Below are 144,179 nucleotides of genomic sequence, written 5' to 3' on the forward strand. Positions count from 1 at the left end.
AGTGCCAGGACTGGAAAAAATTAGTTTAGAATTCTCAAGGTGTGGAAACATTTCTACAATAGGGCTAGGCAAGGCCCAAGGGAGGATGCTACCCCTGTTGTAGAAGGAAGTAGCTGTCCACAAAAAAAATGATAGGCCAAAAAAGGGCCACAAAAGATAGAGTGGACTATTGATAAGAACGTGTGCATTGTTACTATTATGCAAGAAGCACAGAAATTCCAGACAGAAGATATACAAAAAGATTGAGAGAGAAATTAGAGGAAAGAAAAATACTTCCACAAGAAAAATTGCCAGAAGCGTCAAATGCAAATTTGTGTTCATTAATACATCCGATCCATGAAAAACACTACATTGACGAAGAAACCTAGGGCCATTTGGAAAAAGAAGTGACTGAAGAAGTGCGGAAATATATGGAACAATATCTAGAGACTTTTGAAAGGTATAAGAAATATGGACATGAGAAAGAAAGAAATCTGATATGATGCAATATTTATGCATAGGATAAAGTCAAATTAAACAGAGAATATGCAGCCCCAGAGATATTCTGAGAGAAATACAGGCAAAGGCATCCAGATATAGAAAATTTCACAATAAAAAGTAAGATCACAAAAAAGGAATATAGAACAGAAGATTTGTAAAGCAGAACTTAAAAAAAAATAGAAGATGAAGTTATAGAATACTTACAAAGTGAAGGATTTAGTGAAGAAAGTCTAAAAGGTTATATCACAGCATGACGGAAAAACGAGTCCACCAATTAAGGAGGAACAGGAGGAGAAGCAGAATTCTGAAGAAAAAATATGGACATGTGAAAGAAATATAGATTTAATATTGTGCAATATTTATGCAAAGGAGAAAGCAAAATTCATCAGTATGAAAACAGTAACAGCAAGAATATTTGAAGAGAAATACAGGCAAAGGCATCTGTATATGGAAAGTTTTCAGTACAAAAAATAAGAAAGAGAGGAAAAAGTAGAAAAGAGGATTAGAAACTGGGGATATAGATTACCTGTGAAAAGAAGGATTTAGTGTAGAAAATTTAACTCTGATAACATCACAGCAGGATAGAGGAATGGACACCCAAATTAAGGAGAAACCAGTGGAGTGAGGAGCATCTGATCAGTTGCCAAGTGAAAATAATTTGAAGCCTTCCATAGAAAACTAGTACAAATGTTCAGTTGGAAACTGACAGCAAAGGAAGGACCAGGAAACTTTGGCAACTCTGATGCAGTCAATGTCGTGGAGTGATAGGCCAGTGAGTTCCCATATGAAAGAGCAACATATGACAGGATGAAACTGAAGAGAATCTGGCACAGAAGAGGCTCTGGAATTTTCATTAGAATGCCCACAAAAATGGAGAATAAAGAATGTACACTCAGTTTAGAAGAAAATGATCTAAAAATAAAAAAGAGGGAACAGATCAACAAAAATAATCAAAGATAGACATGATTAAGTCAACATGCGGTATTATAACAGATCAGGATCTTTTGTGCACTATTACAGATAATAAACTAAAAACAGCAGCACAGGCAGAAAACGTGTATGTAGATAAATATAAAGGAAAAGTACAAATAAGGAATTTATTGATGACCCAAAAAGTTTTAGAGAATTTAGGGCAAGGCAAAAGGAATTGAAACATGACCAAAAAAAGACAAAATAGATACATTTCAGAGAACTATCTATAAAGATCCCGTAGAACATAATAAAGATGCCAAATGGATAGATGTAGTAAAAGAAAGTTGTAGTTGTTCAAATGTACAGGATATGAAATGGGACGAAGTAACAGCCAGAGAGATTGAAACAAAGTTAAGAAAATCCCCTAATTGGAAAACTCCAGGCCCTTATGCAGTACCTAACGTCTGACTAAAAGTATTAAACATCTTTGCATGAAGATTTAGCCATGAGCAAGAACCATTTTTATGCACACCCTGAACAGACACCAGCCTGCTTAACCACAGGAAAAACAATACTCTTACTTAAGAGTGAACCTGCAAGCTATCCTAAAAATTATACATCAATAACTTATCTTCTGACGATGTAAAATTATACACTGGAATTAATGCAGACAGAGTTTATAGTCATTTAGAAGAAAACTCAATCATGGCAATAAAACAAAAGGGTAATAAAAGAAAGTCATATGAAACAAAGGATCATTTGATGTTAAATAAAGTCATAATTGAGAACTGTAAAAAGGGGGATGACTAAGTACGACATGGATAAACTACAAAACTACACCTCCAAACACCTTCCTCAACAGTCCACGAGCGAACACATACCATCCCAAACCCAGCCACTACCCACAAAACAAACTAACATTCTCTCGCAACCCCATCTTACTTATGTTTGTCTCAAGCAATGTTATCTCTGAAATCCTGTACATTCCATGTATTATCCTACTTTTAAACTATTGTATTTTGCTAAATCTTGCTAATACCAATGAATACTGTACTTTGAAACTATAATCCTATACGATCTTATAAAATTGTGTGTTTTCTTAAGAAAATTTGCTTGGTATGTATAAACATCTTACTTGTATGTTATTATTCTGTGGAGCTTTTCTCTGTGGGCATCCTCTGAAAATGGACATGTATCCAATCGGAATCTCCTGGTCAACAAATGTAAAATAAATTAAAATAAATAAAGCAATTGACAGTATCCCACATTCATGGATAAAAGTGTGTTTAGAAATGCACAATATACACTGATCAGTTACAGCGACCATGAAATCATGGCAAACCACTTTGCAGTTAAGCCATGGTAAAGGGCAAATTATTACTCTGGGAATAAAAATTCAAAGGGGGCATTCTGGGGTGACTCTCTGTCACTGCTGCTCTTTTGTCTTGCCTTTAACCTATTAAGCTGTCTACTTAACAGATTAGGCCATGACTACAATCTGACTCCCAGAAAACAATGAAGTATAAAGACTTATCTTCCTTCTGTACATGATTTAAAATGGTACAGTACATCAGATGAGGACCTGAAAGCACAACTGCAAGTGGTCAAAACTTTTTCAGAAGATGTAAGAATCTAAGAATGTTATTGGGTCTTGATAAATGTGCAAGAGCAACCTTTCAAGCAGGAAAGTTGCAACACCAAGAAAAATTCGGTTTAGGAGAAGAATGTGACAAAAACTTGAGTAAGAGGGAGTTTATAAAATATTTGGGAACTGATGAAGGATCAACAATAAAACATACTTAGTAAGGAATATTTTAAAAGGCTTAAATTAGTATTGAAAACAGTGTTGACATCTAGGAATAAAGTCCAAGCTATATCACATTGGATCACCCATTACCAACAGTTCAAAAATAGATGTGAGAAAAGCAGATATAGTAGTCCATGAGAAGAAGACAAAAGTAGCACTGATCATTCAAATTGTTACACACTATGATTATAGTGTCTTGCGTACAAGAGAGAGACAAAGTCACAAAATACCAGGATTTGAAGGCAATGCAGAAGGAGGATACCCATACAGTTCCAGTACTGTAGGAGCAATGAGTCTTGTAAAAAGAATTTACAGTTATACTTAGATATGTTACTGATGCATGTAACACTATGCAAACTGCAGGAGGAGTCATTACTGGGCACATTGTGGGTGCTGCAAAGAGCACTTCTGGATAACATCAAAGACTGAAACAATATTAATTTCATGAACTTTAATCGTACTTTGACTTAGGAAGGGGTCCATTCCTGTTATGGTATTACAAACACAAAAAAATTGGAGAAATTAAAAAAGGAACAATTGTGTGCTCTGAAGGAATGAAGCTAATCATGGCTGAATGTAGCAGTGACATACAAGTCAACCATAACGTACATAAAAATAAATAAGGCAGACAATTTAAAAATGGCATTTTAAGCTTGCAATTAATAAAAGACATCGTCAGACATTCCCAATAAATATATAATTATGCAGAATATACAAATATCTTAGTTTGACATTATGGTTACCTATAACAATAGAAAATGTGCTTACATAAAAAATAAGAACTCATGAATAATTCTTCCAAAAATGGTTTTAGATTCCACCTTGAATGAAGAAAATTTAATTTGCAAAATCATACATGGACATTACTCAGGCAAGAAAATTAGTGTTTGAATGAGGCAGTCTCCTCTTCCATAGGTTCCTAGACTAATGGCCCTAGGGCTTTTACAAGCTTAGCCATGTAATGTCCATGTTCCCTAACTGTCCATAGTTAGTTGGATTGTTTGCAGAGTAAACCTATGATCAGCACCAGGTGCCTTGTCCATTGGAGACATAAGTGTCATGCCATGGATGAATTTATGGTCTTGTCTAGGTTGTGCTTAAATAAGGTCATTGAGGAGCTCTGCTTAATGTGAATTGGGAGTTTATTCCAGAGTAGCGGCAGTCCCTGGGAGACACATCTGTCTCCGCAGCATGTTTTTTAAGTCACAGGCTAGGTATAGATCTCTGGAGCGAGTGACTCTTGTCCCATTTGATTTGAAGACATGCACCATTTCCATTAGGGCAGGGTCATAGACTTCTCTGTACGTCAGACACAGGTCTCCTCTCAGCAGCCTGTAAGACCCACAGTACAGTGGCAGAGCTTTCAGTCTTTCCATGTAGGTCATGTTTTGGAGTCCCTGAATTCTCTTGTTTAGGAGCCTTTCTAGTCTTTCCAGTTGCTGCAGACTTCTGGTGAGGTACATGCAAAAGGGAGCATTGCACTATATTAGTGACCCAATGAGGGTGGAGTACAGAGGAGTTATAACATCCTTGGTCTTGGATGCGATACCCTTACTTATGAGATGTACAATGTAAAATGCCTTCCTTACCACTGCGGGCAGATGGTGATCAAAGTTTAGACTGCTAACAACTTCTGTTCCAAAGTCACACACCACTGGGTTTGAGCTTAGGGGGTGCTGCCTATATTGCAATTTCCAGGGGCTTCCTCTTTCCCAGAGAGGACAATGATGCACTTCTTTGAATTTAGTTTCAGACTGTAGCAATGGCATCAATCATTTATCTGTGTTAAATCCTCCTGTAATATGCTAATATGTTTATGGGACTCAATGATTGCTCCCAGTTTGCAGCCATCTGTGAACTTGGTAAGCCACAGGCATCTACTTTCACATTGGCTTTGGAGAAATCGTAGATTCCAAGCAGTAGAGGGTCCAGCAAAGAACCTTTTGGTACCCCACTAGTAACTGTTGTACTAGCAGACGTGGAATCCCAACTTTGAAAGTATGGGCTCTTTTATGAGCCTGTTGGCTACCTATCTACTGATGCATGGGTTAATGCTCAGGTGGGAGAGTTTCTTGATAATACCTGACTGGGGGGATTGCATCAAATGCCTTGGCTAGGTCAAGATAAATGGTATGTACAGTTTTCCCTTTGTCAAGGTCTTTGATGACATTTGAAGACACAAGTTTTAGTACGGTCAAGAGTTTGAAAGTTGCCTGTGTCCTTGTTGATAAGGTCAATGATGATTCTACCCATGGCCTTGCAGATCCGGCTGGCTAGGCTATGGGTCTATAGCCCACAGTGTTGGTTCTTGGACTCCTTTTGTGCAAGGGGATTACAGTTGCTGTTCTCCACTCTGCTGGAATAAAGCCAGTGCTCAGGTTATGGTTAAAGAGTGCCAAGTGGATCCCCTACGGCATGTTTTAGATTGTTTAATAAGCAGTCTGTGATATTATTTCATACCACAGAGACCATGGTTTTGGCCTTGGAAAGTGCAGATATGACCTGTTCACTGGAGATACTGGGAAGAGGACAGTTGTCAGGTATGCTTTGGGGTATGGCAGGTGGGGACAGGAGCATGAATTTTGCACCAAATCTGTCAGCTAACAGGTTGGCAGTTTCCTCAGGGTCAGTGAGAGTGGTACTGCCCACTACGAGTTTGGAACATAGCTGGTTATTCCCTTTTAGATGTCGGATGTAGCTAAAGAATACCTTATGACTGTCTTCAGCTAGGGAAGCTAATTTAGCATCATAACTATCTCTAGAATTCTTCACCAGTATCTGATGTGCTTGTTCAAGCTGTAGATGAAATTCTTTTTCTGCTGAATAAGTTCTCTCCTTCTTAGATATCAGTTTCTTCCCTTTGTTTATACCTGAGGTTCACCAGGGTGGCTTGTTTTTACAATAGGACTTGGTTTTGATCCTGCCAGTTACTGCAGAGTCAATACAGTTGTTGAAGTGGTTATATAGGGCATTTGTGCACTTCTCTGCATAGGAGTCATTGTTGGCTGTGTTAGCAGAGGGTTTGAAACTTTTAGAATCATTGCTTAATAGGCTATAGTTTGTTTTGGAGAAGTTCCTCATTTGTATTGCTCCTGTGGAGGTGTCAGGTCTGATCATTACTTCAAACCTGATTTATGGTCTGACCATAGTAGGGAAGGAAGACACATGGGGTAGTGCAGTGACCCTTCCCCATATTATTGGGTACTAAGTCCAAAACATTTGACCCCACCCCCTCCCCCCGTGGGGTTGCAGACTATCTGTTCGGGAGCATTTGTATTAAAGTCTGGGAACCTCAGGGTGATTGAGCTTGTGCTCATGTACGTCAACCATTTAACAGGATAGTTGAACTGTCCCATGAACAAGTTGTTTGGCTATATAGTGAGTGATTTAAGCTAGTCCAGGTAGGCAGTGTGCTTCTCATGTTTGACGGTGGCGGACCTGTAGCTAGCAATGATGTGGTATGGTGTTTTACCTATAGTTATTTGGACCTGGAATAGCTGAAAACAGTCATGCTGTTTAACTTGAAATGTATTTGGATTCAATGAAGATGAATGCACCTCCACACCTTTGCTCATTCATGCTCATTTTGAGGTCTGAACATGTGGAAGCCATTGTAACCTTACATGGCCGGGGTGTTGTCTGCGGCCTTGAACCAAGTCACGATGACTGCATAGACATCAGCATCTTCTAAGGTGAGTAGAGCTTATAGGGAGTGCAATTTCCTGTTTAGACTCCTATCACTGAGCAGCATAACTTTGAGTTTGTCTGGAGTGGATTTTTTTTTTTACGTGTGAAGTTTTGTTGTTTTGGTATTGCCTAAAAAAGGCACTATGTGGGAGGCAAGTGTCTTTGCCACTATTCAAAATCCTAGATGAGACAGGAGAAGAGCATCTCTAAAAAAGCAGTGTGGTTTGTCGACCGTGTATTCCCAGGCTGTCAGATGCTGAATCCCCCTGAATTGACACCATAAGCTAAGCCAATTACTGAAGTCAATCATTTTTTTGTTTATATAGTGGCATCATCCTGGGTGAAGGTAGAATGCTGCTTAGGGCTAAGGACATACCTGCCTGGGACACAATCTGAGAGTTCAGTCATGTCTGTCTTCATATAGTCCAGTGAGGTATGTCTTAAGTCATTCACCCCAAAATGTTTTATGACAGTATCATAAGGGTAATTGTTTTGTGACTTGAGTGCGTGTGTGAGTTGATGGATCCTGGCATCTGACAGGCTGCTGAACGTGATCTTCTCCTTGTCCAGCCTGGAGAAGGGGACATCTCTCTCTCTCACTATAGAATCTCCTATGACCATGACATTTGGTTTTGATGTGTAGTGCCTTAGGGGAGTATTTGCTGAGACACTGGTATGTGTGTTATATAGATTTTGGTTGTGCTCTAGCATGTGTGAAGTGTTTGCACTTGGGAGGTCTCTGGTCTTTTGTAAGGCTTTCAGTGAGTACCTCCACTTATGTGGGTTTATCTATCATGACTAAATTGTTCGAGAGGAGAGATGTGTCCTGACAACCTGCTTGATGTCATTTATTGTTACATGAGAGGACGGACTCCAGCTTCATGGTATAGTTACATCTCTCACATACCGTATTTGTTTGCTGTAGGAGTAAATGCTTGTTGGTATACATGAGTCAATTACTAGACTGCTACAGATGTCCATGTCAATCAGGTTGGTTGGAAAAAATGTTGGGTACTCACAAATCCATTGTAGAAGGGTAAAACCTTAAGTACTCTTAGGGGTGGGCAACTTAGATCAGATTTTGCTCTAGGTTTAGCAAGTTGACTTATTTTATTGCGAATTATGGATTAAAAAAGTGTGGCAGTGCTGCTCCATGCACAGCTGAGTTGCCTACAGTGCAGCAGTGAAGCCTGGGAGGGTTCCACTGACCATTTCTCATTCCATAACAACTGTTACTTACTATGATCTCCTTCAAAACTTCTTTACTCACTGAAAAAGCATTTTTTTCTCTCTCAAACAGCATGAGGGACTTAAAAGTAGTTCATAAATATAGATCATTAATGTAATCTTTCCCCTGTCTAAGGATTGAAACACATTAGTTTGAAATAAATATCTTATATTAACATACACAAACAACTTTCTGCAGCTTTCAAGTTATGATAATATACTTAATCGCTAACAGTAAACGAATGAAAAGCTTTTATTAATGCAATATTAGTTCCCTTTTTAATTTTCATTGATACTTTAACAAAATGCTATAGTCTACTGTTTTAAATAAACAGAATCTCAGATATATATGCACTATACATTTCTTTACATTTCTTATCAAGTATACCTGATTTTTTCATCAGCTTAGAAACCTGTAAAAACTGGGAAATGACTAAAATTAAAAACACATTTGGTGCATCGGCTCACAGAATATAGATATGAATGTACTGTACTAGATTTAAATATACCTTCATACCAAAGTATTGCTAGACACAACTTTAAATATTTACACAACTAAAAAAACATAATTCTATTTGGGCATCGTATGAAAACACCAAAGTGCCCCCAAGTTAATTAAATACTGACATCATTTCATATTATAATTCTGAGAATCCCTCCATTATATAAATAGCTCTTCAATATACTCACCAATCACAAGCATCTTGTAATATCATCTTACGCAACCCTCATATAACTGATGCTATTTCTGTACCTATGGCATTGCTTTGCAATTTCTAAGGGTTGTGAGCTAATATAATCACAATAGTAGGTAACCTAGTACTTACCTATGAACTGACAGCAGTGTGTGTGTGTGTGTGTGAAAAACATTACTAGACAACACAATATCTAAAAACTGGTTGTGTTATTCCTCTGTTCATCTATGTAGATTACATATATTTAATATTCCTAATTTCTGAATTTCATCCACTGAAACAAATGTATGTAATGGATTTCATATTCGTAACAAAAATTATTCTGTATGTGATACCTTTAAGATACTATTGAAATCCAATATGACAGTCTCTATGAAAAATATCTGCCTATCTACTGTGAGTTTAAATGTTGGTTTACTCTTACACCTATGTACCTTCTGAAATGGAAAAACTAATGGATTGTCAGGTACAGAAAGAAAAGATGGTAATTTATTTGAAATGTAATTACAACTAAATTTGATATGACAATTTCTTCTATGTATGTTTTACACTAAATTTGTTAGAATCTTAATATGCCTCTGTCATAACATTTCAATCAGCTGTGTAACCAAAGACAATGTAGCTGTAAATACTAATGTTCTCCCCACAAATTAGCTTGCTTTTAAAGGACAGTGGGCATGAATACATTACATGTGCTGTTAGGAGTTATTGTTAAGTATGCTGATATGTCTAAGAACTCATGATGCAAGAGTAAGAAGCAAAAGCTGTCAAAAGGTAGAGAGTCAGAATCAGACTAATGGCAGAACCTTATCCAGATACATAACAACAGGGACACAGTCCAAGAGCAAAAAAAATCTCCTTTATACATTGCAATTAACATTTATTTATTTATTTATTTCCAGTTTGTTCACCGGGGAGGTCCACTGGGCTCAAAGAGCCCATTTTCAGTGGAGGCCCGGCGAGAAAAGCTCCATAGTACAAGGTATAAACTACATAATTCAGACTACATAGTACAGAGAAAAGGTAGATAATTCAAAGTTAACAAAATACAATACACAGTAGCAAAAAGGTGCAGTAACAACTTGTAAGTATTAAATAGCAAAGTAAGAACAGTTAAACTGCAACATATATACAATATATAATACATATTTACATGTTTGTAGGTTGAGAACAGTAGTAGAGAGTAGAATGTGTTCATACGTTAGAAATATCAGACAGTGATCTGAAAGTAGTTATCGAGGGATAGATCCCTGGTAAGTAAGGAAAAAATGGGACTTTGAATATGATAAAAGTGATCATGAGTTAAGCAAGTTAGGTAGGTAGAGAGCAGTTGCACTTCCAACTATGGAAGAGGTAGGAATGGAGCTGGGTTTTGAAGTGTTCAAAGTTTTCAGAGATTCGTAGAGATTAGTTCCCTTTTTAATTTTCATTGATACTTTAACAAAATGCTATAGTCTACTGTTTTAAATAAACAGAATCTCAGATATATATGCACTATACATTTCTTTACATTTCTTATCAAGTATACCTGATTTTTTCATCAGCTTAGAAACCTGTAAAAACTGGGAAATGACTAAAATTAAAAACACATTTGGTGCATCGGCTCACAGAATATAGATATGAATGTACTGTACTAGATTTAAATATACCTTCATACCAAAGTATTGCTAGACACAACTTTAAATATTTACACAACTAAAAAAACATAATTCTATTTGGGCATCGTATGAAAACACCAAAGTGCCCCCAAGTTAATTAAATACTGACATCATTTCATATTATAATTCTGAGAATCCCTCCATTATATAAATAGCTCTTCAATATACTCACCAATCACAAGCATCTTGTAATATCATCTTACGCAACCCTCATATAACTGATGCTATTTCTGTACCTATGGCATTGCTTTGCAGTTTCTAAGGGTTGTGAGCTAATATAATCACAATAGTAGCTAACCTAGTACTTACCTATGAACTGACAGCAGTGTGTGTGAAAAACATTACTAGACAACACAATATCTAAAAACTGGTTGTGTTATTCCTCTGTTCATCTATGTAGATTACATATATTTAATATTCCTAATTTCTGAATTTCATCCACTGAAACAAATGTATGTAATGGATTTCATATTCGTAACAAAAATTATTCTGTATGTGATACCTTTAAGATACTATTGAAATCCAATATGACAGTCTCTATGAAAAATATCTGCCTATCTACTGTGAGTTTAAATGTTGGTTTACTCTTACACCTATGTACCTTCTGAAATGGAAAAACTAATGGATTGTCAGGTACAGAAAGAAAAAGATGATAATTCATTTGAAATGTAATTACAACTAAATTTGATATGACAATTTCTTCTATGTATGTTTTACACTAAATTGGTTAGAATCTTAATATGCCTCTGTCATAACATTTCAATCAGCTGTGTAACCAAAGACAATGTAGCTGTAAATACTAATGTTCTCCCCACAAATTAGCTTACTTTTAAAGGACAGTGGGCATGAATACATTACATGTGCTGTTAGGAGTTCTTGTTAAGTATGCTGATATGTCTAAGAACTCATGATGCAAGAGTAAGAAGCAAAAGCTGTCAAAAGGTAGAGAGTCAGAATCAGACTAATGGCAGAACCTTTCCAGATGCATAACAACAGGGACACAGTCCAAGAGCAAAAAAAAAAATCTCCTTTATACATTGCAATTAACATTTATTTATTTATTTATTTCCAGTTTGTTCACCGGGGAGGTCCACTGGGCTCAAAGAGCCCATTTTCAGTGGAGGCCCGGCGAGAAAAGCTCCATAGTACAAGGTATAAACTACATAATTCAGACTACATAGTACAGAGAAAAGGTAGATAATTCAAAGTTAACAAAATACAATACACAGTAGCAAAAAGGTGCAGTAACAACTTGTAAGTATTAAATAGCAAAGTAAGAACAGTTAAACTGCAACATATATACAATATATAATACATATTTACATGTTTGTAGGTTGAGAACAGTAGTAGAGAGTAGAATGTGTTCATACGTTAGAAATATCAGACAGTGATCTGAAAGTAGTTATCGAGGGATAGATCCCTGGTAAGTAAGGAAAAAATGGGACTTTGAATATGATAAAAGTGATCATGAGTTAAGCAAGTTAGGTAGGTAGAGAGCAGTTGCACTTCCAACTATGGAAGAGGTAGGAATGGAGCTGGGTTTTGAAGTGTTCAAAGTTTTCAGAGATTCGTAGAGATGGAGGGAGACAGTTCCATTTTTGGCTAAGGTAAAGGATAGAAGTAGCTGGCCAGTGGGATGATTTGGTTTATACACTGAGATTAGGTTTTGGTGGGCAGATCTTAGGGGTCTGTGAGGGGTGTATGAAGGTAAAATGTTAGCAAGTGCTGGGCATGTATTAGGTTTGAAAATAAGCTTGTGGGCTGTACAGAGTTGGAGGTAGTCTAGGCAATTGGGAAGTTCTAGCCACTGCAGCTGGTGGAGAGGTATACAGTGGTGAGTATAGTATTTGGATGAAGTTGCAAACTTTGAGATTTCATTATAGCAAGTTTCCAGTTAAGAAGAGTTGGAGGAAGATAGATTGGTTAGTAAGGGAGCACCATACATCAGAGAGGATAGTAAGTAGGTTGAGGCAAGGGTCTGTTTAGTTGAGAGAAAGTGTGAGTTTCTATACAGCATGCCAAATTTCTGATGGGTTTTCTTAATATTTAGTTGAATATGGTTATCAAATTTTAGTTGCTCGTCAATAGTAACCCCAAGAAATTTGGCAAAAGGAACAATTTCTATAGTGGAGTTAGCATGGCTGGTAATTTTAAAGGCAGTTTTTGTCAAGAGGGATAGATTTTGATGGGGAGAATCATAGGATTTTAGATTTGTTGGCATTTAGTGAGAGATGAGTTTGAAGCACCCATTTCTCAATAGTTGAGAAAGCAGATTGAGTTTTAGTTTGATGCTCAAGGAGGTTGGAGGCAGAGCAGACTAGTGCTGAATCATCTGCATATTGTACTATTCTGGTTTTGGGAATTGATATGTGGAAGTCATTAATGAAAATATTACAGAGCATAAGGCCGAGTATGGATCCCTAGGCTACCACAGTTGGAGTTGGAAGGAAGGCAGATGTACCAGTTTTCCATTTCACAGCCTGGGATCTATCAGAGAGGTAGCTGCTAAATCAGGTAATGGTGTTTTGTGAAAGGTTAAGTTTAGAAAGGTGGGTATGGGAGACGGTATCAAATGCTTTGGAGAGGTGGAGGAGGACAGTGGATACTAGATTGGCGGAGTCACGGGCATGGTTTACTATGTCTAGAAATGAAAGAAGAGCTGTTACTGTGCTATGGCCAGGACGGAACCCATATTGTGTTAGGGTGAGGAGTTGGTTATTTGTAAGGAATGGCATTAGCTGGAGGTGGATACATTTCTCAAGAATTTTTGAGATAGGAGATAGAATTGCTATGGGTCGGAAGTTGGAGTAGTTATTGTTTTTGCCTCCTTTGTGGAGGGGTAGAATAAAGGGACATATGATTCCTGTATGGATCTATTGATGAGTATACTAATGGGAATGGCAATTCTGTCTGCTGCTAGTTTTAGAAAGATAAAGGGGATGTTGTCAGGGGCATTGGAGCAAGTCTTAAGTTTAGAGAAAAGTTTTTTTATGTATGATGTGGGGATGGGTTTGAGATGAAAAGTAGGAGGAGTGTTTAGGATGGAAGATTGGGGAGAGGATTTGAGATGGGAGGAGGAGTTGTTGTTAGGGAAGGTTTTGGTGAGTTCTGCTATCGAGTTAGTAAAAAATGAATTGAACAGCGTAGCTATTTCTGTGTCATGTTTGCTAGTGTCGGGGCAAGGGTTGTTTCTGGTGCCTGGATTAAGAAGGGAGTTGATGGATATCCAGAATTGTTTGGGGTTTGCAGAATGAGTAGTCTGGAGTTTGATATAGTATAATTTTTTTACCCTGTGTAATACGTTTTTTTAGCTAAGTTGCAGAGTTGTTTATATTTTAGAAGGGTGTCAGGGTACTTATTACAATGGTAGAATTTCCAGGTCTTATCCCTTTGTTGCATGAGTGTTTCGGTATCTTTAATAAGCCAGGGGATGGAACTGGTTTTTATACTTTTTATTCTTGGAGCGGCTTGGGAGTTAAGGGTATCCAAGAAGGTTGAGTTGAAGAATTCAACTGCATCGTCTAGAGGAAAAGTTTTTTAATTTGTTCCAATTTATCAGTTTGAGGGAATTGGAGAAAGCTGTGGGGTTAAAGTTTGTGAGATTCCGTGTATGGATATATTGGTGTAGGTGAGGAGAGGTGGAGGTTTCTCTATGGATGAAGGCTGGCAAGTGATCACTAATGGAGTCTGGTAAGGTGCCAGTGTGGGAGATTTTATTTGGGTGGGAGACAAGGATCCAGTCCAGTATGGAGCCGGGGGGTTATTTTGATTGGGTCTGGTAATAGCATTTATGAGTTGAGTGAAATTACATAGATTGATTGAAATGGTGGGATTATTCAGTGATCTTGTTCCAGTCAATGTTTACATCTCCTAGGATGTATGTCTCAAGGCTGATATTAGATGAGGCCCAAAGAAGGATTTCCTCAAGTGTATTAGTATTGTTTCCAGGGGGGATATAGAGGGCTATAACACAAATAATTTTATGGTTATTTAGTTTGAGGTTTCCTATGACTAGTTCAGCATTGTTGAACTGAGGAATAGGATTCTGATAGGGAGTAATGGAGAGTAGGCTAGAGTAGATTAAGGCTACTCGTCCACCCTTCTTTTTTAGGTGGTCATGTCTAAGAGCTTGAAATCCTGGGGATATGATTTCAGAGTCCAAAATATTGGGTTTCAGCTATGTCTCAGAGAGGGCTACTATGTCAGGGAGCTTGAAATCCTGGGGATATGATTTCAGAGTCCAAAATATTGGGTTTCAGCTATGTCTCAGAGAGGGCTACTATGTCAGGTTGGGTATGGTATAGCCAAGCGTGAAAGTGGGCTATTTTGTTTCTTAGACTTTGGGTATTGATGATCAGGAGCTTGAGGTATTTAGGGTTGGTAATATGGGTGGAAATGGGGGGAGTTAGATTGCTGCTGCTAGTTGGTCCTGAGTTGGGGTGTATGTCTCCTGCTAGGCATAGGTAGTCAAAGGGGAATGAGAGCAAGGGTTTAGATTTACTCCTGGAGTTTTGTGGGAGGTACAATAATGCTTTGGGAATATGATATTTCATTGAGGAGGATATGATATTTAGTTTGAAGAAGAGAAGTGGGTTTGGATGAACAAGAGAGGGGGGTATTGAGTGTAAGTGAGTTGTGGTAGAGTGATGATTAGTGTTAGGGGAGATGGTGGTGTGATGAGGGGATAGGAAAGAAGTGGGTAGTTTGTAGGAGGTATAGGTGGCATGGTATAGTGTTATTAGAAGTAGTATGCTGAGGGAAGGGAGGAGAAGGGTGTGAAAGGGCATGGTAAGGTTTAGATATAAATTAATAGTTGGGGATTAGGTGTTGAGGAAGTAGTTGGATGTAGGAGAGTATGATAGAGTAGGAGGGAGGTGTACAGAAGTGTATACAATGCTTACAGATTTGGGAAGGGGGAGGGGTGAGAAAGTATTGGTGGATGGAAGGCGAGGGGATAGTGAGGAGATGTAAGTGGATTGAATGAGACAAGTGGGAGGGGACCTACGGCTAGAATAAGTGTAGAAGCACTGGGGGTGGGTGGGAATTGGGGGTAGGGGAGCGGAGTGAGCCCGCAGGGTGAACAGAGCAGATTAGAGCAGGTAAAAGAAGACATTCCAGAAACAATTAGTAAGCAGCAGACTCCTGAAGAGCCCTTGGAAGTTCTAGGAAAGTGGGGTATGACAGCTCAGCTGCATAATTGTTAAACTTTGTTTTCTTAATTTTTGTTTCACGGTTTGCTTTCTTTTTGTTTCTAGGTGGGAGGGCTGCTGTCCTGCAGTCCTATAGCATGAGCCGCCCCTGCAGTTACAGCTAAGAAACTAAATTGTAGACTAGAATTTAATATGAGAGTGAAAGGATATGGGATACAACATAAGCCTAGTGTAGTATGCCAGCAAGTGGACAAAAGGTAAAAATCCAGTTAAGCTAGTGAAATAGAGAAAGCTAGAAAAGATGGGTGAAGCAATAGGTGCAATGGAGAGAGGACTTTATTCCTATGGGATAGAGCTGGGTATGGCTGCTAGTACCTGGCTCAAGAGAGTGACTAATACAGACACTAGTTTATGTTGCGTTTTTAAAAACAAATCCAGTTTCACAGTTTGGATGGATCCTGCAAGTCTCATTTGACATCAAAAATAACACAGCAATGTACATCAGCCAAGTGGGTTATGTAAATAAAGCTGAATGCATGATAAAACAAAGATTCACTTGAGAGCTATTAACTTTATTATGAGAAAATATTTTAATGTGGTCAGACGTAAGCAAGGATATAAGCTGCAGAGTAGGCAAAGGCTAGTTATTTATCATGGTGAGTGTATCAGTTTCTAGTGTTACATCATTTTCTCCCATTAGTAATCAATGGCTAATCTTTGGTGAAGGGCGGGGGGTGTTAATGGCACCTACTTGAAAAACATTAAAGAAATGGCAGAGAACAACAGACCTATGTCTAAATGGTCCTATATATGTAGGGATCTACATGCTGATATTGGGGTGTATCTTCTGGCTAATGCTGCCATTTGCTTTCTTATTTACTGATCTCACTGGCCTATCCCACTCATACATCAACACTAAACTATTATAAACCACTTGTATACTGTGCAACTCAATTAGACATAGTACTTTGGCTTATATAGCATGGAGTTTGCTTGTATCACAGTTTCTCAAACTTCGCAGCTTAATGCACTAACTGTTTATGTGTATAGCTACCTCATCCAAATAGCATCAATTTGCAGCACAAGGAGCACAATGATTACACTTTCAAATCAGAAAAATACAATACTGCAATGCAACTGACACTGAAGAACTGCATTACAAAACTTGTTGCTGCACAGCTTTCAAACTGGTTATGCTCCAGTCTCATGCTAGAACATTCCAGAACCATAGCTAAGTCATCCAGTGCCCTATGCATTTTCTCACACTGGAGTGTACCTTAACCAAAAGTTGAGAAATGAACTTCAGGTTTTGCCAGTTCTCTGGGATCAGAACTTACAATACAAAAGATCAGGACAGCTTCTCACCACTTGTTGTTGACATCGTTGCAGTAACTTTAGAGCAACAAAAAAAAGTTATTGGGTGAAAAGCATATATGGGGGAATGCATGGGGCGTTTTCCATAGAAAAGTATTTTATTCTGTTTTTATTTCCTCAATCAGTATTTTGGAAATGCATGTTATATGAGCAGTTGTTTATGCAAGGAATGTTATGAACTAAATTTGTCAGTGATTGTGAATTAGGCTAAGTGGCTTCTGGAAATCCTCTCATCTCACCCAAAACCTGACCTCATATAAGGTAAAGACCATTAATTCATTATTCCTCAAAATGACTTTTTTTGGCAGGTCTGATGTCACAAATGGAATATTCATCTGTAGTACCAGCAGTCTATGTTCAAGTAACATGATTTCAGTCATTGGAGAAGGGATTAAGCAGCCAGAGGCAACCCTTCTTTCTTGGGCAACATGCAAGGGCTCATGTTGAATTAGAACCCCCTATCTGATACTTATGGTTTCAGAAGATAAAATACCTAAGTAACTGTGGGTGGAAGCCATCAGCAGAAGCTCACAGTCAATGTAAACGTATGGAAGTATGCATGCACTCTCCATATTGTTGTATTTGAAGAATGAGGCACCCAAGAAGCAGGTAAGGAAAAGCAGAAAAGACTCCCTTACTCATTCACTGTGAAGACAAAGACACCAATTCCAGGTTTTGCACATCTATGTGCAAGACAAATAAGCAATCAGTGTAGAGTCCTGTCATCTGATGGAAGGTACATACTGGGAGAATTAAATTGGAAGATATTAATGCCACACTTGAACTATTGTTTACCCTAGTGTTACTGTTAACTGGTTAACCTTATGCAGCTTCTCCTTCACCCATAATCCAGTTTATTATGCCTCCATTTATTTATCTAAAAGAGTGGAGACATGCAATTTTACAGCTAATCTGAGGGGTGTGGGTCTTCACCTACTCTTAGGTTCCCTCCCCATACATAGAACTATTGACACTGACCACATGCATTGTGGTTTCATAGGTTAATAGGAGATTATTAAGCTAATGGCTCAAGAGTCTTTACAAGCCTAGCTAATACGTGAATTTATCTAATATAGGGCCCCTAGGGGCAAGAAGATGGCATGGATTTGTGTGTATACATTGAGTATCTTACATATTTGCAGATGTCCATAAGGAAAAAAAATGCATACAACTTCTCTGACCAGGAATCTAACCTGGGCCATGGCAGTGAGTGTTGAATCCTAATCACTACACCACCAGGGACTCCAGTGAGCATAAATACATGTATAGTTACACAAATTCCCATCCTGCACCTTTCTAGTGGCTCAGATATGTTATCTTATAGAAAGGCTCTACAAGCAATGCCCCAGCCATCAGTAGGGATGGTGCTTCTCCAGCTCAGAATCCCTTACCCCCCCACCCTAAAGATAGGTGGTGTTAGTCACCCAACAATCATGAATTATCATTACAGATGATAAATAAAAATGCGCCATCACTTATGTGGGCAAATGACCTCCTAATGGACTAGCCTCAAACTTAACAAAACCGAAGTGAAGCAACAACACTGGAATCCATTTCATCCTTCCTGCTAAAAATCAAAAGGTATGTTGTCTGCATAACATGGATGGATGGAATCTTTGTACACCCCAGATTTCCTGGGTTTAATTAGCATCCCAGGCAGTGAATAAGTTGAAAGCAAATGATATGCATGAGCAGTCAAACAGCAGCTCACAAATGCTTGGTACCAAGATGTGGGTGAAGTTCCCTCACAGGTGCTTCACCCAAGAGAAGGCCAAATATTGTAGTTCTTGCAATATGGGACTCGATGTTAAATATACAGACAGTAATGAAATTTGCATTCACACTAGGTGCAGCTGGGAAGGCATTTTTACTGTCTTTTACAGCTGATAGAGGTGTTAGGAACATACAAAAAATATCATAACCATTGCTGCATGACAAACCCAGGACAATCACTTTCCTGCCCTAATGCCCATTGATGACAGGGATTTGGAAGGAATAAATGGGCCAACAATGGTTGTCACAAGGAAAGGATGACAAAATGATTTTGATCCCAGTCAGCAACTAAGAATGAACTAGTGAGCTGCTAATATTCATAGTTACACTAAAGCAAGATATGCCCTAATTCCATCCTCATTACTGTTCTACGCCCCCTCTATCACTAGTAACCTTTCACTCTCTTTTCATCATTGCTCCTTTCCTTATGAGTTACTTTCATGTATAACTAAATATTTGTTGCCTCCCCTACTCCCACATTGCTACTACCTCACTGCTTCCTTTCCAGTCCATACCACATTTGTGATTAACAGGTTTGCAGTTTAGGATATTTTGTGACAGAAGCTCTGGGTGACCATACAGACCCTAGCCATGCAGTCCAGTGATTTTCAGGGTGGATTTGCCAGTCCACTCAGTGAGAGCCATACTGCTTATACCAGGAGTAAATTTAATAGGCATACACCAATTATCAAGGCAAAAATTAAGGAGGCTATGTTACATTTTGACATACATTATTGAATAATATCTCTCTTCTTCCTTTGAAGACAAAGGGTTGTGCTTTCTGGTGATAGTTCAGTTTGCTGCAGAAAAATGCCAGTCTCAGACAATGTCTCACTTCCTGTTCACATATTTTAATCTGAATCCAGAACCATCAGGAATGAACCTAAAGACTTGTGCTACCATTACAGAGTTCCCTCTGCAAATACATAAACTTTCCATCCTGTGGTACCTGAAAGGCCCAGATATCTCATCAGCCTTCTGTTTTCTATGAGCTTTAATCTTCTGCCAGTCTCTCAGAATTTTACAGGCCTACATTACTCTTTTTATAACACATCTTCTAGTGAACTTTACTAATGCTCTTGCATAGCCTGAAAACTTACTGTAAATACAAGACTGCCAATGGACCAGCATTAGAAATGTTAATAGCAAATCTTGTCTTCAATCCCATTTTTATCTCCACCTTTGGACAGAAGATTATTAAGATTCCATTAACAAACATTTTTCGTTCTTTAAGATTTCACATCGCCACTCTGACACTCATATTCTTGCAACTGTATGCTTGTTACCATGTTTGTACAGCACTGCTGCAAAATCTACTAAAATAAATAATAATAAATCCCCCAAACAAAATCAGTAAAACTGAATGTGAGACATCAGTGAAGGATAGTAGATCTTTTGGCAACAGCATTCTATTTAGTTGGTGATGTCAAGGCTCCAGCATCTGTCCCAGAACAAGATGACTAAATGGCTACAATGGGTAAATGCTACAACTAACGATTATATTCTAAAGTATCCTCTTTAATAAAAGGTCATATTTTCTCTATATTTTATTGGTACAGCATCTTAAAGTGAACACTGATTGGTCAGTCTCATTCCCAGATTTTTCAATGGGGTGTTCCAATACAGAATGTGGAGCCATGTTTGAAAGTTATCAATGTGCAAAACTTTGTAACTGAGATTACAAAATAAATATGCTAACTGCTCTCTTTAGTAAATGTAATTGCTCTGTTTAATTTGACATGTTAATTCTAAGTCTCTGATAACTTACCTTTATAACGCAGGAGCCACCTAATTTTTGTTGACTTCCTGGGACTCTCTAATTTACTGATCACTGCTTTGAGGGAATATAGCCTATAAATGAGTGCAGAACAACACAGGCAGTATTGCTATTCACATAGATGGTGCCTCAACCATATCTTTGGGTACTCCAATCTAAACTACCTCTCTGCACAATCTACTTTCAGTTCTGGCTACATCTCCAAGGAACAGCCAGCCACTGTCATGTTATACACAGGTGCATGAAAACTAAGGAAATGTCTATTTGTTTTCTTTTACTGTATTTATACTTGTCATTCTGTAAAGATTTAGAATTTTTTTAAAGAAAACAAGGCTGTGAAAATAAATGGCGTTAGCCACAGATGTATACATTATTCCCCTGAAGAGAGATATTTTGACTTAAGGAAACATTGGCATATATACAAGAACAGAGGGCTGCCTCCCAAACATCTCTGATGCTCAGGTGAAGGCTGCCCTCTCCAAAGCAAAAAACACTGCTTCCATGGGACCAGATGGCATCCCGGGTTGCTTCCTACATGAACTCCAAGAAGAACTAACCCCTCAAATAAAACAGCTGTACAATCTCAGCCTCACTACAGGATATGTGCCCACAGAATGGCGTACAGCAACAGTGGTCCCACTCCACAAAGGTGGAGCCTCTACGGACCCTGGAAACTATCGCCCCATAAGCCTGACTAGCCTAGTCTGCAAGGCTATGGAGAGGATCATCATGGAGCTCATAAACAAAGACATTGGGGACCTACAGACACTAGATCCTACCCAATTCAGCTTCGTCAAGGGCAGATCCTGCCTTTTGAACCTGGTCGACTTCTTTGAAACAGTCACCAAAGCCATAGATGAAGGGAAGGTAGTCCACACAGCCTATCTGGACCTAGCAAAGGCATTTGACACAATACCCCACTTGGGCATCATAGATAAGCTATCCAACTTAAATATAAACCCCTATATCACAAGATGGGTCACAAACTGGCTCAAAGACAGAACCCACAGAGTGAGAGTTGCTGGAGCCATGTCAGACTCGAAACCGGTCACAAGTGGCATCCCACAAGGTTCCGTCCTGGGACCGCTCTTGTTCGGTATATACTTTTCCAAGGTACAGGCCAACGTGGGAGGACTATGGCTCACCAAGTTCGTAGATGACTGCAAACTGGGCACCATAATCGACTCTCCAGCTGACACAAACATCCTTCAAAAAGGTCTCACAGAGACAGATAACTGGTGCTAGAGCCATGGTCTAAAGCTAAATGCCAAAAAGTGTATAGTCATACCCTTTGGCAAAAACAATGTGCCCACAAATTACCACATAGGCAGTAACCCATTAAGTACAGAAAAAGTAATTAGGGATCTGGGGACCCTAGTTGATAGCAATCTCTCCTTTGACAACCACATTGCGAAAGTGGTTAGAAAGACCTTCTATGACAACCACATTGCCAAAGTGGTTAGAAAGACCTTCTACATAGCCCACCTCATCATGAAAGGATTCACATCTAGATCAAGAGAGGTAATCGTGCCCCTTTATTCATCCCTCATCAGGCCTATCATAGAATATAATGCCCCTTTTGGGATGTACCTTACCCGACACCTGCAGCAAATAGAAAGACCCCAAAAGAACCTCACCAAGAGGATCAAGGGACTCAAGCAGATGCCATATGCTGCTCGGTTAAAAAAATTCCAGCTCTACTCAGTTGCATACCGCCTACTTCAAGGCGATCTATGCCTGACATATAAAGCTATGGCCAATCCAGAATTAATGGACATGCTCCACCTCAGTAAATCTAAATCCCTTAGAGCCACACGCTCATGGGACTTGAACCTCAGCACAGAAATAAATAGAACTTGCTGGAGGGACAGATTCATAACCCAGAGGCTCCCTTCGCTCTGGAATAGAATTCCAATTCATGTTAGGCAGAGCACCTCACTGAATCTCTTCAAGAAGGATTTTGATGAGTGGATGGGGGATCGTAGGTTTGTCCCGGGGATTACTTCTGTGTCACTATTAGACAGAGGCACAGTAAACTAAACCTTAAAAAGGGCACAGTATACTCAAATCAAGGCGTGGCGTAAGCCAAACAAAATCGGGCTAGGCTTGTAATTGCCCCAGGGTAGATAGCCTAGTATGAACCTATGAACATATAGCACTATTATTTAATCATTTAGTTTTGTTGGCTAGAATAGTGAACTTATACATGCTGGACCAATTTTAACCACAACCCAGAGAGTTGCAGTGAAAGAACTGGAGCAGTGAAACCATATACTACTATTAACAATAGCCATAATAAGGTTGGTTAATAATACAAATTAAAATTGTTCTACAATAAAAACACAATACAGAGTTAAGTATATGTGGGAAACAGGTTAAAATTGCATCATAGGTTCATACTTATGACTGGTCAGCAGTCTGACTTGGAGTCGGCTACTTTCACACTGTGGGTTCTATCTGTGAGCCAGTTTGCAACCCACCTAGTGATATAGGGGTCGATGCCTAGTTTAGTAAGTTTTCTATGATTCCTGAGTGGGGAATGGTATCAAAGGCCTTGGTCAGATCATGGTAGGCTGTATGAGCCACCTTGCCTTTCTCCACAGCTCTGGTGACTGACCATGTTAAGCAGGCATGATCTACCCATCACAAACCAAACTATGTGGGATCCAGAGTTTGGAGATTCTCTGTATCCTTGTTTATTAGGTCCATGATGATACCTTCCATAGCTTTGCATATCAGATTTGTCAGGCTAATGGGGCGATAGTTCCCAGGGTCTGTAGTCGCTCGTCCTTTGTGGAGAGGGATGACTATAGCAGTGTGCCATTCAGTAGGGACAAAGCCTGAGGTCAGGCTGTGATTGAACAGGGCACACAAGTGCAGCGACAGTTCACTCTGTAGTTCATGTAGAACATAGCCAGGGATATTGTCAGGTCCAATAGAAGCTGTATTCTTGGCCGTGGACAGTGCTGTTTTAACCTGTGCAGCAGTAATACTGGGTGCCTGGTAATCTACTGGTATTGTGATTGGTCCTTTGGGGGGGTAAAGTTGGGACTGAATCTTTTGGCCAGTATATTGGCAATATCTGTTGGCTCAGTATAGAAGGTACCATGGTGCAGTAGCTGAAAGCAAGTCTGGGTATTGCCGTGGAGGTTCTATACATAACTGTAGAAGGCCTTGTGGTTGTCTTTATTATCTGCTGCGATTCTGTTTTCATAGATGCTCCACGAAGGTGGGTGTGTGGTTTGTGTTTTTATGTGAAGGCAGTGCTGGTGCATGTTCTGGAGGGCTATGTGTTCCATGTGGTGTGGCGCAGGAGTTAACCTCCTCTTCTTGACCAGATATTCCAGTCTTGGCTGGAGAGTGCATGGCTTCCAATTTGGATATATAAATGCATCTCTCGCAAGTCTGAGTGTTGGGAGGTAAGAGGAGAGGGTTGTCAGTGTACATGAGGTAGTTGCTACCTTGACTCACGATGCACAAGTTCACCAGGTTAACAGGAGAAAGCACAGGGAACTGACCTGACAGTATAACCATGGGGGCACTGAGGTAGGGGTGTTCAGAGAGCTGGCAGTTCTGTGAAAGAAACAAAGTTTACTGTAGTAATGTCAGTTATGAGAAAAATTAAGGGTAACAAAGGTGGACAGGGGAGTAGTGATAATGCATGTTAAGTGAGACTAAGGGCAGGATGGCTGAAGTGATATTAAATGGAGGAGACATTGGCTAATGAGTTGGGACATTGATGGAGGAAGAGGGTAATTTAATGGGAAGTGTCTTATGTATGTATGTCCAACAATTATGTCTAACCTGGAGTTTAAATTGTGAAGTTGTATAGCAGTAGTATGGGAATAAGGGATATTTATGTTCCTTTTTCATCAGAGGTACAATTTCATCATGGAAATTTGTGCTACAACCACCAAAATAGGGAAAGGACTAGAATCTCTGATAGCTCTTTTATTACTAGCTGCAAATTGCACAGTATAATGCCCATATGTTCTAATAAATTAATATTAATACTGTCAGATCTTATAAATGAATATCAAGCAAGGTTTATCAATAGAAAAAAAAAGAAAATAATTATAACACTGATAGGCTATGAAAATCTAAATAAAATGAGTTAGCAGTTATCAATTTTTGTACTGAAATGCATTTGATTTACTGGTGAACCTGCTTAAAATATCAATCAGTATACACATTTCTAACTCATTCCTTGCCCTTATTAAATTACTATGTAGGAATTCACTCGTATCAAAACTGGAATGCATTTGTTGTAAAGATTTAGAAAAAAATGAACTAACAAAGATTTTCTATCTCCTCTATTTGATATAGTAACAGAATATTTAGTAAAATAAAGGCAAGAATGGTACAAGCCATTGAGAATAATAAAAACTGCATGTATAAAATAATTCTAATAAAAAATACAGTATTAATATTAATCAATTGTACAAATATATATTTTTAAAAATGCTGAAACTATATCCAAGCTTAAATTAAATAAAACAAAATATATTAGTGGAGTTATAGAAGCTTATTAGTGAACAAAAATCAGTATGCAGAGATATGCAAATAGAAAATTTTGGAATAATGGTAACAGAAAATCTGGAAAAATTATACCACTTAAATATTTTTATTAAAGCTGTAAAGAGATGCATTTAAACTAAATAAAATATTCATATTTGAAAATAGATCAATGTTAATTTATTTGTTGTCATTCATTTATCAGAGGTGTCTGGCTGGGTCCAATGAACATATTTTTCAACTAATTCGACCACAGCTTTTTTCTTTTTGTTTTGACATTGTGCAGACAGCATGCTCAATGTCTAGTATAAGCAATAAGATATTAAGAGTTTGTTATTGCTTCCCAGTTGTGGATTAAGGGGGAGGAATATGTTTCCCCATTATGCTATCAAAGTCAAGCCTCTGATTTTCAGGTTTTGTGAAATGCTAGCTATCTTGTGCACAAGAAAAGGGGAAATAATTTTGATGAAAACCTAAAATTTGACCACCCCATAAAACAGACTATAAAGAAAAGCCAACAGAATTGGAAGTCTTTTATAAAGCCAAACTCAATCTAAAAGGCCAAGCTATGGTAAATGTTGCCTCATCTCTTCTATTTCTTACGCTCATATACACAGCCCCCATACAATGCAATCAATTTTCCTCACTTGACTAATAAATTGGACAATTTGCTGCCAACCATCATTAAAGGACACATCATTGTTTCACACTGAAGCAACTTTGGAGGCTAGAAATAAGGCAGTGTTTGACCTGCTCACTCCTTGTCACAACACACAAGCTTGTATATGACCCAGACACAAATCTGGATCTAAACGATATTCTCCAACTCTACAGACCACAAACTCACTGCGCTCTTCTGACAAAATGTTAACTCTAACTAAATAAAAAATATTGATGGGGACTTCCTATACACTTCCTCTCTCTCCATACTTCTTGCTCACTTGGAATATTAGAAAACAATAAGTCTTCCAAACTACAGTTCTTTCAAACTTCAGTTCAGATGAGTAACTCTTCGCAAAGTTGAAGCATTTGTATTAAGATCGTGGTACAGTACGGACCAGGGAATTTAGCCTTTTCAACACTGTAGTGAAATCTCAGAGTTGGTATATATACTTTGCAGGGGGTACAGAGATATGACTTTTGATTTTCTGAAAAGTTGAAGTTGTCATATGAACCCATATATAGCTCTATCTAGATATATGGGGGTGTATGCTCATATAATTTCCCCTTCATTTTGCCAAACATTGCTTTGGTCAACAAATGCAATGGGTGGTGGAGATGGCTGAACACTCAGATAGTAGAACGTCAGATATCTCCAAGTGCCGTTTCTCCAAAAAAGGTGAATTGAAATTTGGACAGGGTTATTGTGTTGTGTGTGTTGGGTTTAGGGTAAGGGTTAGATAAGGGTACAGATGTGTGTTGTGAGTTAGGATCAGGGTTAATTTTTATGTCTGTAGTATGTGGGTTGGTGCGTTTTTTGTGTGTAACAGTTTGCTTGGTTAGTGACAGTTATGGGTAGGATTTTTTTGTTAGGGATGGTGTGGGGTTAGGACATATTACCGAGGTGACGCAGAGGGGCAATCAGGTAAAACAACATAGAGAGAGAAAGGCTCTATCTACTTGTCATGCGATATCTCAGTTTAATACTTAATACCAAATTCTTTGGGGTCGTCCATTATAAAATGAAACGGATAGAAAGGAAAAATAGAAAGATAAAGAGTCAAACACAGATGAGATACAAAGTTTTGACAGTGCAAGTTACGTTATTACTTGCTAACCTCAGAAAACACATGCCTAGAGAGACCAGCACTGCCTCTGGGCACATAATTTAGCTTGAGCAACTTTAGGATTAAACACCCTGTAAATACAGAGATCTAAAATTGTTCCATGTTTTAAAACTACATAAAACAGCCTTGAAGCAGTTCCAAATTATCAGTATATGATGAATCAGTTTGTTACATTTTAAATAATCATTAATCACAAATAAGTTTAACTCATTCTGGGATCTAGCAGTAAGGTAATTTTCCTTATTAATGGTGTGGGCAGAAAAGCTCTTTAATCATGTTCACATTTCAAATATGCTATCTAATGGTTGTATTCAAACTGAATCACAAACTCATATGAACTATTAAACATTTGCATTTTATTAAAAAATGCTCCTTATTGGGTGGAACAGTGGTGTACCAGTTAATGTTGTCACCTCACAGCAAGAGGTTCTCCAGTTTGATTCTTGGCTGGGGTCCCTTCTATGCAGAGTCTGCATGTCCTCCCTGCATTTGTGTGGGTTTCTTCAGAGTACTCCAGTTTCCTCCCACATTCCAAGTTTCTCCCTGGGCTTCCACTGAAAATAGGCTCTGTCCTAGCTGGATTTCCATGTCAACAAATGTTAAATAAATAATTCTGAAACATTCATCTTCTTCTTGCACTTTGCTTAGCTCCCAGTGCACTGTAAGTAATTTAAACAGTTAAGGTTCAAGAACAGCAACTGCAAGTTTGGAACCAAAGAAGGTATACCAGCAATCGGTAAAGAAATTCATTCCATTCCAGAATACTTATGTCCCACTTGTGGTACACAGTATACAAAAAACATATGGACTACAGATAATACAAAAAGTTCATCTGCCACTTCTTTACTAGTGCTGGTAGGATGTTTTACCATTGTATTGTCATCAAACACACTGACCGATCTCTGATTAATTTAACAGATTACCATTTTTGTTTGTACATTTTCATACAACTCTCAAACAGGCCATTGCAAATCACAGTTTTGTCTTATTTCCCTGAAACAATTTTTAAAATTTACTTGTACTTGGCATACAACATTCTTTACTTAGCTGCACTGATGCAACTTTCTGCTACACAAGTCCTACACTTTGGAATCCAGTTCTTTGCTCTGTTGGACAACTTAAATTAGAACTTCAACAGCAACATGAATGTAAATGTAGTGGCTTTGTTACATATCACTTTTACTTAATTGTGTTTGCTTACCCATGAATGGCTATATGAGCTTGATCATTCCTTAATGTGGGGTGCTGAGTCTGCTGGAACACCTTCTATATCCAGTCTGCATTTACTAAATACCCACTGAAAATGTAGCAATTACCTCCTGGTTAATGATGATCCATTACTCATGTCATATCCCAATACCATTTGTGACAGATGCATATATTTTCACTGTGTTCTAAGCTCACATGATCTACCCACCTCACAAAGCATATTTCCTACCCTGCACAGCACATCAAGCACTAGACCCTCATATCTTGATGTATGCAAGAAATTATCAAATCATCCCTAATAGAACTGTTTTCAGTGGTGGACCGCAAAAATGTATGTATTGGGCCTAGAGCTGGGAGTCCTATAGTCAAACTGTAGGAAGCCATCATAAAACCCATGACAAGCAATCAAAAATATGATAGAGATTTCCTATGCAACTTTTTATATACAGAACTCAGCACATGCATCGGATTTACCTAATCATCATCACTGAAAGCTGCAACCTTTTGGGAAGTAAATGGAGTCTGTAAAATGTAAGCTGCTCCAATATGATGGATGGCATTTTGCACAACTAGGGAACCATATTTCAAATGCCCAATGCATGTTGATTCACAAGTAGATATTTCAGCTTCATAACGGAGTGAGTGATCACATACAAAACAAACAAAAAAAAGACTTGTGAAATAGTATTCGCCAATTAAGGTTGGATATATTTTGAAAATACAAGGTTCTTTAATTGAGGAATATGTCTTTCATTTTACTTGTTTCATGAAATAAGGTACATTTTTTTGTTCACTCTGAAAAATGCAGGGTGATCATATGGAAATCTTTGTTAATGTGATACTTCAGCTCTGACTTGCCAAGGCTATGGTTACCAGCAAGACTGTAAAAACTTGCATAGAGACCTACATTTTGGTAAATAGAGTGCTTTGATAATTTTTGTGATCCTAGGCAAATGTGATCTTTATCTGTTACTAAAAGAACACTTTTCAGGAAAGGGTAATACACATTTCGAATCTTTACATGCAGACACAGTATCAAGGTATAGAACTTGAATAATGCAACTAAAGAAAAGGTTCATAAGTGGCAAACGATCCTGGACCACCTTTTGATGACTTAATTCATGCTTTAGAGTTTGTATCATTTCAAAGCCACTTTATATTATCCAACTCTTCTACCATGATCCTTAAGTGACACTGTTAGCAACATTTTTAATGGGGATACAGTGCCCACGTGGCAGGCCCCCCATCCCACCTATGTGGAGAAAGCCTACTTAATGAAGAACACTGTTAGTCTCCTACCAGTGTTGGGTGATGTAGATAAGCCTCCCAGTGATCTCAATGGCTTTAAGTTTGAACAGATGCCATGTACAGTTAATATGTTTATTGTGTAGATTATTGATTTCTAGTCGTACATACATTCATAGGCAAGTACTAGGATAGGCTACATCTCCCTGTAGTACAATGCTAACTACAACCTATCCAGCCATCTGATTTCTCGATCTTTTTACATCTTTTGTTTTTTGTTTCCTGAATGGATTACATTGATCTCTAAGCCTTTAGCTTCCCAAATGTAGAACAGGAATGTTATCCATCAAAGACAGAACAGCTGTAAAGTTTACATATACAGCTCATGATGTAGGTAAATGGATAGCTCTGTGTACAGTGTGCTTTGATAATTAAATAGGTTGTAAATCTTAAATCTACGCTGATCTGACGGACTCCCTCCTAGTGCGAATGCACCTACCAACTTCTAATAAATAACTGACACTAGATGTATAACACCCAAAGAGTTTTAGGGTAAATAATAATCCTTGCTTCATATTTCCTAGTCAGGAAGTGCTCCGTTGGCAGGAATCAGACAGTACCTCACAAAAAATCAGCCGCTGTAAATATATTGCCAAGAAGTAAATCCAGGAAAATAGGCAAGCATTTACTTTAAATAATTGACTACTGCACCTAACACCAGATACCTTTAAGACCTTGCTAAGTCCTTGTGGTGTAATCCCCACTCCGCTCCCCACCCTGCCCCCTTATCCCACCCGCCCCCACTACCTCTGCTTTTATTAGGTCGTCTAGCCCATCCCAAGTTCTATTCCACCAATTACAACTGTCTCCCACTCTGTCACTTTCCCCTCCCACATTTCTGACTCTCTATACTACCAAAGATATTCTCCTTGTCCTACCACTATACCATGGATAAAAACACATACTCTATCATCCCCTTTATAGTACCACTCCTTCTCATTCCTTATCTTTTAACTAGATATGAAACTCATACACTCTCAGGTATTCCCCTCCCCAAAAGACATACCTCCTCACATTCAAACTATCCCTCCAATCTTATCTCTCCCTCTCTACTCTCCTAATACCCTAGGCTCAAAGATAGTCCATCCCACCCTACCACCCCAAGGCAACCACAACTAAAACTAACCTTAAATTACTATTTAAACTCCAAAGACTACTAGACCACCTGAAAAATGTATCACTAAAGATGGCGATATCCACCCCAACCCAGGTCCTAGGCTCTATACCCTTGAATTCACGAAGTTCTGCTGGCTCCTCCTTATATTTCACCTCAATCTAAGAAGCATTAATAACAAAGTTCACAACTTACATGCGCTAGCTACCCACTCTGACATTATGTGCCTATAAACCAGGCACTAAGGATGAAGAAATTATCCCACCCGGGTATAATATCCTTAGGGCTGACCGGTTAAAAAAAGGGTGGGGAACAGCTGTCATGTTTAAGAATTCATTGAATGTCATAAGGAATCCCCTAAGGTCTCTAACCTAGAACTGATTGCCCTAAAGTTATGCTTAAACAGTCAAAAAAGTATTAATCTTGTAGTAATCTATATACCACCAGGAAAGAACTTAGAAAACCTAGAGCAAACCCTCAGCTGGTTAGACACCAATTTCTCTCAAGAAACCATAGTACTAGGAGACTTCAACATTGACTGGTCCCTCTACTCCAAACACATAAATCCCCACCCTGTCAACCTACATGGTTTCTCCCAAAATATTCTATCTCCCACTAGAATAGGAAACGCTCAACAAAAAGAGAGTACTATTGACTGGATTCTTACCAACAAGGGTACAAATAACTATACTGCAGGGACCATTCCCAACGACCTTAGTGACCACCTTATTACTTATATCAGATATCTCAAATGCCCATCTACTAACCCCCCCCCCAACCAGACTAATTAGAAACAACAAGAAATGTGTCCCTAACCAATTTCTTGCAGAACTCAAATCTTGTAATTGGTCCATCCTAAAAACTTTATCCCTAGATGAGAGCGTGTCATATTTTAACGACACTTTCCTTAAGATACTTGACTCCCACTTCCAAAGTTTAATTATCAGAACCAAGGTACGAATTGCACCTTGGTTAACAGGAGATACCAAAACTAAAATTAAACTCTGGGACCAAGCCTGGAACAAATGGAGAGCTACCAAAACTCCCCTAGATCGCATTAAGTTTCAACAGCTTAGAAACTCAACAAAAACTGCAAACTGCCATTACTACAGATAAAAAACAATATTTCTGTTGCCTCCAGGATAAACATCAGCATAACCCAAAGAAATTTTGGGCTGGATTCAATAATCTCCTCCATCCTGGCAAATCCACCACCCCCACCCCTGAGAAACTCATTGGGAAACATCCAGAAGAAATAGCCAACACCTTTAACTCTTTTTTTACCAAGACTATTCAGTCCCTAGCCAGTCAACTTTCCTCTACTCCCCCACCGGTAACCCTAACTAATGACCCAGGCCACCCCTCCTTTAACTTACAGCCAATATCCACCTCCTATATCTGAAAAAGCTCAAACCAACCACCCTGGCGGCGGACCAACTCCCAGCAGATTACTTACAAATTGCATCAGATGCCATAGCCTATCCCATATCAATCTTGATTAACAGAACCATAGCTGAAGCTACCATTCCCTCTATTTGGAAAATCTCCTATATCATCCCTCTTCACAAAGGGGGGACCTCCATGGACACATCCAACTACAGACCCATTGCAATACTGTCTCCGCTAGCCAAAATTATGGAACGGTGTGTTCACAAACAGCTCATAAACTACCTCACCCTTAATAGTCTATTGTCCCACACCCAGCATGGTTTTCGCCCCATCATAGCACAACCACTGTCCTTCTCTCTTTTGTTGACTCCGTCAACAACATAAATTAATATCCTCTTTCTTGACCTATCAAAAGCCTTCAACATGGTCAATCACCAGCTCCTGCTCCACACCTTGGAAACCCTACATCTTAGTAACCTCACTATTAGTTGGTTTAATGCTTACCTCACTGGTAGAAAACAAGCCGTCCAGTGGCAAAACAAGCTATCTGACCTACTCCCAAATAACATCGGTGTTCCCCAGGGCTCTATACTTGGTCCCCTTCTCTTCTCCGTCTTCATAAATGATCTTCACTCAGTCATCCCTAAAGCCTCCTGCATTCAATATGCAGATGACTCCACCCTGATCTGCTCTGACATCTCTCTCACCAAACTCCAAGCTACAACCCAGTATTGCTTTACTATAGTCGAAAAATGGTTCTCAGAATTAAAACTTTTACTAAATCCTACTAAAACCAAGTTACTGCTATTTTTTCCCTCTGTATCTACCTACCAAGGTAAAGAACCTCCAAATACCAATAACCCTACCTTCCACGTGGTTTCCACCAATGGCACCATCATAGAGCCTGTCTCCTACACCAAACTACTCGGTGTGACCATCGACCACAAGCTCAAATTTGATATGCACATCAGCTTAACCATTAACTCTGTTAACAAGAAACTCGGCTCCATGTATAGAATAAATAACTTCTTAACCCCACACACCAAACTAACTATAGCTCGCACCCATTTCCTCTCCACCCTCCTATATGCCTCCCCAATATTTTCATTCCTCAACAAGAGTGAGCTAAATAAACTCTCTACAGCTTATAACCAATATAGCCAGATTCATAACAGGGATGCCTTATCGAACCCACCACTGCCTAAACCTAAAGGCACTTGAATGGTTAGAACTGCCCAACATTCTCAAAATCAACCAAATCACTGAGGCATTTAAGATAATTAACCAACCAGACAAAACCCCCTCACTGAATAAAATACTTACCCCCTACTCCAACCTAACCTGCCTCAGATCTCCTAAAAGTGTCCAGGTACAAACCGTCAAATCTAACAACTCTGGAGGTGATGCTCTCTATGCCAACTCCATTGGTAGGCTATGGAACTCCCTCCCAACCAGCCTAAGACTTATGACCTCGCTTAACCAATTCAAAAACGCCTCAAAGAATTCCTCAAGTCCCACTGGCTATGCCCCTGTACCAAACCTGACTAACAAAAAGTCCGGCCTTTACCACCCCAGAATTTAACCTCTTCCCTCTAGGCCGTACAATTGAAACATGAGAGACTATTTACTTAAGTTCTGTGCCTGTTTTTTACAGTATGTAAAGCCAAATGTTTATTTTTATTCTCTATTTTAACTGTATGTAAAGCCAATCGTTATTTTTATTGTCTTTTTCATTATAATGTTTTCATCTGTACCTTATGAATTGTACCTTCTCTTCTTCTTGGAGCTTTTCTCCCCGGGCCTCTACTGAAAATGGACATGTATCCAGCTAGACTAGCCCGGTAAACAAATGTAAAATAAATAAATAAATAAATAAAAATTGCCATGTGGGACAGACCTTTTCATTGCAGAAATGTTATGAAATAAAAATAAGGAATTGTTTCAAATAACGTGGTGCATCTAAGAAGTAGAATCCAGCTGCTTAGAGCCAGCTCTGGTATTCATTAAGTATTGCTTTTAGTAGTTTATTTAAACAACTCCATCTAAATGGTATGAGAGTAGAGGTGAAGCTGTGGATTGCCAATGTTTGTTTGGAGATGTACATGTCCCATTATATCACAGAGCTGTGTTTCCATACACTTTATAGTTACAGACTTATTGTTAATCAGAAGATACATTTTTACAGCTCTTTGCTATGATGCCAGCTTGGGGTTTTCATCCTTCTCTTGTACATGAGGGGGGGGGGGTGACCATTTTTACTTTTTCTGATCACCAACAACATTACAATTCATTTACTCAAAACTCTCACACATCAGGCATTAAGTGACGGACATTTTGCATACCTGGGTTGCCAATTATCTGTAAGCTTCATTTACAGGATCCAGTTCCCATGACAACCCAGAAGTGAAAACAGTACTTGAAAATGGCTGAGCTGCTTTCCATTTTCTTAACACATGCATTTTGGTAATTGTTATTCATACTGGCAGTGGCACTGCTTTTCAAATCCACCTTGCACACCATAGCCTGCTGTTAGTTATATGAATGCACTTTTGCCCCTATTCCAGATATTTGGCTGGTTTCAGACTTCACGTTTACAACAATAACTCTAAAAGGTTCTTCAGTTTTCTACTTTGCATGCTTCCATTCTTTACTTAATCCTTCGTGGTATTTTTATTCAGTGTCTCTTTGTATAATACATCGTTTCCAAACAATGACAGTGCACACAAATTTTCTACATTTTGCAAGAAAAACTCTGGTAATGACAGTGGATTATGAATGGGTTTACAATCATATCCAGCTTTTTGTGTGTTTGAGACATGGACGGCATGAGAGCAAGGCTTGAGAGGTGAATCTTGGCATCCGTGTTGAGAAAACACAATAATACGTTATGATCAGAAATGTAATCATAAATCTTTGTAGTGCATGGAAATTTATATACTTCATGTACCAGTTACACAAAGCTAAAAAAAAAATGCAATATCTTGTGCTGGTAAACCAGTACAGAAGTGCTCAACATTCTCACATACTTCCTGTGTAAGGGAAGCAGTTTGAATCAAAATAGTGGCTGTAATGTAGCAGGCAGAAACGGAGTCAAAATGAAGCAGTGTCATTTTCTGCTGTTGCTTTTTACTGGCTGGCACTGTCAGCTTTTATTGCCAGACTATGTTAACAACATGTATGATGTGCTTAAGAATTCTTACACACCCTTCAATTCATTTATAAGACTAGGTCTCGCACTAGAGTAAAACTGAACTAGCTTGTAATTTAACCTTTACAAGAATCAGGGCACTTCACACATGACATTTTTTTTTCTTTCCTGCTAACCTTTAGAAAGCTCCATAGGTTATACTGCCCGCCTTATTTCCATTTTTTTAGAACCATCACATTTCTTTAATTTACTCTTTTCTCTAAATTAATATTTTCCATTTATTTTGTGCCATACCTAGTTTTCCCTTCCGGTATGTTATTTATTTAGTTTCTCTCTCTCTCTCACTATGCTTTCCTTATTTACCTTTGATATTTATTCCATTATTTAATAATGCAACACTGCTGAGTGACATTTTAGTATTGTATTTCAGTGTGTTGTAATTAATCTCTGCATACAGAAGTGCACTGACTATATTAAGAATAGCTCTATTTATGATGTCCCTGTGATGTGGAAGCATGTTAATGGTAGCCTCCAGTTACATTTGCCCTTTGTGCCTTTCATGTGGATTCAGCTGAGGAAATGTGATGAGAATAATTTGTGGGAGTAGCTTGTTTGCTGTGTATACCCAAGTATGAAAGTCAGCACTGTAGTCATGTTAACCCTATCCTGCATTTTCCTTTACAAGTGTCCCAAGTTGCACCCCCCCCCCGTCTATCAAAAAGTTGTTACATTTCCTTACTGTGCAGCTACACAAGTGTAGTATGTTTTACGTATCCCGAATCAGACTCCTGTAACCTTGTTAGTCTGATTCAGATGAGTTGTACGTCCTTCCGCTGAAGTTTTCACCTGGGGCATCTTACTGGCTTTCTTACCCTGCATTTAAGTCCAGTTTATCATCTCATTTTCTGAATTCTGTTCCTGCTCTCATCTTCAGTCAAGTAACTGATTTACCTGCATTGTTTACCATGCCACCAGTGCTCATCCAAGTTGAATGCCTGCATTATGCAGGAGTTGTATCCATTTTACATTCCTGTTTCAGATTACTGCATATTGCATACACCTCATCTATCATTTTATTACATCAACTGGTTTAGAATCCATGCTACTTGCTTTTACAATATACTGAACATACCCCATCTGTAGTTTTCAAACTGGAAGCTAATACCATACTGTAAATCACAGTACATTCTGGGCATTACTAAAAGAAAAGGAAGGAGTGAGTATAGTTGTTATAGAGTATGATACTGCCTCATACCAGTTTTGCACTGGTTTGCTTCCCATTTGGAGCGACTTTGGATAGGAGTTCACATCCTCTAAAGCCACATCTGCTTTCACCAGCTGTCCTGGTTTCTTCCTACACCCAAAAAGGTGTGTCATTAGGGTTATTGATAGTCATGCAAACTGCAACCAGGAGAATGTGGGTTTTTTGTGTATATGTGCACGCGTGCATGTATGTGCACATGCGTATGAGAGTGATAGCTGTGTAATAGCCTCATCATGTCAAAAGTTAAGCATGAAAAACACTGAGAAAATTGAGCTTAATACATGAAAGTGGAACACACCATTAACTTCAGTGATTTACTATCCTGGGTAAGAAAACTTTGACTTTAAAATGTATTTAGGCTTTTTACATTGCTTGCCATCAAGGATATCAGTAAAAATATCCCCACTTGTCAAATTCCTAGCAGTTTTTAATAAAACATTTTGGAGTTTTGGCAACTTTCAAAGTATTAATTTTTCACTCCATGCCTATGGTTGTAGGAAACTATCATCCTACCCAAGGTGACAAAGGAGTGTGCAGAGAAGCTTTATGGGTAATATGTGAAAGAGGTAAAATATGGGATACCACTCAATGTGTCCAGAGCTCAAAATTTCCAGAAGTCCTGCTCTTAGTCATTCCTCAAGCAGGCCACAGCCACATACACTTCTGTTTCTGCTTCAGCACCTCTTCATCCTCTTCACATACTTCAAACATTAATCACCATGGCTACATGCCAGTAACCTTAGAGTCATTACAGCCTACTACCCACAAAGTAGTTTTTTTTTTTAAATATCAGTGATTCCATAGTTAGTTGCACAGATAAAGAAATGTAAATAAGCTTGCTGTCTCCCTCTCTTGAGCCAGATCCCCTTAGGTCTGTCGATATCCCTAGAGAAGACAATCGCCTCATATCTACCCACATGGAGATGAATGACCTTAGATACTCCACCCTAGGGAAGATGCAGAGAAAATAGATAATGCATGTGTGTCAAACAGGAAAAACCTTGGACTTCAGCTGTATTCTTTTTTCTCTCAGAAGGATACTTTAGTTCTTACATTAGATAATCAATTTCAGCAACTGGATGGTTAGCTGGTGTCATTCCAGGGGAGTGCAGTCTGTGTCAGCATGAGAGGTAATGGCTGACAAGCCCACTTGTTTTGCTAGGAACTTGCATTTCTCCTTCATATATTTATCCTACTAACCAAAATGTTTCTTGCCCTAGAGTAGCTTTAAGTTATACTTTTTTGACATCCAAACATAATAAATTCCAAATCAATCAGCATTATGACACCACAAATGCAAGAAGTTTAGATAATAAAATGCCCAAGTCCTAGGCCTTCCTGTGCCTAACCATCCATATATATATAGTCACTGAAATATTTTTCACTGTATTCATATAACTTTCTCTCTTCAGAGGATAGTGCCTATCATGCATTCTAGGTTTCAGCAATCTATAGGGGAGTATCCATAGTTATAAGCAACCCCATCATCTCACACCAGATTCCATATGATGACAATGTAGTACTTCTAGAGGTACTGAAGACACAAAGACCAGCTATCATAGTGCCAACTATGTCTCCTTTTGTGTTCCTCATTGATCATAGGATGCATTTTCTAACTGGGTTAGGTATCTCTCTAAATAACATACACACTGAAAACTGCAACATCTCCAACTACTGGCATTCGTTTGCAACAAATACTAAACATGACCAAAACACCCATATACTTTGCTAATATCAAGTCTAGACCAAATTATACTCTCCCCCATGACAGTGAGACAAATTATCTTGTCCTTTTAAATACCTCATGAGCACGTAGTATGCCAGGTTCCTACTCTTGTCTGGTTAAATCTCACTATTATGTGGTTATTATCTCTCTCAAACCAGAACCATTGACATTAGGACCCTGGTCATATTCACAGACCTTTCTAGGACAGATCTCTTATCATATACCGATAAGGAAAGATTAAATTATTCTTTAACAAAGCCACTGCAAACATCTTTGACTTCTGTTCACAATTAAATAGCCATATCAAGGTATCCATTTCTACAACTCACAATTATAAGGGAAACTTCAAGAATAACCTTATTTGGTGGGAATCATTCATGAGCAAACTTCATAACAGAATGAAAGACATGTTTACTGTAACAATGATTCTGTACCCTCAAACTCACCAAGCCAGAAAAAACTTCAAATCAGGTCATTACAGGGCACAAGGCTAGCTGTATACTTAAAGTGGCTACTTCCACCAAAAACAAGCATAAGGCCTTCTGCTACATTAGAAAAAACTACTTATAGCATTCACTACTACTTTGAGCTGGTATCTAATGATACCACTCATTCTGACCCTAAAACAGTCATCATCATCCTAACTGAAGGATTCAGCACACATTTCATTTTGACTCATCATGGCTCTCATGTTACCCCTCAATCAGTCCTACTCCCATAATCTCATGCAGTTCCTATCAGTACTGCCTAAAGCCAAGAACACTATCTCCTTGGATCTCAATAACAAACCTGACAGTCTTTTGGTGACCCTAAAGCATAGCTTCACTGAGTCGTTCCAAACTTTTTTGAAGATGGACTTCTCCACAGGATATGCAATAGATATTTGGAAGGCTGCCAAAGTCATCATTATTTAAGGGTGGCACCACTACAGATCTGGGCAATAACAAACTCACAAGGCTCCTCTGCATCATATGCAGGGCCTACAACTACTTGAACCAAAGCAATTTGGCTTCATAAAAGATTTATCCAGTCTATGTAATCTGGTGAACTTCTTAAAAAATGTTGTTGAGGACATGGGGAAGGACCAGTCTGTCCACATTACCTACCTGGCTCTGGGCAAACTCTTTGGTACCATCCCCAGTACAGCTATTATTGATAATCAATGTAACTAAAATACATACATTGTCCACCAGATAACCAACTGGCTTACTTGCACAAAAAATATGGTTAATGGTTGGCGATTCCTCCTCCGTACAAAAGAATGTCACCAGCAGTACTCCGTCCCCAAAGCTTGGGCCATTTCTTGTGTCATCTTGTCACCATTTCTCAATCTACAGTTTATATAAATATCCTTAATGTTATGCTATATAACTTGTTTCATCATTTGTATATACATTTTGTATCTAAATCATAATGGAATTATCACTTATATTTAAGCCTTGAAATAGACTTGACATTTTTATCTGACCTCCTATTACTTATTCTTGTTATTAAACTCAAATGAGAGTTTCAAAAATATCTGTATTAGAGCTTTTCTCCTCCGGTCTCCTCTGAAAATGGGCCTCTGGCTCAGTAGGACTAACCTGGTTAACAAATGTCAAATAAAAATAATAAATAAATATCTACTTCTCTGAGGTGAAGGCAAAAGTCAAAGGCTATGTATAACCAAGTTTGCTGATGACTATATACTGCGTACTGTTGTAAACTCCCCTACTGCTGCACATACCCTAACTAGGTCTTGACAAGACCAATAAAAGATATAGCAGCTATGGTCTAAATCTCAGTGCTAGAAAGCATAGTGTAGTCACATTTGAGAAGCAGCACCCCTTCTTTCCACTATATAATGAACACCCCCTTAAAACTAAGAGTGCGTATACATCTGGGCAGAATTACTAATAAACTTTTCATCAATCATCATGCATCTGTCATAGTTAAGAATCATGCCACTTAGTACAATTAATTTTCACGGGCATAGAGTGTGGTTCTTTTTATCTCACTTATCAGCTCTTCTGATTTCCCTGACATTAACACTGTCTTATCTGCAATGAGTTTCATTACATGTGCCTTCAGTGTGGCATTACGTTTCGCTTCCATCTTCCATTATACATTCTGTAAATGAAGCCATAATCTCATTTTTTGCTATAATTTCCCTATTAGTTAGCTCCAAAGTAGTAGAAATTAAGACTTGGGTGCGCACACAGAAACTGTAACAATAAATAACACCAATGACTTAGTCAATATGAATTTACCAAACTACAATGCTTGCATGAAATACTGACATTTTTAAAAAAAATGGTTGTAAAAATTTGTAATTGTAGTTAAAGTTGATCCACTGATTGGGATAGCATAACCTTAGCAGTTATACCATTGATAAGACATTTATAGGTTTTATTTATTGCATTTATCCTGGATAAACATGATCTCCCTATCACACCATGTGTTTCAAGATTGTTTAGCAAATAAAGATTGGATAGACATTCCTTTTTAACTAGATCTGAATAAGGCAACTTTAGAGATTAAGAAAGCTCTATCATTTTATACTATATACCAGTTGTCTATATCCAAATCATTTTTACCCTATAAATAGTCAGTACTAAGCACTAAAATTACCTTTTTAAACAAAATAAACTTTTTATATTACTGATTAAACCCATAAAACCTAATAGGTTAGGCTTTAACAGCATTTCTAGAAGCAATGCAAAGATAGTGTAAAGGGCACTGCATTAAACTGAAAAAAAAGTTACTTTGTAAAACAAAAAACTGTGTGAAAAATGTACTAACTGCACTGGAGTTGCATGATATGTGTATAAGTAACTAATTAAATGAAATGTAGCAAGTGAAAGAAAATGTGTAAAATGGTAAAGTATTTCGCCAGTTCATGAATGCATAGCATACAAAAACTAAGCAGTGCTTCATTTATTATTGATTTTGCAGTTGAGACCATGCAGAGAAGGATAATATATCAATAGATGCAAATGAACAAAGCACCTACTAAACTTCATAATGCAAAAAATTCAAAAAGTAACAAAGAAAAATATCCGTCACTATTAAAAGTATAAATGTTTGCACTGTTTTCAAATTGTATTAAGGCCGCAATAAGTACAATAAAAGACTATCACATTATATACAAATCTTCATACTTTATACCTAAAACATAAATTCATGAAGTGTCTGTTATAGTTCTCCAAAATTAAATTCAGCTTTTATAGTTCACATTAGACTATTTAGCTTTGATGGGCACAATCTTTTTTATTATTATAAAATGACATGATTATGCAAAGAAAATCAGAAAGTGAGAATGAATTCATAAAAATGTATGGCACAACATGAGGTCCTTATCAATCCAAAATGAAAATGGACATTAAAAAGTGACAAATGTTTATCTGTTCACAAAGTTGAGTAAATGTTTGTAAATTAACCCAAAATTTGTATGTTAGCTGATATGTTAGCTGACATTCACAGAAAACATGTCACTAGTTAACTGTGTGTTTGTTTATTTAAACTATACCACAGTCCTCCCACACCCAGTGGTCCCACCTTTATTGCACTCAAACCCTTCCATCTTAACCTATCCTTCTCACAATCAGTCACCAACTGGTTTCAGAGTTACAAAGTCACCACTGTCTCACTTCACTGAACTGGGCTGGCTTTTTGAACTCCACCTCCTTCAGTGGTGGTATCAACTCTCCACAAACTAGTAAACCAACCATCCACTAACTGTCCCATCCCTCCCCAGAATCTACCAGCATCCCCTACCACCACACCAGACAACACTAAGATCCAGCAAAAAAAACTCACTAAAATACCACTAAAGCCAATAACTGAAGCATTATCTCTTGCGCTTCTAGCCAAATTGGATATGGGAACTCCCACCACCCACCCACACATCCATACCATCACAAAATTAACTTCAAACTAAATAAAAAAAAAAAAAAATGCTAAAATGGTGCTGCAACTCCCACTCTTCCATCATCCCCACCAACTCATCCAACTTCTTCACTTTCACCTCTCCACTACATGACTTGATGAGATAAAGCAAGCCCTAGTACTTATTATACAGCATATTAGGCAGGAGCCATTCATTTATTTGTTAATGCCTTGTGTTAAATTGTTAATCACTATGTAATCCAAATGTAACTACTGTCTGTTTTTTTTTTACTGTGAGCTTTTTCTCCCTCGCTGAAAAAAATGGATGGACCGCACGGACTCCCCACACCAACAAACAAAAATAAAATAAATAGTTGGCTTTCATCTTTTTATACTTCCAGCAAAGATGATTACTTTTATTTGTTTTACCAATACTGGATGAAGTATTGAAAGTAATATAAACATTTCCAAGTAAATATATTCTTAAATGGTGATGAAGTTGTTTTATTTCCAGGATTCCTTATTAACTGAGTATGGGACAGATCAGGGTACTGGATTTCCTATCTGGAAAAATCAAAAATAAAAATGTATGACAGCTGTGTAATTTTCTAGTTTGGTATTGGTTATTCCTTGCAGTTTAGATAATACAAACTAATACTTTGAACCATTACCGCATCCAAGATAACCATCACGAACGCTCAGGCTCTCTCCGCTCCCCTGCCCTGCCCCCTATTCCCTCCTGCCCCCACTACCTATACATTTATAGTAATCACAGCCACACCCACAGCTCACCCTCACATCACCTCCACCAATCACAGCTCCTCAAGTCAAATCACATTATACCACATCAACTTGCTCCACACAAAATACTCCCAATCACTCTCATTCCCACTAGGCATTATTTACATCACCCACACTGCTTACCCATCCACATATAGTGCAACCCTATAATTCCTATTCAGAGCCCCACCTAGAACCAACTTAAACTTCATAACCATGACTATCACACAACTAAGTCTAGTGTGTCTTCTCATCATTCTTTATAACATCACAAGTTATCACTGTAGCAATATCCCTAAACTTAGTAGCACAACACTACATTATGCACTCTCATATACAGACACTGCATATTATAATAATATCTGCCCACAATTGTTCAAGAACTATATAGTGGACCAATTCAAAAGTAAACACATATGCTCTCATTCCTACTCCAAAAAAACAATACCTTCTCACACTCCTCACCAAACTCCAAAATCTGTATCACCATTTTAATACCAGGCTCACCATAAGTGTGGATATCTACCCTAACCCAGGCCCAAATCTACCCTGTCCAACACAAACTGCTTCAACACAAATGTCAGAACATAACACCCCACTATCTTTATCCCTGGGCAAATCAACAGCAGCAAAACCAACCATCTTTTAATTTTAAATATTAATATTAGAAGTATCAAAAATAAAATACCTGAACTCCAGGCCACAAAAGCACACTACTCTCCAGACATAGTTGCTTTGAAAGAAACCTGGCTGAATAAAAACATAGCTAACTCAGAAGTTCTCCCTATCGGCTACAATATCATTAGACAAGACAGACCACTTTGTAAAGGGGGTGGAACTGCCTTACTGCACAAGTCCAACTTAACTATAAGTCAATTACCAAACTCCTACTCCTCCCCCAATAATTGGGACATACTTATCTCACAACTTCAACTTCACCCTAAAAAAGGTCATCACCACAATTGTGATCTATATTCCACCTGGTAATACACCCGCTAGCCTTAAAGACTTCTTATCCTGGTGTTCTTCCACATACTCACAAGAAACCCTTATTCTGGGGGATTTCAACCTAGATCGGTTCACCTGCATATCAGAACCACCAAGTAATCTAATAAATCTCCATGGCTACTAGCAGCTAGTCCAAATTCCAACTAGATGTGATAAAAAAATCTAAAAGGGAATCCATCCTTGACTGGGTCCTAACTAACAACCCGACATTGTACCCCCAACACAGGCAGTCTCCCAGACACCTTAAGTGGCCACACCATAATATACCTTATATATAGTAGAACAAGCATATGCAAAACCACTAATTATATATCCACTAGAAACACAAAAAAATTCTCTCCTGAGGTCCCCAACACTTTACTCTGTAACTGTGACTGGAACCCCCCTAAAAACCCTCCCACTTGACCAGGCCGTAGCATATTTCAACAAAACATTTCTGCAACACCTAGACACTGTTGCTCCATTGCACAAAATCAAGGTTAGAACCTCTACAAACCCCTGGCTCAGTAAAGAAACCAAACAAATCCTCAAGTCCAGAGACACTGCCTAGCTTTACTATAAAAAAAAAAAAACACAAAGCCGAACTACGTACCAAGAACTGAGCAACTGTGCAAAAAATGCATTAGGCTTGACAAAAAATCCTACTATACGACATTACAAACTAAATACCAACACAACCCCCAAAACTTTTGGAAAAATGTAAATCAGCTACTAAAATCCACCCAAAAGGCTAGCCCCAAACCAACCACCCCTGACACTAAAGTTCCCATCGAAACACAATGTAACTCCCACTTTGTGAATTCATTTCAACCTTTAGTATCACAGGACAGTTCATACCTCACTTTCCCCCCCAAACACAAACAGTAATACAAGCTTTACCCTCAAAACAGTTTCCACCACTTCAATCAAAAGCATGCTCTCCAAACTAAAAACCTCATCAACAGCAGCCGACCTACTCCCCAGCTATTTCTTGAAACTCACAGCAGATGCTATTGCTATTCCAATCTCCGCTCTCATAAACAGATCAATTGTTGAATACTATGTGCCCAAACTCTGGAAAATATCCTATGTTAGATCCATACATAAAGGCGGGACCTTCAATGAACTTAACTACAGACCCATTGCTTTATTCTCTCCCACGGCCAAAATCCTAGAAAAATGCATCCATACCCAGATGCTAAAATATCTCCTAGACAGTAACATCCTGTAACCTACTCAGCATGGTTTCAGACCTGCCTATAGTACCACTACAGCCCTGCTCTGCTTCACAGACACAGTAAACCTTCTCAAAAATGAAGGCCTGCAGGTGTCAACTCTTTTTTTGGATATGTCCAAAGAATTTTACACAGTCTCGCACCAAATCCTGCTAAGCAAACTAAACCAATATCACCTATCAAATTCCACTCTTACCTGGTTCCAAAGCTACTTAACTGACAGGTACCAAGCTGTGAAATGGGAAAATTCTCTCTCTCCTCAGCTGCCCATAACTATAGGAGTCCCACAGGGTTCTATCTTAGGACCACTACTATTCACAATCTTCACAAATGACCTCCATACCTCCAGACAGCATGCATCTATCATTCAGTATGTAGATGACACTACCTTAATCTGTGCTGCACAAAACATTCCCACTATCTTACCAAAGCCCAATTTATCCTCAATCCAAAGATCAGACATTGCTCGCTCCCAACTTCTATCCACCCTACTCTATGCATCTCCCATTCTGACTAATCTCAACAAAACTGAACTAAGCAAAAATGGAAGCCTGCTATAACAGAATTGCCCACTTTGCTGCAAATTGTGCATACAGAAATCATCACTGTACTGCTTTGAGATGGCTCCACTGGCTTGAACTGCCCAACCTCCTAACCTACAATCAGCTCTGCCTTTGTCATTCAATCTATTAACTCCCCAATAAGTGTCCTGCCCACAAAAACCTAGTACATCACTCAGCCAAAAGGCCTCTTAGATCATCAAGCAAACTACTTCTAGAAGTCACCAACAGCTACAATAGCTTTGGAGATGTACTATATAGTAGTTCAGTGGCTAAAACATGGAACTCTGTCCCCACTAGCATTCAAAACACATCATCCAAAGCCTCCTTTAAAGACCTCATCAGGCAACATCTCAAGCAAAGTTGGCAGTGCCATGATTGCTCCCCAGGCTAAGTGAAAGCGGATAAGGTACACATACTAAACCTAGTACTTGATAACAGTTTTCAATCTTACTCACAAACACTGGCTAATCTACAATGTATGTACTGTACTTATGTTCCAAATGTCAGCTGTACACCACAAAGCTGTTAGTTACCTTTATTTTTAAATTAATATTTTTTTGTTTGTTCTCTCCACTGTAACTGTTGATGTAAGAACATGTCTTTTGTAATTTGTGTGATCATGCCTAAATAACTAAATGTATCTGTAATTTTTCTATGTGGAGCTTTTCTCCCCGAGCCTCTGCTGAAAAGGGCCTTTTCGGCTCAGTCGGATCCCCCCAGTTAACAAATGTAAAATAAATACATTTTAGCTTCACCCTAATGCCCTTAACTGGAATGGTGCATTCTACAGAAAAATAGAAAATGAATGTCTTCATTCACTAAACTAGCATTTAATCAATATTGTCATCTATGAAATTGGCTGTGAAACAATTGTGAAATGCAGCAAATCTTTAAGCATACAGAATTCAAAAAGTGGATTGGGTTTTACAGTAATCAATATAATATCTGCATAATTAGAAAGTACATGATCAAGAAATGGAATTAAAGCAATTAACATTAACCAATATTAACAGCTTTTCATTAGTAATTATGTTTACTGACTTGCAAGTATAATTTTATTACATAACTACACATCTCCACCCTTATATTTTGCGGAGATGGATAAATCAACTAGGCAATTACTTCAAGACAGATGTCAAAGTGTTACATGATTTCTAATGCTATTCCTAATGTATTTGTTTACCACAAAATACAAAAAAATTGTATTTAGTATGCAAAGATGATTTTAGTAAAGTGATATAGTATATATTAGGCAACAATATCAATTTAATATGGTTTAATTTCTCTTCATAACAAAGTTCACAATTTATTCAGCTCTTAAGTAGAATAGCTAATTTTTTTATCAGGGATTCCACATTGTTTGCCACAAATCCCTTAATATTTAAAATATTCAGAACTACATTTAGAAGTATTATTTTCAAAAGAACGTTTTAACTTTTGGTTTATCAACAAAAAACACATTGGAATGAACCAAAAATCTTTATTGAGCCACTAACTTGAAAGCCAAGTGCTTCTGTTTATCAAATTATTTCAACTGTAAGCTTCATATATGAAGACATCTACAGCTCCTGAAATCAGTTTAGCTGACAAAAGTACTTATTTACTTTAGTAGTTCAATAAAGTTTCATGTTCATTTGAGCTGTGTTTTATTTTTAGTTTTTAACTGATATAGCCTTTTGAGGTATAGTGCACAAGGTTAGTGGATAATGGTCATTTCATAGCTGCTGTAGTTTATAAGAATTGTATTGGTCTTGTTTTCAATGATTTTAAAAATTACAATTTACTCCAGACAATTTAAAGAGGCGTGCTAACGTGGCAAAATATTAATGTGTTACAGACAATAACAGGTCATTTGCAAATAAAATCATTCTTGAACAGTAGACTACTACTGCAGTAATTTTTCTTATTGAGTATGTTATTGGTTTCATTGTTGTGCAAAAAGAAATTCGATTTAGTTACTTTTCTTACGTTCCTAGCTTGTAAAAACTGCTATGCTTACAGGTTTGTGAATTACTAAACATATATAATCATGTTATAATTACTGAAAAAAAATACTAAATTGATAATTCAACCTCAGACCTCAAACACTTCATCTTCATACCTTAGTCTAACTGAATTTCCTGGAATTTTTTATCTGCAATGGCTATTAATGTTAAAATTCATTATCATCATCCTACATTTACCAATCATGTACTTTTTTTAACCTGATCTACAAGAGAATGCAATATTAAGTTTAATTTCTCTGATAAAATGGTATAAACATGCTGGAATCAAGGGTCAGCAAAGAGGAACAATTTAGATTCTTCATCCTGTTTTTACTGTAGGAGATGTAAAAGTATACTTCCATGATTAAAGAATGAAAAATCACTTTGTACATTTAAGAAAAAGATAAGTAAATTATATTGTGTGGAAATAATTTTAAAAAACATGACATTTATAGCATAATTACTCATAGCTTCATTCTTTTTTTTAATTTTTAGAGTTGATGCAGGTTTCAACTATGACTCAAAATTATCATTTAACATAGCATTTATATTTTTAAATACTGGCATTGACAATATATCCATGTCTACAGTGCTGTCTTTATTAAGAAATCATCATGTATACTGAAAGCTAGCAGTATACCTTCAACAGCTTTACTAGCCCATTACTGCATGGGATTTTGCATGGCCTTTAAGTCATAAATGTTTCTTATCACTGCAGATCTTACTGGTTATCTGCACAAACCTGTAAGAATGATAAAAAAATATATACTCTCCTAGTCTATCTAAAGCCACAACTACTTTATTGCTCAGAATTTGATCATTTTAGTTAGTTCCTTTACCACATCTAAAACTTTTAGTATTTTAATTATGTCTGTTTCTTATTACTTTAGTTAAATGTGCAGGGTAGGGTTAGATTAGCACACATTAGTAAGGGTGAGCAGGGGGACTTGACCCTCCTTAACTTACCATAGTAAAAAATATATATATTTTCATAATGCTACCACTACACAAGGCATTCAGACAACATAACATATGCGTGCGCACACACTAAATCCAATGCCTTCCCTAGCCCTTACTACAATCCTAACTTTTAAATGACTGTACAGTCACTATCACTCCAATGCAAAAAGTTAGTCATATCCAAGCATTTGGCATTAAAATCCTAAACCTAGAATTATAAACAAGCATTCAGTCTTCCTCCTTTTGGAATCACTAGCACTTGGTAAAGAGTGCTTTAAATGATCTCACTCAACCTGCTGATTTCACAGAGTGAAGTACACCAATATCTCTAAAAAGCACATTTTTCCAAACATTCATTTCCAACTGTTTTTTGCTGACAGATATAATTGCAATTGTAGAAGTAGGAGTTGGTGCATGTGTTTGTGGGTTAACAGTGGGGAAACATTTACTGTTGTGTCTGCTTAATCCATCTAGTGTAGTGGTAATGTTATGCTTAATCAATTTTCATAACTCATTTAGTTTTCATAATTTCCTGTTCCAAACTGACAAATATTAAACATCCATTTATTAAAAATAGTTGGAAACTTCTTTAATGTTTTGTACTTCCTTTTTTTCTTTCTGTCTAACCTCCTTATATCACCAATTGGGACAAAGTGTATACTAAGCTTATAATTCATAGAAAAGTTTGCAGTTGCACAACACATTCTCTGAGTTTAAATACCAACGAATATGTTATATAGTTAATGATAAGTTATTCAAACCATTATTACTCATTTGTGGTAGTGAATCATGACAATCAATTGTGTCCCTAACATATCTTATCAATGGAGGATTTTTTATCATTGCAAGTTTAAAAGCCATAGAGTTTATGATCAAACATGTTTAGCAGCAGATGAAACTCCCTATAATTTATTTTCTCAGGATTATTAGTAGCTGCAATACCAAGAATGTTATTTTCTCTTATATTGTAGGAAATCAATCGAGCCATCCCATAATAAGATATTATATTAAGATATCCTGTTTCAAATTTAGAGTTCGCAAAGTATCCCACTGAATTCTGAGATAATTAAAATCAAGAAATAGTATTCTTACCATTTTTTAAGACAATCATCTAGATTTAATATTTCCAACGTGAGTCAGTAGCCACTCTAGGAGTAGGGCACCTTAAAATAAATGTACACCTTGAATTTTCTTTATCTGGGAGTTGGACAATGACAGTTTAAAAATCAATAACCTGTCATACAAGACAGGAAGATATGTTCTTATGCACCCATAATGTAACCCTGCCACCCCCTTGTATTTTTTTTGCCATCACATTTAAGTCATTTATATGAATAAAAGATGAAGACCATGTTTCAGTTATAGTAAATATATTATACTTCTCCTTTCCATCTATTCAGAGTTCATCAAATGCATTACTTAAACTCCTTGTGTCACAAAGTAAACACCTCACAATTCTATTAAATTATAGCTAGAGTTCAAGTTAATACATCACTACTTAAAAAATGACCAATTTAATCACAAATGAAGCACTATGTTGGATTTAAATGTGACTTATCCATTGAAAAAAGTCCCAGGTCATAAATATATAATTGACTTTGTATTACTCACCGAATAAAGTTGTCTTAACCACCTGTTAAATAATTGAGCTTCAATGTACTTATAATTTATCTACGGGTGCAGTAGTATAATTTCAATCAACACACATTTAATTTTCCAGATACTCAAATATGTTTAAAATAGACTCCTTAATAAAAATCCAGTGATGCATATCTGAGATCAGAACCTTGTCTAGTAAATTTTTGCTTGTATCCTCACATAATGGTAATGATTGCTCAGTACACTGCACTTTTGAGTTATTATATAAAATATTGTCTAAACTTGTCACTATATTTATTTAACACAATAACTTCATGGCAAAGACAACTGTTTTATTACCATTAAAACTGCTAGTAATGGCATGTTGTTTGGTAAGCAGACAGCTAATCATTTTCCTAGTAAATATATGTTATTTAAATCTTGAACTCACTCTCAAATTTATTTTCACTGACTTGCTGATTTCTTTACTATTAGTGGTTGCCCGCTTTGTATTTCATCTATACTTTTTACATCCAATTCTAAAATAACTTTTTACATTTCTTCCTATAATTATGTTTTTCCTTTTTATGCTTTGCTTTCCCTCTATGTGTTTTGTTCAAAATTTGCTTTACAATTGTAATATGTTGCTTTTCCTCACAAGAACGTGATGAAATGGTAAAATTACTATTGAACCATTACTAATATCTTCTAATCAACCTTTTATACAATCTAAAGTGGATACAAGTGCTTTATCAAAGTGAGAAAAGCAAGGAGATAATTCCTGGCTAGTCTTACTTTCCATGACATTAAATAATTCATTACGTTTTGTGCAATTAAGACATTTAGTACCAAGTTCATTCTTTAAATAAACAACAAACTGATGTTATCAAGTCATTTAAGACAACATTCAGGGAATCCATCCTTCAGTATTTAGTGCACATATAAAATTATCCTAACTGCAAAGATACCAGCTTACTAAACTAAAGAATTAATAGTTTTTTTGAGATGAACCAACTAAAAGTATATACTTGTTCTGTATAGTTTAAATAACCTATAAGTATAACAGTGAAAAACGTATTTACCCAATCTGTTTGAATTCCTTCCAAACTTATATATAGTAAACCTATAAATTTGTAGCTGCACTAAACAAATTTAAATGATTATCATTTCAGTTGCATATCACAATCCTTGCACATTCAGCACTTGGTCATGCAAAGACGCACTTAACTTTTTTTTTTTTTTTTTTTTTAACATGGGCACAAAAGTAGCGAGCTGAATGTCTCAAACCTATGCTGAGATGCTAGTTGGTTTAATAAAGTTTATGTAACTGGGAGTCTGTTGCCTGTTTGCTGTTTTATTTAATACAGACTTTCATTTTTCATTTGTGGCATTTCTAAAGTAAAGAAATATATCCCCTCATAAACATTAAATCATTTATATACAATTATATAAGCAGATGAACCATATACATTTATAACTGAAGCAAAACAATTAAAAATTCCCTTAAAAGTTTCCTTAATGACTCTCTGCTTTGTACCTGTATTAGTCCAGGTTAGGTGGCTATAAAACTGCTTGCTCATGCTAATCCACCTCTTTTTGACTACTAGCTATATAATTAAGCTATTTAATATGGTATAAATTTGCCTGGATAACTATGTAAAAAATATATATACTGCATCTCTGTAAAATTGTCTTCAGCAGTATGTATATTGTCAGAAAAAGATATCAACTATATTGTACATTTTTTGCAATACGCTTTTATGTTACATGTGGAGCTTTGCTCTCTAGGCTGCCTCTGAAAATGGGTCTTCAACTTTCCCAGTAAACAAATATGAAATAAATAAATAAAATAATAATTGAATTCAGGCAGGTTAAAACCATCATCATCCCCCTTTTTTCAATTTTTTTCTACATGGGGTCAGGGTATTGTGTTAACAGTCACCAACTCTCTTGATTCAGTGCCACACTCCTGCCTTCTTCAACACTCATGTCTGACTGTCGCAGATCTACTTTCACACAATCCATCCACCTCTTTGCTGGACATCTTAGCTACCTCTTACCTTCTTCCTGTCTGTCCCAAATCTTTCTCATCAGATTGGAGCTACTTTGGCCTCTGCTCTTATGTCCTCATTTCTTTGTCTGTCCCACAGTGTGCATCCTAGCACCCTTCTCAGGCACTTTGTTTCAATCACCTCTAACTTCTTCAGCTGTTCTGCCTTTACTGCCCAGGTTTCTGTACCATACAGTACTACTGGTCACATAACTTTCTTGTGCACCTTACTTTTCAGCTTTTTTTGTCATTCTTCTGTCATGGAATACACCTGCCACTCTATGCCAGTTGGCTGCAGCCCCTCAGATTCTAGCTTTGACCTCTTCATTCAGACTTCCCTTCTCCTCAACCACCGCTCCCAGATACTTGAAGTTGTTTACCTGTTCCACTATCTTCCCCTCTATCTCTATTCTCAGCTTTTTCTGATTTCCCCAATTTGCTGCCATTACCACTGTCTTATCTTTGCTTAGTTTCATCCCATGTGCCTTCAAGTTTGTATTCCATTCTCCTACCCTTTGCTGAAGTTCTAGCTCAGAGTTTGCCTGTAATGCCACATCATCTGCATAGAGCAACTTTGTTGCTCCGTCCCTTCCAACCTGTTTGCTAATGTAGTCCATCAGCAGTATGAACAGCAGTGAGCTTATAGCTGAACCCTGGTATAGACCCACTCCCACTGGGAACCCCTCGGTGAGGCCAAATACTGTTCATACTTGAGTCACTGGGTCCTTCTACATAGCCTGCACTAATTCTACCAATGTTTCTGGAACTTCAAGCCACTGCAGCACTGCCCAGATTAGCTTTCTTGGGACCTTATTTTATGCTTTCGCCAAGTCTAGGAATGCCCAGTTGGGTTCACTTCTCATCTCTAGTTTAAGTATTTGTCTCATTGCAAACATTGAGTAAATTGTGCAGATTAAAATAATATAAAATATCAATAAATCATTTCCAAGTCATTATCTGCAACATGTACCACCAAAACACAAAGTCCTAACACCATCCAAAACAAAGCAAGCCCAAACTGGAGGGCCAACCTATCTAAACTGTAACATCCTTTTCCTACCCAAAGAATAAAATAATGACTAAAATAATATTTTTCTAAAAGATCAATTTAAAGCTACCCTACTACTATACATTCTTATAAGGCAAAAGCTTTCATTACCGGAACAGCATTTACTGACCAAAGAACCACCCTCTTAATGATTTCAATACATCCATGAAGCCAATACCCCCAAACAGTAGCTCAAATGAATCTCCTTTTCCCTACACCAACCACTGCCAAAAAACTTACCTTGTCTACAGCCATAATCTATTCTTCAAGCTAACAAACCTACCCCAACCCTTCAAACATATAAACCACTAACTAAGATTTAGTGAAGTCAGATAACCCTGTCACATGCACATTTATAGTACTCAAAGTTAAACCCACCTTTAATCCAGCTTAATCACAAAATTTCAACCCTGGAGGTTTTGTATTTTTTTTTAATACTATTAAGTATCACACTACCTTCACATCTGGTAAATCAAACTGTGGCCCACCTCCACTAGCAACCCCAGAAAGACAATACCTGGCTTAGAACTTCAAACTGCTGCTTAACAGAAAACATTTCCTCACATATCCCCGACATACTTATCAGCCTGGATCAACTAATCCATAGTCCCACCAGGGGCTCCAATATCCTAGACCTCGTCATTACCAACATGGGAAATCGATGCTCCACACCTATGATCACCCCCTCGTTGGTCAGATCTGACCATAAGCTAAGCACCCTTGACATCCACAACCCTCCCCCACCCCCCAGTAAAGAAACCTCTGTAAAAAACTTCTCCAAAGTCAACTTCATGCTACTCAAGTCAGAAGTGACAAACTTAATGACACCCATGCAGACAGGAACGAAAGTTCGACTGCTGAATCCTACACTAAGGCACTGTACAGGCACATCCACTCATGCATGAATCGCGCCAACCCAAATAGAACCAAGATGCTCTCCTCCAAAAAAAGGAAGCCAATCTGGTGGTCCCCTGCCATACGCAAACTTTACAACAAAAGGAAGAAACTGTTGCAGAAAAGAGGAAGATCCCAGGATGCAAAAAAACTCCCTGACTAGCCTCAGTAAGAAGCTGAGATCCCTCATAAAATCCTCCAAAGCTAGTTACGAAAATAAAATTGCCAAAGATTCCAAAGACAATCACAAGGCATTCTATAGCTATGTCAAGAATCTAAATGGCAATGCTCATATCTGCTCTGAGCTACAACAGAATGGCATTAAATATACTGATCCCAATGATATTGCCAATATCCTGGCAGATCGATTCAGTGCCAACTTCACCTCCTCTCACCCCTAAAGGGCCCATCTCAATACCAAAATATTGCCAAATTCTGGTAATAATGGCCACACAGGTAAAAACTGCACTCTCCAAAGCTAAGAATACAGCATCCATGGGACCAGACGACATTCCGGGCTGTGTACTACATGAACTACAAAATGAACTGGCACCTCACCTAAGTGTCATGTTTAATCATAGCCTCACCTCAGACTTCGTGCCCACTGAGGGGCACACAGCTACAGTTATCCCACTCCACAAGGGGGGATCCACGAGCCTGATCTGCAAGGCCATGAAAAGTATCATCATGGAACTTATAAACAAAGATATTGGCAACATTCAAACACTGGACCTCATCCAGTTTGGGTTCTTGAAGGGCCGATCCTGTCTCCTGAACCTGATTAACTTCTTTGAATCACTCTCCAGAGCTGTGGATGAGGGTAACGAGGGTAACAGGGGTCCACCCAGCCTATCTGGACCTCGCCAAGTCTTTTGACACAATCCCCCACTCTGGAATCATAGATAAACTTACTAAGCTGAGCATTAATCCCTACGTCACTTGATGGGTTGCCGACTGGCTTACTGACAGAACCCACACTGTAAAAGTAGCAGACTTCAAATCCAGCTCCAGACAAGTGGAGCACCACAGGGTTCAGTTCTGGGACCGCTCCTGTTTGGCAGTAGTACAGGCCAACACTAAGGGACTCTGGCTAACAAAGTTTGCAGATGACTGCAAACTGGGAGCCATTACTGAATCCCCAAATGATGTGGATATTCTACATAAGGGCCTTACAGAAACAGATGCTAGGTGCCAGAGCAATGGGCTCAGGCTCAATGCCAAGAAATGTATAGTTATCCCCTTAGGGAAAAAACATGTAACTGTGAATTACCACATAGGTGGCAGTGCACTAAACACTGAAAGTGTGATAAGAGACTTAGGGACACAGGCGGACAGTGGTCTCACCTTCGATAACCACATTGCCACAACAGTCAGGAAATCCTTCTATGTGGCACACCTCATCACTATGGGCTTTTCATCCAGAAAAAAGGAGGTCATTGTCCCACTGTACTCATCCATCATTAGAGCCATTATAGAATACAACACCCCATTTGGTATGTACCTCTCAAGACATCTGCAACAACTGGAAAGGCCGCAGAAATACCTCACTAAAAGAATCACAGGCCTAAAGCAGATGTCCTATGCTGTCTAAAAAACTGCCAGCTATACTCTGTCGCATATTGTCTACTCATAGGCAATCTCTGCTTAACATACAAGGCCATGTCAAACCCAGAGCTGTTGGACATGCTATACTTAAAGAAATCGCAATTCCACAGAGCCACACACTCTAGGGATCTAAACCTTGTCATCACAATGAACAAAACATGCTGGAGGGATAGGTTCCTGACCAAGAGACTTCCCAGACTCTGGAATAGACTGCCCATACATGTCAAGCAGAGTGCCTCTTTGGCCCTCTTCAAAAGAAACCTTAATGATTGGATGGGGAGAGGAAATTCACCCTAGGGATCATGTCAGTCTCCCTGCTAGACAGGTGTCCAGGGAAGTAAATATCGTGGGGAAAAAAATAGCCAAGGAATTGTTATGGTTGGGCTTGTATAGCCCTTGGGCGGATAGCCTAGTGCCAACCTATGAACAAGCAAAAGGGGGATCCAGATAACATGTCTATGTCTGCTTGCCTGCCCCACTGCTGCCAAAACTAAAGAACAGTGCTAAACTCTAGTAACACAGACCACTTTGCAATCCATCTGCATAGACTTGCCACAGGAAATATCAAAGCCAAATACTACATAACCCCCCCCCCCCAAAAAAAAAAGACTGGTCACATTGCTGTGACTCTACCCCACCAGAGGACAATGCCAAACTCCCCATAAACAATCCACAATTCCACTCTATCCTGCCCCTGAACTACCTCATCCTCACCTGCTCCCCACTACTCCCAAACTACAATGACTCTGATGTGCCTTAATGAGCATCTAATAAAGTAGTACTAACTGCGACCACACAGTGCACCACTCCAAAGACGGTCACATCCACCCCAACAAAATCCATCAGCTTTCAAACCTCTTCCTTCAGGCCAATGGATGCTCAGTCTGCGCTCCCCTTCTGCAAACTCATTGTGCACCACTCCAGCATCTGGAACATCCATCCCAGCAGGATAAATAACCTTTTGAGCCAATCAACTGATGACTCTGCAAATCCCTAACTGATACAAACTCTGCGCTTTTCCATCTGTAAAAGAAAAGATGCATGCCCATAAACCAACACTTCTTAATGACGACTTTAAATACTGCCACAGGCCTACCCTAATCACTCAGCCACCATCATGTTCCAGATCCCTTATCCTCAATAGCCTGGCACCACCATATCCTTCAGCAACTCCTTCAATAAGCATCAACTGTCCACTCAAGTGAGTGCAACTAAATACTGCGATGAGGTATAACTTAAAATCAAAATAGCTGGGTGACCTCGTAATCCCGTACAAAATAATTACAGAACTATATGGGCCCTTTTAACTTATTTCATAAAGCAGTCTTGGAAGCATTTCTGCAAGAAAGCACTACCAAAATATCACTGCAAAATCCCTTAACCCTAATTAAATGTTTAAACAAAATACATATTCATAAAGTGCGACTCCCACCTTTCCCTCTAGTCCCCCAAGCAGCTGTAACAGCAACATGTACACCATAACGAAACTTAAGATGCTTAATAGAAAAGATAAAAATACTTTCATACATACCTAAACCTCTCATTTGTAACCATAAAAAGTTTCTATTCCTCAAAGTTCCACAGGGAAAGAGATTGCCACATGGAAGTTACAAGAGTCTGTCACATACCATGTTAGCAATTTAACTGGTATCAATGGCAAGTAGAACTGAATCATTATTTCATTAGAAATCTCCTCCTCCATAAGTAAAATTACATGTAACCATCCTATGAGCTTCCTGATTAAAATCATTAGTGAGCACCCTTTACCTATTTGCTCCCCATTATGAGATGTAGTGTTCCTCATTCTAAAAGTGGAAGGTTAAAAACCTTGAACACACCCCTAGAGCATTTTGACCACTCAAGCTGCAAATGATGAGGTCAGGTGCATACAGAATGATATGGCCATAGACTAAGCCTACAGCACCTGATATTCCCAGGCTGTCTCCCATCCAGGTACTTAACAGGCCTGACCCTGCTTAACTTGAGACAGCAACACAAGCATCCGGCCAACTTTAAGAGCAATGTTAACATGAGTACCTCTCTCTTCCCCTCAACCTCTGAGAAAGTGATGGAAAATTAATATCCCTTCCATAGCTTCATTTCAGGTTAACTACCTTGCAGGGACACTATTCTAAGTATTGTGCTTACCCACATTCAGCATATTCATACAAATAAGGCTCTGTGACCCCCCGATGACCCATGACCCAGATGGGAATCAAAACCTTTTACCTTGTGCCTATGAGGCAAACACATTATCACTATGCCCACCATTTACTGTCTGCATTAACATAGATGTCATCTAGGGATTAGTCATGGACCCTCTCAAGTTCAAAGAACGGCCTAAATTATGTGAAAATATGTCCATTCTACCTCCTCCAGACAGTAGCAAAGTCCAGTTACTGCTAATAGCAATGAAGTGCATGTGAGCCATACCAATCCACACTTCCTGTCAATACAGCAGATTATAGAGCCTGCAATGGTATCCACGTGAGCGGGAAGACTTTTTCTAACAGTAACCCCCCCATAGCATTACCAAACTTAAAGCAGGTTTCACATGAGAATCATACCCATAGTAAAGGCACTTGCCACCACAGAAAAATACCTTCCTCACTCAACCACTCTTTCCCACAGGAGACAATCACATGCAGAGCTCTTTTTTAGAGTATCCATTTACTAACCACATCAACTCGTTAGAAAGGCACCATACTTAGCATTTTCTGCACTCAGCACCATAAATCCAAGCACACCACTAAAGTCAATGCAAGAGATGTTTGCTAAAACTCCCCCCCCTCACCCTTCCCGGAAATGGTCTGCCCACCCCATTTCTGAGACACAAACACTGCCCCAACCTTAAGAGCAATGTCAAAACGGAGACCCTATCTGTGCTCTCCTGCTACTCCTTGCCTTGCCCCTCAACCTGTCATTGAAAGTAATGACAAAATGAAGAGAACAATACCTTGATAGTTAATGTGGCAGGGACAATATTAAAAGTACTGTGCTTACCAATTCAGCCCTCCCATCCATGCTGGCTGTGTGACCCCCCATGACCCCCAACCCAAGATGTGAACCAAACCCTTTACCTTGTGTCTATAAGGCAAGCGCATCATCACTATGCCATTTGTATATGGTCTCAGTTCTGTTTCAAGAGTAGCTGAACTCAACACTAGGGTCATCACCAATATATGTTTAAAATGTCCTCCCCAACTGACAGGTACTGCCAAGACTGCCACCTTGTCAGATCCCAGGACGTTTTTTGTTAAACAAGACAGACCACAGCCGCAAATGACTAGACATTACTTCAGCAATGTAAAAGCTTTCTTTTGCAATACTTAAGCTCAGCTGCTAGAACTAGTGTGGGCATCTCTCAGGGCATAAGAGAAAAGCATAGCTGAACCTCGCTATCAATTCCATCGCTATTCTCCCCCATGGCCATTACATCACCACTGTGCATGTGTGGTAATCGACTGTTATTCATGTGTGCCTCACAGTTCATGTACACACTCATTCTCATCTGAGAACCAAGCCAGCCACAAATTACCACCACTGAATGCTCCACCCCAGAATAATAATGTAGGCCAAGCAAAAAACAAACAAAAAATCTGAGCAATACCATAACTAGAAGTGACCATAAACAGTGAGCCAAAATCTCCATAATCAAGGACATGCCCACATATTCCTCTTAGTAACTCAGAAAAGCTGACAAAATAACTGGCGATGCAAACACCACAAAATATAACCCAACAGGCATGGCCAACATGAAACAGACGTGACCAACAGAGAGACAAAGCCCACCTTATCCATGCGGGGCACAAAGCTACAAACACTATCAAGAAGAAAACTGTTACATGCAGGTATCTCCACTTGCAACCATACTCTAGCACCTTATAATAGCATTGCTCCTGTAACAGCAGCAGCAGCCTGTGTGCAGGTGTGCCTACCAGCCTCTCTGAAGCAGTTCATTCATAAACAAGTGCTGGCCAATTGACCCACATCACAAACAACACTTCAGTGTCCCTCTTCCCCTTACTGCACTTTGTAAACACTGGGCACTAGCATGTGGACAAAGCCATAGACAAAAGAACCCAAACCACTCTTAAAAGGTTATGGAACAGCAAACTGTACATTACCATGGATCCTCCTAAGGTCATAATGTCTGAGACTCAAATGTCTGTCACCACCTGCTGCCCCAGTCCCCAAAGATTTGCCATAAAAGATGAGCACCACTTCATGAGAGAGAGAAAAAAGAGGAACCAAGAGTACAAGTCAAAACCTGGACAGAAGGCCTAATGGCTTTTTTTTTGAGAAAATAATATAAATATATATATATATATATATATATATATATATATATATATATATATATACATACATATATATATATATATATATATACACACACACACACACACACACACACACAACATATACGTGCCCCAGAAAACAAATGCTTACTTACATTATTTTGTCACAATACATGTAACAAGGTAGTCTGCATTCCTAACTCTCCTCCCTTTCTATGAGAAGCTGTACTGTTAAAAAGCACTGCACATGCGCAGTGGCAACTGTACTGCACCTTGCTCGAAGCCCATGATAAGCCATTCAGCCAAGGGGAGCAGAGCAAAACAGCCACAGCACTGGGAGAATACACAACCCACATGCAGAAAATTGGAGATTCAAAGGTGTGCATGCCCCAACCAGTGAACCTACAGGCACGGAAAACAAGCCGAACAATCAAAACTGCTCCACCCATGTCCCAAACAAGCCACACCACCAAGCAATCCCAGCAGCAGAAAGCGACCAAACAAGGCGATGTGTGTGTGTGTGTATATATATATATATATATATATATATATATATATATATATATATATATATATATACACACACACACACACACACCATTAGTACACAGTGATCCAGAAGTTTGCAACACTACACCAAACAGCAGCACATAGCCCTAGGGACAAAAGAACATCCACCAACTGGAATGACACAGAAAAGGCCCCTCCTCCAAAAGTCTTAATGCACCTTAGGACAGAGAACACAAGCAATCAGGAAAAGGCCCAATCAATGGCATGCACCCCACTACCACCACAGTCCCAGCCATGCTGCACCCACATCCACAACACAGCAAATCAGCAACAGGGAGAGGAGAAAGGAAGAGAAGGAAAAAAAATGCATTTATTAGCAAACCATCTGCCACCAACCATCCCATCATTCACCCTTAACCAGAGGCCTATATGTTCTCCTAGAATACCTACGGGTCATCCTGAACACGAACTTGCCTTAGCAAGTTCACGCCAAAATGTGATTTCTTACCCAGTTACACTAGCATAAACCCATCTAGCTCCTCCCTACACTTAGCTCATTTCCTCCCAATCCTCCTACTTTACCATTTAAACCCCTTCTCCCCCTGCAACTAGCTTTGTTCCCCTGCCCTCTTAATTCTCACTATTTCTACCTAGAACCCCTCCTGAAGATGACTATGGACAAATATGGTTTACGAAAGCTCATTTGTTTTGAAAAATTGAAGCCATGTCTTTTTGTAGGACTATTACAGCACAGCCTATTATGGATAAATATTTAGTTTTGACTTTAAATACTATTTTAAAGACAAAACTGAGTGTCTATTTCTTATTGGTCTTATTTCAGGGATAACTTGCTTCAGATTTCTTACAAGGGAACACTGTTTTCAAGTTTCATTTTTCACAATGTCTCTTCAAGGATGTGCAAGATCAGTCCATATTTCTGTCACGAAGAAGTAACTTATGGTTATAAACAAATGACTTTTATAAAGAATTAAGGACTGTAACAATTTGAGAGAAACTATGCCCAACAGGAAAGAAAGTTTAGACTTTAACATCACTTTTCTTGAAGGATTTAACGAGGGTCGGAGTGCCCTAATTTTCAGACTTTTAGAAGCACGATGGGTGGGGAGGTTGGCATAATGGTTAAGGTATTTACCATACAGATACAAGGTGCAGGATTTGATTCTCATACAGGGTAATTGGCTAGGCTTAAAACAACACACAAGGGCAGTTAGCCTAGTATGACGCTATGAATATTCTGGAGTGTGAAGTCTGAAAGTCAAATGTCTGTCATCATTTAATGATCTTCAGAGGGTGGCCTAATGGTTAAGGTGTTTGCCTTGCAAATACAAGGTGCAGGGTTTGAGTCTCACAAGGGATAATTGGCTAGGCTTAAAGTGGCTCACAAGGGCAGTTACCTTAGTACTAATCTATGAACCTATGTACATTATGTATGCCATAGTCAAAGTCTGAGCCAACCTGCCAAACATGAAACTGATGAACTATTAATCTTTGTCCAATAACTCAGCTACAGCCATAAATGTTATTTTACTGTATGAAAACTGGTTACTAAAATGGAAGCTGTAAGCACAGAGGTTTGAATTGTGTCTCCATGCATGTGGAGCTGCATTTCTACATACTGCAGAAGTAGCGGTCATAAAGGTAATTCATGCCTTAAACACTGGATTTTCTGATGAACACTGATTAAAAATTCCCTAAACATAATACCACACCCTGGAATTTATGTTGTATAACATACCTGTGCAAAACCTTTGTGTCTTCTTGGTTTGTATTCTTCTGAATTTTAGCACAATCTATAAAACATGTTTGCGCCACTTAGTACAATGCAGTTTTATTATTCCATACTGTAGGCCCTTGCATTTTATTTCCTGCGTGTGTTTATGTCCATTTGTACTTCCTTTTGCACTGGCCATAGCTGGAGTAGTCTGCGCAGGTGTTATAAATATATCCTTGTGGAAGAAAGGTCAAACTAGTGGTGATCAAAGCAAACTTTTAAGAATATTGTGCAACAAAAACTTTGTGCCATTTGCTAGACATGTAGTCTTTGCAAGGAATCAAGAGTTTCACAGGAAATATTTGACGTTTATGTCTGATCTAAAAAACTGAGCAAAAGAATAGTTTGTGGTAGTAGAAAGGATGTGAGAAAGACTGTAGGGAGAATTATAGATGCCTTTAAATAAACTGGTGGACATGTAAAGAGATCAAGATTTCTAGTTGGCAATTAAGAGTTAAAAGAAGAGATTGGGGGTGGACTCTAAGCCAAAATCAGAATGGTAGTATAAATTCTTATTGCCGAGTTGCAGCAGATACAACTGACTTTTTTTGGAAAGTTTGATTGGGAAAATGAATGTTTGTATATAAAAAAATATGTTCATGCCAAGCAAACAATAGCTTTAATGTGGAAAGTATGGCAAAAAATGTCTGACAACTGGACAGCTTACACTTTTACACACAAGCTTCTCATTCATAAATATTGGGGCCTTACTAAGAAGGCTGGTGGCAAACTGTAGTCATTGAAAGCAAGGAAATGGAGTTGGGACAGAATTGGAGATACTAGAGAGAAATCTAAGTAGACAGAATTGTTCTCTCGATCATTTAATGAGATGCAACTCAGCAAATGGAATTTATGCTTATATTTTTATTTTACCTTAGAGTCCTCCCTCTACCTCTTCTTTGAACCCTTTATTGCTTACTAGAAATCTTAGAAACGCCTACCACTTTAAAGGCACCTCTGATTCTCCCGACAGTCTCTTACTCACATCCTTCCTACTGCTGATGATGTCAACAACCAGATACTGCAGGAAAATGTAAGAATAATAGGGATACGTAATGAAGATAAAGGAAAGATGGCCGAAGGAATTTAAGAGACAGTCAACCAAAATAACTAAACTGACTGATTATGTAGAGCAGGTAAGCCACCCAAAGTACAGAGTGAGCTGCATCACTTCGTTTTCAAATTCCACATGTGTAGAGTTAAGGAATGGCTGATAAGGGAGGTAGATGTGAGGGAGGGCCTGCCTTATGTTGAAGGGCTTTTCTTTTGTTAGACTAATAAAAAAGAAAACCCACTACATCAAATGGTTTGGAATATTATAAAGTTGATAGTGTGATTAGTACACAAGCCTGTTACTTTTGGCAAGGAGGAAATTAGTGTTGCCACAATCTTGTGGATACAGTGCATTTCTCTACTGAAACTATGAGGTGGAATACACTCTTATGGATCATTGATCCCCCTAGCTAGTAATAGAGGAGACTGGAGACTGTCAAAACTATGTAATAGGGAGAACGTGTCCTGCAATAGCAAGCTCATGGATGTAATATAACCAGAGGGGGAAAAAACTCCAGCTAAAGCACCAAGAAGAGAAAAAACGCCTTTAAGTTGCAAAACATCTCCTGAGCTTGATGCACCACACCTACGTGGTAGGAGAGAAGAATCCCCACTGAAGGCTAGAGGGGAGAGTGGGTTTTGGCAAATGGCATGGGTTCTTCTTTAGAAGATATGGAAGCTAGTGCAAATGCAAACCATTGAGCAAATGGTAGGGTTATGCTAACAGTAAGTGTGCCAAACAAACTGTGACAAACTATCGTGAGAAAGAAGCTCAAAACTGAAATATACAATAACTATAATGACAGAAACTGAAGGTGCTTACATTGCATAACAGAAGTTTCGCCTTTAATCAGATGTATAGGCAATGTGATAGCAGCAAACATTTTCTAAGAATGTGTAAGGGGTAAAACAAAAATATTTCACAGAATTTATAAGCTGAGAAACCCAAAAAAAGAAAAGAACTTTGAAATGTTGGTTGGAACTGAGTAAATACAGAAAAAAGATTCAAAACAGAAAAGACAATGTTGGACTAAAGATAGTTGTTGGCTTGATAAGGTTATCAGTAATATAAAAGCACTGAATTTAAACTAGACACTGGTGGTGGGTGTAATATATTGGCAACATTATGTTTAAAACACTGACTTTATTAAATCCAATGAGTCAATCAGATCACATTCTGCTGACATACTCAGGGCCCAAAGTGAAGCCTTAGGGTCATGTACTGCTGTCATGCAAACACAAGAATAAACAATGTACATTTTTATTTTATGCTCTGACTTTGAATCAAACTTTGCAAAAAATGAATACATGGCATACAAAAACAAAGACATTTACATATCGGGGCAATAGTACTAGCATAAATACTTCCTTGAACACTTTTAAAGCAGAGTAAGCAAAATACTGTGCAATCAGCATGTATATTGTCAAGTCATGTAGAAAAGAATGTGTTGTACAGGATAAAAATTACTTATTTTACTGACACTGTGACAGAAGAGGAGAGAGAGAGAATGATGCAGAGAAAGCTTCTCAAGTGAACTTGGAATATATCAACTGCAGACATCTGTACAACTGAAATGACCGTAACCCCCAGCCTCTGTTAGTCTGGAACTTTGGTAGATAAATCAGAATAGCTGTGCATGAGTGAATGTTTTCTAAATATGAGAAACAGAGAGAGAGAGAAGAAAATACTGTTTGATGATGGAAATGATTAATTAATCAAAAATGGTACTCAGGCCAGATTTGTAGTGAGAGTCTTGAGGCAGCTTAGCAGAAGAAAAACAGCTGTACATTCAAGTTGTACTCCAGTGTCATTGTCTCAGGCAGTAAGCAAGAATATAGCAAACAGATAATTTAGCCATCCTTGCAGGAAGATTTACTGACGCCAAAACCATGGTTCTAAACTAATTGCAAAAAACATCCATTATCATGTCCTTTGGGAAGTCATTTACCCTGGGGAACTACCACACTGAAAACCCTACTCCTAAGGGTTAACCCTGTTTGGAATAAGGGAACTAATGTGGGCAGTGACCTAACTTTCAACAAACATGTCCATTGTCATAAGAAAGTCATTCTATATTGCATAGCTTATAAACAAAGACTGTGCCTATATCTAGGGATGACATTGTCCCCATTTACCCATCCATCATTAGGCAAGACATTGAGTACAACACCTAGTTTGGCATTTATCTGACCAGACACATGGAACAACTGGAACACCCACAGGGTCACATTAATAAAATGATATAAAGCCTAGACAATATGTCCTACACTGACTGAATCAAAGCCCTGTGACTCTACTCTGTATCTACAGACTGCTAAAAAGTGACCTGTGTTTGGCATATGCAAGTCATCCTCTGACCCAATGCTGATGGATTTATTGTACATTAACAAGTCAAATGGCATTAGAAATACTTGATGTGGGGATCTAACCCTGTTCTGCAACATCAACAAAATGATTTTGAGGGAACGGTTGATCTCACATAGGATATCGCCACTCTGGGACAGACTCCTCATCAGCATAAAATAAAGCCCATTCCTGTCCATATTCAACCTCTACTTGGATCTACAAATGGGAAACAGAAAATTTACCTAAGGACTGCCTTCTGTATTAATGGACAGAGGCATTTCCTTATTGCTTTAACCCATGCATTGGTCTCCTCAGATTATCTATGGTATGATCCCAGTTATTCTCAGTAAAAGCAATATATAATATTGAACATGTAATGGTCAAAGTTCATCTAACACCAAATGGAATAAGTTATTTCAAGCACCAAAAAGGAAATTGGTTATTCTTAAAATGGCCTGCAAGGCAGACAGCCTAGTACTTACCATGAACCTATGATACCACGTCTAGTATTACTATCAGATTTGGGGATAAACTAGTGGCTCAATCAAGTTCAGTTGCATATATATTATTGTCTTATTTTGTATGTAGTAATACGATAGTGGTTACTGACAGTGTTCCAGCTATAATGAATAGAACTTGTCCTGTTCTTTTCTCACTAAGTATCAATAAGTTTTCAAGGATGGTTAAATACAGTTCAGCTGCAGGTCATGATGACATTATTTTTTTGAATGTTATAATTAGAGATAGTAGATGCCGTGGTGGTACGACAGTAGCATTGTTACCTCACAGCAAGAGGTTCTCCCGTTCGATTCTCGGCTGAGATTGGGAGTGCCTTCTGTGTGGAGTCTGCATGTCCTCCCAGTGGTTGAGTAGCGTTCGAAAGACATGCGTGTGTAAATGGGTGTGCCTTCATTGAAGGTTGGGTGCTGAGCTAGCACCTCGGCATTTCGTAAAAATCTACTGCCAATCATTATTGGACCATAGTTCCGCTGTGATGACCCCTTATTGGGAAAAGCCGAAAGACAAACAACAACTCCATGTCTGTGATACCGGTTTCATACATCTCTGGAGACAGGCTTTGTGCTTGGTGCCTGGAAAATGTAACAAACCAAAGGTAGGTGATCCTTGAAAGGTAAACACTGATACCCCTATTAGACTCGCATGTACTGTGAAAAAGTGTTTTCAAAGGGTTATTTCTGAATATATCTATTATTTATTTTTATTTGCAATTTAACTTTGAAAGTCCACTGGGCCGAAATAAGCCCATTTTCAATGGAGGCCCAAGGAGAAAAGCTCCACATACTCTATCACAATAGTTAAAAACTAATAAAAACTAAAAAAATATTACATAACTTAAAAGTAACAAACAGATCGACAAAGTAATACTAATAAAGCATTTTGTGGTATATGCCCTAACAAAACATTCTGGGAGTACAAGAATAAGTTAGCATTCTGTATGTCAAGGCATACAAATGTCTATAGTGTAAGATAATTCATAAGAAGGCATTAAGAAGAACATAGCAAGTTTTAAACTGAATTTGTGAAAGAAAGCTTAATCCGAAGTAGGAGTCAAGTAGATAAAAGATCGGAAAGGTGAGAGAGCAGGAGCACTCCCAGTTAGAAGAGAGTTATGAAGGAAGCAAAGTCTTAAAACTAGAGTAGTTCTGGGTATTATATATTACTTATGTAATAGGTTACAGAATATTTCACAGCATAAATGTTTTGTTGGAAGGTCATCTATGACAAATTTACTTTCTTTTTATTGTTCCTTATGGAAGGCATTGGGTGAAGGATAGTTTGTGGATGTAATATATTTAGATATGTCAAAGGCTTTTAACACGATGCCATGTTATAGGATGATTTCTGTGATACAGAATTATTTTATCAGTGATTATGGGATGGATAAAACAATTGTTGGTTGGTTGAGAGGAAATGTAGGGTCACGCTTGACTGTTCCCTGTTTGAAGACAGAAGGGTTAAAGTAGGTGTGTCGCACAGGGCTCTGTGCTCACCCCTGTTGTTTTTAGTATTTTATGGCTGGCTTTTTAAGTGACAAGATATAGTTGAGAAAATATGCTAATAATGTCAAGATTGTCTCTGTTATTTCTGATATAGCTGATCACTATTAAATTTAAGCTTATCTGGATAGTTTATATACATAGATAATATGAAATCAAATCAGGTTTAACAAACAAGATATGTTTTGTGCATTTTAGGGGAGGTTTCTAAATTACTTTTTGCCTTGTATATCAGTCATTAAATAGGTGAAGGTTATCAGAGATCATGTGTGTTAATAAAAAATGAATAACATCTTCAGGACCACTGGAAGCAGGGAAAGGAGGATTTTATTTTCTATTTATAAAACTATAATTGGACCATTAACTGAATACTGTAGCTCTATTGGTATTTATATACCAGTCTTCAGTTATGTATCCTGGAAAGAATTCAAAAGCATTTTTCCAGGATGATATCTGATATGAGAGGCCAGAGAGAGAAAAGCACATTAATGGTGCTTTATACTATAAAATATAGATTGATAAGGGTAGAGTTGATAAACATTTACAAATATGTTTATGATTATTATTTTATCATAGCATGGGAATTTTTTTCCAAACACCTTTACTGAATTATCATTTGTGACAGGCAAATTTACATTCACACAAAAGTAGTCAACTATACCAATGTAACAAGCATTATACTTCGCATATACTGCCATACATCATACAACCTAAGCAACATTACATAAACCATTCAATTCCTGCTTTTTTTTTTAAAGAAACATCTTTATTAAACCATCACTTATTACACAGGCAATCATACATCTATATAAATGAAACCAAACCACTCCGACACAATCCTAGTTGTAAGCATTTTACATCATAAACCATACTGACACTCCCAGTTGCAAACATTATATATCACTTATAATCTACTCGATCTTTTCCCCTCAAACATTACATAGCTCATTTAAGTCCTGCCATCTTTTAGACCTCATTCCTCTCTTGTATGTATTGTTCCCACACTTCCATTTTTTTCCTATGCAGTTTGCTCCTACCCTTTTCTAAAGATCTCAATTCCAGTTGTTTTATCTGTTACTGTATTCACTACTTCCACTAGAGCTGGTTTAGATTTTGATTTCCATTTTCTAGTAATTGCTTTTTGGCAACCACCATTGTTAGACACAGCAAGACCTTACCATGTCTAGGCAATTCCAAGTTTGCATCACAGCTCAGAAAAACTCCCTCTTCAGACCAAAAAGGCCACCTAGCCAATCAAAATAAGTTATTCTATTCATTTCCACTGTAGGTTATCTGATAAACAATCACACAACTGTGAGTGAGTACATATTTACCTTAACACAGAGAGAGACAAACACACACACACACAAAGACGATACCCACTTAAAGCCCAGCTTATTATTAAAATGTGGAATGGCACTTGTGCAAAACTGGAATGCACAGATGCATCTTTCAAGTTTCTGAAATGTTATCCTGCAAATGTTCGAATGCACAGTAATGAATGGTAGTGTGCATTCAAAATTCTGATAACAGTTTGCACTACAGCAGTGGGAATCAGGAAATTTACCCTTTTCCTCATTGTAGTGTAATCTCAGAGTTGGAATATATAATTTGCAGGGGGTGTGGAGGTGCAGCCCTGCCCTCTGCAAAACTGTAAATACTTGTGTTGACTATGAAGACCACATCAACGCTTCTAACTACTCATTCAAGTATATCAATATTAACAATATATAATATATTGGAAAATAAGTGTTTGACAATAATAACACTTTGAAATATTGAATTAAACTTTTATTTTCAACATTTTCATTGAAGATTTTGACTTTCCAGATTTTAATAGTAAACCTTGGAACCCTGGCTGATGACATCTATAAGGTAACTGCACAGTATTGCTAAACAGTACAATACCACCAAAATACAAACCCCCAACATCACTGAGTATACTTTTATCCTTATAAAGTCACCATTCTAGTACACAGATACATCTGATGCACTTTGCAGTACCACCTCCCACTGCTTGTAAGATGTTCATAGCATTCTTAACGTGGCATAACATGATCACCAGGAAGCATGCAGACTAGACATCTATCCAAGTAATATCCAGTGCTGCTACAGCTGCCCCAATCATAGCAACACACCACAATTATCCAACAAAGATGATGAGGCTGATAAACAAGGAGCAGCATCCACTGACAGTGACAGGCACAGTGCATTATAGCACTGGCTGAATGCCATCATCTAGGCCACATGTGCGTTTACCCCTAGTAAGCACACAGTGACAGTGCGATGTCACATACAACATTGCTGGTGTGTAGCAGAGCAGCATCTGGCTCTGCAGCATGGTCCACTTTGTAAAGTGGTTGCAGGGTATGATCTGCTTAGTGAGGGTAAGGGCACGTCTAGGACCAAAGATCAATGCAGGTACCAGTATCATAACCTTGGGCACCAGTGCCAAGATGATGTCCAGCAATGTGAAGTGGACATTAGGTATGAAAGACCCAGTTATTATAATAAGAACACTCCAAGGCTCACATAATTGTTACCTCAAAAAAGTGGCAAAATAGTCGACCAAGCAACTTAAAAACAAATTAAACTTTAATACTGAAACACAGAATAAATGGTCAAACACTTTCATCCCTGTTTTCATGGGACTTCTTCAGAACTGTTAAAACTCCATCAAAGTGCTCTTTATGTAGTCATAAGTGTTGGTCATATGACCCTAATAATAAGCCTTTCAATTAAAACAGTTTTACTATAAAACAGTGAAAGCACAAGCATGCATAATAAATGTACATACTTCTTACAACAAGCTATGTAACTTGTAAAAAATAAAAATGAAATGTTTCTGTAACAATTTTTATAAATCTAGAGCTTTCTTTTTTAAATGGGTGCTATCGAGATGCTCTCATTAATACCAGAAAACATTCTGGTATTTAATCTTAAATTGCACTGAAGTTCGCTTCTCTCAATTTTATTCTGCCAAAAACACCCATGTTGTCAACTCTCAATAACTCCACTATCCCAAACATAAATTTAGCACACTGGGAGCGAAGCAGGGTGTGCTTATAAAGTGCTTTGTTCAGATTTGTTATCTATAGCATACATACATACATTCTTAAATGTGCTTATGTAGTAGTCCGTGTCTTCCCAAATAAAAATGTCCACATCCCTGGCAGACAGCTACATAGACTAAACCTCTACTAGCACAATTCCCATTAGTAATATGATCTGTTGTGGTAGGTTACCTATCATCACATATTGTTCTTGTAAAATAAATGTACAATATTCGCATGCACCACATTTAGTAGCCCCCTATCTCTTGTATTGATTGACAAAACAGGATGCTCTAATAAATATTTTAAACTGTGTCCTGCTTTGTAAACAAAGGTAGGACTTTCTCCTAAAATGTTAAATTCACTGTTACTCTTAAATATGACCAAATGCATTGTCAGGATGTCTTTTATGTCATTACCACAGTCCCCATAGTGTACCACCATGGGGTTGGTGAAAGCACGCATGATTACCTTCTTTAAATACTGCATTTGTAATTCCCAAATTACTACCTAACAGTGCCCTATACCTAGTGTCCCAACCTTCTAGCAATTCCTTGATTCTGTAAACCAGCACCTGGGATCAACCTCTATCCCGAAACCTCTGTATTAAATTGCTGAGTTCCAACTTAAAGTTGAAAATGTCAGAATACATTATAGCTGCCTGTATCAATGTTTCATGTCTTTTTTACCAGTTATTATAGTAAATATTTGCAGTTACTACTGGTTTTCAAAAATCAATATTACCTTTTATTCTGATATTCAGAGCTTTGCTGCTAATGAAAGCTACTTCCTCTGGCAAGTGCCAGGATATACCAAGTGGTCTTATGGTATCTGACTATCACAGCTGTGCCTGCTTGTCTAACAGTCCTTGAGCATATGAGGCTTAAGCAATCTTTTACATAAATGTAGGGCTGTACTTTAGTTGTGAAGCTGTGTATAAATGTCAATGCATCTGCTATCTTAAATTTACATGTGCTTCTGGAGTGTAACTGTGAAGTATTTCATAGGTGCTTACTAATCTTATGGCCATGCAGACCACTGAGCAGCCAAGACATGGGGAAGAGCAAGTCCTCCTTTAAGTTGACTTTCTCCTCATACCCACATTGAAAATTTGCAATCACTCATCCATGCATCTAGAATGTTTTGAAGGTTGCTTAGAGAAGTACATTGTTTAATAGGCGAGACCACTCTGTTCCAGAAATTTGGGATACACTGTGTTAGACACCTGTCATAACATTTTGCTCAGGTGAAATCTACTATTGGTTTATGTGGCTAGAATGACTGTTTACTTTACAACCATCAGTTCAATGAATTCTGGGCCATTTATACTTCAGATGGACAAAAACAGACCACACTCTGGGAGTCTGTATGCCTGTCAGTATAGAGACAGGGCTTTTTATCGAGGGTACTGAGACCTAAGGTCTTCTCAGGGATGAAGTATCTAAAGTGGCTTTAAGTACAAGCAAAGTATATTATAAAGGGTGCACTTTATTCAATGATTGACCTCATAGGAGATGAATAATTTGAGGCCTATTTGGACCTTGAGGACATACCGGGAAGGATACATTGTGGAAGGTGGAAAGATTTTCTAACCACCATAGGAATGCAGCATCCAGAGAAAAGTCTTATCAACATACTTATACAAGTCCATCTGAACTGCATAAAATTAAAGTGGAATAATTTCTATATGGCAAGCAGTAGTGATGTCAGATTTGCCAAAAGAAACTATAATGCATTTATTGGTTTTGAGAGTAAGCCCATCATTAATACATCAAGCTTTTCTTTGGTCCAGACTTTCCTGTTCAGATTGAAATGTGATAACTGCCACACTTTAGCAGTCATCAAAAACTTGGATAGCCATAGTCTGTTGATGTCAGCTTTTGTGTCACAAAAATATATATTAGAGAGAAGAGTACCTGTGGGACATCACTAGTGATATTTTTTTCTTTCTAGAGCAAAGCCTTCCAACATTAATGGTGTGGGTTCTATCAAGCACCAAGTTACCATTTCAGTAAGCAATATATGCCTTAAAGTTGAGTTGAAAAAGTGTCAGTAATCTTGGCATGGGGGATACCGTCAGACTTATGCAAAATCCATCTGAGCAGTGTGGACTATACGACCATGACGTAAATAACCCTTTCAAAGAACTCAACCAGGCATTATCTGTATTTTACAAAGCCAAACTGGTCTGTATTCAGTGAGTTAAGTTCACCATTATGATTATTAGTTCAACTAATAATAGCCTTGCAAATACAAGATATAATAATCCTGCAATTCCTAGAGTCAGTAGAGGGGCCAACTTTATCCACGGGAACCATAATTGCCATTCTCCACACCATGGGACTACAACTAGTGGAAAGAGGTGGAAAAGAAGATAGAAGGCTTCTTCTATGTGCAACTTAATGCTTCTCAATAAACATTCAGGGATATTTTCAAGATTCACAAAATAAGCATTTTTAGTTTTGGAAAAGGCACCAAAAGGACATGGTACAACATAGGGGGTGGGGCTGCAACGGGATACTGAAGGGACAGAAGGGAGGGTGGGTGTAGAGAATATGGAAGCGAATTCGTCTGTCATAACATACAAAAATGAGAGAACGCTTACTTTCTCTGTGTCTTGAGACGCCGACTCCTTATGAACAGCAGTTCAAACCAAATATGATGTAAAATGATAACGGCTGAAGACCGCATAAAAACAAATGGTTTTAATGACCAGATATTCAAATAAATCCAATGGTTAAGCGCTTTCACTTGCTCAACAGCAAGCTTCATCAGAAGAATACAAACAGGACTCCACAACATTTAAATAAACTTTTTGACGCCAAAAGCGCTAAATGAAACCACAACACTTTAAAGACATATTGCATTATAAAAAGTTGTGTTTTTTATATATATATATATATATATATATATATATATATATATATATATATATATATATATATATATATATATAATGCCTCAATTGGCAAGCTAATAAAAAACAAAATGATTAAAATAACAAAATATTTAAAAAACGATGATCGCATCCTGCATCTAAATATTATGCGACCCATACTGACACACTACTACTGTTATAAATTGTAAATGTATTCCAAAAACACAAATAGCCAATGCATAGATCTAGCAATCCACCGATTGCTGAATTCTCATAGATAGCCATTACACTTATAAAATCAAATCAAATAGTGAGTGCTATTCATTTGTAAATATGTAACAGTCATGTAAATGTTAAATAATAATATAACAACTACAAATGAATACGCAATTGTAAACTAATCTGTCATGCGTATGCCTAACTGTTCTAAAATGCCTCCCACATAATGTGCATACATTCGTATCAAGCTATGGCTAAGAAAGGTTTAATGGAAATAAAATCATTAAGTCCTGGTGGACTGGAGGAATCTAAGAATATTTGCCACCAATATTCTTTATATGACAACCAACCTTTGTAATCCCCCCCCCCTAGAATCAAATAAAATACTATCTGTGATAGCAAAACCAAAATAATGCCCTTCCCCACATTTCTTGATGTGTCTATACAATGCATTATTCTCATCCTTGGTTTTAATACTATATAAATGTGCATATATGCGTTTCTTGAATTTCCTTTCTGTTTTTCCTATATAAAAAGCAGAACAGGTCATGCATTTAGCGAGATAGATAATCATTTTGGTGTTGCAACTACCTTGTTTGAATCTAACCATGGTTCTATTTATATTCTCTAACACTATACTATTTTCTTACATAATTGTGTAACATTGTTTGCAGTTGCCACATTTTCTGGTGTGTGTATTATAGGAATTTTTATACCAATTACCTCTCTGTAGATATTTTTTTATATTACATCCCATCTTAAACACGAACTGTGGTCCAGTCCCTAAAATCCTCACTAGTTCATTGTCAGTTTGAATAATATTCCAATGATCTGTCAAAATTTTCTTTACCTTGCCTATATAAGGTCCATATTCCAGTACACATCTCCTGCCATAAGAGACAATGTCGTTGGAAATGTGGTCAATATTGTCAATATTTACCACATATGCGGAAATAAGTCCCAATAGGGGTTTATATCTACCTCCCTATTCTTTAATAACTGTTTGACTAATTCTAGACATCATCCTAGCCTCATAACCCCTTTCCTTAAACATAGCTGTAATACACATCACTTCGTCTAACATGTCATCATATTCGGAAGTCATTCTAACAGCACGTATAATTTGCCCTTTGTAAATATTAATAAATTTGTTCCTTGGGTGATTACTGGTGAATTCTAAATAACTGTTAGAAAAGGTGTTTTTTCTATAAATCCTTGATTTAAAACCCATTTCTCCACTGGTAACAATTGTGTCCAGATATGGAATACTATAGTGGTTGCTAGATGAGGTGAATTTCAGGAATGTACTGCTCTCATTAAGATGTTCTAAAATGTTTTCCAATGCTGCTGTATTACCTTCACATAATATATAAATATCATCTAGGTAACGGGAGTCGTATTTAGGTTCATAGGTTGGTACTGGTTCTATCTGCCCGAAGGCATATATTAGCCCAGCCACATTGTGCGGTATTCACCGCCCCTTTAATAGTTCCCTAGACCCTTGTACTAGCAGCTAGTACCCTTGGCCCTTATCTAGTAGTGCTGTTGGTGTGATCCTCAGTGTGAACTTTCTGTTACCCATCCACTCATCAAGGTTTCTCTTGAAGAGTGATAGTGAGGGGCTCTCTCTTATGTAGATCGGGACCTTGTTCCATAGTAAGGGAAGTCTCTGCGAAGGGAATCTATCTATTGTTGTGCTGAGGTTTATATCTCTAGAGCATGTAGCACGAGTAGATTTGGTTTTGCTAAGATGGAGCATGTTCAGCAATTCTGGGTTGGACATGGCTCTATACGTTAGACAGAGATCACCTCTGAGAAAGCGGTATGCAACAGAGAACAGTCGTAGCTTTTTCAATTGTGCTGCATAGGGCAACTGTTTGAGGCCAGTAATCCTCTTGGTTAGGTACCTTTGTGGTCTCTCCAGCTGCTGGAGATGTCTAGCCAGGTACATTCCAATTGGTGCATTGTACTCAATAATGGGTCTGATGAGGGAAGAGTAGAGGGGCACCATTACATCCTTAGATCTTGATGCGAACCCTTTCGTGATCATATGGGTCACATAGAAGGATTTTCTAACCACTTTGGCAACATGGTTATCAAAGGAAAGCTGACTATCTACTTGGGTCCCTAGATCCCTTATTTCTTCTTCATATTTCAGGGGATTACCTCCTATGCTGTAGTTTGTGGGTACTCTGTTTTTTCCAAAGGGGATTACTATGCATTTTTTTGCATTTAGCTTGAGACCTTGGCTTTGACACCATGCATCAGTCTCATTTAGGCCCTTCTGGAGGATCTCCATGTCAGCCGGAGACTCTATTATAGCACCCAGTTTGCAGTCGTCCGCAAACTTAGTCAGCCACAGCCCTTCCGTGCTTGCCTGTACTTCTGAGAAATATATGTCAAACAGGAGGGGCCCCAGGACAGAGCCCTGAGGCACACCACTCGTTACTGGTCTGGATTTGATATATTTCATGAATTCATTGTTGAACACTTTTGTTTCCTCCCAATCGAGCATAACCAGATTAGCGTATATAGGAGCACATGCAGCTCCCATAGCTACGCCTCTGGTTTGCCTGAAAAATTCACCCTCATATTGGATATAATTATGTTCCAATACCAATAACATCATATCTAATAATAAACAAGCTTTGTCCCATTCAATGTCTGCATATTTGTGTATACTATTAGCGAATGCTTCTAGTCCCTCTTTTTTGGGAATACATGAAAATAAATCAATGACGTCTATACTCTCAAATAACAAATCCTCCTTCCATAAATGAATAGGGTAATTTTTCAAAAATTCCCAGGAATCTTTAACCATATGTGTAATTTTACTGTATATATGTTTAAGATAGACGTCTATAACACAACCCAAGGGAAAAGTTTTTGATTTACTACCAGAAATGATTGGCCTAAATGGGGGGGTCCACAATGTCTTTGTGGACTTTGGGAATCCCAACAATAGATGCTAACTTGGGATGCTCAACTTTGATGTAATTGTAAGAGTCCATTGTTACCCTATTATCAACTAAGAATTCCTCCAGGTGTAGGTCAATCCTCCTATACGCAATATTAATTTCGTTGAGGGATACAACCCCTCATAATTTCCTGACATATAGTCTGGAAGAATAAGCTGTGCTGTCAAAAATAACTATACCATCCACTCTGTCATAACATAAGAAATGTCCTTGGAGTCAAAGGAGGAGGTATTATTGGAGATCAGTTCAATAATCAACAAGTGTTTTACTTCTGTGCTTCAAGATATACCTGAAGAAGGCATTATGAATGAATGACTTTTAAATTAATTGCAAGCCTAATTTCATAGCTGGCCTTACATTTTCTTAATTGTAGGTTTGAGAGACTCGTGTTTGCCATCTTTAAATCCCTTTTATACAGATGAAGTGGACATCTTTTAGTTATATCTTACTGCCTGACGTGTACCTCTTTACATGCTGGAAAAACAGAACATGCATCAAAAGTGCATACTTATGAGCATGTGTATATAGCAAACAGAGGGGCCAAGCAAATGCATGTGGCTAACATTCCAAAACTTGTAGTTCATAAGTGTGTACTAAGCTAATGGCCCTGGAGCCTTTACAAGCCTAGCCCATGGGATTACACCAGCATCATGCCACTCAATCTTATTTCCCAGTGCCTCTGTCAAGTAGACCCACTGGAGTGATTCCTGGGGTGAATTTTCTATTTCCCATCCACTCATCAAGATTTCTCTTGAAGAGGGCCAGTGAGGTGCTATGCTTGACATGTATGGGAAATCTATTCCATAGCAAGGGCAGTCTCTGGGTTATGAATCTGTCCCTCCAGCATGTTCTGTTGATTGTGGTAACGAGGTTGAGGTCTCTGGAGCGTGTGGTGCGGAGGGATTGGGATTTCTTTAGATGTACCATTTCTAACAGAGGTGGGTCAGACATGGCTTTGTAAGTCGAGCAGAGATCGCCTGTAAGTAGGCGATATGAGACAGAGAATAGTCGGAGTTTGAGTCTGTCGATATATGACAAGTGTTTAAGGCCTAGGATCCTCCTTGTGAGGAACTTTTGTGGCCTCTCCAGTTGTTGCAGATGTCTAGAGAGGTACATACCAAATGGGGCATTGTATTTCATGATTGGCCTAATGAGGGAAGAGTAGAGGGAGACAATGACCTCTTTTTTCCTGGATGCAAAACCCTTAGTAATGAGATATGCAACACAGAAGGACTTTCTGACCACAGTAGCAATGCGGTGGTCAAAAGAGAGACTGCTGTCGACCTGTGTTCCCAGATCTCTCTTAACACTGTCTGTGCTCAGTGCACTACCATCAATGTGGTAATTCAATGAAACTGGGTTTTTCCCAAAGGCATTGAGCTTAAGGCCATGGTTCAGACACCAGTCGTCGGTCCCAGTGAGGCCTTTCTGTAGGATGTCAACATTACTTGGGGAGTTAATAATGGCTCCCAACTTGCAATTGTCTGTGAACTTTGTCAGCCAGAGTCCCTTCGTGTTGGCCTGGACTTCTGAGTAGTAGATACCAAACAGGAAAGGACCCAGGACTGATCCCTGTGGGGCTCCACCAGTGACTGGTCGGCAGTCTGACTTGGAGTCAGCTACTTTCACATTGTGGGTTCTATCTGTCAACCAATTTACAACCCACCTAGTGATATAGGGGTTGATGTCTAGCTTAGTGAGTTTTTCTATAATTCCTGAGTGGGGAATGGTATCAAAGGCCTTGGCAAGATCAAGGGTAGACTGTATGAACCACCTTGCCTTCATCCACAGCTCTGGTGATGGACTCAAAGAAATTGACCAAGTTGAGCAGGCATGATCTACCCTTCACAAAACCAAACTGTGTGGGATCCAGAGTTTGGAGATGTCCTATATCCTTGTTTATGTCCATGATGATGCGTTCCAAACCTTTGCATATCAGACTTGTCAAGCTAATGGGGAGATAGTTCCAATGGCCTGTAGTTGCTCCTCCTCTGTGAATAGGGATGACTGTAGCAGTGCACCATTCAGTAAGGACAAAGCCTGAGGCGAGGCCATGATTGAACAGGGCACACAAGTGAGGTGCCTGTTCGCTCTGTAGTTCATGTAGAACACAGCCAGGGATATTGTCAGGTACCATAGAAGCTGAATTCTTGGCCTTTGACAGTGCTGTTTTAACCTGTGCAGCAGTAGTACTAGGTGCCTGGCAATCTACTGGTATTGTGATTTGTCCTTTGGAGGGGTGAAGTTGGCACTGAATCTGTCGGCCAGTATAATGGCGATATCTGTTGGCTCGGCATAGGAGGTACCATTACGGGTATTGGTGTGGAGATTCTTTATATAGCTATAGAAGGCCTTGTGGTTGTCTTTACTATCTGCTGCAATTCTGTTTTCATAGCTAGCTTTAGAGGATTTGATGAAAGATATCAACTTTTTGTTGAGGCTGATAAGGGAGTTTTTCCAGTCTTGGGACTTCATCTTATTCTGCATCAGTTTATGGCAGGGAACCAGCAGATTGGCTTCCTTTTATGGTTCTGTTGGGTATGGCGAGATCCATGCATTTGTGTATGATTTGGCAGTCATGCAACTATTCTCCATTTGCATGAGTGCCGTGAAGTTAGCCACCTCAGTTTTTTAGGAGCCCAAAGTTACCTTTGGAAAAGTTTTTCATGGTGGTTACCTTTGGGGGGGGGGTGGATTTCCAAGGTGATTAGTTTGTGATCAGATCTAACCAGGGAGGAGTTGACTAGTGGTGTAGAGCAATGATTGCCCATATTAATAATGACCATGTCAAGGATGTTCCTACCTCTGGTGGGGGTAAGAATGAGCTGGTCCAGGGCATTGGAATGAATTAATTCCAAGAAAACGTTGGGCAAGTGTATTGGTACATGAGTAGTTTTCCCAGTTAATGGAGGGGTAGTTGAGGTCGCCCAGTATGAGTGTGTTAGGTTGGACCCTAATATTCTCCAGAGTGCTTAGTAACATGGAGTGAAAGTCTTGGGACATGGTTGGGGACCAATAACAGGCTCTGACCTGAATCGCTGTCTTACCCAATATTAGTTGCACCTGAAGTATCTCTGATTCGTTATGTTGGACTACCAGTCTGGAGGTGTGTGCATCCTTTATGAATATGGAAACACCACTGCCTTTGGAACTTTGGTCCAAGTTCTGGGGCCGAAAGGTGTGGAATGAGTTATAGCCTGGTAGTGCAGGGGTGCTTTCTGCTGCCTTGAATCAGGTCTCTGTTGCAGCAAAAATGTAGATGTTCTCCATTTTAAGGAGTGCTTTGAACGAGTGCATTTTGAGATTTAGACGTCTAGCGCTGAGCAGCATGACCCTCAGATTACATTTGTTTGTAGCTGTTAATTTGGTCTTTGGAACACCGCATAAAAAAAGTGCTATAGGGTGGCAAGAGCTTTGGCCAGTATCCAGAAGCCCAGGGGTGACAAATGCAGGCCATCTCTGACAAAGCATCAAGGTCTGTCAGTCGTGTCATCCCAGGCAGACAGATACTGGATCCCCTTAGAATGACACCAGAAACTTAATCAATTGCTGAAATCAGTAATTTTCTGCTTGTACTGTGGTATCATTCTGGGTGATGGTAGGGTGCTGCTCAGGGCTAGGGTCATACCCACCTAGGCTACATAATCCGAGAGCTCCTCTATGTCTTTTCATGTAGTCCAGGGAGGTACATCTCAGGTCATTCACACCCACATGTACAATGACAGAGTCATATTTGTACCTGTTGTTGAGGAACCTGAGTGTGTGTGTTATGTGGTGGACCCTGGTACCCGACAGGCAGCTGACTGTTACTTTCTCCTTATTCAACCTAGTGAGAGGTAAATCAGTGTACCTCACTATCATGTCAACTATGACTAGTGTGCTGGGCATGCTGTTTTGCCTTAGGGCCTTTGGTTGAGTGTCACACTGTTTAGGACAGTTATGTGTCTCATGATTAGTTTTGTGTTGTGGTGGTCGAGTGCGTTTCTGACTTGGAGGTCTCTGCTGTTTGGGTAGATTTTTGTTGGGAGCCTCCATGAGGGTGGGTGTGTGGTTTGCGTTTTTTGTGAAAGCAGTGCTGGTGTGTGTTCTGGAGGGCTATGAGTTCCACGTGGTGTGGTGCGAGTGTCGACCTTCTCCTCGACTAGTTATTCTGGTCTTGGCTGGAGAGTGCTTGGCTTCCAGTTTGGATATAAGTGCATCTCTCGCAAGTCTGAATGTTGGTAGGTAAGAGGAGAGGGTTGTCGATGTACATGAGGCAGTTGCCACATTGCCTCAGGATGCCCAAGTTCACCAGGTTAATAGGAGAAAGCACAGGGAACTGACCTTTAGACATGCCTGGAGGGATGGGCATTAAGTAGCATTGGAGAGGTTTCCTTGTAGAACATTTAGTGCTGGTAGCACTTTTATGCACTACAATAATTGCTACAAGAAGTCTGGTATGGTAAAGTGCTAGACTAATAAGCTAGTAAAAGTGCAGGAGAGGAGAGAACTAGCAGATCTAAGGGAAAATTTGAAGAGCAGACTTTGGCACCTCTCAGAAACTTACATACAGTCCAGGATACAGCAAACCTGTATCTGGACTCAGGGCCGGCCTTAGCTGATATGGTGCCCTAGGCGAAGTAGTGCTCCGATGCCCCTTAAGCTCCTCCCATGCCGTACTCATGAAACAACCCTACAAGCCATGCCCACAGGTAGGTCAGTCCCCAAAAAAGCCACTCCAGTCATTCACTCTCCAAGAAAGCCAGTCCAGTCATTTTCTTTAATTATTAAAATCATAGAAGAAAGGATACCTTGTAATGCAGTTTAAACTGCAAGTGAAGATGGAAATTTACTTTAATAAACCTGCTTTACCTGTTGCTCCTTCACATATACTTTACTGTAAAAGTCATGTCTTCGGAAAATAGAAGCCCATGTGCCTTGGTTCAAAGGGTTGCTATCTAGACAGTTTAATTTACTCTGGGGTAGGTGAGCAAGCCTTACAGCTCAGGAAAGTAGAATAGCAGCCTCTCTCCTCCCTGTGTAGAGAAGCTTAAGCTAGAATAGCACAAACACAGACAGCCATTTGATAAACAATACAATCTTGCAATGAAAACCGGCTTAGGATGAACAGTAAAATTCTCTGCCACTGAAACTGCATGAAAACCCATCTCTATAGAAAATGCATCTGGTCAGTGGAGGATTAAGTTTACATTCGTGCCGTTTTCAAAACGGACTCCTTGCACGCATTTTTATGGCCATGCATACATGTATTTGTTCTTTGATTCAACTTTCTGATTGCACTAAATTATATTCCTTATGTAATACAGCGCCACTTGTTAGAATGTGTTTTAAATTTGTAGATTTAAGCATTATTTAATAAGCAAAGAAACAAAATGTATAAACCAATAATGACAAAACTACCCATTTCAGAAAATTTCAACCATAAAAGGCCACTCAGACTTCTGTCATTACAATCCGCCAATATCACGGAATACAACAATCTCTGCAGTAGAGAAATCTGAACATTTCCACATTAGAGAAACCTGTAACTAATGAAGAGCTGCATTACCACATACTGCTGTTGTAAAACGCTGCTGCCTTCACTCATTAGTTGGTGTCTCTTTTTTAAAAGCACAGTATTAGTCATTTTTAATTTAATTGCATTTTTTAAACTGTTTGGTCTAACATTGCTACATGCTCAAGTGTGCTTGCTTGCACTGCATTTGAATTGTTTTGACTGCTGTTTTAGCTACTTTTCTGCAGATATATACATATATATATTCTGATTTAAAAGCCCACATTTGCACTTCTTTCCCCCCTTTCCTGTAACTAGTTTAGTCCAGATACAAATTGTTAGTTTTAGCACTTGAATTTCCTTATTCGTGATCAGCACTTGTTCAGAACTTGTAAGCACTAAACCTATTAATTACTACAGCACTCAACCTTCCTCGTTACCTAGAGGAAAACAGTTTTGGTACTTACTTTCCTCACTTGCTTAGAGAAAAAAAACAGCTCTTGTACTAACTTTCCTCACTTATCTAGAGGAAAATAGTTTTTTATTCAGGCATGTCCATGGGTCAGCTCCCAGTGTTCTCTCCTGTCTATCTGATGAATCTGGGCATCTTGGGGCAATGTAGAAATTGCCTCATGTACACAGACAACCCTCGCCTCCTACCACCCAACACTACAACCTATGAGAGATGCACTTATCTAGCCAAACTGGAGGTAAAGCTCTCTCCAATCAAGACTGAACTTGACAGTCAAGAGAAGAAGGTAAACACTTGCACCACACCACACTCATCACATAGTCTCATTAAATCTACACCACCAAAATCCACACATAGAAACACAAAAACATTCGCGGAGGCTCTCAATAATAATCTGCTCAAGCAACAGAGACCTCCATAGCAGAAATGCAAGCAACCTCCACCCCCCAACACAACCCAAATGACACATAGCCGGCAGACTCAGTGTGCCACTCAACCATAGCCAATAAAGCAAAACAACGTATCCAACACACTAGTCATAGGTGACTCTATAGTCAGGCACACTCATGTCCCACTCACCAGGCTAAACAAGGAGATGGCTACTGTCAAGCTGCCAGGATCCGCCACATAACCCATGCACTCAGGTCACTCCACAACAAGTACAAATATGACTCTGTCATTGTCCATGTTGGTGTGAACGACCTGAGACGTACCTCCCTGGACTACATGAAGAGAGACATGGAAGAGTTCTCCAATCTTGTAGCCCAGGCAGGTATGACCCTAGCCCTGAGTAGCATTCTGCCAACATACAGAATGATGCCGCAGTACAAGGACAAAATGATTGACTTCAACAATTGGCTAAGCTTCTGGTGCCATTCTAAAGGGATATCTGTCTGCCTGGGATGACATGGTCGACAGACCACGATGTTTTTCCAGAGATGGCCTGCACCTGTCACCCCCGAGATTCCGGATACCGGCTAAGATTCTTACCGCCCCTATAGTGCCTTTTTTAGGCAGATTCAAATGACAAATTCACCACTGTAACAGGAACATGCAAGCAAAAACTGAGGGTGATGCTACTCAATGCTAGAAGTCTAAATCTCAAAATGCACTCACTTGAGGCACTCATTAAAATGGAGAACATCGATATCTGTGCAGTGACTGAGACCTGGTTCAAGGCTCCAGAGAGTACCATTGCACTACCCAGGCTGTTACTCATACCACACTTTTCGGCAATGTAACCTGGACCGGAACACCAAAGGCGGAGGTGTGTCCATATTCATTAAGGATATCCACACCTCCAGGCTAGTCGCTCAGCATAATGCAGCTGAGGTGCAACTAACTCTGGGCAAAACTGCAATCCAAATTGTAGCTTGCTACAGATCACCCACCATGCCCCAGGATTCCCACTCCTCTCTTCTTGATGTAATGGAAAATATTAGGGTTCAACCAAGCACCCTAATAATGGGCGATTTCAACTACCCCACCATTAACTGGGAAAACTACTCATGTACCAACTCCTTCACTCACCGCTTTCTGAAATTCATAAACTCCAATGCCCTGGATCAACTTATCCACACCCCCACCAGGGGCAACAATATCCTAGATCTAGTCATTACCAACATGAGTGACTGGTGTTCCACACCTGAAGTCAACGCCTCATTGGTCCAATCCGACCATAAGCTAATTACCCTAGATATCTACATCCTGCCCCCACCCCCCCCACCCCCATTAAGGAAACCATGGTAAAAAACTTTCTCCAAAGCCAACTTCATGCTTCTTAAGACAGAAGTGGTGAACTTCATGACACTCATGCAGATGGACAATACAGTTAAGACTACTGAATCCTACACAATTGCACTTTTTAAGCACTTACATGAGTGCATGGATCGTGCTATCCCAGCAGAACCAAGATGCTATCCTCCAATAAAAGGAAGCCAATCTGGTGGTCCCCTGCCATAAACAAACTGTACAACAGAAGGAAGAAACTGTTGCAAAAGAGAGAAAAATCCCACAAGTGGAGGAGCTCCCTGGTCAGCCTCAGTAAGAAGCTGCGATCCCTGATAAAATCCTCCAAAGCTAGTTACGAAAACAAAATCACCACTGATTCTAAAGACAACCACAAAGCATTCTATAGCTATGTCAAGAATCTCAATGGCAACACTTAGATCTGCTCTGAGTTACAGCACAATGGCACTAAATATACAGACCCAACTGATATTGTCAACATCCTGGCAGATAGGTTCAGTGCTAACTATACCCCCCTCTCACCCCCTAAAAAGCCCATCTCTATACCGGAAGAATGCAAAGTTCCTGTAATCATGGCTGCACAGGTAAAAACTACACTCTCCAAAGCCAAGAACACAGCATCCATGGGAACAGACAACATCCCAGGCTGCATTCTACATGAACTTCAGAACAAACTGGCACCCCACCTAAGTACCATGTTCAATCATAGCCTCACCTCAGGCTTTGTGCCTGCTGAATGGCGCACAGCAACGGTTATCCCACTCCACAAGGGGGGAGCCACCATGGACCCCGGGAACCACCGCCCCATTAGCCTGACGAGCCTGGTCTGCAAGGCCATGGAATGTATCATCATGGAACTTATAAACAAAGACACTGGTAATCTCCAAACTCTGTACCCCACCGCGTTCGGGTTTGTAAAAGGCAGATCATGTCTCCTAAACCTGATAGACTTCTTTAAAGCAGTCACCAAAGCCGTAGACAAGGGTAAAGTAGTTCATACAGCCTATCTAGATCTTGCCAAGGCTTTCAACACCATCCCCCACTCTGGAATTATAGATAAACTCACTAAACTAGGTATAAATCCCTATGTCACAAGATGGGTTGCCAACTGGCTCACTGATAGAACCCTCACTGTGAAAGTAGCAGACTCTAAATCCGACTTCAGAACAGTGACAAGTGGAGAACCACAGAGTTCAGTCCTGGGTCCTCTCCTGTTTGGTATCTACTTCTCTGAAGTACAGGCTAACACAGAATGTCTTTGGCTAATGAAGTTCACAGATGACTGCAAACTAGGAGCCATAATCGAAACACCTAATGATGAGGACATCCTACAAAAGGGCCTCACTGAGACAGATGCCTGGTGTTAAAGCCATGGCCTCAAGCACAATGCCAAAAAGTGCATTGTCATCCCCTTTGGTAAAAACTCCCTACCCATGAACTACAACATAGGCGGTAGTATACTTAACACCGAAAGTGTGATAAGAGACCTTGGGACACAGGTGGACAGTAGCCTCTCCTTTGATAATCACATTGCCACAGTAGTCAGGAAATCCTTCTATGTGGCACACCTCATCACAAAAGGTTTCTCATTCAGAAAAAAAGAGGTCATTGTTCCCCTCTACTCATCACTCATTAGACCCATTATAGAGTACAACGCCCCTTTTGTACCTCACAAGACATCTATAACAACTGGAAAGGCCGCAGAAATACCTCACAAAGAGGATCACTGGCCTCAAACAGATGCCCTTCTAAGACCGTCTCAGAAAACTCCAGCTTTACTCCATCACATATCGCCTACTCAGAGGTGATCTCTGCCTAACATACAAAGCTATGTCAAACCCAGAGCTCCTGGACATGCTCCACTTAAAGAAATCGCAATCCCTCCGCTGAGCTACATGCTCTAGGGACCTAAACCTTGTCACCACAATAAACAGAACATGCTGGAGGGATAGATTTCTGTCCCAGAGACTTCCCATACTCTGGAACAAACTACCTATCTATATCAAACAAAGCTCCTCATTATCACTCCAAGAAAAATCTTGATGATTGGATGGGAAATAGGAAATTCACCCCGGGGATCACCTCTGTGGCTCTGCTCGACAGTGGCACAGGAAAATAATTTTCTTGGGTGGCAAAAGCCAGGGTACCTTTTTGGCTGGGCTTGTATAGGCCCCAGGGCCGATAGCCTAGTACCTACCTATGAACCAATGTTATTACTGCTAACAGGGAGACCCTAATCCTGAAGAAAACATCGGTAGTGCCAAACAGCTGCCGTCCTGAGAGCAGCAAAAGTTAACAGTTTTACCAATTGCTATCTCTTTTTTTAAAAGCACAGTATTATTCTATCATAAAAGTAGCAGAGCAATACTTCTTAGTATAACCTAAGTGATACTCAAGGTATGGGGTTTTGAACATACAAGTCTTTTTCCTGTGTTTTGATATCTGCTGCCTCTATTCAGGTTCTGATCAGAGTGTTTTAGCAGTAGATAGCAATCTTAAGAACCCTGTAGGTACTGGACTGCTCAATGTAATATCTGGTACTTTGTACTAAGAGAAAAATTAAGAAACAGGGTAAATACTGCAAAAGAAAAGAAGGTTGCAATCTAGCCAAACAAAGACAGTGATATCTAGCACTATGATACTAAGTAGTTTAAAAAGTCAGCCAGTTGAACGGACATAGCCGCTGATGTAAGAATGGTATGCAACAAACCTAACAATTCTCTGTGCCGCTCAACAGAATACAGGTTAGCAAGTACTGGATACTTTTCCATATACAGATGCTATGAAATTAGAACTAATAACATTAGGCATTTAACAACTGTATTGGACCATTGCTTCTACAGTACATTAAAAGCAGTATGCAAAGTAATGCTATGAATCAGTATACGTTCAACACAACTGTGCAATTAACAACTGAATTAGGCATTTGCTTCAGAAGCACATTAAAAACAGTACACAAAGTTATGCTATAAATCAGCGTGCATTCAACACGGAGTTTTAAAAGCAATATATTTAGTAATGCTAAACATCAATGCAAGTACATTGCAACTGAGCAGAATCGTAAATGTAAAAATTTTACTGGAAGTACAAAACACGCAGTTCGTACAGCAGGACCCAAGAAATGCATGTATTCACAATTTCCGACTCTATACTCGCATTTGGGTGATGAAACATGTAACAAAGATGCAACTCAGTTTGCCAGACTTATAACAGTAAACTATGTCAATGTAATCAGTTGCAGTGATACTTACACTCAATCCGTAGATGCATATAAGCAGTGCAACTAGATGTAACACTATGTCCATATCCTTCACAGTATAATTACTTGTAAATAATCATAATGAATAAAATAGCAAAAAGAAAAACAAGACAAGATAACTAAAAACGATGCAAAAATACCTAAACAGTACAGTTTTCTTACTGTAAGGACGCTCACACGGCAGGGTGCACCGCTAAAGGCACACCGTGCACGTTCACATTGCTCTTTACAGCAGACATGCGTAATGAAGTAAAGTTTTTTAATTTTCTTTTTTATTTAATTATTTTTTTTAAACTGTCCTAGCCAACCTGCAGCTGTAAGTGGGAGGGCACTCATGATCCTCCCCATGGTTCCAGCTTCCGGTTACATTTCAACAGGGTACGGAGAAGAGCACAAACTTTTATTAAAATAAATACACACATAAATAAAAACTGCGCCCTTTAAGAGGCTGGCCTTTACAGCGCCCTAGGTGGTGGTCTAGTTCGCCTATGCCTAAGGCCGGCTGTGTCTGGACTAGACAAGTTACAGGAAAGGCAGGAAAAGCACAAACGTGGGCTTTTAGACCAGAAAGTTGAAAGAGATGGGAAAAAACTGCCCAAATGGCCAATAAACTACAATTTCTGGGCCAGAAACCACTCCTCTTGTGGTAGATAGGCTACCATTCCCACTGATAAGCTAGACGGCTTCTCTCAACACAGAAAGGCTTGGGGATATCAGAAGCTTACATACAGCAAAACTGTAACTTGACTAGTAAAGTGGAAAGGGAGAAAGGTTACGCACCTAAGTGGGTTGGGCTTCTCAAATGTTCTCTCTATATTAGGTAGAATGAGCTAATGACACTAGACTGGGATAGAGCTAAACAGATGGGACTGGTAGGATTGTCTGAAATCAAACAATGATCTCGGTTGAGTGAGCAAATGAGATGGGCCCAGGAGGAGTGTTCAAACACAAATTTACAGGAGGGGTGGGCAATTCCAAAGCAACCAAGATTACTACCATAACAAGAACAGGGAGGGAGGATGGGAAACTACCTGCACAGATAGGTAGGCAGCAATATTCAGTAAAACAAACAGAAAAATAAAATGCAGTACCAACTTTAACACAATATTCAATGAAAATAACAGAAAAATAAAATGCAGTAATATCTTTAACACTGCAAGTTTGTACTTAACTCAGCTTGTAATAGAGTTGATGTAGATATAGAGCAGCTAGCCAAACAGCTCAGGTATTCAGCAGAAATAATGTAGTAGCTTTAAATTTATATTGGTGAAAGTACCCAAATATGAAAGAGGTGGGTGTTGGGAAAACAAATCAGAATTCAGGGAGTTGTATGAGCAGCTCTTGTTGAGTGTATCCCATGTTCCTAGTTTACTATCCTTGTTTTACCTTTCAGAGTAGCAAAATTTTTAAATGTTTTTAGTCAAATAGGGTTTTATTTCAAGCTTATTAGTTGTTTGAAGTCTTGTGATATTGTGATAAGATTTTTAAAAAGCTTGTTTTGGGCAACTTGATTAGTTCTGAAGTTATATGGAATGAAAGCACTACACAGACTGAATAAATATATCTTTTGGATTGTATTTTGTGTGTGTGTTTCCTTTTTTTTACCCTGCTGAGAGTATTTCAAGGTTAGTTTTTTTTTTTAATTAAAAATGCCTTCAATGGATTTGTTTGCAGCCTCAGTGGCAGTCACTAATTCTATATCTGAAAGCAATACTGGTTGCAATGAATTGTCATTATTATCGAAATTTCTAACCCGACTGGTTACCAATTTAGATGTAACTGCTGTGGATAACTAAAAAGTGGTAAGAGCTGTTAACTTTGTCAATAATAGAAGTGGCAGTGGAGAAAGTGAAAAACTCCAGCTTTACTCCGTAACATATCGCCTACTCCGAGGTGATCTCTGCCTAACATATAAAGCTATGTCAAACCCAAAGCTGTTGGACATGCTACACCTAAAGAAATCCCAATCCCTCCGAGCTACACGCTCTAGGGACCTAAACCTTGTCACCACAATAAACAGGACACACTGGAGGGATAGATTCCTGTCCCAGAGACGTCCTATACTATAGAACAAGCTACCCATCTATGTCAAGCAAAGTTCTTCATTATCACTCTTCAAGAAAAATCTTGATGAGTGGATGGGAAATAGGAAATACTCCTCTGGGATCACTTCTGTGTCTCTGCTCGACAGTGGCACAGGAAAATAACTTTCTTGGGTGGCGTAAGCCATGGAACCTTGCTGGCTAGGCTTACATAGGCCCTTGGGCCGATAGACTAGCACCTACCTATGAACCTGTTGTTACAGGTGTTTCTGGATACAGGGGAGAGCGACCCCCTAGTCTTGGGTGGCAGTTACACCACATTGGGTACAAAGGGCAAAAAAATGAAAAAGGAAATGCCAACTATGCTCATAAAGATGGGTTAAATAAACTAACACTGTCCCCCAGGCTAAGCAAAGTGTCTTCTGTGATAAAACATTTTCAGATAAATTAACAAAATTAGAAAAGCTTCTGTTGAAGTACAGGAGCTTATAATTTCATATTTTTTTTCATGACAGTATGGCAACAGGGAGAGATGTGAAGGGGCTACATATATTGAAATACCCTTATGGTTTAAAGACTGAATCCCTGTTGTATTACAATCTTACTGAATTTTTGACAAGACTGGTATACAACTGAAGGCTGTATTAAAGACAGTAAAAGCTAGCTCAATAAACCTCTTGTGGAAATTAACAAGCTGCAGAGTAATGTGAATGAATTTTTTCCTACTTACATGGTAGAGTGCAACACAATGTTTCAGACAAATCCAAAGAATAAAAGCAGGCAGAGGCAAGGCTCCAGTTTCTTCAGCTGATTTATTACAAGACACACACGCGCTTTCACCACAATGTTTCAGACAGTTGATTCAAAATGTGGAATTATTATGAAAAGGAAAGGAAAAAGATCTTTAGGGATAAGGGCGATTACAACTAGAAGAATGTATATCCAGATCCAAAGGGAGGAGTCTAGAACCTGAAACATCACAGAGATGAGAGTCTACAACCTCAGGCACAGGTGTTTTAATGAATGGGGCACCAACTTGCAAGGAGGCAATGAAGTTTTTTTTTTTTCCTTTTAGGTTTCCCATTTTTACTCAAGTTGAAATAGATATCTGCAAAAAAAAAATTATTCACAGGGTAGTAAGAACATGCCCCTCTGGTTGAGTGATCACATGGGCATTGCTAACTTTGTGAAGTTATTTCACAAGGGATGTTCATTTGTCTATTACAGTAACATGAATACACTTAACTTACTTATTAAACTTAAGCTATTCAACAAGGAAGCTTACGTTGGACATGCCATTTTCTAATAATGACAGAGACAAAATTTTGTCAAAGAGGTCTAGTACCTATAATCCCCACCAGACTGAAGGTTTTTAACCTGGTTGTAGAGGAGTGTGATATGTTGCAAACTTTGTCATATGATAGATTCAAAAGGATTATGATCACAAACAGGTATGATTTTTCTCCAAAATGATTGTGTATTTAAATGATGGGTTATACCACGGATTAGTACCCAGACATAAATTTATCTTTCAGGAAAACTGGTTTGTGGTTGGAAAAATTGAATAATGACAGAGTTATGTGTTGCTCATCAGAATTTTTTGACTATAAAAAATCCAATCATATCCTCAATTTTTGGGATTCCCAAAATATGTTAAATACCAGGGAAATTCCTTTCTGCAATCAGTTGTTACTTCTAGTGGATCAAAGACCAAACCACTAGCACTTCTAGTGGATAAACATTTTTTAATGAAAAATGTCGCATGTTGAAAAACTCTTATGAATTCTTTTTTGTCAAAGTTGGCTGAATGTACATTTCCTGATAACTCGTATAAAAAGGGGATGTGCTGGTTTCATTAAACATTCATGTCCAATGAATTATTCTCCAATGATGACATCATTTTGAGTGAGAAATATATGGATAGGGTTTTAAAGAATAATTTTGAACATTTTGAAGGAAAAATATTTTTAACAGACCAAAGAGGTTACTATGAGTGATTTTTCAAACCTGGTGCTTGCAAATATAGTTAAGTGATACTGGAATAATAACTTTTTAATAGTAGTTATTGGTCATAGATTGTTTATATTTCAGGTTTCTACATGGTGTTTTTATGGATAGGACCCAAAGATGAATTTGATCACTTTTATGCATATATACTAACAATATGGTAGCGCTTGTTTAATTAATTTCTGAAACAAGTTGTGACGGGATGTGAATAGTTCAAAGAATATTATGGAGACCTGCTATGTATCAAACTTTTTCAGAAAAGGTACTTTCTCAAAGGGTTATTTGCATTTTCTGAGTTGCCTCTTACCATGGCAAAAAAAAAGAAACATTAAGAACCAAATGGTCCAAGTAGCAAGACTAATTTCTGAGGATAACAAGTTTAACATGGTGATAGAAAAGCCTAAAGAGATGTTAGTGGAATGGGTATACCCAGGTTAGATACTTGATCCAATAAAGAACGAAATTAGGAGGAAGAAACACTTGTTTTAGATCAGTTTTAAAAGAACTTTTAGCTATTGAGCAAAGGAGGTATAGCAAGCAAGGTAATACAAATTTAAAAAGAGCAATGGGGTTTATCTTTTAGTTTTGGAGAAGACAATATCAGAAAAGCCCTTACCAAAAATTGGACAGCTGTTTTCAATTCAGCCAAACTGCTTGAAAAGCTGGTGATCAGAACCAATATTTGAATATAAAAGGTAACGATCTAAATTATTTATTAGTAAATGAGCAGGATTTATAAATATCATTAAAGGCATGTACAAATGTGGTGGTTGTTCAAAAGGTTAATTTATATTAGGTAGTGTTAACACCACTGAAACATCATACTCGTGATATCCTTGTAGAATGATGGTACAATGGTCCTTACACTATCTAATATAAATGAACTTTTTGAACAACCCACTATTGATGCCTTTTCTGTCTCATCCTGTCCCATCCTTCCGCTTTTTTAATAAACCATTTAGATCTTGCTTCATTTTGTTCCTACCAGTAATAATATGTACAGTTCTGTGTTATATAGAAAGGAGTTCTTGTTGGTGGAGATGATGCAATGAAGCGTGGTCAGTGAGATGACGACAAACTGAAAAACATTTTGCTTTTTTTAATGAATGAAAATTTTAACTAGCTGTATTACAGCTATATCAAATTAAGCAAAATGTGCAAATCTTTAAGAGATAAATATAAGTTTTCATTGTATTTGCCTGTTTAATAAAATATATGTGAAAGAAAATGAGTAAAATTGTATACATTAGCATTTTCCACTGTATAACTGTGCTACTACTAATGATGTATTGTACTGCCTGTATGGACCCTGAAAATTGCATTTTACACTTAAAAGCCAGCTATAGTAAGGACCATGTAGTTGTAAATGTGGATATTAGTTTTTTTTGTTTTGTTTTCCGAACGTTACCCTACTTTATTTTCAATTCTTTGTGCAGCTTCATACTGTTTGTATATTTTATAAAGAAATTACTTTAATGTATTTCATGTCAAAAATGTTTATATTTAATGCTTGTGGCTGTTAGTTTATTTATTAGTTTAATGGCTTATACATTTTTCTCAGTAAGCCTGCACCTGAGTTAACTGCCATATGAATACTGACTGCTCAGAGAATATTGCTTCAATTTAAATGTGTAAAGGCGGAGTCATTTTAAGTATGAGCAGCAAGGTTGCTAGATTGGAATAACTAGTGGTAGAATTCTACAACTTGTGAACATCTGAGTGTTTTCACTCACTTGTGCATACATGCATGACTGTATACTCATATCGGTCAGTTTTTAGTTGTTTTGTGTGTGTGCGTGCATGCATGCATGTAATATAATTTTGGTTATTTTTCTATCACTTTTGGTAAGGTTGAGCCATTTGGTACTGGGCTCAATTTGAGGTGGGTGAAATCATCTGGAGCTAGTGGTTACAGCTCTGATCTGTGACTAAGGTATAACATTTTTTTGAGGATCTCAGGTTTTTGGCCACACTCAAAATCAATGTCAATTACCATTTCTATATTAATAGGTACCCTGTATTACTGGTTCCATTCCACATCAAACACTGACAGCAGTGATGCAGAAATGAAAGCCTTCAGTACCTGTTCATCAATACAGAAGGGATAAGGGGATAAAAGGATGGACAGGATGTAAAGGAGAGTCAAGTGGAGATGTGAATTCAAAGACTGGAGAAAAAAAAGAGAAATAAATAGGGTATGGTTATGCAGACAGGACCAAGGCCAAAGGTGCTGAACTCAAAAGAAAAAAAAGTACAGTTTTGTACCTACCATAAATGTAGATGTTCGAAGATCCACATTGCTGCAGTCCTTACACTTGGGTAGTCCGCTGTCCTCGGTCGGCCCGAATATCAAAGTATAAGGCTGACGTCGGTCAAGGCGCATTAGACTGACATCAGGACATCAGGGTACAAATGCGCATGACCGACGTCATATCCTCAGTCTTTTCTTGCCCCAGATGTCAGAAGACCCTAAAAGAAAGGTCAAAACCAAAAGACAGCAAACAACCAACCCACCAACCTTGCACTAATAATATGTACCATATATACAATATACACAATATATACAACCCAACCCACACAACCGCCTCTAACTACAGAGGGGAAGGAGGGAGGTAATTGGACTGCAGCAATGTGGATCTTCGAACATCTACATTTATGGTAGGTACAAAACTGTACTATGTTCTTCATCTCACATTGCTGCAGTCCTTACACTTGGGTAGAATCCCAAAGCAGAGGTAAGGGAGGATGGCAAAACTATAAAGAAGCAGGAGCTGCCAAAATGCCCTGTAAAATAGCAGTGGCAAAACCAGCCCTAGATTTAGAGTAAAGTGGAAGGTGATAATGCTTAGAGAAAGTATGCACTGAACTCCAAGTAGCTGCCTCCAAAATATCTTTAGTTGCCACCCCTTAAAAAGCTGTCAAGTGGCAGTAGCCCTAGTGGAATGAGGCCTAATCCCAGCTGGAATCTCCTTGCCATGATGGGAATAACAGAAAGCAATGCAAAACCCAATCCACTTAGAAATAGTTTGTTTTGACACAGGCTTGCCCTGAGAACTCAAAGCAAAAGAAACAAATAACTGCTGAGACTGCCTGAACCCTTTAGTTCTGCTCAAATAATATTGCAGCTGCCTGTGTACATCTAAAGTGTGCAAAATCTTTTCCCCTTTATTTTGGGGATTTGCATAAAAAGTAGGCAAATGAATAGTTTGGTTTAAAGCCACACTAGAAACCACTTTAGGCATAAAGGAAGGATTAGTACGCAAAGATACCCTATCCTTATGGAAAATTAAGAAAGGCTCAACCGCCATAAGGGCCTGCAATTCAGAAACCCTTCTTGCAGAGGTAATGGCCAACACACCAGCAGTCTTCCATGATAAATATTTCAACTCGGTAGTAGCTGCAGGCTCAAAAGGTTGTAGAGTGAGTTTCTCCAACACAAAATTGAGATCCCAAGCAGGAGTAGGAGCTCACGTACGGGGGTCTTATATTCTTTGCCCCTCTAAGAAATTGCTTGAACAAAGGATGAGAAAACAATGGTGGGTCACAATCATAGTGAGCGAAATTGCTGCAGCATGAACCTTAATAGAAGAGAAGGACAAACCTTTGTCCAGTAACTCAGTAAGATATTGAAGAGCCATACTTAAATTAGGCTCAGAAACATCAAAATCCTTTGCTGCACTCCAAAATAAAAATCTCTTCCATTTATCTGCGTACACTTTCCTTGTACTAGGCCTTCTAGCTTCCAAAATAACATTCAAAACTTGCTGTGGAAGTTGAGACCTTCTATGGTTCAAAACAGAATATGCCAGGCTGTTAGGTGAAGAGAGTGAAGCTTGACATTGAGTAAATGACTGTCCTCCTGAGACAACAGGTGTGGAATCAAGGCAAAGGCCATGGAGGCTCCTGCACCAGACTTCTCAGTAATGGGTACCAGTGCTGTCGAGGCCAATCTGGAGCTATTAAAATCATCCTTGGCTTGTCCTGTCTGACCTTTAGAAGTACCTTTGGGAGGAGAGGCAGAGGTGGAAAGGCATACACATGAAGATTGCTCCAATTGAAAGAAAGAGCATCCACTTTCCAAGCTGTGGGATGAAACCTTTTGTGCAAAACTTTGGCAGCTGGTGGTTTAGTGGAGAAGCGAACAGATCTATGTCTGGAGTTCCCCATGACACTGTCAATTTCTGAAATACATGAGGATCCAATTTCCACTCGTGGGGATCCATAATTCTTCTGCTCAACACATCTGCTAAGGAGTTCTGTGCTCCCGGCAGAAACCTTGCCTGAAGATGTAGCTGTAAACTGAGAGCAGTCTCCCACAAAATCATTGCTTGCCTGCATAGAGGATAAGAATGTGTTCCCCCTTGCTTGTTGATGTACCACATGACAGTTGTGTTGTCTGTTAGAATCAACACCTGCCCTGGAAGAAGTAAATCCTTGAAAGCTATTAATGCAAACTTGACTGCTAACATCTCCTTCAAGTTGATATGTAGATGTTGTAGTCTGGCAGGCCACGTGTCTTGTATCCACTTTCCATTTAGATGAGCTCCCCAAGCTTTGTCTGAGGCATCTGTCGTTAGAATCTGACTCGCCTCTGGCCCGGGTCACAGAGAGTCGCTTGTTTAGGTGACATTCCTGAGCCCACCACAAAAATTCCTTTTGAATGCAAGGTATTATTTGAATGACAGTGTCCAGATCCTGGCAGTGCTGTGTCCATACGTTTTTGAGATACCATTGTAGCTTCCTCATATGCAGTTTGGCATTGGGAAGCACCAGAATACAAGATGCCATGAACCCCAAGGCTTGAAGGACTGTCCTTGCAGTCAGCCTGGACTGATGAGATAATTGATGAAAGTAAAGGGAAAGATTCTTTTGTTTGTCCGGGGTCAAATAGGCCATCTGGGATGCTGTATTCAGTCTTACACCCAGAAAGCACATGTCCTGAGAGGGTACTAGACTGGACTTTATTTCGTTCACAGAATACCCCAGGCATCTTAGCACTGCTATCACATATTCCAAATGATGAAGAAGCTCGTCCCTTCCTTGAGCCAGAATCAGGCAATCGTCCAAATAAGGATAGATCTGTATTCCTTTTAGCCTGAAGAAAGCTATCACTGGAGCCAGAACTTTCGTGAACACTCTGGGCGCAGTAGATAAGCCAAAGGGCAATGCAGAGAACTGATAATGAGAAGTCCCAGCCCGAAAACACAGATACTTTCTGCAACTCAGTCTGATAGGAACATGAAGGTAAGCCTCCTTGAGATCCAAAGTTACCATCCAATGATCTTTGCCCAGCAGTGGTAAAAGCTGTTGTAACGTCAACATTTTGAACTTGGGAATGTCCAGATAAGTGTTGAGGATAGATAAATCCAAAATTGGTCTCCACGTGTTCCCCTTCTTTGGTACTAGGAACAGGCGAGAATAAAATCCTAGGCCCACTTCTGGCATAGGGACCGGCTGTATGGCCCTTATTTGAAGTAACAGAGAAATTTGTTTGTGAGCCTCTATTCTTTGCTGAGGAGGAATGTCTGGCATGCCTTTGAAAGGAGGCAAGGTATGGAAATAAAACCTGTAACCTTGGTATATGATATCCAATACCCATCTGTCCTGGGTAATTAAACTCCAATTTTCCTTGAAAAGTGCCAATCTTCCTCCCAAAGGTGCTGCCAGACGAGAAGGCTCTGGCAGCTGAAAAGGTAGGTCATTGGGTCTGTTTACGAAAGGACTGACCCCTGCCCTCCCCCGAAGACTGTGCAGGCGAACTCCCTGTTCTAGGCCTGAAAGAGCCCTGAGCTCTGCTCCTACCACGTCTAGATCTACCTCTAGACTGGGAATCATAAGAAGGATACGTCCACCCCTTGGTAGGCCAATTTCTACTAAACTTTGGAGGCTGAACCTGCAAAAAATCTTTAACAGTCTGCATAGACTTAGCCTTGTCTTCCATTTTCTTTAAGACTGCCTCAACAGGTGAACCAAACAACACATCAGATTGTAAAGGAGCATCTAAAATCCTTGTCTTAACATGGTCAGACAAATTCTGATCCCTCAGCCAGGCGTGCCTGCGAAGAACTGACCCAGTGGCAGCCACCCTAGATGAGGCCTGTACAGCATCAAAACCACATTGCAAAGAATGCTTACCCACCTGTTCAGAAACATGTACTAAATCTTGTAACTCTTTACACTCAATACCTTCCGCCAGAGCATCTACCTTAGACTTCAATTGAGAAAGTAGATAGTTTTGGTATTTCAACATGTGAAACTGGCAATTCAAAGCCCTCATAGCTAGGGTGGAAGAAGTATAGACTTTCTTTCCCCATCTATCCAAAGCCCTGGCCTCTCTATCTGGAGGAACTGGATTTTTAACAACAGAAGCCTTAACACCCTTAGGCCCCTGACTAACAGTTTCTGGGTCCGCCCTAGGACTCTTAAAAAGATACTTATGAGCTTCAGGCACCCTGTAATACCTATCCGGCTTAACAGGAGCAGGAGGCAAAGAATCAGGATTAAGAAAAGCCTCTGCAAACACATCTTCCACAACATCCAGAACAGGAGGTATAGCCAAAGGCCTATGTTGGGGTAAAAACAAAAATTCCCTAAGCCTTTTCCTGGAATCAGAGAAGTCCTGACCTTCCCACTTAAAATGCTCCCTCATGGAATGAAGAGTCTCTGAAAAAGAAAAATCTTCAGGAGGAGAAGCAGAAGGAGTAGAATCATCCACATCAGAATCAGAATAAGGAGAATACTCCTGCAAGTCTTCAGCCGAAGACTCTGAAACATCCGAAGCCTGCTCAAAACACCCCAACTCAGGTTCCACCCTAGGTCTCTTATCAGGAGGGGGCAAAGAACCTCTAATCAAAGTAATCAAATCTTCTGCCATTTTAAGCATATGCTTCTTGGGCACAGAACCCGAAGAACTAGGGGTGACACCAACTGAAGCTAAACCTGGCCTGCCTCTGGGAGAAGCCTTGGCAACAGAAGGAGAGGGCCTAACCACCCTAGGAAGGGAAGGGAGTACAGTAACCTGAGAGGCCCCTTCAGCCTGACCTGCCTCCTGAGAGGCCACATCCTGCAATAACAAAGTCTCCCCCTGGGACTCCAGAGAAACCTCCGGCGGAACCCCTGGCTCCACCGACACCTCTAAAGAACCGGCGTCCGGTACGGACGGTTCTTCTTGCCTAGGCTTAGCTGCTTTGTCCTTGCGCTTCTTCGAAGAAGCGGGCGGAGCATCCGACGGCATATTATAATTGCACCGCTTCCCGAAGACTAACCTGGCACAATCTAACCTTCTCTTAATAGTGCGCTTATTGAATCTAGCACAAAAGCGACACCCCACAACGTCGTGCTCAGGCCCTAAACAAGGAATACACAAAGTATGATAATCTCTATGCGGTATCTGTTTCCCACAAGAAATACAGTTATTCACTTTTTCTGACATCCGGTAAACCACTGAGGCAAGAAAAAACTAAAATATTCCCCAACGGGGTACTTAGCCAACTTTGACTCGGTCTGAAACTCCGAATTCGAAAAATTTCAGAACGCCAACCGGCACTTGCAACGCTGCTTCTGCATCGGACCATGCGGCAAAAAAGACTGAGGATATGACGTCGGTCATGCGCATTTGTACCCTGACGTCCTGATGTCAGTCTAATGCGCCCTGACCGACGTCAGCTTTATACTTTGATATTCGGGCCGACCGAGGACAGCGGACTACCCAAGTGTAAGGACTGCAGCAATGTGAGATGAAGAACATCAGGAATGAGATACACAGCAAGAAATGAAGAGGATTAAAAGTAGAAATGACAGAGTGGGTGCTGTAAAGGTGATGTGAGCTCTTAGAAGAGATTGTGGAGTGCAAGAGTGTAGTAGAAATTAAGACCTAAAAAAGATGTAGATAAAAAGGACAGAGAAGGTGCTGGGTACTACCTCCATCATCCGACAAAGTGTATCCTGCACGCAAGGAGTTGCACGGCTGCAAGTCAGATAAATAACAGAAGAAAACGCCAGCAACAAAAAATGGACTGTGAAAAGTAGTTTATTGATGCATTAATAAACTACCAAAACACCAAGTAGGTCCCACATACCGGTTTCGGCCCAGGTTCAAACCCAGCCTTCTTCAATGTATACCAACAGAACCCATTCAGAGAAATTGGGTGTTTATATACAACATACAATTCAATGATTGGTTGTATAAATCAATCAGTCAAACTCATTAATATTAAGCATAATAATATATCTGGTATTGCAATAATAAATGCAACAAACATATTTATGAAAACAGAAAATAATAGAATGACATATCATGTATAGAAAATTTTTGTTAAATCCATGTTTATTATATTTATTATTGTATTCTATAAGTGTTCATTTAATCCTGGATTTAACAGAGCACCAAGTTTGGTGATCCACTTCTTTTCTTTTAGATCAAGTTTAGTGTGCCAACCCCCTTTATTACATCCAAAACACATTGCCAAAAATATTCCCAAATCGCAATTTATCAGAATGAGAAGAAATTGCTCTGATAATGTCAGTTTTGGTCATCATGCTCAAGATTTGTGTACTAGGTTTAAGAACAGGGGCTATAATTCAGGTTTTGTTATAATGGCTTTGAATCATGCCTCAGGGTTACAGAGATCAAATTTGTTAACATACAAACAAAAACCAAACACGAAAAGCATATTGCGTCTCACCACTACATATGGTAGAAATACCAACACCTTTATTAACATCATTAAAGGAAACTGGAATATACTGGAATCAGATGTTAAAACCAAATCCATTGTTCCAAACACATGTTTGTTTTCATTTCGAAAAGGTAAAAACTTAGCGGGATACTTTAATCATTACAAACACCATTTTGAATCTTCTTTATCCAATTTATATCAAACAACCATTTTGGGTGACAAACTCATTGGTTGTTTTCCTTGTGGTCATTGTGTTAACTGTAAATTCATAACAAAAACAAAAGAGTTCACCAGTAGAAACAGTAATAATGTGTTCGACATAAAATTTTTTGCCAATTGCAACACGGATTGGGCCATTTATATGGCACATTGTAACTGTCATTCATTTTATGTTGGGCAAACTTCGCGACCAGTTAAGCTACGGATATCAGAACATTTGAGTGACATTAGATGTAAAAAAACATCTAATGCATTATTCAAACACACACTGATACACAATAAAGCTCAATTTCGTTTCACCATAATTGATAAAATTATTGGTGATAGAAGTAATAAAGGGGGTTGGCACACTAAACTTGATCTAAAAGAAAAGAAGTGGATCACCAAACTTGGTGCTCTGTTAAATCCAGGATTAAATGAACACTTATAGAATACAATAATAAATATAATAAACATGGATTTAACAAACATTTTCTATACATGATATGTCATTCTATTATTTTCTGTTTTCATAAATATGTTTGTTGCATTTATTATTGCAATACCAGATATATTATTATGCTTAATATTAATGAGTTTGACTGATTGATTTATACAACCAATCATTGAATTGTATGTTGTATATAAACACCCAATTTTTCTGAATGGGTTCTGTTGGTATACACTGAAGAAGGCTGGGTTTGAACCTGGGCCGAAACCGGTATGTGGGACCTACTTGGTGTTTTGGTAGTTTATTAATGCATCAATAAACTACTTTTCACAGTCCATTTTTTGTTGCTGGCGTTTTCTTCTGTTACTACCTCCATCACACACAGATATTACACCACCACAAATTTATGTTTCTATACCCACTATTCCACTACTGTTTGTACTCTTACTTGTGTCCTTGTCTCTGCGACATGCCCTACCTTACCTTTCACTCTCTGGACCTAGTTGCCAGTTCTCAGCTTGAAACAATTACTGTGTATGATTTGAGGAAGGACTTCATTGATCAAATGCCCAACATATTTTAACATTTCTTTTTTCAGCATGGAAGGTACTTTGATACAGTTGTAAATTTCATTCTTCTCCAGGTCTGTTTTACAGGTACCATAACAGTTGCTTTGTATCTTCATTCGACATATTAATGTTGATATGGATACTGATGAACATGAGAACAGTGCAAGACATGCATCCTACCTACCATGGAAAGAGGGAGAGAAAGGGAAAAAGAACCATCACATGACAACAAAAAACTATCTGCCTGTCACTTGACCATCCTTGTTACCGCTTGCCAGAAGTTCTAAATGTGGATCTTTAAAATTTAATAAACCAAAAACTACAGTTTTAATGTTCTGTAAATACAAAACCAATAATATGAAATCAACCACACTCCACTTATGATCACACAAGAAACTTATAGAAACCAGCTGAGTCCTTTTGTCAATGGTCACAAGACTTGCCTCAAATTCTAAATTTGGAACTTTTCATTTTAACAGTGACAGGCTTTCAGACTTCATGTTGATTTGAAACAGTTTTAATAAGGAATGATCAATGTGGTAGAGGTAATGGTAGCAATATTAAGAAAGGACTTGCTGAAAGTCACTACAATATGCATGTCAGGATTGTGAATCATATCAGCAAAATGCAGCTTGACATGAGCTTATTTGATTAGGCCACAACATGATACTTCCAGACACCTTTCTTCGCAACTTACTTTGTATTCTGGTAGCAGCAAACATTTATGTCAGTATGTATACTGCACATTTATCAGCATTTCGATAAGAATCAATTCCCTGATGAATGGAACTGTGACAATGATTTCAACACAAAGTTGTGATTTAGAGATGGTGGTTTGAATCATAGTTATGGCAGTCTGCAATACTGACTGCTGTAAATACATCTATATGCATTTCATTTCAAATGTTAGAATAGATTTGCATTATAATAATAATAGTAGTAACAACTTTTTTAAATGAGGAATCTTTCCATCCATATGTTTAACTGTATCTTATGCATTCTATTAATCATTCTTTGCTTATGTAAAACATAAGTCTCTTCTTTCAATATGTGAACTTCACGGATGTTTTCACTCAGAGCATGTTGCAAAGGTATATTGTAAAATGACATATAACTGGGGTTCTGTTTCAGACATGCAACCCAAATAGTGACAAAAGACCTTCGATATATGGTGTTACAGCAGTGGAAATACTTTCCAAACTTGTTGATCTTGTAAATCCCCATATATGAAAGATGCTTATCTGAACGTTTAACAGTTGCACTACAAAGCAAGGACCACTGCACTCAATAATCATCCACATAAAAGTATATGGCACAAAATTATTTGAGGATTATCAAATTGTGTAAAAAGAACTTTATCATGAGCAAGATGCACTTAAGTCATGTGTAAGAAAACAAAGATAATATGAAATAATTTCCTTCGCTGTGCCATATCCTTCCACTGCAGCTTTATTGTTTGATGTGATCAAATGTAGTACATGTTCATTGATAAAGCACTAAGTGTCCCCGAGCACTCTGCAAAAAATTAATTAAACATGCACACTGGAATAATGTAAGGTTGCCTTTGGGTACAATAGAAGTTTTCTTGATTAACTCACTGAGATTTAGTGCTACCCAAAGCTTGCTAAAAGAAATGAACATAGAAATTATTTCAGACTACAGTTTTTAAAAAGTGCAGTCTGTACACCCAGACTTCTAAAGAAAGCATATTGAATTTCTTGCTTAATCAATAAATCAACACTGTACGAGTAGTCATAGCAGAGTTTTAAAAGTTCATGCAAGCCTTTAATGTAGTAACCATGAAGAAAACAGCTGGAAAGTAAATACTGAATAATACTTGACAAGGATTAGAACATTGTTAAGGAAGTCCAAAACTCATTTCCCTTCTCCTATTACTCTGGTATAATAATGCACAACGCATTTTCAGGATGTTATTAAATGCTTACTGAACATTGATGAGAAGAAGAAGAATTGTATCTCTTGCTGAAGATAAATGCATACTTACACTGTTAGCTGTATTTGTATGTTAACATAAGCTAGCATTTAGATGTATTTATAAACTGCCCATTGGTTAGAGAATATATATTGTTTGGGATGCCACTTAGTGCTTGTGTATAGAAATTTAGGTTAAGGATTAGATGCTCTAGAGTACTTGCACAGTTTATTAATTAAAGTATAATTTATATTGCTAAGCATTGTGGCTAGGTAATACTTTCAGTACATGGGCAATTAAATAATGAAATTCTAGTCCATCATAACATGACAGAAAACCAGATGGCTACCTGGGACACTGAAGAGCAGATGGCTAAAAGACAGCTCTCATTTTTTTATTAAGGTAACATGTTATAATGCAACAGAAATAAGCTCTAGAGGCCTATAACACTAGGAAAAATCTATTAACTTAATCCCATATTTCAGTAATTCTTCCTCTCTTTCACACGAAAGTATACCAAAGTTCTCCACTGTCAGAAGATCTTTACAACAGTACCTTCAAAAATTATTGGTAATTCAGTGTTTTAAAAAAACAGAGTTATTAGCGGGTATTCAGAAATATATAAGGTATTGCATAATCTTTTTTTTCTTTTAGAATTGCTCCGTGCATTATAATGCAGCAATTGAAAGTCTGCTGTGAAGCTACATTAGTATGAGGTATCCAACAAGCAGTTACAGGGATCTTGCTGGGTAATGGCACATGACATGTCATGGCTAAAATAAAATTAGCTATGTGCTGTGCCTAGGACCCTTATTTTGGACACAAAGTAACAGTAGATGATTCAAAGACAAGCTGGGCAGTACTATTTCAAAGCAGAGCACAGAGGACAGAACAAGGTCAGTTAATGTAATATTACTACAATAGGCAAGTACTTTAAGGATGTGTGCAGGGTGTCGTCTCAATTATTACTACATCGGGTTATGTGTGCATGTCTGTGCACGTCACTGTGTGTTGCTAGGTGTCTGCACAAAAGTGCTGCATGGATTGGTAGGTGTACACTTAACACAGTACCTTCAACAGTATTATTTATTATTATTCAAATGTCAAATAGATTGACTTTCGCTTAATCACATTCCCTCACAAACTGCAAACATCTACTACAGAAAACATTAAGACTACAAAAATCATGCAAGAGCACACATTACTGCTGTGTGAACTATCTAAGCGTTGCATGCTCAAAACACAACCAAAATCTTTCTATCAATGTAAACTCTCTACAGAGTACTAAACTGAAAGCAGAAATAACATTCCTTTACTTAATTAGCATTTAGAACAGACGATACAAACACAAAGCGTACTCTCACTGTCTCTACTGACAGCGGATATACTGAAATATATGTTGATGTGATGTAAAATGGATTGTGTTACGTGCTCTACGCAGAGAACTGATTGCTAATACTGAATACATGTTGATGTGATGTAAAATGGATTGTGTGTTACATTCTCTACGCAGAGAACTGATTGTTAATACTGAATACATGTTGATGTGATGTAAAATTTATTGTGTGTTATGTTCTCTGTGCAGAGAACTGACTGCTAATACTGAATACATGTTGATGTGATGTAAAATGTACTGTGTGTTACGTTTTCTATGCAGAGAACTGATTGCTAATACTGAATACATGTTGACTGATGTAAAATGTATTGTGTGTTATGTTGTCTATGCAGAGAACTGATTGCTAATACTGAATACATGTTGACTGATGTAAAATGTATTGTGTGTTATGTTCTCTATGCAGAGAACTGATTGCTGAAGGAAGAGTAAATTCCTTCTGTAGTCACTTCTCACAACAGAGAAAAAAAAAAAAAACAAATCAAATATTACCCATTTCAAATCATTCCAAGCACTATATCTGCATGTGGGATCCATTCCTACATCCCCTCCAATGTGGGGTATTCATGACTATAACCTTTATTTATATACATGTAGTATCCACAGCTTCATATCATCTGTAACTGCAGTCAAGACACTGACACATTGTGTTGTAGTCGATCCTATCAGGATCCACATATGCAGCAGTTAAATAACACACTAACTATAGAGGTCTAGCAAATGCAGTGTCAACAAAATACAAACTAAAATATACTCCTCGCTAACTTTTTGAGCATCTTGGAGAAAAACTGTTCACCCCTATGATTTGTCACTGTAGTTCGTTCCTTTTTCATATTTTCCATATCGGTCACTTCCATGTCAGTCACTTCCGCTTACTTTCTTGACAGGCAGTCAAGCTGGTAGGCATTCAGCCTTCCTATTTGTGAAAAATAAAACAAGGAACTTGTGTGGAATCTCTACCATGCCTTCCTAAATTAATAATGTTAGAAAAATATGTACTTAGACATATATAAACTGTTAGAAGAATATGTACTTAAACATATACAGAATGCTAGAAGAATATGTACTTAAACATATATGTAGTGCAGAGTTTAGAAACAGTATAATATGTAATGCATTTGATTCTATTTAACAATATGGCAGTAGAAATTATTTTGCATGTAACTGTTTGAAACTTAGCTGCAGTGTGGTTAACCTCTGACCCTGGCAGTAGCCAGCTCAGCAAGCTTATGTCTTTCAGTAACTATAATCTGCTGGGTCAGAGAGAAATAAATATGTATGCATGTATATCTTTCTTCCTTCCACCGAGAAGGATGGCCTTGTGAACACTATCAGAGATAGTGTGCAGCTGCTAACCAGAGAGACAAAGGAACGTATTAAGAAAAGAACCGACCATTGTGTGAACTAATCTAAGAACCTTGAAAGAAGCTACATCTACAGGAAGACATTGTAACTGACCAGGTGCCTCGCAAGGCTGTGTTATTCTCATGGGAAAGTTTTTAAAAACATTGCCTAAGCATCTTCTTATGAATGAAGTATTATGGACTATAGTGATGTAAATGCCCTGTGACTGACCACGTCAGTAAGGTGGGCAAAAGCTGATTGCAAATGGTATATAATTGAGGGTATTTCCTGTATAGAGTCAGTCAAAACTCTATACTTGTTTTTGTATAGTTTTTTGCCTCCTAATGTACATTAGTAAAGTAACATTGTTTGAACCTGAGCATCCTGTGTTATTGACTGTCATTTTGAAAAGCCTAATGATTTTTACAGTCTGATTTTAACAATTTATTTGACATTTTGGTCCTTCTTAAGCCGGAATTCCCTTGGTAAGCTGCAGGTCAGAGTGCATGGGTGGTAATAAATCTGCGCAGGAGAAGCTGCCAAAACAAATGGTTCTTCTTGAGTGAAAAGACCTCCGACTGAATTGTTGTGTGTAAAGAGGCTGTCCATTTTCTGATCTGTGGCTGAAAAGCGGAAAACTGGATCCCAAGAAGAAAACGTGCAGTCATAAACGGGAGGCTCAGGTAAGGAGAGTTTCCCTCTTTGTCTTTGTTTTAGATCAGGGACCAGGTTACACTGTACTGTTATTGAGATTTGTGATAGCAGGACGAGAACGTATTGAAGTACTGTACGTTGAGTCATAGATCAGGAAAAAAAACAAAGCAAAGTAAACAGTCATTCTAGACACTACTGTGGATATAGGGAAAAAGATACCACGTGGTACAAGAGAAGGGTTACGTAACAGTCTTTTTAAGACATGGGAAATCAGTGCACTAAAAGATCGCGAGATCCACCTTTGACGGATGATGCGAATTATATGCAATTGCAGAGAGCAGATAATGTGAGATATTTTGCAAAATGGGTTAAGAAATATGAATTTGATGGTAAATTAGACAAAATTTCGTTAGTGAAACTTTTGAAACAGTTAAAATCTGACGCAGAGGGTCAGGCGAAAAAGCAACGACAGTTGGGTATTCCTCAAGCACACAGGTGGATTGAGGAAGTAAACCGAAGGGAACAAAAGGTTAAAAATGCGAAAGCATTATTCTTAGATAAAGAAGATAATAATATAGTAGTAGCGACGGCCCCTCCCCCTCCGCCACCACCGAGACTTTACCCAGGATATGAAGCGGGAGGAACAGGCTGGTCCCCCTCCACGTTATCCTGAGGCAACAGGGGCATTTAAACAACCATTTGTAAGAGAACCTATTGAGACTAGATCCCGAACACATAAAACACTTAGGGACACTCAAGTGAGGGACTCACTAGAAGAGAGTGAGGAAATCTGTCCATTAATTGAAGTACCGAACCCTCAGGCAGGACAGGAAGGCCAGGACCCAACCCTCTTAGTATATAGACCATGGACACCGGAAGATATCCGGAAGGCTACAGAGGGGATTCCCCATCCGAAAATTAATCATGAAAAGTTTATACAAGATTTACAAGGTATGCGATTGAGTTACCACTTAAATGGGGAAGAAGTAGAGAAAGTTATTAGACAAATTATTGGCCCAGACTGGCACATGGTTTGTGGCACCTGGAATGCACGTGACGCGCAACTCAAGCCCCTCCTACATAGTGACGCAGAGTTAGACACTAGGTTAAAGGGTCTTACGGACCGAATTACTGAAAAATTGAAACCTAGAGCAGATTGGACCTGTATTAATCAGTGTATACAACAGGACAATGAATCTGTGGATGGGTACTTTGGTAGATTATTAGAATGTTTTAATAACCATAGCGGTATGCCTATTTCCGAAAATCAAAAAAATGATAGCTCATATGAACAATTGAAAAATGCATTTTTAAAAGGTTGCATTGCCCCTATCAGTAGCTTTATTACAAAGCATATGATAGATCATCGAACGAGTAGGCTACAAGCCTTACTGGAGTATGCTAGGCATGCTGAAAGACACTTTAACAGTAAGAAAAAAAAGAAGACGCAGGTCTTCACAGCTGAAGACGGAGCAGAAGTCTTTGTAGTACAGTCAGGTAAAAAGGGGAGGAAAAACACTCAGAGCAATAAGCGCTCTGACAGAGACTCAGAGGTTTTTGAGGAGAGGAAAAGAAAAGGTGAATGCTTCAAGTGCGGGAAGAAAGGACATTTAGCAAGGGATTGCAGATCGAATAAAAAAACGACTACAAAAGGGAAGGATAGGAGTGATGAGGATTGACTGTATGATAGTCATAACGTTCAACAGTCATCAGGAGAGAGTAATGAGCAGGGAGAAAATGTTAACACAGTAGTTGGAATAGAGGAAGTGCAAGTAGGTAATGAGGAAAGTGAAGTTTTAGATTTAGCCTTGTTGAGCTTAGAGCTCTATTTGGAGGACACGAAACCGGAAGTTACACTTCTGGTGGAGGGGAGGGAAGTAAAATTTTTGTGTGATTCAGGGGCATCACGAACTTTGATACATCCTTCAAAGTTACCGGAACACTCTGAATCACCTGATTATATATTAGTGAAAGCAGCAAATGGACAGCTATACAGGGAACCACTTTCCCATGATATAGCAATAACTGACCCTATTTCAAGTATGACCCAGAGAAGTAAGATAGTACTTTCTGCCAAATGTCCAGTGAATTTACTGGGAAGAGACCTTATGCAGCTTTTTGGCATAGCAGTAGTTCCTACCATGAAAGGTATGGAGGCACAAAGACAAATGGATACTTTTGTGATGCGATCGGAGGGTGAAGCCTACTATTGGTACAGCCAGGACCTAGTTACGACTGGTCCAGGGGCAGTAACTGAAGAACTGATGAACGTAGCCATCAGTAAGGTACCCTCCCCTCACATTGATCAACAGCACTTGTTACATTGTACTTTGTACTATTGTAGTACACCAGGACCTGATAAAGAATATGAGGAGAAATTGTTCAAAAATCCTGCAAATAGGTTAGTATTACGAACCCTGTACTGGGATACTCAGGGTAATAGTGTGGTGAGTTGTTCATTACCCCAGGAATTCACGGGACTGTATAAGTCCAACTGGCTACCGCATGTCAGTTTAACCAAACATAAAAATGCCAGATGGGTAGATCTAGGTGAAAAAGTGACAAGATGGGAAAGGCAAACTGACTTAGAGTTGGCAGAACAAGGAATACAAAAGCAAAAACTGAATTGGTTAACATAGCACGTCCAGCTGTACACTTACAACAAAGTGAGGACAGCTGATTGATGTTCCTACTGGAAGAGGAAGAAAAAGCTTTGTGTGATATACCAAGCATTCTTTGGTCAACAGGGAAATCAGATGTAGGGCTTATTCGGACAGCAGGTCCAGTAACTATCACACCAAAGTCAGCATTTAGACCACAAAAGAAACAATACCCTTTGAGAAGAGATGCGGAGCAGGGAATTAAGCCTATAATAGCAGCATTACTTAAGAAAGGAGTACTGGTAGAATCTTTGGATTCACCATGTAATACCCCTCTATTTCCTGTTAGGAAAGCAAACGGGGAATGGCGGATGGTACAGGATTTACAAGCTGTAAATGATGCAATAATACCTAGGGCACCTACGGTGCCAGACCCGCACACTTTATTAAATGATTTAAAGCCAGAACAAAAGTATTTTACCGTGATAGATATAAGCAATGCTTTCTTTTCAATACCTATACATCCGGATAGTCAGTATTGGTTTGCGTTTACATTTCAGGGTAACAGATACACCTATACTCGACTACCACAGGGATACTGTGAAAGTCCAACAATATTTGCACAGGAGATGGCTAGCAACCTGGCGGGATTTACTCCACCAGGAGGCAGTCAAGTTCTACTTTATGTGGATGACATCCTGCTTGCGGCCCCTACCCAGCAACAGTGTAGGGAAGATACGATAGCATTATTGAGGTTTTTAGCAAAACAGGGACATAAAGTAAACAAGCATAAATTGCAACTTTGGAAAACACAGGTCAAGTACCTGGGATATGTGATATCCAAGGGGGGTAGAACATTAGATGAAGATAGAAAGGTAGCAATTTTACAAGCTCCCAAGCCAACTACCAAGAAGGAAATGATGTCCTTCCTGGGGACGACTAATTTTTGTCGAAGTTGGATACCAAACTATGCTGTGGAGTCGGCTCCACTGGCTGATTTAATATTTAAAACACCTATGGCAGCACAAGATATACTACATTAGACTCCAGTGGCAGAAGCAGCCTTCTGCAGGCTAAAACAATTGATAGCTTCATCATCAGTTTTGGGGCTTCCGAATTATCATAAGAGATTTTTTCAGACTGTAGATTGTAAGCAGGGATATATGACATCAGTTCTGATGCAACAGCATGGGAATAAGCAACGCCCCATAGCTTACTATTCATCACAGTTGGACCCAGTGGCACGGTCGTTGCCACATTGTGTACAGGCAGTTGTTGCAGCTGCCATGGCAGTACAGGCTTCGGCCTCAATGGTATTATTTCACCCTCTTACCTTGAGGGTGCCTCATGCAGTTGCGATAATTTTACTACAAGAGAAAATTGCATTTTTGTCTCCGGCTAGACATCTTTCTTGTATGACCATACTGCTGAGTCAACCTCACATGGTGATTGAACGTTGTACGACATTAAATCCATCAACGTTGCTTCTGACTCCTGTGGATGGCACACCACACAGTTGCCTACAGGAAATGGAGCAAATAACTTTACCCCGACAGGATCTTACTGATATACCTTTAGCTGATGCAGAGGTAACATTTTATGTGGACGAATCATGTAGGAAGGGACCTACAGGAAAAAATCTAGTGGGTTATGCAGTGGTTACTGATGTTGGGATTGTAGAAGCCCAACCCCTGCAGCCTAACTTGTCTGCTCAAGCAGCAGAATTGATAGCTTTAACACGAGCTTGCACTCTAGCGAAGGACAGATGTGTGAACATATATACTGATAGTAGGTATGCTTTCTCCACAGTGCATGTTTTTGCGCAGCAGTGGAAGAACAGGGGAATGATAACATCCACTGGTAAACTGATCAATCATGCGCAACTGATCTTGAACTTATTAGACTCTATTCAGTTACCTACTAAAGTAGCTATTTGTAAATGTGCAGCTCATACAAAGCAACAAGATAAGATTTCAAAAGGTAATGCACGAGCTGATGCAGCTGCGAAGCAAGCAGCCTCAGACTCAGAAACTTTACTTTTGAATGAGGAATTACAACCCTCTGAGATTTTAGATTTAGAAATGTTAAAAACAATGCAAACATTAACTACAAAAACAAAAAAACAGAAGTGGGTAAGGCGAGGAGCAATCCTTGAAGACGGATTGTACATCTCCAAAGAGAGAAAGCCGATATTACCATCTAATTTATTTAGATATGCGGCTTTGTTGAGCCATGGGCAGAGCCATGTCTCAACAGGGGGGATGGTACAGTTAGTTAACAGAATATTCCAGACATATGGATTTACGAACTACACACAAAAATTTTGTGCAGCATGTCATATTTGCAGTAAACATCATGCACAGGGAGCATTCAAACCGAAGCAAGGGAGTTTCCCTACACCACCATATCCGTTCCATACTATTTGTATGGACTTCATAGAGTTGAATAAATGTGAAGGAAAGAAATACTGTTTAGTGATCATAGATATGTTTTCAAAATGGGTAGAAGCTTTTCCAACCAGGAATCCGGATGCAGCAACAGTGGCAAAGGCCCTAGTAAAGGAAATAATTCCTAGATTTGGCATACCGGAAAGGATCTATAGTGACAATGGGACACATTTTGTCAATCAGACAATTCAGCAACTTGGGAGGTTTTTTGGGATTTCCTTGAGGAATCACTGTGCTTACCACCCACAGTCAGCAGGACTGGTGGAGAGGTACAATGGGATTTTGAAAAACAAGTTAAGGAAGTTGATGAGTGAGACTCAGAAGAATTGGATTTGCTGTTTACCTCTAGCATTGCTGAGCATGAGAACAGTTCCAAATGTAAAGGGCTTGACTCCCTTTGAAGTAGTATTTGGAAGGGCATATTATGTGCCACAGTGGAAAGCTCTTATGCCTGCAGAGCTGGAGGTCGATGGCTCATTAGCCAGTTACATGAAAAGATTGTTAACCAATAAGACTGTTTTTCAGTTAAACTCTTTTACAGATAAAGAACAGACAAAACCGGACGCAGTGCTAGACCCAGGATCCTGGGTGTGGATAAAAGTCATCAAAAAGAAAAACTGGACGAGTCCTAAGTGGGAAGGTCCGTACCAAGTACTGTTAGCAACGCCTACTGCAGTAAAGGTTGCGGAGAGGTCGTCCTGGGTTCACCTGACTCACTGCAAGCCGGTAAAGAATTTCCAGTTAGACAAAAGTTTTGTAGCTGATATATCACAAAAACAGAATGGCCAAGGGCAGAGTGTATAAAAGTACAAAGCAACCCCAAAGACATTGGTTTACTGTCCTACTGATCATACACTTATTAACCATGTTGGTAGTGACTTTTCTTTTGTTGGGGGTTTTCCTGCAAATAACTACACAAATAAAAGTAACGAAACGTGATGGACTGGCCACAGATTGGCATCCAAACTTTAACACGTATCTAGCTATGAAACGTGTGTATGTAGAGACTATGAACATTTCAAATTGTTGGGTTTGTACAGCCATACCTACAGCATATGGAGGACTTTTGATGTCCGCTGTCCCTTTGGGGATAAATGAGACTTGGGAGAATTTACTTTTTGATACAGGTTCTGTGAGATCACAGGACAAAGTGGCACTGTATTTACCTGTTACACAAAAGGGAATTGTTTGTTTTTACAAAAATGATACGCTCCAAGTTGGTTGGAGTAATTGCAACATAACTGTGTCTTATAAATGTTATATAAAAGCAAAAGATCAGAGTATTAGTTGTAGCACGAATTATGATTCATATTTGAGCTTAATGAAAACAACATTGAAAGATGTACAGAAAAATTCTGAATTGTATAAACAATTGTCTGTTATAGACAGGAAAATGTTTCATTCAGAGTTAACCCGCATCAGTACTAAAGTAGAAAATTGTTATTTTGTTTGTGGGAAAAAAGCATATAAGTGGTTACCTGAGAATTGGTCCGGCAGTTGTTTTTTGGGTTATCTGGTTCCAGCAATAAGACATACTGCAGAATTGCCTCTGGGTAAGATACGGAATGTGAGAGATATAGCTCAAAAAACTGGGAACTCATTCAAGAAACCTGTTAATCCAGTGGGTAAAATCGAAGCTGATTAGAAAGATCATTCATCCGTAAAGGATAAAGAGAAATTGACTCATATGGACTTGAGTGACAGTGTTATATCCTGGGCTGGAATAATCCCAGCCTATGGAGCAGTCAAATTGATCTGGGAATTGAGAAAATTGTCGAAACTTCTCGAAGTAATGAGTAATGCGACTTTTTCTGCTCTCGAACTTGTGACTGATGAACTGAATGCAATGAGAACTGTTGTATTACAGAACCGAATGGCTCTTGACTTCACCCTAGCGGCGAGAGGTGGTACGTGCGCGCTTATCAAAGAAGAATGCTGTGCGTACATCCCAGACAATGAGCATGAAATCAATGACCACCTAGAGGTAATTCAGCAAGTATCAGCAATGGCGAAACCAGGCCCAAACCCATTGACGAACTTTTTCCAGAATCTTTTTGGGGGGTGGGGTTCAATCCTAATGAATATTTTGATAGCTATTTGTGTAGTTTTGCTCATATTGGGAGCATGTGTTTGTTGCGGGATACCTTGTGTGAAAAAATTAGTTAGAGATTTCGTTGATGTATCTGTAACTGAGACTATGTATCAAGACCTGGAGTTGAACCTGTTGATACCAAATGAAATTCTTTCTGAAATATAAAACAAATGACTTGCCTGGTTGAAAGTTCCGGAGAGGAAGAGACTAGGGAATGAAATAATATTGTTTATGTTTCTGAATAGAATAAAAGCATTAAAAGGAGGGAGAATGTTAGAAAAATATGTACTTAGACATATATAAACTGTTAGAAGAATATGTACTTAAACATATACAGAATGCTAGAAGAATATGTACTTAAACATATATGTAGTGCAGAGTTTAGAAACAGTATACTATGTAATGCATTTGATTCTATTTAACAATATGGCAGTAGAAATGATTTTGCATGTAACTGTTTGAAACTTAGCTGCAGTGTGGTTAACCTCTGACCCTGGCAGTAGCCAGCTCAGCAAGCTTATGTCTTTCAGTAACTATAATCTGCTGGGTCAGATAGAAATAAATATGTATGCATGTATATCTTTCTTCCTTCCACCGAGAAGGATGGCCTTGTGAACACTATCAGAGATAGTGTGCAGCTGCTAACCAGAGAGACAAAGGAACGTATTAAGAAAAGAACCGACCATTGTGCGAACTAATCTAAGAACCTTGAAAGAAGCTACATCTACAGGAAGACATTGTAACTGACAAGGTGCCTCGCAAGGCTGTGTTATTCTCATGGGAAAGTTTTTAAAAACATTACCTAAGCATCTTCTTATGAATGAAGTATTATGGACTATAGTGATGTAAATGCCCTGTGACTGACCACGTCAGTAAGGTGGGCAAAAGCTGATTGCAAATGTTATATAATTGAGGGTATTTCCTGTATAGAGTCAGTCAAAACTCTATACTTGTTTTTGTATAGTTTTTTGCCTCCTAATGTACATTAGTAAAGTAACATTGTTTGAACCTGAGCATCCTGTGTTATTGACTGTCATTTTGAAAAGCCTAATGATTTTTACAGTCTGATTTTAACAATTTATTTGACAAATAACTATCTACAGCTGATCAGTTTCCTGATTTGTGTTATTTACTTTACTTTCTCAATATACTTAAGATATTATCCTCCTTTATACTGACATCATTTTCCTCTTTTCTCTGTCTTGAATTCCTTTTTTTTCCCATAAACTCACTTTTGTTTGCCTCAAATTCTTCTCCACTGTGTGTATACCATCCCCTTTTCCCCATGGAGACATGTCGTCTTTCCCTTTATATATCAGGGAAACCTAACCCCCCCCCCATCTTTCCTTTTCCTTATCATGTCTTCTCTTTGCATGCTTCCTTTTATGTACGATCAATTCTTCGACTCATTCTCTGTCATTTCATTTCCTCAGCCTCTCTCTTGGCATGGTTCTGATTTTCCATCATTCATAATCCCTTGCCCTGATTTCTTTCTGCGTTTTGAGTCATGACACGACCACTGTTTACCAGCTGCACAGTTCCCTCAATATAATGCTTTGCCACAAGCTAGCACTTTCAGGTGGACTATGCCATTTCACCAATTATAAAGTCGCAGGTGCAGGCCTGTTGATTGATGGATACATTGACCAATGAGTAAAGGTCAGTGTCTCATTTTTCAAATGACAGCACTACTGTTCTTACATTGAAGAACCCTCCTAATTGCATTGGTGCCATCAACGACCATGGCAGTTCTATTGCATATTACATTGTTAATTTTGCCTAATGACAAAAGGACACAATACATGTATTTGATCCAATAGATATGATATTCTGCCTCCCTTTCATCTCTTCCTTATTCCTTTCTGCTTCATCCATACTAGTTTACAAACCTTTCTACTGAGAGGTACATCTGAACATCTAAGGAATATTTAGTATCCACAGTTTCTTTTGTTCCCATCTTCCATTCGCCATCCTTCTACTTGAAGATAAACTGTGCATGTCGCTTGTGGATGATTTTTTTATACCCATTTCATATCCTCCTGTACATTCTGATCTCTATGTAGAAATACTCTAATCATGTCTTTATCTCTGTTTATAATATTTTCCCCTGCATATCATGGACATCTAACAGTTTTCCTACCTATTCCTTCCAGCACTGCTGGTCTTTCTATGGTCTCCAGCTTTTGTGTCTAAGTTTTTGTTTTTTTGCCATTAACATCAAGCCATCCTCTATCCACCGCGATCCTTATTTTTTCTGTCAGTTTAATTTCTCCACGTCCTTTGGGTTTCTAATACCATGATGGGAATGGACTCCATTTCTAAATCAAAGCATGATTAAAGTTTACGAAATTAGTATTTTTTCAGTCTTTGATGTTAGCCAAAAGTGCTCTTTGCAGCACCCACGATGTGCCCAGAAATGACTCCTCCTGCAATTCATATGGAGTTACACATATCAGTGGCATATCTAAATATGACTGAAAATTCTTTTCTTTATGAGACCCATTGCTCCTACTACTATTGTAACTGTCTGGGGATCCTTCTTCCATATTGCTCTGATTTCTGCCTGCAAATCCTGGTATTTCATGACTTTCGCCCCTCTGACCATAAGACAGTATAATCACTGGGTGTAGTGATTTCAAAGATCGATGCTACTTTTGTCTTTTCATGGACTACTATAACTGGGTTTCTTATTTTTGTTTTTTAAACCGTTTGTAACGGGTGATACCATGTGACAAACTTCATCACAGCCTTTAATGCTGCGAGTCTCATGCTTCCAATGTTTCTCATCTGCTTCACTATTGTAATGTTTGCACAATCACCAATGCAACAGTCTTGCCTCGTTAGTATGTCTTTCAGTATTCAGATGGTCTGCCATTAGTATATCATGCCCAGCATGACTGTTCCCAGTTCTGTTTTGCAGCATCTGTATTTGTCGGTTTGTCCCGTATGTTCAATGGACTTTGTAACCTAAAGTCTGGTGTATTCCAGTACCCTCAGCCACCAATATTAACCTTTAATCTTTTGGTTTAAATTCACCTCAACTTAACCATTCCTGCATTAGATTCTGATCTACATGAGGTTGTTCCAGGAGTTTTCTGTACCTGCAACTATATTTATGCCTTTTCCACATTTCTTGCCTTCTCCTTTGATCCTTCTCCATAAAGTCTCTCTCTCATTCTTTTGGCATATGCAGCTGCCACCTGATTTTTGTCTTTCAGTTTGAATTCCATTCTTGCTTGACACTGACATGCTACCCATAAACTAGGAAAGTGAGGTTATCTTAGATTGTTCTCTTCATGTTCTAAAACTTTCTCTATGTTTGGATTTGATGACATCAGCAGATATGTATACATGTATCAATCTGCAATTGTAGGACTGCAATCAGTTTCAAGGAGGCCCATACCTACTTCAGAATGAGGAATATATAATCTTGGTATACACTGCTATTTATACATTTGATAAGCGTGAAGTATTTTGCTTGTTTTTCTGTCCAACTGATCCAATACCTAGTCAATCATTCCAAAAGTGTAAGTTAGAAGAGGAAGAGCAAATTTTTATAGCTGGGACTCTGTTCCTAGATGTCATGGCTGTTTTCAGTATTAATCTTCTAAAACATTCTTTACTGAGTTTTGCTAGAATTTGTTCACGTCTTATTGTGGATCCTTCAATTCCCAAATATGTATACACTCCTTCCCGCTCTAGTTCCTTTATATCATATCCCTGTCCCAGATTGATATTTTCATGGTGTTGCAGCCTTCCTGCTGGAAATCTTGCTTCTGCACATTTATCAAGTTAAAATGACATTCTGATATCTTTGAAAATTTTGACTACTTGCAGTTGTCCTTTCAGCTCCTCATCAGATGAGCTATGCAGTTTTAAATCATCCACAAAAAAGATGATGATAAATGTTTATACTCTGTCTTCTAGGAGCCAATTTGTAGCCAAGACCTAATCTGTTATGTAGACAGCTTAATGGGATAAGTGCTGGACAGAGTCAACCTGGATATCCCCCTGGAATATCCCCCTTTGTATTTTTATCCATCGGATAATTTGCCCTTCATCATGGCTTAGCTGCAAAGTGGCCTGCTACTCTTTAGGTCAATGTAATGTAACTGATCAATGTAGGGTGCATCTTGTACATCTGTAAACACTCCTTTATCCATTAATGTGAGATGCTGGCAAAAGGCTTTTTTGTAATCTGTCCATGCCATACTTACATTCTTGTCCTTTTTTACAATTCTCCATTTTGACTTTATTTAACAAATAGTCCTTTGTCCCACATTACTTTCTTTTGTTACCCTTTTGTTCTCTTGCCCTGAATTAGTTTTCTTCTAAATGACTATAAATTGTCGGCATAAATTCGTGTGCGTAGTTTATATACCGTCAGAAGGCAAGTTATTGGTCTATAGTTTTTAGGATAGCTTATAGGTTCATTCTTGAGGAGTATCATTTTTTCTTGTTGTTAACCAGGTTGGTGTCTGTTTTGGATGCATATAAATAGTTCTTACTCAGAGCTAGAGCTTCATATAAAGATGTTAATACTTTTACCCAGACATTAGGTACTGCATCTAGGACTGGGGTTTTCAATTTCAGGGCTTTTTAAATTTTTTCTGGCCGTTACTTCATATCATTTCATATCTTGTACATTTGAACATCTGGTTCTTTTACTGCTTCTCTCCAGTCAGCATTTTATGTTCCACAGGGTCTTTGTTTATACTGACTTTGCCGCCTGATGACTGACAAACATCTGCATAACTGTGACTCATCTTATGAGTCACCTAAGTGTCATGTTTAATCATAGCCTCACCTCAGGCTTCGTGCCCACTGAGTGGCACACAGCTACAGTTATCCCACTCCACAAGGAGGGATCCACCTTGGATCCAGAGAACTACTGTCCCATCAGTCTGACAAGCCTGATCTGCAAGGGCATGGAACGCATCATCATGGAACTTATAAACAAAGACATTGGCACACTTCAAACACTGGACCCCCACCCAGTTTGGGTTCGTGAAGGGCCGATCTTGCCTTCTGAACCTGATTGACTTCTTTGAATCAGTCTCCAGAGCTGTGGACGAGGGTAAGGCGGTCCACACAGCCTACCTAGACCTCGCCAAGGCCTTTGACACCATTCCTCACTCTGGAATCATAGATAAATGTACTAAGCTGGACATAAATCCCTACGTCACTCAATGGGTTGCCAATTGGCTTACTGACAGAGCCCAGACTGTAAAAGTAACTGACTCCAAATCCAGCTCCAGACAAGTGATAAGTGGAGTACCTCAGGGTTCAGTCCTAGGACCACTCTTGCTTGGCATCTACTTCTCTAGACTTCTCAAGATATACTTCTCTTCTGAAGTACAGGCCAACACTAAGGGACTCTGGCTAACAAAGTTCGCAGATGACTGCAAACTGGGAGCCATTACTGAATCCCCAAATGATGTGGATATTCTACAAAAGGGCCTTACAGAAACAGATCCTTGGTGCCAGAGCCATGGGCTCAAGCTTAATGCCAAGAAATGTATAGTTATCCCCTTTAGGAAAACCCATGTACCCATGCATTACCACATAGGTGGCAGTACACTAAACACCAAAAGTGCGATAAGAGACTTAAGGACACAGACGGACAGTGGTCTCAACTTCAATAACCACATCACCACAGCAGTCAGGAAATCCTTCCATGTGGCACATCTCATCACCAATGGCTTTTGATCCAGAAAAGAGGAGGTCATTCTCCCACTGTACTCATCCCTCATTAGACCCATTATAGAGTACAACACCCCATTTGGTATGTAATTCACAAGACATCTGCAACAGCTAGAAAGGCCGCAGAAATACCTCACTAGAAGAATCACAGGCTTAAAGCAGATGCCCTATGCTGACCATCTAAAAAAATTCCAGCTATACTCTGTGGCGTATTGTCTACGCAGAGGTGATCTCTGCTTAACATACAAGGCCATGTCAAACCCTGAGCTGTTGGACATGCTCCACTTAAAGAAATCCCAATCCCTCAGAGCCACACGCTCCAGGGATCTAAACCTTGTCATCACAATGAACAAAACATGCTAGAGGAATAGGTTCCTAACTCAGAGACTCCCCACACTCTGGAACAGACTGCCCAAACATGGCAAGCCGAGCACCTCCTCCATCAAAAGGAACCTTGATTGGATGGGAGATAGGAAATGCACCCCAGGGATCACGACAGTCACCCTGCTAGACAGGGGTCCAGGAAAGTAAATATTGTATGAAGAACTATCCAAAAAATTGTTATGGCTAGGCTTGTATAGGCCCTAGGGCCAATAGCCTAGTACCAACCCAAGAACCTATGAGCCACACTCCCCCATGCATGTGAATGGCACCTTTCGCGTTAATTATCAACACCGGTTAGAGATATCTATGCCATACCTCTGGTCCTGGTCATTTTGATGTCTAGCAAACTCCAGCTTGTATAATAATGATCAGCTGAGAAGAAACTACCTTTCCTCCATCAGAAGATATGCAAGGCAGAATTAGCCACTTAATGCCACCCTACCTGCTTGCCACTTTCAGCATCCAAAACGCTAGTTGATTTGGGGTTGGCTAGGTCACAGCTGGGCTCTTTTCATGCCAAATAGCTTGGCTGGCCTACAGAAAAGACTCAGAAGACTGAGTGCACCACTTCTTTTCTTCTACAGTCTCTGCATCCTTGAGGGTACATCCCAGCATTTTCTTGTAGCTGCAATTGCCCTTCCACTGTGTTGCCAGAGGTCCAGCTCGTGTGTTAACAACACCTCAGTCATTTTCTTGCTTTATCATTAGCTCCTCTTTCCTTAGCTAAGGCTTTGCACTATGATTGCTGTAGCCCAGGTAGGGAACTTTTCAGATGTCTTTAATGGAACCTCAGGGCCTTATTTTTGCAAGCATGACCAAATTCTTCCTCAGACTCTTCCCCATCACTCAACCCTTTGTACCATCAAGGAAGACTATGATCAAGTTCTGTATAATATCAGATATCTGAAGCTGCACAATGAGGAGTCCTGCAGTCAGAAGTGACCCATATGATTGCACAATAGCCATTGCTATTCTTTAACTATCTTCTCTCACCCACAACACACACTGTCCCACTCTCCAACCATGTAGCAGTCTAATTCATCACTACTGGCCCTATTCACATTCCTAAAGTTTTTATAGCAGCTCCAAAGGTGCAGTCCACAAAGACACTTCACTTTTCACCCCCTGGCCCTGCAGCTCAGTTAGAAAATTAGATGACGTCTAAATGAAAAGTCTTTATGAACATACACCATGCTGCCTGTTGTTCTGAGGAATCTTTTCTGTGATGTCTGTCATCATTCTCAGCATAGTTCTCCACATGACTTTCACTGCTCCCTCTTTTATGCTAACTGCATCTGTTATTAGGTTAACAGTAGATACACAGAAATTGTTGGTCTATCCACTGTAAAGCATACAGCATCTACTATCTGTTGTCTTCTATTCCATGTGAATTTCTACACCAGACAGATCCTTTCTTTAATTCCTCTTGTAACTCTATACAAATACTGAGTATCAATGACATTCCATCCTGGCAGGCATCACATTTTTACCCTATCAGAGACCGTGTTTCTTCCCAATGTTTGTCGACTCCATCACTAAATCAACATTACTTACCTTCTTTACATCAGGGAACAGTCCCTTCCATAATCCTTAGCTTATTTTGCCTAACAGAATAAGCGCCATTGACATCTACCCATTTAAAATATTCTTATGTACTTGCAGTCCAGCCATGCCAAACCTTCTGTTGTGTTTAAGCAAGCTGCTTCTGGGACAACTCCATGAGCTTCCTAAACTCATTTCTGAAATTCAGTACACACTCCACAACATACTCTATGTAAATCATCTTCATTTCCACTCATCATGAATCAAGTCTCCAGGCCAACTCACTCTTCTACCAACCATATTACCATAAAGCAGCTGAGGTGTGTGAGGGTGTGTGTGTGTGTGTGTGTGTGTGTGTGTGTGTGTGTGTGTGTGTGTGTGTGTGTGTGTGTGTGTGTGTCTGTACATATGGGATATGGATACAAATCCCTAATAAGAGGGCCTTTACCAAATTTATCACTTTTGTCTCTAGGCCCCATCTCAAATGGCATTCTCTGTACTGCATCCCCTTACCAAAGTATACAGACACCCTCTAACCTTGAAAGTCATAGGCCTCCTTACTCTGAGAGCCCTGCCAACACTCTTCAAGGTCCTTCTCACGTCCTCTTCCATTGGAAGTCTAGGATTTTTTGACAACTGTGTCCAAGATGTAGCCATATTACTACTAACTTTTTCTACAGCTAAAGTAGGCCCCTTAAAAGTCGTTCAGTACTTTTCAGCCTCAGTGGTTCTGCTTAATGATGGTTGCAATATTGTAGCACATCACTAGACTGTACTGGAGGCATGGGCACTGGCAGGCTCTTCTCTATCCTCCCCATCCATTTGTCTCCATGCCTGATAATGGGCAAGTACATGTCCACAAGGTACTCAAATTAATATTGCATTAGGACATCTGATAGCTTATCATCAAAGACAGCCACAGGCTTAACACCTTGTCCACATTCACAGTCCAAATAAATTCTGGCCAATGTCAACTGAAAATGTGTCCTTTTCATGGTCCTAACTGAAATGGATCATCCAGGCTAGTAATTTTCCTGACTAATTGCAAGCTTAACAATAGCTATGTGTAATTCCACATCACTGATAGCAATTGCTTCATATCATCCACCAGAATAGGGTACAGACTTTTGTTTCCGTAAATGTCTATGTTGGCATTTGGACTGTACATATTCTACTTGTTTACACTAGCAATATCTAACTCCAGGACCTTGGCACATACAGGAACTAATGACATTCTCCTTTTGAAACGTGAGGTGATGCTTTGGACTGCTTACTGAGGTCCCATTGTAATGCTAGGTAAAACTCTCATTTGCAGATAAATCCTGCTCACAAAACAGAGGTCATGCTTTTTACCCATCTCTTCAGCTGAGGCACACTGACAGCCTGACAATTTTCAAATCTCTCTGCTTAACATCAGTTAATATTCTGGACAACAGGCAACAGGACATCGCATTTACCCATCTATTAGGCGTAATATAGCTACAAGCAGCACATTTGCTATTTGTAGGTTTAGTGACATCATAAAATACAAGCTCTGGAACATTCATTACCATTTCTTTAACTTTGCTGAATGTTTGGGCTTGAGCACATCCTCTTACTTAAGATAACGTTTTCTTTAACAAATCAGTTGAAGGATAAAGCACTACTCATACAAGATGGATTTTGCAGCATAACTTTTGCTCTAACCTTACTTACATCAGGTCTGATTCCAAAAACACTTATGCTGTGTCCACGATATTGAAGCCCTGTTTTAACCAGCATTTCTCTTGGTTTAGCTTTAAAACAAGTGCTATTAAACTGCAGCACTCCCTCTAACCTTGAATCTTGCATTTCCTTTTCTTGAGTAGAAACAAGGAAGTCATCTTAAACAACGGCACCATCTAGCTGATGGCCTAAATCTATCACTTTAAGATGAAAGGTTTGAGGTGCTGAAGTTATACAAAATGGAAGCCATTTTAATCAGAATCTTCATACAAGGGTAATGGAGATTGTTTGCTTTCGACTTTTTTTTTTTTTTTAATCAAAAGATATTTGCCCGAGCCAGTTAGAAGCATCTAACTTGGAAACAGTTTAGCATTAACAAGCTTTAGTCTTGAGTATTGTAGTGTAGATAAATAAGCCCCTCATAACTGCATAATTGATTCTTTTTCAATCAACACATATGCATAATTGCACATTGTTTAGGGGACCATAAAAGCCTATCACTCTGCTGGTCCAGTTATACATTCAATAATGTCAATGCTTTAAATTTAAGCTCTGCTCCACTTTGGACATCATATTAAATAGTTGCCTCCTTGCTTTGTTCAAAGCATATGGCACAGCAGTTGGTTTTAGTTTACTTTTTACTTGGTTACAATCAAGCAGAATGTCACTACCAAATAAGCTTATACATACTTCATTTATGTTGGCAATTAAGCCCATCTTTATAGGAATCATAGGAAATACAAGGCAACTGAGTCTTGTGACCATTTATGCCTTGCCAGCAGAAGTACTGCTAGGGAGGCGTGCAGGAGGCAGCAGCCTTGGGCCAGGGTGTTACGGGGTGTGATCAGCACATCTTTTTTTGTTTTTGTTTGTTTTATATTTTTCCCAGATTCATCATGTGAAAGTGACATCAGAACAGTAGAGTATAAGGGCATTAAGACGTGGTAGTCCTCCTAGAGAAGGCACCCTTTTTTGTTTTGTTCTCATGTAGAGTGTTAGGGCATTGGGCTTTAGGGCCTAGTGGCCTTCCTTTGAGAACAAAGTACTATACATCTGATGCTGTTTCTCCTCAGTGTAATATTGAGGAGTGTCACGTCAGGGGAAAGGTACCAGGTGCCAAATGAGCCAGCTATGGTTCTGCTTGCCAGCATTCGTCCTCAGACTGTTCCTTCTTATTTAAGAAGGTCTAGCCAGTCAAGCCAGGAATAAATCTCTAAATTCCTATCCAATCCTTCAGCTCCCGTATGAAGAAAGAATGTATCACATTGCTTGATTTGCAGTGGGAGTCTATTCCGAAGGGAGGCAATGCACTGCATATTGACCTCTCTTCTCCTTCATGTTTTATGCATCTCCTAATAATTTAGATCCCTGGTTATGACATTTGTGGTATTATTTAATTGATAGAGATACAAGAGATCTAGGATCACCAAGTCCTTAATATCACATAAGGCAAGGCATAGATCTCCTCCCAGAAGTCTGTAAGATACTAGATAAAAGAACAGTTACTCCCACTCTTTAGTGGCAGTTTTTTTTTTTTTTTAAACCAGTGATGATGTTGATTAGGAACATCTAGGGTCATTATAACTGTCTGATATGCCTAGTGAGGAAGGAATCATGTTGATAGATCAACAATTTTTCAGTCAGGTGCTAATCCACTGAAAAAAAAGATGGCCAAAACAATTATCTGAAAACCTTCAAGGTAAGCTACTTTTACAGGCCTCTCTCATGTGAGTGGGACACTCCCAAACTTATACCTATTCCAAGGACACACAAGTAAATAAAGAAGAAAACTCTGTCAACAAAAGTTGTACTGGATGTTTTACTTTGGTGGATCAGTACACAACTAAAGAGTTGTAGATCCATCGGCACATTCCCTATGAGATACATCACAAATGTGACATTGTATTTGATAATTGGAATAATCAATGCTGAATATAAGAGGACAATGACTTCTTTAAATCTTGATATTTCTTTGGAAATTAACTATGCTATCAGGAGGACTTTTGGACAACTATCTTTACAGAATAAGAGAGAAGTTGCAAGGTCTTTAACAGCACTCTCATTTTGGAGTTGGGATTTGCATACATTATATTGTGGGGAGGCTTTTTTTTTTCCAAATGTAATGTTGGTTTTTAGCATTTAATACAAGCCCATTTTAGTCCACTAGGTATTTATGAGGGTAGCTTCCCACTGAAAGTCTGGCATCTGGAGACTTGACAATGACTCCCAGTTTAAAGTTGACTGCAAACTTGGTTAGCTAGAGTTCTTAGTTCATGTTCTGATAAAAAATGTAAATACGAAACAAACGAGGTCCAAGTACCACAATTTACCTTCATAGTCTCTCTGATAAGGATACCATTATGTAGTTTCTGTCTTTTACCTAAGTTTACTAGCTTTCTTACTACATATAAATCTACCTGTAATGCATTAAGCTTATTATCTATACCAGCATAGGGTATGATGTCAAATGTCTGGGCCAGGTCAAGGTACGCAGTGTGGACAGTATAACAGTGATTAACAGCCTGTGTTACCTTTTGGAGGAAGTTAACCAGATTCAATATACTGGATCTACCACTGACAAAGCCAAACTTGATCTGGGTCTGGTCTAATGAGATTTTTAATGTCAGTTTATCAGGTTAGTTATATGTTCTATGGCTTTGCAAATAAAGCTTGTGAGGCTGAATGATCTATAATTACAGGTCAGTAGTGGAGACACTTGTGGAGTGGCATCACTACTGTTGTGTGGCAAACCTCAGGACAAATACAGTAAAAGGAGTTAACCTGACAGATCTTGCTCAGTATTTTTTTATTAGAAAGACAGGTATATTATTAAGTCCCATGGAGGAAATGTTTTGTGGTTTTGGAAAGTATCTTCAGTGCATGTAATTTAGTAATGATTTTGGGGGGGGGGGTCCGAGAGATTCAGAGATAACTTGATTTTGGATAGTCATCTCTGGATAAAACTCTCACAAAGTCTACTGGATCAGAATAGGTGGTGCCATTATGAATAAGTGAAGAGCACAGTGTTATTTCTTTACTTTGCTAATGTGGCTAAAGAAGGGTATGATATTGCCTAAACCATCAAATGTTAACCTAGCTGTATTTTTCAAGTTTATTTGTTAATCAATTTCTTGATGTCATTCTTCACATGAGAGTCTGTCAAGTTCATTTAAGTTGGTGAGCCACCTGGGTGGTGTGTTTTCAAATGTCCCGTTAAATTTATAAAAGGTCGGGGACTGCCAGTTCTACACATTTATCCAAGTAGGCATAGAATGCCATTGTGAAGCTACCTGCTGTGGCAACATCTGGAATGATGGTGCTGTAAGTGAATTTTGAAATGTCATAGAATCTTATGAGCTTAGTATGTTTGCAATCCTTGAATTCTGAAATATTGGTTTCAGTGGCTTCAAAGATTTCGAAAGTGAAGGTAGCTAAATAGTTTCTGATCTAACTTAACTGGGTAAAGAGATAGCAATAGAATAGTACAAGAAGAAGTTATATCCTATGTTCACAAGGACTAGGTCAAGAATATTATGTCCTCTTCTTGGTTTGCTAATCTGGTCCAGGGATATTTTGCTTATTAAGTCTGAAAACTTTAGTGTATATTCTGCATTGGAGATATTGGTACTCCAGTTTATTGAGGAGTAGTTGAAGCCTCCAAAAATAATGGATTTTTTTTAATAGGGACTTCAAGTATATTTGTGTACCTTACAAGATTTTCAGGTGATGCAGAAGGTGTTTTTTAATAGGCTATAAAGTGATAGTCCTGTTTAGGTGATTTGCATTTCAATAATTTCTATTTGTTGATCTCTTGTTTATCTGTGTAGAGGTGATATGGTCCTTAACAAATATGGAGATGCCACAACAGTTTCCAACAGGTCTGAAGACACAGTAGGTACAAGATTTGGGTAAGTTTCAGTAATTACAAGACATGGGTAGGGTTCAAATGTAGGAGAACCTCAAGGTTGGGCATTTTGTTGGTGATACTTTTGGAATTAGGCAAAGCCACCTCAATGTGATCTTGCTTTGGATTTGATACATTAGTTACAACGGGATATCCATTAGCTAGACTCTGCCTAAGGTGGCATTGCAGAGGTGGAAGAGGCTTTTGCCAATACACTAAAGCTTTGGAATGAGATTTGAAGACCATTCTTTGCAAATCAAGTAAGATTATCAAGCATCTTGATGCATGCTGACACACACTGGATCACCCTGGAATGATACCAACTATTTAGCCTATTATTGAAGTTGATTATCTTTTCCTTGTACCTAGGCATCATTCTTGGAGAAGAAAGGATTTCGCTTAGGATCAGAGTATTGCCTGCATATGTTATATGCATAGAAAGTTCCAACATGTCTTTGTGCATACCCCTCAAAGCCTGGAGTCTCAAGGCATTCACTACCATCAGGTTGCAGCTATATTTGTTAGGTGAAAGGGTCTTAAGGTCCCTTGAGATACCAGAGATCCTGGCACCTGAAAGACAGCTCACTGTTAGACTATCTACAGCCTAGTGAAAGTAGAAATAATGTGCCTGACTAGAGAGTCACTGATTACAAACATTTCTGTTTGTAGAGTGGTCTGGTGTACTGGATTTCAGATAGTTTAACTTTTCATGACTTCAGCGAAAGTGTATCTGTCAGTATGAGAGTGAGTTACTGCTGGAGGATATCAATCTTTATGAGACTTGTAGTAGAAAGGAAACAAGCAAGCTGACCTTCCATCCTGGCACCAGACTGTGCATTGAACAGGGAGGAAAATGAAGTTAGGGTACCTAGTGGTCTAAGGAGACCAATGTCCAGTGTAATCTTTTAATTTTCACTAGCAAAGGCAGATAATATGAGACTGTAAGGGCAGCTAGACAGTCAACTACTACTAGTGGGTTTGGGAAGAGGGGCACTCTTTATGCTGGATTTGTAGAAAAAAAAATGGAAGGAAATAGTATCTAAACAGCTAAAGAGGAGTGACTTCACAAAATTATTGCTAAATTTTGTGCTTAATGTAAAACACTAGTGGAGGAGAGGAAGGGACTTTTATAGTGAAATTAACATAAGGGACAAACAAAGTACAGTTTTGTACCTACCATAAATGTAGATGTCCGAGAGGTATGCATCTGCAGTCCTAACAAATGGGTTGTCCTGCCTCAGGCAGCCCTTCGGTCGGCTGGATTCCAAAGTCTGGGTCTGGCCTCGGCTGATGTCGCACTTCACCCGACGTCACTGCGGCAGTCAATTGGGTATAAAGGCATCAGCTGATGCCATTTTCCTCAGTGTTTCTTGCCCCAGATGCCAGGTGCCTTCTAGGAAGGCTAAATTTGGATAAATGCAAATGATTCCAAACAGTAGAGAGCAAACAAAAAATAAGCATGTATGTACATATATACAAACAAATACACCATAAAAGATTCCCCCAGCTAGCTACAAGATGGGCAAATACCCTAGGAGTACCACAGAGGGGAAGGAGGGTGGGTAATCCTGACTGCAGATGCATACCTGTCGGACATCTACATTTATGGTAGGTACAAAACTGTACTATGTCCTTCATGGATGCATCTGCAGTCCTAACAAATGGGTAGAATACCATAGCCAAACTGGGGGAGGAGGCACTAAGAAGATCATGGTGTAGTTAAGATCCCTTGCAAAACAGCAGTTGCAAAACCTGCTCGGGATCTGGAGTATAAAGGCAGATTATAATGCTTGGCAAATGTATGCACGGAGTTCCAAGTAGCAGCCTCTAAAATGTCTTTGGTAGCCACTCCTCGTAAGAAAGCTGTAGTAGTGGCTGTAGCCCTTGTGGAGTGAGGTCTGATGTTTTCTGGAGTTGTCTTCCCATGAAAGGAATAACAGAATCTAATGCAATTTCCTATCCATTTCAAGATTGTCTGTTTTGAAATTGCTTTTCCTTCCATTCCTGCTGCATATGCTACCAGAAGCTGGTCAGTTTTTCTATTGTTCTTGGTTCTGTCCAGGTAGTAGCGCAACTGTCTGTGTACATCCAAGGTGTGCAGTAGTCTTTCCCCCCTGTTCTGTGGGTTGGGGAAGAATGTTGGTAGGTGGATTGCTTGGTTCAATGATACCCTGGAGACCACCTTTGGCATAAAGGTAGGGTTAGTTCTCAAGGACACTCTATCCTGATGGAAGATAAGGAAAGGCTGTACTGCCATTAATGCCTGTAATTCAGAAACCCTTCTTGCTCAAGTGATTGCAAGCAGGAAAGCAGTTTTCCAAGATAAGAACTGTAATTCTGCTGTTGCTGCTGGTTCAAAAGGGGGAAGTGTTAACTTTTCCAACACAAAGTTCAGGTCCCATGTAGGTAGAGGTGGCTTCCTTGGAGGCTTTACATTTTTAATTCCTCTCAGAAACTGCCTGAGTAGAGGATGAGAGAAGACTGGAGGATCCATGTTGTATTCTGCTGAAATTGCTGATGCATGAATCTTGATGGAGGAGTAAGACAGGCCATTGTGGAAAAGTTCTGCTAAATATTAAAGGATGTTAGCTATGTTAGCCAATGATACATTTTCTCCTTTTGTTGCACTCCAAATGAGGTATCTTTTCCATTTTGCCGAATAAGTCTTCCTTGTGGAAGGTCTGCGAGCCTCCAGGATAATGTCTTTAACCCTCTGGGATAAATCTGGGTTATTTTGTTTCATGTGAGATTCCAGGCAGCTAGCTGCAGTGTTTTCAAGTTTGGATGCAGGATCTTGAAGTTGTTCTGTGTTAGCAGCAGAGGAACTAGAGGTAGAGGCCATGCGTGTGTCCGAGACATACTTCTCAGAAGCGGGTACCAATGCTGTCTCGGCCAGTCTGGAGCTATCAGTATGATCCTTGGGTGATCTTCTTTGATCTTCAGTAGCACTTTGTGCATCAAAGGTAGAGGTGGGAATGCATATGCTGTTAGGTTTTCCCAACTGAAGGATAGAGTCCACCTTCCAAGCAAGTGGGTGGTATGTCCTTGTGCAGAATTTTCTCAATTGGTGGTTGTGTGGGGATGCGAACAGGTCTATTTCTGGTAGCCCCCATTTCTCTGTAATGGTTTTGAAGATATCCGGATGCAGCATCCATTCGTGGGCATCCGTGGTAGTTCTGCTTAATGTGTCTGCTAATATATTTTCTTTTCCTGGCACAAATAAGGCCTGGAGCTGAATGTTGAGGTTCAGGGCCACATTCCACAGGTCCATTGCCATCCGGCATAGAGGGTATGAATGTGTGCCTCCCTGCTTGTTGATATACCACATAACTGTGGTGTTGTCCGTCCTTATCAGTAAATGACCCTGTTGAAGAAACTGTCTGAATGTCTGAATAGCCTGTTTCACTGCCAGCATCTCTTTTTGATTTATGTGTAGGTTCAGCTGGTCCTGTGTCCATAGTCCTTGTATGCACTTGTCTGCCATGTGTGCCCCCCAACCGAGGTCTGAGGCGTCCGTGGTGATAGTCTGGCCTGGGTGAGGGCTGTGGAAAGGCAGTCCTTTGTTCAACTGACAGGCCTGAGCCCACCACAGGAATTCTTTCTTCAGGCATGGAATTATTGGAATTTGGGTTTCTAGGCTGTGCTTGTGCTGAGACCATAAATTCCTTAGGTACCATTGCAACTTCCTCATATGTAGTCTGGCATGTGGAATCAATATTATGCAGGAAGCCATGTAACCCAGGGCTTGCAGGATTTTCCTTGCTGTAAACTGGTTCTGCTTTGTTAATGCCTTGAAATAGAGTGGTAGTTGTTTTTGCTTTTCTGCTGTGAGAAATGCCATTTGATTTAATGTGTCCAGTTCTGCACCCAAGAATGTAATCCTTTGGGATGGTACCAGTCTTGACTTTTTTATGTTGACTGTGTATCCCAATGCCTGCAGTAGATGAATAACCTTTTCCAAATCTTTTGTTAATTTGATCTTGTTGTCCGCTTGTAGCAGGCAGTCGTCCAGGTATGGATAAATTTGAATTCCCTGAAGCCTGCAATGAGCAATTACTGATGCCAGGCATTTCGTGAACACTCTGGGTGCAGTAGATAAGCCAAAGGGCAATGCTGAGAATTGATAATGCTCTGATCCTGCAAGAAATCTGAGGTATCTTCTGCAATCTGGTTGAATAGGGACGTGCAGGTATGCCTCCTTGAGATCTAGAGTCACCAGCCAAGCCTCCTTGCCCAGCATGGGAAGAAGGTGCTGTAGGGTCAGCATTTTGAATTTTGGAACCATGAGGTATGTGTTGAGAGCGGACAGGTCGAGAATAGGCCTCCATTGGTTTTCTTTTCTTGGCACCAGGAAAAGTCTGGAATAAAATCCTTGTCCTTGTTCCATAGCCGGTACCTTTTCTATAGCTCTCATCCTTAGTAAGTGGTTTATTTGTTCTAGAGCGTTTGTCTTTTGATTTGGTGGTAGGTTTGGCATTCCTCTCTTCCTTGGTAGAGTATGGAAGTGAAACCTGTAACCTTTGTCTATTAAATCCATTTGTCTCCTGTAATGTAATGCCAGTTTACTGAAAATAAGGCTAGCTTTCCGCCTAAGGGTGCTTGCAGTTATTCCCTGGTAGGCGGTGTCAGAGCCAAGTCACTGTGACTGTCCTGTGGAAGTGGTAGTAGCTGGATCTGTGGCAGTACTTCTCTGGTTGTTAGGCTGCCACTGACGTCCCCTGTAGGCACCTCTGGACTGACCTCTGCCTCTTGAGCGCCTATTTCTGCCTCTCTGTGCTCTGGTGTCTGGAAAGGACCAATTCTTCGAAGGCCAATTTCTACTAAATCTAGGAGGCTAGACCTGTAAGAAGTCCTTGACTGTTTGGACAGATTTTGTTTTTTCCTCCACCTTCTTTAACACTTGTTGTGCAGGGGAGCCAAACAAACTGAGTTTCTCCATGGGTGCATCCAGGAGCTTTGACTTTACATAGTCTGGTAAGGATTGCTCTTTTAACCATGCATGTCTTCTGATCACTGTACCAGTCATAGCTGATCTAAAGGAAGCCTCCAGTGCATCATAGCCACATTTTAAGGAATGATTACTGACCTGCTGAGTGTTATGCACCAAATCCGGAAGGGACTTACGGTCTATAGGTTCAGGAGAGGATAGTTTTTTATTTAACTGATCTAACAAAAATTCCTGATACTGAATCATGTGGAATTGACAGTTTAAAGCCCTAGCCGAAAGAGTAGCAGAAGTATAAACATTTTTACCCCATCTCTCTAATGCTCTAGATTCTCTTTCAGAGGGGAAGGGGTTTTTGGTACTTGCTACAGCTTTGGAGCCTTGAGAAATAGTTTCAGGATCTCCAATAGGAGCCTTATACAGGTGATAATGTGTGTCCGGGACCCTGTAGTACCTGTCGGGCTTAGCAGGGGCCGGAGGAAGAGAGTCAGGGGCAGTACAAGCATCATTGAATGCATCATCCACAACTGTTAGTACTGGAGGAATGGCTAAAGGCCTATGCTGTGGCAAATGCAAAAAGGTCCTGAGCCATTTCCTTGAGTCTGACAAATCCTGGCCCTGCCATTGAAATTGTTCCCTCATAGCATGCAAGGTTTCCCCAAAAGAAAATTCCTCAGGAGGAGAGGCAGAAGGAATGGAGTCTTCTGCGTCAGAATCCTCATATGGAGAATAAGGGCCTTCAGGAGGATTTGAGTTTTCTGAATCATCAGAAGAATAATCCGTAGAAACTGGCTCAGGGGGCTCTGCTCTAGGCCTCTTCTCTGGAGGGGGATGAGAGGCCCTGTCAGGGTGAGGTTGGGATCCCCTGATCAAAGAAATGAGATCCTCTGCCAGGCTAAGCATTTGGGAACTAAAGCTAGGCCTGTGGGAGGGGGTTTTAGAAGGCAAGGCCTTTGAAGATTTAGCTGCTTTAGCCCTAGAGAAAGCCTTAATAGACATGGATGCAGGGGGCCTAGCAGCTCCACATGCAGGAGTAGATATATCCAAAGGGATAGTGTCTGATAAATCCTGGGTGCCTGCTACAGCAGGAGAAATTTCAGTAGCAGATTCAGCCATGCTGTGTGAGGCCTCGGCTGCAGGAGGAATGTTTTCAGTCGAAGGAAGAACCGAGGACTCGGTTTCAGCCGAAACCGAGACACTCGCGGTTGGCTTAGCCGCGGTTTCGGCCGAAACCGCAGACCGCGAGTGTCGGTCCTTTTCCTTACGCTTTTTAGCTAAATGCGAAGTCGGAGTCTCCGACGGCATTTTGTAAGCAAAAGCGGGACCAAAAAACTCCTCCGCAAACTCCGACCGACGTCTAAGTGTCCGTCGGTTGAAGGAAGCACAGGCTAGACAAGCTGCTAAGTCTTGGTCTGGGCCTAAGCAAGGAAGGCAATAAGAGTGGAAATCCTTATGAGGTATTTGTTTCCCACAAGTTAAACAATTATTTACTTTTTCTGACATCGGCTGAGGCAAGAAAGAGTCCCCAACGGGGTACTTAGCTTTTTAGAAGTCTTCGGTAGTAGAAAACACTGGATCTGACCGACCGGCACTTGCAAACAGCTTCTGCTTCGGGCACCACGCGGCAAGAAAGACTGAGGAAAATGGCGTCGGCTGATGCCTTTATACCCAATTGACTGCCGCAGTGATGTCGGGTGAAGTGCGACATCAGCCAAGGCCAGACCCAGACTTTGGAATCCGGCCGACCGAAGGGCTGCCTGAGGCAGGACAACCCATTTGTTAGGACTGCAGATGCATCCTTGAAGGACATCAAGAGAGATGTTCAGTGTAAAAACACACCAAGGAAGAGAGTGGGATTTTTTCAGCCAGTTAGCTTCTCTTGCCAGAGCCTGCCACAAACAGAAGTTGAAGGCTCAAATAAAAAGCCCCTAGGCCTCAAATTAGAACAGCAGATAACTATAACCTTCCCCCACCCTGAAACAATAACTTATTCAACTCAGTGGGGCTACCAAATTCTCTCACAAAAACACAACCCAGATTTAATTTGAAAAGTCATACCACTTTAAATGCAAAAGCAGTGAGTGCAGCTATTTACTGGAATTAGTGAATAAAGGTTTGAAAAGCTTACAACACTTTTTCCAGATGCTGTAATGTCAGCAACAGCAAAAACACTGATTTAATAAAACTCAGTTATTTAAAAATAGTTAAAGCAAATGCAAAACATTAAATTAAGACAGAAAACATGAAAAAAAAAACAGCTAAACTGCATACATACATTTTAAAATGAAACTAAAAACAGATACAGAAATATCCCTCTTGTTGTCTTGTCCCTTATGTTAATCTGGCCATAAACGTCTCTTTGAAGTAAAAATAAAACCTGGACCCCCAGCTAAACATGGAATATTCAGTAATTATTCTAAGGCCAACCTCCAGATATTATGTGAGAACCTGGCAAAATGTTAAGCCCCTGACAACAATTCTACCAATGCAGAACTGTTCACAGAAACACTGTACAAGCAGGTTAATAGCTGCATAGAGGCAGCTGTACCCACCAGGAAGTACAGAACTAACTCAGAAAACAAGCCACCCTGGTGGAATCACACAATCAATTGGCTGTATAACAGGAGGAAGAAAATCATGGCAAAAATTAGGAGCTGCAGCACCAAGCAGGATAAAAGCACTCTCATCAAACTAAACAAACATTTCAGAGGGTAAAGCCTACCAAAGCCAAATTTGAGATAAGTTTGGCCTCCCAGGCCAAGGACAACCCCAAAGCATTCTTTAGCTATGTCCACATTCTCAAAGGCAATACACAATTGTGTGCAGAGTTCATTGTAAATGGAGCCACCTATATTGAGCCAGAAGATATAGCAAACCTTTTGGCTGATAAATTAATCTCCAACTTTACCCCCCCACACCTTCTCTCAGGAAATATCATCAAATACAACTCCCCCTACTATGACTAGGGAGCAGGTCCTTAATGCTCTCTCTAAGACCAAAAACACTGCATCAATGTCCCAGACAATATCCCAGGATGCCTTCTAAATACCATGAAACATGATCTATCAGGGCCTCTGGAATTACTATTTAACTGCAGCCTCCAAACAGGCTCTGTGTCTCATGAATAGCGAAAGGCAACAGTCATCTACAGACCCTGGAAACTACAGACCTATAAGTCTCACTAGTCATATATAAACCCATGGAAAGAATTATCATGGAGATGATCAACAGAGATACAGTAAACCTCCAGACACTGGACCCAAGCCAGTTTGGTTTTGTCAAGGGCAAGTCATGCCTTCTCAACCTGGTGGACTTCTTTGAGGTGGTCACCACAGCAATGGATGAGGGAAAAATTGTTCAGACAGCCTACCTTGACCCGACCAAGGCATTTGACACAATACCCTACTCGGCCATTGTTGACAAACTCAAGAAATTAGGTACAAACCTGAATGTCACCTAGTGGATAGCCAACTGGTTCACAGACAGGGCCCAGATAGTCAGAAGTGGGGAGTCCACTTCTACATAGGGGCCAGTCACAAGTGGAGTCCCTCAAGGATCAGTCTTTGGACCACTCCTTTTTGGAATTTACTTCTCAGAAGTCAAGGCCAATGTCAATGGTCCATAGCTGATGAAATTTGCAGATGATTGCAAATTAGGAGCCGTCACTGAATCTTACACTGACACAAATGTTCTTCATGAGGGACTGACACAGTCAACTGGTGTCAGAGCCATGGACTAAAATTAAATGCCAAGAAATACATAATAGTTTCCTTTGGTAAGTCATCCATCCCTGGTAACTATCATATTGACAATATACCCCTTAGAGTTGACCCAGTAGTCAGGGACTTAGGGAAACACACAGATAGTAATCTAGTCTTTGATCACCACATCTACAGTGGTGAGGAAATCATTCTATGTTGCACAACTTATAAACAAAGGTATGGCATCCAGGTCCAAGAAAGTCATTGTTCCACTGTATTCAGCATTCATCAGACCTATCATTGAGTACAATGCCCCCTTTGGTATGTACCTAAACAAGCATATCCAACAACTGGAACGTCCACAGAGGTTCCTCACTAAAAGAATTCAGAGCACAAATAGCATGTCCTACACAGACCACCTAAAGGCCTATCCCTGTATTCTGTCTCCTACAGCCTTTTGAGGGGATATCTATCCCTGGCATACAGGACATTGTCAGACCCCACTCTGATGGACCACCTGCATAGCCACAAAACAAACAGCACCAGAATTACCCATTCTAAAGACTTAAACCTTGCCTGTGATATAAATAGGACCTGCTGGAGAGATAGGTATGTATCTCAGAGACTACCCTGTCCATGGAACAAGCTCTCCATCCATGTGAAGCAGAGCTCCTCCCTAACCCAATTCAAGTGCAGCCTGGACAATTGGATGGGAAACTGGAAATTCATGCCTGGTTTAGCACCCATGACTCTAAGGGTATGAGATAGGTATGTATCCCAGAGACTACCTGGTCTATGGAACAGGCTCCCCATCCATGTGAAGCAGAGCTCCTCCCTAACCCAATTCATGTGTAACCTGGACAATTAGATAGGAAACCGGAAATTCATGCCCGGTGTGGCACCTATGTCTCTAAGGGTATGAGATAGGTATGTATCCCAGAGACTACCCAGTCTATGGAACAGGCTCCCCATCCATGTGAAGCAGAGCTTCTCCCTAACCCAATTCATGTGCAACCTGGACAATTGGATGGGAAACCGGAAATTCATGCCTGGTTTGTCACCCATGTCTCTAAGGGATACAGGTAACCTGTAAATGATTCATTTCCCAGGCCTATGCTTACACTCATCAAGGGTATCAGAACTTGTCACAGATTTGGGATGCATGGCTAGGATTAAAAAGGCCCTTGTGGTCATTAGCCTAGTAAACACCTATGAACCTATAACATAAATGAGAATTTTCAGGCACTTGGCTTCTCTTGTTCAATTTCAACCTCTTTGCTGTCTTGCTAACTGAAGGCTGCCAAGCAAATTATTCAGGTACATATATCCAAAAGCATATAAACCTGGAACTCAGATGTGTGTCCTTTACAACAGACATGGCCAGAAATGTATCAATGTACTTAAATTTGTAGTCCTCCAGGTAAACTCAAGTCTCATCTTCAAGTAACTGCTGATGCTTCAAGAAACTTCTACAGGAAGCACACAATGTCACAATTACTCCACCCCATACCAATAAGGAAATTCAACTGAGCTCCATGAATAGGAATATTAACGTGTTAGTATGCTTCTGCAACACACAGTAGTGACAGAATCCAAGAAAAACTTTTTGCACATTATTTTTCACTTCATTTTCAGAAACATCACCAATTAGTTTTGCCTTACAAATGACATGATGAAAGAAAAAATTAACACACAAAAACGACTGGACTATTTCAGTTTACTGAGCGCTTTCATCAAATATTAAATGCATTCTTTAAATAGCCAAGCAACATCATATGACCACCAGCAGTAATGATGTAAACTTAAAGTCATACCAGCCACGTAAAAAGTATATACGTACATAGACTTTTAAAATTATGATTGCAAAACAATAAAATCAAATCAATGACTTTTTAGAAATTGCACCACCAAATCAGATTTGTTACATAAAATTTATGAACCTAAATACCATAAAATCTGACCTATTGTCACCCTTAAAAATAAAACTCTGCTTTTAGTTTCAGATAGCTGGAAATGGAGATCACATCATTCAACCCTGGTGGATTAGTGGCATTCATTCTTAGTTGCCACATTAACTATATATATTCTAAAAATAGGTCAGTAGCCCCCCCCTCTGTTACTGTGTTTTAACTGTTCCAGAACCATAAATCTAAATTTATGTTGAGGGAATGTACTGACATGTTTTGCAAGGGCATTGCTAAGATTTCCTTTATTCATAACGTACTGGTAAATACGCTGCCTAAATGCTTTTGTTTTTCTATATAGTAGCTGTCACACTGCTGCCATTTCACTACATACACTAGGTTCTTGCTACAACAGTTACTTCTGTGATGTAACCTTATCAGACTATGTTGAGGAAATCTAATACTATCCCCTTCCAATATGTACTGGCACTGTGAACAGTGTCCACATTGTCTGATCCACACTTCCCTACTGTATGTATTACTTTCCTTATTCTGTTCAAGAATGTTCTTGACACTAAAATCTTTTTTATAGACTATCATAGGGCTATCCCCAACTTTGGGTACAAGCTGGTCATCCCCTCTAAGAATGAACCAATTTTTTCTCAAAATGTCCTTAATCCCAAAAAACTGGGGACTGTATGTCAAAATCATGGCATTTTTGAATGTAATGCCACTATTCATGCTGGTGCTCCTGTTCTCAGATGTCACAAAACAGTCACTCCTAACCTGGGTACCAGTCCCTAATAAGGGAAAGAAATAACCTGTTAACCTTTTTTCAGTAACCTAATCTAAAATAGGTTTTACAAATTCAAGTGGATACCCTCTTCTCACCAACATCACTTGTAAAACCTTCCTTTCTTTATAAAATGTCCCTAGGTCACTTATCATATGTGCCAAACGTACCCCTTAACCTTTCACCAGAGACCTTTTTTGATAGATCAGGTGTCCACTTTCAAAATGAAATAAAGAATTTGAGTAAGTTGGTTTTCGATATATTGTGGAGGTAAATCTTTTTTCTTCTCTATTTTTTTGTAATCTGTATATTTATTTATTTTTATTTATTTATTTTACATTTGTTAACCGGGCTAGTCTGACTGGATATATTTCCATTTTCAGCAGAGGCCCGGGGAGAAAAGCTCCACATAGAGACAAAACAGTTACATCATCATCATTCTCTTTCGGCTTTTCCCGTTAGGGGTCGCCACAGCGGATCATCTCTTTCCATTTCTTCCTATCCTCTGCATCTTGCTCTGTCACACCAACCGCCTGCATGTCCTCTCTCACCACGTCCATAAACCTTATCTTAGGCCTTCCTCTATTCCTCTTACCTGGCAGCTCCATCCTTAGCATCTTTTTCCCAATATACCCATCATCCCTCCTCAGCACATGTCCAAACCAACGCAATCTCGTCTCTCTTGCTTTGTCTCCAAACTGTCCAACATGAGCTGACCCTCTAATATACCGATTCCTAATCCTATCCATCCTAGTCACACCGATTGCAAATCTTAACATCTTTAACTCTGCCACATCCAGCTCTGACTCCTGCCTTTTTGTCAATGCCACTGTCTCCAACCCATATAACATAGCTGGTCTCACTACACTCTTGTAGACCTTCCCTTTCACTCTTACGGATACCCGTCTGTCACAAATCACTCCTGACACTCTTCTCCACCCATTCCACCCTGCCTGTACTCTCTTCTTCACCTCTCTTCCACATTCACCATTACTCTGAACTGTTGATCCCAAGTACTTAAACTCGTCCACCTTTACCAACTCTACTCCCTGCATCCTCACCATTCCTCTACCCTCCCTCTCATTTACACACATATATTCTGTCTTAGCCCTGCTGACCCTCATTCCTCTGCTCTCTAGAGCATATCTCCACCTCTCCAGAGTCTCCTCAACCTGATTCCTACTCTCACTACAGATCACAATGTCATCTGCAAACATCATAGTCCACGGGCCTCCTGTCTGATCTCATCTGTCAACCTGTCCATCACCACTGCAAATAAGAAAGGACTCAGAGCTGATCCTTGATGTAATCCCACCTCCACCTTAAACGGATCTGTCACTCCCACTGCAGTCCTCACCACTGTCACACTACCCTCGTACATATCCTGTACCACTCTTACGCATTCTCTGCCACTCCCGACTTCCTCATACAATACCACAACTCTTCTCTAGGCACCCTGTCATATGCTTTCTCCAAGTCTACAAAGACGCAATGCAACTCCTTCTGACCTTCTCTGTATTTCTTCATCAACACTCTCAGAGCAAACATTGCATCTGTAGTGCTCTTTCCTGGCATGAAACCATACTGCTGATCACTAATCATCACCTCCCTTCTTAACCTTGCTTCCACTACTCTTTCCCATAACTTCAAGCTGTGACTAATCAGTTTTATCCCTCTGTAGTTACTGCAGCTCTGCACATCACCCTTATTCTTAAAGATAGGTACCAAAACACTTTTTCTCCACTCCTCAGGCATCCTCTGACTTTCCAAAATTTCATTAAACAATCTAGTTAGAAATTCCACTGCCATTTCTCCTAAGCACCTCCATGCTTCCATTGGTATGTCATCTGGGCCAACAGCCTTTCCATTCTTCATCCTCTTCATAGCTGCCCTTACTTCCTCCTTGCTAATCTGTTTCACTTCCTGATTCACTATCCCCACATCATCCAACCTTCTCTCTCTCTCATTCTCTTCATTCATCAGCCTCTCAAAATACTCTTTCCATCTACTCAACACACTCTCCTCTCTTGTGAGTACCTTTCCCTCACTATCCTTTATCACCCTTACATGCTGCACATCTTTCCCAGCTCTGTCCCTCTGTCTAGCTAATCGGTACAGGTCCTTTTCTCCCTCTTTAGTGTCCAATCTCTCGTACAACTCTCCATATGCCCTATCCTTAGCTTTTGCCACCTCTCTCTTTGCCATGCGCCTCATCTCCTTATACTCATGTCTACTTTCTTCATCTCTTTGACAATCCCACTTCTTCTTCGCCAGCCTCTTCCTCTGTATACTCTCCTGTACTTCCTCATTCCACCACCAGGTCTCCTTGTCCTCCTTCCTCTGTCCAGATGTCCAGACAAAACAGTTACATAATATGCAAAAAATGAAAAGAATAATATATGGTGGGAATAGACAATATACAATATTACATCATAGGATTCAATATACATATCATATAAAAAAAAAAGCACAACTTTATTTAACATTATTTAACATTTAAGACATAAAAAGATAGTGTAAAAAGAAAAGACATTAATAGTAAATATAGAGTAAAAAAAAATTAGTTAAATTCATATACTATCTGCATTATTTGTGGATTAGAAGAGTTACCACTTGGAGGGAGGATAGTTGAGAGGAAAAACTTTTTTAAAGTGGAGGTAGTATACCACTAAAGTAATGAGAAGGTATAAAGGAGAGGGAGAGAGAAAAGGAGAGGAAATTGTGGAAGTCAGAGTTTTAGTCGGGGTTAAAGCAGGGGCATAACCAGTGTTTTTTAAGGTAAATTCTAAGTTTTTGTTTAAAAAGAGCAGGAGATGGAATGGAAGTTAGTTCAATAGGAAGATGATTCCAGTATTTGCCAATGGTGTTGGAGAAAAGGGAGTCACCAGCAAAGTTATTAGATTTAGTTAAAGTTACTAGAAGTTTGCTTGAGGAGCGAAGTGAATTGAGGTTAGAGTAAGGGGTAAAAAGGTTGGAAAGTACAGGTGTGTTATTAGGTTGATAGAATACCCTATGGACAAAGGTAAGTTGGGAAAGAAACAACATGTTTTTTAGTTCAAGCCAGTGAAGTTGCTGTAGGTTCAGATAGTGGTGAGTTCTAAATTGATTACCAGTAACAAATCTAGCGATACTATTGTAAGTGTTAGCCAGTTTAGAGAGATTATTTTTCTTCAGGTTAGTATAAATAGGTGAGGCATAGAGAAGAGTGGAAATAAGATGAGAGTGGGCAAGTGTAACTTTGGCTGTAGGGGTTAAGAATGTTTTAATTCTGTAGAAGGAGCCCAATTTTCTGTTTACAGTTTTAATGGTATTATTGATGTGACTATCAAAGGTAAGGTTGTTGTCAATCGTGACACCTAGCAGCTTGGTGGTAGAGTCAGGGGATATAAGGGTGCCATTACTGGATGAGATAGAGAAATCTAATGTGGGGGACCTAGTAGTGAGCTTAAAGAGGAGGAGTTTTGTTTTTTAGCATTCAAAAGTAGACAGCATTTTAAGAACCATGCCTCAACTGTGTAAAATACATTTTGAGTAATTGTTTGCAACTCAAAGATGGTTTTAGCAGAACAAATAAGTGTGGAGTCATCAGCATATTGTATGCATGTGGCTAGGGGTATAGCTACTTGTAGGTCATTTATAAATAAGGAGAATAGAAGAGGTCTGAGAATAGAGCCTTGGGGGACACCAAGTGAAATTGGAAGAAGAGAGTTTGTTATCCCAGAGGACTGCCTGTTTCCTGTTGGTGAGATAGGAAGTAAACCAGTGGATAGCCTTGGGTTCTAAAGAAAGAGATTCCAGATTTTTTATGAGCAGGGGGTGGTTGACCATATCAAAGGCTTTGGACAGGTCAATAAAGAGTGCTGATGATAGAATATTATTATTGCGGTTCTTGTTGATAAAGTCCGTAAAGGAAAGGAGAGCAGTGGTAGTACTATGAAAAGGCCTAAAGCCATGTTGGCAGTTAGTTAGAATGTTATGTTTAGTTAAGTGACTCATTAACTGATAGTGAACACATTTTTCCATAATTTTTGCTAGTGGAGACAAGAGAGCTATAGGCCTGTAATTAGAGTATTCATTGGAGTTACCTCCTTTATGTAAGGGTATGATGTGAGAGATTTTCCAGATATCAGGTATGGTTTCTTCATTAATAGTTCTGTTTATAAGAATGGATATGGGATAGGCTATTTCATTAGCTGCTTTTTGAAGGAATTCAGATGGAAGCTGGTCAGCAGAGGGGGTACAAGATTTAAGTTTTTGGATACATTTTTGGATAAAGGTGGTAGGGATGGGTTGTACTTTGAAGGTTGGTAGATTAGAAGATGTAAGATCAGGGATGCTAGAATTGTCAATGGAAAGGTGAGAGGCCAGTGAATTGATGGTGTCAGTAAATAAGGAGTTGAAGGCATTGGCAGTTTCATGGGATGAATTCTTTTCAGACCCAGAGGGGGAGGGAGTGGTAGTCTGTCCAGGGTGAAGAAGTCTATTTAGGGTTGACCAGAATTTTTGGGGATTATTGTGATTCACTTGCTGAAGATTACTATAGTAGTTTTTTTTGTCTGAAAGAATGGCTTTTTTGGTACTATTTCTTAAATGTCTAAAGGTCTGTTGATCTGAGGGAGATTTGCTAGTTCTCCATTTTATCCAAGATTTGTTTCAGAGTAACATTTTTTGTCTTGTTTCTTTAGTTAGCCAGGGGGCTGGTTTAGATTTAACTCTGATGGTTCGTTTTGGTGCATGATTATCTAGGATTGTTAAGAATTTGGTGTTAAAATATTTAACAGCTTCTTCAAGTGGAAGAGTTTTTAGAGGGTTCCAGTTACAGGTATTTAGTTCAGTCTTAAATAGGATAGGGTTAAAATGTTTATTACTACGTGAGATCCTAAAGGTTGGGGTATTAGTAGTGACATTCTTTTGTCTTATGATGTAAGTTAAAGTGTGGTCACTAATGTCATCAGGCAATGTACCGGCTTGATATGTTTGTTGCGGTTTGTTAACAAGAATCCAATCTAGTATACTTTCTTTGTTGTTAGGTTTATTAATCCTAGTAGTGGTGTTTATTGTCTGAGTAAAGCCATGGAGATTAATATGCGAGGCTGGGTTGTTAGTGTTAACTGAGGACCAGTCGAGGTTGAGGTCTCCAAGTATAAAAGTTTCTTGTGGGTAAGTGGAAGAAGCCCAACTAAGGATATTTTCTATTATTGTAGAGTTATTTCCAGGAGGTAGATAGATACAGATAATATAGATTGATTTATTTGGGTTTAGTTCAGCTTTGAAATAAGGAGTTCAGTCTTGGTATCCTCCTGAGGATCATAGGGTACTAAGGATATATTTAGTTCAGTCTTAAATAGAAGTGCTACTCCCCCAGCCTTATGAGTATTGCGGTCTAGTCTCAGAATATTGTAGCCTGGGGGAATAATTTCATTATCTTTAGTAAAGGGTTTTAACCAGGTTTCAGTTAGACAGAAGATATCAAAGGAGTGATATTCAAGAAGAGAGTGGAGATGGGTGACTTTGTTGTT

Source organism: Protopterus annectens, chromosome 9.part0 (assembly GCF_019279795.1).
Source record: "Protopterus annectens isolate FY-2018-M chromosome 9.part0, PAN1.0, whole genome shotgun sequence".
Classification (NCBI taxonomy): Eukaryota; Metazoa; Chordata; order Ceratodontiformes; family Protopteridae; genus Protopterus; species Protopterus annectens.